Genomic DNA, 115,759 nt, shown 5'->3' on the forward strand with positions numbered 1-115,759 from the left:
CACACCGGGTCCAGGTATTCGGAAACGCTCGGTTTTCAGGGAAGAGGTTGCGTAAATGGTGCCGTCGTGGGTGGTATTAGTCTATCATCGACTAAATGACCCGGTGCGAAAGCGCCGCGCCGGTTACCCTTATTGTCATCCCACCACGAAATTATACCCCCACGTGCGCGATTCGCCACACTCTCGGCCGTTTTGTCGTTAATTATTATCGATTGCGATACGTCCGGTTATTAAGCGGATCCGGGGCGCAACTGCGAAATAATAGATCGCACGCGGCGCGCCGAACGCGATTCCGTCGATCAAATTCCCGTTGAAAGCCGCCTCCAACTTTCGACGCTTAGATATCGATACACCGTTCGCGTGCTGCTTCATAGCGACGATTCGAAGGCTAATAAAATATTAGGTCTGCCAATAAAATATTAAGAAAGTTCTGCAAAGTGAAAAAATATAATCAATTTTTCGTAGATTTAATAATATTTATTATACCATTTAGTTGCTTCACCTATGACCCCCAATCAGTGATGGAAATTTTAAAATAACATTTCTGAAAGATATATGTCTCAAATCAACATATGTATATTTATTAACACTCGACATGACATTATCGGACAGCTCTTTCCGGTGGACCTAATATCAAAGTAATTGTGGGCTAGAATATTTTCTCGAATTTTGTGCAGTTCAGGTTTTTCTCAGGAATGGAATTATTGTCTTTTTGAATTCTTTGATATTGGAAAGAGAAGTAGCAGATCTTAGATTTCTCGGTGGAGTTTCTAAACTGTGGATATTTATGGAAGATTATCTTCATCAATTGCAAGTTATCTTTTCAAATATGATAATAATGTGCTCAAAGGGAAGCTATAAATTTCGTAAATATCAGGTAGAATTATCTTTATTTTCAAAGAATATTACTATGAATTTTACTATGAGTTATGTGAAAATGTGAAGAATATCAAAATAATTTTTGTAAATATCATTACTTAAAATTGCTACCATGAATATTACTATGAGTTGCAATTTTAAGTAATGATATTCACAAAATTAATTTAATATTCTTCACATTTTCACATTGTTGTCACAGATGTGTAACACATCTAACGCACGCATATCTTTAAATTAAATATTTTAATTACAACATTTTCATTGCTTTAAATTCGCCCCGTGCATTTTTATCACAAATATATCAAATTCTCAATCTATTCGTAATTCTCCGTATATTAATTACGAGTCGAAGAACGAAAGCAGCCGATCAGCAGATCCCGTCGGGCGCAGCGGTTCTCGGTTTTCGCGGCCGCGAAAAATAAAACCGGCAGAAACCGATGGATCTTTCGACGGTTTCCTATGGTTCCCGTTCGGCTACGTAATCGGTCGAGGGGCGCCGCGTGGCAAAAAACGGCGTACAACCGCGAGATCGTGTACTTCCGTGGATAGAAATCATCGGCGAACGGATGATTCGCTGATCCCACGATGCCCGATTGCCCGCGCCAAGAACAATGGCCGCGCAGGATAATGCGGAATAGAGTACGTTACGAGCGCTCGTACACGCCGATAGCCGATTGTAATAACGTTATGCGTTCCGGGTTTAGCACCGAAAAATATCCACGGTGCGCGCACGCGAATCCTGGGATTGCTCTATCGGTCATCGCCGGGATCAGGCTACAGCTCGCGGAGAACACGTTCGTTGCCCCGCTAATAAGCTTCTTAGCGGAGATCTTTATGCGGATTTCCCATCGTGTGCATCCCAAGCTAAATCACGGATTCGAGCGATACTTTATGCCGCGGCGGTCCAGAACAATTTGCTCGGTCTGTTGCTTGGGACGATACGATGACTAGTGAAAGGATTCGTCTGCATGCGGTCAATATTTAGAGCAGAGTCTATTAAATATGTGTATGGTAGCACGTATTGATATTTAGATACCTTTTAAGACTAAGTTATTTTTCCTTAATTATTTGAAATTATTGAATTTATTGTTGCTTTTCCTTAATTTTACTATTATTTGAAATTACAGAGAACTTAAAAAGTAAAAGATTAAATCGATTTGGTTCAGATTTTCAGTATGCATGTAAAGGGTTAGATCGATAACGACAGTAGGAGACGACGGGAAAGGATCAATTGAAAGATTTGCCGAAGGACCTCGCGACGTTTGTTTCCCCAGAATCCGGGAGGCGAAAAAAAGTACCGAAGGAGAAGAAACAAGGGGCGAGGGTCGAGGAATGGGGGGGATCGGTGTCTATTCCCCGTGTAATTGGCGCATTAACGAGCAAGCTCCCGGTGTAATGTTTCGCTTGGTTTCGTTCCACTTAATCAGGGAGGCATTCGAGAGGGGAAAACCGAGGCGCCGTCGATTCGAGTATCTTGATCGTCCGCGTTAAGTATCCCATCATCGATTCACGCGTGGCGTATCACCGGCGACCGGGAGTATCATTGAATAACCTTTTCGAACGATTTCGATCGATCCCGCGCCCAGAACTGAAAACCAGCAGGATCGACTGGTTCGACTGGATACATTAAATTCCACCAGGCGCGCGGTCATTTATAAATTCCATACAAGAACAATCTCGTGTTAATATTACTTTAGTTGCGTCATTCGTATACAAATGTTGCAGAAGTACATCGGCTGCTCTATTAGCCCGTACGAGGCTCGCTACGTTCGAGCAACGCGCGTAAACTAGCATTAACGGAAGACCACACGAAATCTGCATGAAGATTGCGAGACTGCTCGGTAGTAGACCGTGAATATTTGTACAGAAAGAAAAGATGCCTTGACTCCTTTAATAATTTTATCATTTCTTTTTAATCATTCATTGCGTTTTATTAAACAGAATTAAAATATTCTTAATATAATTTTACAACGTTGTTATAGTCTGCAGAAACTTATTACATTAATTTAAGGAGATTTTATTGTTTATTTAATTTTTCATTAATCCATTCTAATTCTCTGTATTATCATTTATTTTACAATTAATGGGTAATTTCCTGTAAAGATTTAATAGAAGGATGAATAATATGAAAATATTCTCTAGGTCCTCTTATGTGTTTGCGATGTTGTTTATGACGCAGTCATTTCTGTGAAAAATGCGTAAAATACACGGCCCGCTAAGCGAGGAAAGCGGACAGAAGCCGCTGGTTCTCGAAGAACACCAGAAGCGATCCGTACGGGGTTAAAACCGTGCCGATCACACTTCACCCCGACAATGCGTCCAATAACCAATCAGCCCGGCATTCCAGAGGCCGGCCTCTCCTCCGTAGTCTGCATAGTAGGCTCCGCCGAGAGAATACTGTTGTTGTCCGACGTTGCCGCGCCGTGGAGTCGCGCTTCACCGAAAAACCAGGTGTCTTCCGTGGCCTGTAACTCGTTCTCCACCCACCCGGGGTCCTCCTCTCCGGGGCGAGGTGGGCAACGGGTCCCGGCGCAGGCACCGCAGGAACCTGTTCCGGACCGTTTGAGAGTCTCTGCCCTGCCTTGTCCCGTCGTCCATCCACCTTCTCGTCCCCCGCTCGTCCTCTCGACGACTCCCTTTCCCTCTGCCACCGCCCCCGCCCCCTTTTCAGCTCGGTCTCCCCTCGCGATCCCTCTTCTTCGGCTTCCTCCCTCGCCGCTATCCCCTTCTCTCCCTCTCACTCTCTCTATCTCTCTCTCTCTCCCTCTCTCTCTCCGTTCGGCTTGTGCTCTTTCGTGGATCCAGGTTCTCCAGCGTAATATCCACGCACATCATCGTCACGCGAGGACCGAGAGAGAAAGAGGTACGCTGCACGCGTGCAGGAGGACGACACCGTCTTCGAGAGGATGAGATCCACGGGTCTGGACGTGTCGCTGCTGACGGGGGTGGCTGGAGTACCGTGCGTTCGACTCTCGGCTTTCCCTAACCCTTAGGTGAACAACCAAATATAAAGACGATATTTATCTCTCTCAACTCCGACGTTCGATAAATAACAGTTCGTTTTTTTTAAATTTATGTTCCTTTTGGAATGTTTTAATTGTCAAGTTTTTTGCAAAATTTCTTCCGGCACACAGGACCATTTCGATCGCCAGTGGGAGGGTTAAGACGTTTAAGGAAACGTGACGTTGCTGTCTGCGCAACCGTTAAGAGACGAAGCCAATCTTCCGAAGCGGTTTGACACTGAACTGGCACGATGGTAAACCGCGGCTGACACAATTCCTCGTCTCCGTTCGCGTTCCGTTAAAAATCCGAAGACGGAAATGGTCGCATTCTGACGTCTCGCAGATCTGACACCAAAGTGGTCGAATTTGCAGTCGAACACCCAGTATGAAAGAAGAAGGGGATAGAGGGAAGGAGAATCGTTGTTCGGGATGACAGAGATGAGAGAGAGAGAGAGAAAGAAAGAGCGAGAGATAGAGAAAGAGAGAGATTGCGGAGGAGAGGAAGCGGAGAGGAGGAGGGGGGGCAGGCGCTCTGGCAATCAGGGCGAATGGGGTACGGCACACGCCACACGCCATCATAATGGAATAATGAGGCAAAGACGATAGCAATCGCGGGGCAGAGGCTCCTTTTCCGCGCGACACGTCCGTGTCTTGGCGCGACGATGCGCCTGCTCTCGGCTGCTCGGCCCGAGCGAGCGAGCGAGCGAGCGAGCGAACGAACGGAGCGAGGGCACGAGCTCGCTTGGAACGTCGTGGACGAATTGAGCGAATCAGAGCCACATCCGATGAGGTCACTTCGGCTCGGCTGCAGGACCGCGTTCTGAAGAACTCTCGTGCGGTGCCTTGTCCTGTTTCTCTTACTCTTCTCTCTTTTCTCTTTCCTCTTCCCTCTTCTCTCTTTCCTCCTCTCTCTCTCTCTTCCATCTTTCCTCCTTCCTCCTTCCCCTTCCGTTTCGCTCCGTCCTGCTCTTCCTCGCTCCGTCGTCGCTCCGTTAGACCAGTCTTCCGAGGGCTTCCTTCTGCTTTTTATTTTTTTTTTCTTCCTCTGTCCACGGACGCCCCAGCAAGATGGCCCGCCGAGTATAGTTCGGGCTGTTAGGGGAAAGTTGCCAATGTCGTGCCACTTAAGGGGTACTTCTGCAGTACCATTTCTCGAGTCTTCCAGATTCTTTTTTTTTTTAAGGCGATCGGCGGACTGCTTTGCGGCCATTCTTGGCAAATTTGCTTGCCATTGTTTAGAGGACGTGGTGTATTTTTTTCAACACGAAACACTCGAAATTGCGTGAGCTGTGATGTCTTTTCAACAATTTGTCCTATTTATGTAAGACGTCCAACAATGAGCTCTAAAGCAGGCGTCGGCAACCTATAACCCAAGGGTCACCGAGTGACCCATATAATAATTTAATGACGACATTTGTTTTTACGATAATTAGAATTAGAATTGAATGTTTCTGTTTAAAGGTTAAAAGCATATTGAGAACCTTTTTCTAATAGATTTCGTTGTTATAATATTATCACTGATTTTGTTCAAAAAGCGTTGTCAATACCTGGTCCAAAACTTAACAAACGAAAATTAACGAAATGACCCCTTATCTTTTTCCATTGTTTGAGCCAGCTTTTCAAGCTAGAACACTGAATATGCGAGGTTTTCTTGACAATTATCCTGGCGCCTCGAACCCAAGTTATTTACGTAACACAAGAAAGATAGAAAGAAATCAGTCGTAGAGCACCATTTAGGAGACCATTACAAAGTGGTAAAATGTTCGCCGATTTTTCTCCGCGGGAAGATGAAGAGGTCGAAAAACTGTGACCGGACGTGGAAGGTACCCGGCGAAAAAAAGGGGAGCGGGCGGGGAAGACCGGCGCAGGATCGGTCGCCGCGATGAAGAGATTCCTAATGACGGTGATAACGACCGGCCGAACGATAACAAGCGCCGCGAGGCCTGGCGGAAGGCTCTGCCGCGGCGGTGCCGAATGGAGGTGGAAGAGGCCGCGTCGAAGGAAGAGGACGCGAGGAGAGGTAACGACAGAAGAAGTAAAGAAGCCGTGGCACGTGATCCCCGAGACCGGCAGAGTCAACTCGCTCAAGTAGCCGGGCCCTGCCCTTTGACCCAACCGACAATTTCGAATTATGTCTCTCCGAGAGAACGGATATACTCCCGTCAGGGACGACTCCGGGCCATGATTCTTCTCGCGCGCGAGAACAGACGGTGACTCCGCGAGACATAAATTCTCGAAACGTGAATGAAACTCCACCAGGGGGGAGAACGGCTATCGCCGGATGACTGGCAGCCAAATTCTCTTCTGCCCGCACCGTGATTCGCCTCGACTCGAGCAATTTATTAACTCGACCGAACGCTGGAGCCACGCTATAGTCCGGCTTTCGGAAGCTACCGACGATCTGGTTGTTCACCCCGTTGCGAACTTTAAAATCGGAAACTAGGATTAAATAGGAAACCTAGGATAACTTTGTTAACTAGGGTTCGTTAACCCCTTGCAATACGATCTCTTTCAAAATTGCTCCGATTAGCATTTTCTCGTCCTTAACAATTTCCTTGATGGAACGAGATGACTTTTGTTTCTTGATTGTCTTCATTTAGATAGAAGATTTAAATTTTCTTTAAATTTAATAGAAACGACTGGCTGTTATATTTATTCAATTATGTATGAAATGTTCGTCACGAGTCCGACTCGTTGTTATAGTGCAAGGGGTTAATGCGGACCATTTTCACGGCTATACAATCGACGGTGTTTACGAACATTGCCAACTTTATTGATCGATTGTCCAACACTGATTTTTAACACTAGATTTATGGGGCAGTAAAAGCAGCCGTCTATAAAACTAACAATAAGACATCCATCCCGATGTTATTGTAATATTTGCCGCGAGCGGCGCATATATTTGGATAAATAACTCATAAATGTATCTATACAATCTGAATAATCGTAAATTAAAATATTAGTGATCCGTCATTTTCACGAGCGTTAAACATACATCATTTAGACGCATTGGTCTCTTCATTGTTCCTGATGCAACGGATATTTAATTCTTGGAAACTGAGTAATTAGGTGGCTGTTTAGTAATAGTAGGTCAAAACGACCCGGTCACCACGGTCGTAGGGTTAGGTATCTGTCACCGTGGATCGCTATAGATTCTCATAGCACCCAGAGTCTATAGAGCCTCCGTCATCCAGGAATCTAGAACTTGATTAGAACAGATTCCTCCAGGTCCGATATAGAATCTCCGTGACGTCTTTCAGCTACGGCTGAACAGAAATTAATCCTTGAGAAATCAAAAGTGTCTTATTGGCGTCATTCAGGATTAATATCATTTTACAAAACACTCTAAAGGACCTAGTATATAGTCATACTTGGTCGAAAAATAAATGTTGCCAGACCCCAGCGCGGTCGCCTACTTTTCGTCAGGATCCTCGGCGAGGACCAGGCCGAGGACTCGGACCCGGGGTCCAGACCACAGGAGTATACAGACGTTAAACCAGTTTCATCGGCGTAGAAAAAATATCAAATGATTTTCTGCCGGCTCCCTAAGCCATCGCGGATCGTCCGAACGGCTGACGCCCGAGCCAGCAGGAGTAGACGATGATCCTTAGTGGAGGTTGGCTCGTGCCGTCCGAACGGAGAATCCCTGGAGTCCGCGATATGCGCAGTTGTTCTTCCCTGAGGAAGACAAATGATCCACTCGGACGCGAGACAGTTAGCGTATCCGCGGGGAGGCTCGAGCCGCGTCGTCCGCACGGCTCGAAGAGGAAGACGAAGAGGAAGACGAGGAGGAGGACGAGGTGAAAGAGGACGAAAAGGATGCTGGCCTCCGTGTCTGGCTAGTCGATGGGGCTCGCCGTAGCGAGCGAGCGAACGAACGCCTTCGGGCTGGCGGAGTCGCTCGCTTGATCCCCGTGCCATTACGATATTAATGTAATGCCGCTAAAAAGGTGTGTTTGCTCGGTTAGGAGGAGGGAGAGGCGAGCCGAGCCGAGCCGAAGATAGAGCCCACGTAGGATAGTCTCGCCAGATATGGCGTGTGCCTGCGCCACGCCGCGTCGGCCACCATCGCCGTCGCCGTCATCGTCCTGTTTCGTCGTCCCTTGGCTTCCTCCTGCTGCCGATTTAAGGAGACCCGATCCGGACCGGTCCGATCCGACTGAAAAAACCGTTTTCGATCGCCACTATCCCCGTCCCCGCGCCGTTAAACCCGTTTTTCTCTTAGACGCTGTCGCCAAAATCGCTGGACTCCTTTGCACGAGATACACTCCGTATCGGCGCTGAAAAACTGTCGGAATAATATTCTGTTGGTCAATATCAATCTAAATGAAAAGAGCGATAACTGCTTCTAGAGCAAGTCTTCTGAATTATCTGTTTAAATCCTGTTTAAGTTGTAATTATTTACTACTTTTAAAATAGCGTTGACGAGACGAGATAAAATAGATGAGATCTAATAAAAATGATCTAGCAATAGCAAAACGAGATGGACTCATTCATGACCTTAAATGCAAATAAGAGGCCAAGTGAAGCATTATGTGTTGCAAGAGGACAATGTATAGATTTAAGCATAGGATGGTAATAATAAAAATCGTCAAATACCACTGGGTAATCTGTACGGAAACATATAATCGTAAAAATCGGTATCGTATACTTTCGATCTGCTTACGTAGATATTCTTGATCCAGTGACTGAATAACCAAACAAGGGAAATACAAGATATCTTATAGTTGAAACACTTCTAAAATAATTGATAAAGCCAAATGAAAAAAAAAATAAAGAAATGACCACCTGATGAATGAGTCTGTCAAAGAAGAAATTAGTTGAAAATGTAACTCCTTCCAAGACACATATATCGTTGATATAAAGTGCAACACGATTTAACACGTAGGAGAACAATTCTACGCTCGCATGATAGTCAAATGAAACGTCGACCACGATCGCGTAGACTTTGTACCACACGTGTTAAAAATGGCAGTCTACCAGACGAGAAATCCACGGTTTCTCAGGACATTTTGGCCACCGTGCGCCGTCGCCATTGGCCGCGCAAAAGTCTATTGTTCCGCGCCGGTCCCGAACAACGCCGCCAGTCTTTTGTTCCGCTGAAAATTGTGCAAACGCCCGGGGGTACACCGGTTAATGGGGAACACGTACCGGCCCGGAAAGGGGAAAGGTTCTCTCCTCCGCGAGTAATCGAAGACCGAGAAATTATAGTGTCGGGTATCGCGCGTTGCTCGCCACTCGTGGAAATCATTATCGTTAAATTTATGATTCTTTAAACGGTCGATCAGGTGAGAATGCCCGTCGCGCCCCGTCCACACGACGACGACGACGACGACGACGAGCTGGTGTCGGTTTCCCCGATCTCGACGGCGCGGCGCTCGGCGTCCGTTCCCGCGGTTTCTGCCACGTCGGTCCCACCTTGCACCCACAACGGCACCCGGGGGCCCCTCGCTCCGGACCACGGTATTGACGAATCCCTTCCTTCTTTTCTTTCGGTCACGGACGACCTCGTATCTTTATTCGGTCATGTTGCGAATAAAATCGCGAGAGGTTGGCCGGTTGCAACATCTGGAAGCTTGCAGCCACCAAATGTCATCAGCGTGGAGGAACTGCAGTTGAAGGACCTGGTGTCTGGATTAAACGTTTCTCTTGACGCCTTAGAAGATTTCTAATACGCCAAAATTCCTTAAATGGTACTTCGTAGATGCTCAATTCCTCCAGAATTGTCTAGAGGTCAAATAATAGACTGAACTACACTTGCGACGAATCTGAGTAAACGTTCTAAAAAAAGCGACCGTCTCGTCGCGACGCCGGGCGTCCGGGGTGAGTTCGCAACCCTTTCTAGCTACAGGGCATCCGCGTCGGCATGCTCGTTTTGACGTAATTGCGCGAAACTGGACTGACCTGTTCCGCGATACCTCTATGCCCGCTGGAGAACGTCTCCGCGGGCCGGCTCGCTTATCTTTCGAGCATCGTACGCGATTCCACGCCGTGTAATGATAAAATTGTCGCGCCGCGGAACCTAGCCGAGCGGACGGGCTAAGATCAGGGTAACAGGCGACATTGTGGATCGGTGAAAAGCGAACGCGTCGTTGACGGTCCGCTCCTCCAGACAGCCGTAATTGCCTCGTAACCATCGCGTCGTCGGGATACCGGGTGTCGCGGTTTTAGTGGAGACAATTAAAGATTCCGTTGGCGGGTTTATAAGCCTCGTCGAGGAACCGTGCTCTCCTAAGATCGTCTCTCTTTAGCGTAGTTAGGGATGGCAGCTTTGCTACCGATGGTACTTGGAGTATTCGTTGTTCCTCTATCGAGCTCCAAGTTCCTCTCCCTCGGAGTGCGATGTTCCTCAAGGCGTCAAACCTGTTCTTCTTCGCGGTTTAACATCCTCGTCTTTCTTCAAATTTGAAATCCGTTTCCCTTCTTCTTTTTAATCCAACATTCCTGTTCTTTGCAACAATTTCAATTATAGCATTTTCTCCGAGATCCGAACTCATTCTTCAAGTTCTCAGCTTCTTTCATCGAATCAAAGATGATTCCACGAATCAAAGTGTCGTCTTCATCGGAGCTTGAATTTACACTCTTCCGGGTGTCTCCTCTTCTTGTTGTTCGAGGCCGAACGTCTCTTGTTCAGGATCCGAACAGATGAAAAGGGGGGGAAGTCGGAAGCCCCCGAGTGGTTTATTGAGGCCGCCTATAAGAACTTGACTACCAACTGCGGAGAGAGAGACTGTCGCGCGTTTCGTGCGAGTGCCGCCGCGCGTTCCCGTCCAGAGCGGCTCTCGTTTTTGCGGTTTCTCCTCCCTTCGTCGGGGCTATCGGCTCGCCTCTTCGAACCGTAACACGCGTGACGCGCTTCTGGCACGCGTCGAAACCCTCCACTTAACGAACCACTCGTGCCCCTGATATTATATCCCCGGGAACTCGATCTTTATCCCCGCTCGTAAATATTGGGTCACGAGCGAGCGAAACGGTAGCCTTCCCATTTCTATTCTACCGGCTCGCTTCTACAGACCCGCGAGAGACACGATCCTTTCAGCTATAATTAGACGGTGTTCGTCAAATCTTGGACACGCAATTGTGACATGCCGTTTCGTGGAATAAAAATTTAATATTGCTGTTGGTTCACGTTGAGACGTGGCAGTATAATATACATAAAATCATAGTTTGCAACTTAGATATATTTTATGTAGAAGGGTTAACAGCGCCGAAAAGGTATACTCTGCTGCAGTAACGATTCCCGTTCATAATGATCCTATTCAAGCAATTGTGTTGACTGCGAAAGCATTCGATGGAATTCCCGCACAAGACCATACTTTCTTCTGCTTGTCGATTTGTTCTCATGGCTGCAATAAAGCAAAGGTAGACAAAGGATGGAGCCGCGGAAGCAATTGAACTTTGACCCCTTCCTCGCAGCCGGATTCCTTCGCGTGGCTGCTTCTGACTTTCTCGACTGCTGGAAATAATCTGGCGGGAAACGAAAATTCTGAAAACGCGAGGAGCAGAGCGGAGAGAGAGGAGGAACGGAAGCCGGTGAAGATCGGTTGGACGCGGGGGCAGCGTGTTTACGGTAAAAGTCATCCAACCCAGGAGAGTATCGACCTCAACCTTCCTGGGCCGGTCCTGGTGGGCGCTCGAAATTCAAGGTCGTGCCGCAGGAACCTCGCGAGCCCGTCTTCTAAAATTTCCCCAAGTCGCCGGGACTTCCGGTGGCGGATCCTCCGCGACTCGCGCGATCGTGGATGCGTCGCGCCGCGAAAAGGGGCACGCGAAGCGGAGTTACTCTCCGTGGCAGACGCAGCCGTTGAAGAAGAAGGCGAAGAAGAAGAAGGAGAAGAAGGAGAAGGAGAAGAAGAAGCGGGCACCGAAAAGAGGGGATCCGAGAACGAAAGAGAGACGCGCTCTCTCTGGCGTGGGGTTGCGCCCACGCCGATGACGTCACCCGGCGAACGTTGGCAGTGTTACCGGCGATGAACGCGTTGGTGTTCGGAGCCTGTTGGAGCGACGAGGAGAGGAGGTCCCGAGCAGCCGAGGAGAATGAAGAGGGCCGGGGGTTGTACCCGGCGCGTGGAGGAAGGGAATCATCGGCGAGGGATCGAGGGGGGGACAGGCACAGCATCCGAGCGACGAAGACCGAGGAGAGGCGCGCGCGAGGGTTCGAAAGACGTGGACGAGGGACGGAGGCGAGGCGAGGCGAGCAACGCACGCGAGGAGACGCGCGAGCGGAGAGGATCGCGAGAGTGCCGGAGAAGGAGCCCGAAGAGGGACCGCGGCGGTGGCGCGGCGGCTCGGCGTGGTGTCGTCGTTGGAGGAGGGACGGATCGCGGCGGGGGAAAGGAATGAATGGAAATCGCGAGAGACACGCGGGAGAAACGGATGAATCCCGGGGGACGGGGAACGGTGGGACGACGGGCACGACGGGCACGGCGGGCACGGGGGGCACGGCGGGGCCCGGGGAGGTCCGGAGAGGCTCGGCGGGGCCCCGACAACTTGTATGGGGCGATGTCGACGACACGTGACGCCGAGCGGATCCTCGCGAGGACTCTCTCGCCACCCGCAACAACAGGAGCGGCTGGTTCGCGCGGGAAAACGGTCGCGCCACTTCAGCCGAGGACAGTGCGCGCCTGGAACGGTCCTGGACGCCCTCCGGAGCCGGCTCGCGGCCTCGGTTTTGCGCGCAAAGCCGATGCGAGCCGCGCCAACAACGGCCGGAAGATTCTCCGCGTGTGGAAAAGGGGGAGAGGAACCGGAGCGGAGGCCGTTTCGCCTCGATCCAGACCGGAAAACGCTCGAGGAGGGAACGAGACGGCGAGAAGACGGGGCCCGACGTCGGACAGGGAGGGAGAAACCGACTCGCTCTAAGCGGTCGCGGCGGAGGAGGAGAGGAAGAGGAGTAGGAGGAGGCGGTAGAGAAGGAGGAGGAGGAGGAGGAGGAGGAGGTGGAGGAGGAGGACGAAGAGCGAGAAAGAGCAGGATCTTCCAGTGATACGATACCGGGCAGCACGCGCGCCGGCACGTCGGCTTTATCGCGCGCCAACTCGAAACCAACTTCTTCGTACGCCTCCGACCGAAGCGCGCGATTTCGAACCCCGCTCTCTGCGGTCTCTCGCCACGCGACATCGAGCCCCGATTCCCGAGGCAACGTCAGTGTCGCGATCTTCGATCTCCTCCGATCCGGCTCGATAACGTTGGATACGGATTCGAGAAACGGGGAAACAGGAACACCACGCATCATCGAGCAGCCGGGCGAGCGAGCGCGCGCACGCGGACAGAGAAGGCTCAGCGAGATCGGATCGTGCCGGGCTTTCTACGAAAAGAAAGGTGTCCTTTGTCGGAAACGTCGTCCTCGTCGAGTGGAAACGTGTTCCGCGAGTGTCTTCGGGGACGTTGGCCGGCGTGGTCCTCCGGTTCGCCTTGGTCCGACGAGCAGGTCGCGGCCGGGGTTACGCGACGCGGTGTGCCCGCGCGTCCTCGGCGACGACGTGACATGTGCGATTGCCCGTCGCCGTCCTCTCTGCGTTGGTCCTCGTCCTCGTCGTGGTCGTCGTCGACGCGAGGAGGGCAAGGTTGGTCAACGGCGGTGCTGCTGGTAAAGGACCGGCGGCGCGACACCAAGAGCACGTGGACCCGTGGCACCGCGACGAGGGCCGGCGGCGCGACAGGTTGAAAAGATGCTGGCACTGGCGATGCGCCGCGAACACACGACCGGCCGCAGCAATTACGAGCCCGCGAACCCGCTCGCGGGTTTCGATCACCTGCAGCACAACACCGGCAACCCGTTCGCGGTCGTGCCGGCCGCGTCCGCGGAGGGCCGGCTGAGGGACGCCGGCCCGGAGACCGACGGCGAGCTCCAGGAGTTCGTAGACATCGCCCAGGTCCAGCAGCTGCTGCAGCAACAGCAGCAGCAGCAACAGCAGCAACAGCAACAGCAGCAGCACCAACAGCAACACCATCACCATCATCAGCACCAGCAACAGGTGGCGGCCGCGGCCGCGTCCTGCATCTGGGGCGCGGTCTACCCTCCGCCGCCACCCACCCTGGGATACCATCATCATCACCACCATCATCACCACCATCCTCCGCCGCCACCCTCAGGTAACGCCCTTTCCTCCTACCATAACTGTACGTCTCGTTGTTCCCCGCGGACGGTTCCCCGGCCTGTTTCTGTTTTCTGGCCGCTGTCCCGCAGGCTTGCTACCGGGTCGTAGCTCACTTCCCCAGTGATTTGTCACAGTTTCTCCGGATACCGATATCCCCGGGCACCTTTATCGCTCTGATATTTCGTTGGCACACTCGAGAGAGGATGTTGTACTCGCTATCCGACCCGACTCCGTGGCGTTTTTCACCGGCGACCGGGGTACGCGCGCTCGCGCCGCGGCTACCGGTATTGGCGCCGATCTAAACACTCGCCGATAATCGATCTTTACGAGCGTCGGCACGTCGAAACCTGTATTTCAAGACCGGCTATTAAGTTTCTTGTCACCGGTCGAGACCAACGCGCACCGTCGTCGTACCGGCGCGGCGGCGTATCGTGCACCGTGTCAACCGCGGAACCTCGAATCTCGGGGAGAGCCGGGCCAGATTGCGATACCCTTTGGTTATGTCCTCGCGAGAACGCTATCGACTACCTGTCGATCGTTGCCGTTGAGCTTCTCGCAACGCTGCGATTGCGCTCCGTTCGAAATTCAACAATGATCTATGACGATCCTGGGGCTTGACATTTGGGAACCGATCGCGAGGTCCACGAGAACAAAAACAACGAGACCAGCTGCGGTGGATTGTTGGAAAGCTGAGACTGAATTTTCGTGCATTCGTAAGGGAATTTGTTGACGAATGTTGAAAGGCAAAATTCTGTTCGAATCTCGTGCCTATCGATTAATTATTCGACAGGAGAAATTGCATCGAAGATCAGCAACCTCGAAAGAAAAGTGGTTTCAGCTTCCCAATAATTCTATAAGATTAAGTGCCTGAACAACACAGTGCCACGTAATTGGACTATGGACGTTTTCACGGAGCGAATAATTAAGAATCATCCGACGCAGAAACGTCCACGGTTTAATTACAGCGAATCGCGCGGACTAGGCGATCCCGTGGAAATCGCTCGACGTTTCAGACAAATCGATCTACGTCAGAATTCTCACGGGTTCGCCGCGTCTGGTCCGTCGAGGCGCAAGCTCGGTTCATTGTCACTATCATCCCGCTGTCCCAGCTGCCCGGAGTCAAATAATCGCTTGCATGCTCTTCCGTTTGCTTCGCTTATCAAACACGAAACGCTCCGCTTCGCGGGATCCCCGCCGGTTTACGGTGCACTCGATCGGAAGGGCGCGCGATCGATCGCGAAAAGATCCACGGCCGACGCGAGAACACCGAACATCCGGCGAAAGATCAAGCCCGCGATCTTTGCCGTCGGATCGCGGCGGCGGCCGCTGCCAGATCGGCCGCTCCGCGCGGCACATCGTCGGCCGCGGACCCAGAGTCGCCGGCTGTACAGAAAATCAGATAATTATCCTCCGCGATAATTACTACGGACAACTTGCTACATAATTGAAAGCTGGCGCGCTGAACGGACGCCGGTTCACGCTAACGGAAAATCAAAATGCGAGAGCAAAAGCGCGTTCGTTGACATCGTTTCATTTGCGGTGACTCATGCGCGCGCGTGTATGCTTTTCAACAAAACTCGGGTGTCAAAATCATTACGTCACGTGTGCACGTTTCTGGCGTTCGTTCGGTCGCTCTCTTTTGGTTAACGATCCATGCACACCGCGGGTATATTCTATCAATACGATTTTCGATCTTAAAATTATATCACCGTACGATAATACCAAACGAAATTATTGGATCGTGTTACCTGGAACAACTCGCTGGTGCGCGACTGATATTGCCGTTCTTGTCGAACCGTCCGAGCTAAAAAGGTCTTAACCCTTAACTACCGCGCCAATTAAAAGTTACGCAACCGTTATTACCGGTCTCGCAGACCGTTAACGTTTACTGCGTTGTTATTAACAGAAAAGTGTTAAATAAAAAGTCAATATCTATCGTCCTTTCTTCGCACATCGATAACGAACAGGTCCGAGTTCGATTCAGTAGTGCATTAAAACCGTCCCCTTTTTTACAATGTTTCTTAGGTTAACTAGTGATCGTGTTTAAGGATCAACTGTTAACCGTAAATTCTCACGAACAGTGTGGACAAATAAATCCAAGTAAGTTTCTCCGAACGATGTGATCGATTTGTGATCGTTACGAAATTAGTTATTTCGCGAACGAAATTGCCGGTTCGCGAAATTATTATTCAATCGAGCGACCGTCTACAAACAAAGAGGAACGTGTCGTGTAACAAGAGCGACCGTGTTTCTCTTGACCCGTGGCAAACATTTCCACAAGGAGCCGATGCAACTCGCACGTGTTTTGTAAATTACCGCAACGGGCTGCAGTTGCCCGAGTTTGTTGACTCAACAAGCACACCTCACGGTTTCCATCGATTCTCGAACTGGTTTCAGAGTTTTCTTCCCCGGGCAATGAACACACTGTAAATCATTTTATTATTAATACGTTAAATATTATTTAATCGTCCGCTAACAACTCGAATGTTAGTTCGTGATCGCGCGGCGCGAAACACTGTGGCAAATATCGCGGCGAAGCGAACACCTAGATCACCGTTGACAGACCGGCGAACCCGTGGCGATAGTGTTAACGATAACGTTAACCGGTGATTAATCGCGTGATTAACTCTTCCGCCACGAGGCGCCATTGTCCGCCAGGTGTGAATGTACGTGTTCTAATTCGATAGCGGTCGCGGACCGTGGGTTTCGTCGTTGTGGTCTGCAAAAACGATCCGGCTGGCTCGCGCGATTCAGAGATCGATACCTTCGATGATCGATCGTTAGCAACAACCGGTTGCACGGAACCGTTTCCAACGGGGCTGCTTTGTCCGCCATGTCTTCACCCCGGTCCCATTGTCTTATTTCGTCGATTATTGATCCCAAGTTACTTTTTATCAGCATCAGCTCGAATTTTCGCATCTTCTAGAGGTTAACCTAACTTGTTCAATTACGACTAAAATATGTCATTGCTTGATATGTCCTTTTCAGGACATATTTCTGAGGATTCAAACACAATTTTACTATAATCCGATGCTCAGTTTCCAATTTAACATTCAATTTAACATAGTTAATTGACAGCATAGTTAATTTCTAAATCTGTTAAGACACTTTATTGTAAATTAAAAATGCAGATAGGATGTCATATGCGTCGCTGTTAACGAAAGGATTAATCAGTGCACGGTAATTTTGATATTCGATTTGTCATCTCAAAAACAGCGCTATTATTCTGTAAAATTGTCGAATTATAAAAGATTGAAAATTCGGTAACAATCTCTTTAGCGTTGAAGAGTAATTTGGCAGATTAAAATTGGTAGAGTCCAAGGGGTTGTTAATGTCGCAGACTATGGTTTTCGCGGGTCCCGTGGTCCGGTGCGGCGCGAGTACGCGTGCACGCGCCGGGGGTCGATTCGTAAGATAAGAGAAAAGAGGTCAGGCAACGCGGTCTTCGATCTTCCGACGCGCCGTAATGTCATTAAGGATCCCGACCGTGACGATTAATGAAAGAGGCTCGATCGTCAGTGGCGTAAAAAGCCGGCGAAACGAGCCGCGCCGCGCGCCGTCCAGCCAGGAAAAGTATCGAGACAATGCGATAAACCGTGGAGAAACAGCCACGGCTTGAACGATATCTTTATTCGCTTTACAATTGTTGCTATCACGGCGCACCATAACAGTATTTGTTAAATGCGTAAAAATGCGGACGGCAGAGGAGTTCGCGCGAACCGCGACGTTAGAAAATAACATCTAACTGTTCCCCGAAATGGTCCAACGGACAAAAAACTACTCCCGGGGTACAAGACCGGAGTGGAGGATATTAGGGATTCCGACAGTTTTCGGGGACGGTTCTTGACGTTCAGGTGTAAATTATGTATTCTCGAGACCGGACCCCCCCGTAAACACGAACGCCCGACGCCGTTGGCCCGGATTCGTACGGAAAGAAAGATTGGAAGACGGGGCCGGTGGATCCCCCTCCGAGTGGAAACCATTAGAAGAGCGGAGGATCGTTGTTGTCGGACCACGCCTAACCTATCCATCCTATATAAATGGAATTATTCGCCCCTACATCAAGAATACGACGAGCACGGGGCTGGGGGAATCTTTATACGGAATTAATCTTGTCCCCGACCTGGCCCCGGCCGCGCCGCCTTCGCCGCCTGCGCCGCGTCGGCTCGGCTCGGATTCTGTCGTAAACACGACGAACACGCATAATCGGCCTGATTCGAGACCCAACGAAAATCGATCGTTAAACCGTGCGCTCGTTCCTTTCTTAGCCCACCACCTCCCATTGATAACGCGATTTTTATTTGAGATTTCTCTTCTTCGAAATTCGCGCTTCAACCATCGCCGATCATTTTCATTAGATACTTTGAACGATATCGGCCGATTCTTATCGATGCCAAAATTTATTAATACGATTTACAGTGTCTTATTTTATCTAAGAGAAGCTCGATAATTTTCTTTGAAATAATTGTTTCGATAGAACTTCTTACATTTAAAATTTGATGAATTTTAAAAAATTCTCAACTGCTGCTCTTCGATTTTAACCCTTTGCACTTCCGTTGTCCCCTCTAAGGGGACGTCGTAATTCTAGTATATGAGTAAACATTAAAGTTTATTAGCGATTTGCAACTATTTCTCGATGTCTACGAATTCAAATAAATCAAATATTATTATAATAATATTATATATATATCCATGATGGCGCGGAGTGCAAAGGGTTAAAATAAATATTCGAGAACTGCCAATAGTTAAGATCTCTAGTATAATCACCACAAATCGTTCTCGAAGGATTCATTCGAAGGCTTCAATTATTAAAATCGATTTAATAGACTTTCCAATGTTGGTTCGAATTTTTCTGTCACTTTTCAATGAGATTATCGAATGACATTAAAGGAACTAAACTAACATATATTCAAGAAATCCTCAAAGAATTTTATCTTCCAATAAAAAATTGATTTTTTACAGTCGTCTCAGTTATTAGAATCAATTATCTAGACATCTCTATTTTCTGATTGTTTAAAAAGTTTCCGTAGACAAACTATAGATAAACCAAGCCTAGTAGATTCTTATCTGCACCAAAATGAAAGAATCGATGGAAACATTTCGTCAAGTCATTGTTCCGTTCGACGGCTGCCAAATCTCCATATTCAGAAACATAGGACAACTTATGGATACCGCACTGGGCTGAATCGTGTGTTCTCAAATGTAAATGTTGTACACTCATCCCATCGATTGTCTCGATCATTCACTATTTCCAACAGAATTTAGGGCGTATTACTTGGTATAATTTCGTAACATTGTTATAGTTCGTATAAATCTAACGTAACAATTTAATTTTTTATTTAACCTCTATATATTTTGATTTTATAACTAATGGTTACCTTTTCGTACAAATTTAACCCCTTGCACTATGATTCCTTTCACGTTGTGCAAATTAGCATTTATTCGTTCTTAATACTTTCTTTCAATTATTTCTTATATTGTCTTTATTTATTTTTGTCTCTGTGCTTCGACAACAGAACAATTAAATTTGATTTCCATTCGAAATAAATTAATAATATTCATATTTAGTAGGTCATGCATGAAATCACTGTCACGAGTCTGACTCGTTATTACAGTGCGAGGGGTTAATGAACAAATAAAATTCTTTACCCTACTCAAATAAAAATATCGTAATTGTGTCAGCCAAAAGTACATCATACGTATCGAATAAAAGGGTTCGGTCAGCCCTAGCTGGGAAAACGTTCGCGCAAGCTCGCGAGCGGTCCGTTGACGGTCGCGTTTGCCGATCGAAAAATCCGATCGTCGCCGGATCGTTAAACCGTGATCTCACGGGGCACCGTGAATGGCCGTTGGAATTCCGTCGTCGAGTATCTCGGCGAGTTCGCAGGTAGCCGATAGGCTAGAGGAATTTTTTTCACCGGGCTGGTTCGCCGGAGGTAGAAAACGGGTGGTGGAGAGAGAGAGAGAAGGTAGGGAAGGGGGGTGGGGGCAAGGGAGCTTTCATAGATCATTGTTTAAAGTGTCGTGGCTTTGTATGGTAACGCGGAGTAAATCGTATGTACACTCCTGACATTTCGTTATTATTGTACGAGCCGTAAGACAGGAAATCGTACATCATGCACGAACCTACGGTGGGCGGGTAAAAGGGAACGAGTCACCTTCTTCTCTCGGGCGTTCGGCTCATTGGCGTTCCCCGCGATGCTAAGTGTTTATACGCCCTCCGTCTTTCCTCTTTCTGCTGTCTGGAAACGGTGGAATCGAACCTCTTTCCACGTGGACCCACGTTCCTCGTTAAAAACGTACGGCGGGCTTCGTTAACACCTGCGCGCGTCTCATGGTCCCCTGCAATCGTCGCCGCGGGTACATCTCCCCCCGATAGCCCGCGGAAATCGCGATTTATACGATTTATAAGGTAATCGATTCCAACCGAGGTCGTAAGAATCACAGAGTTCGTGCTTTTATAGGCGAATTTCTTGAAATCTGATCATCCGAGACTGTGTATCGAAAAATGGTCGTAAAATTTTAATGGGATTCGTAACTCGTTTGACGACGCTTTAAGGAAACGGGACCAAATTGTGCCAATGAAATCAACGGAGTAAGAACACGATTTACATAAGTTAAAGAAGAAACATCGTTCCGCAGCCGCGCGTACACCTTTAAAAGAGTAGTCAACGTTTTATCTCGAATTTATTTTATTTCGAAGATATAAATTTTCGTTGACAAGAACGCAGCATCGTAGCCGAATAAATCAGCGCACATCCATGCTGTAGTTTCCGTATTCCCCTGACAGTGGTGTTCACCGAATTGATCGCCAGGTTCGCCAAAAGAGAAATTGATACATTTCACGGAGCCAGATTCGTTTCGCGGTCCGGTTCATTGATCGAATTAGCTGTTATCCGCAATAAAATGGAATACTATCCGACAGGCGAATCATCTCGGGGATCGAGCCGGATCGTTCGATGGAAATGATCCAACCAGACGCTGCCGTCGCGCCTCCCACGGTTCATTTCCCTCGTCTAGCGAATCGCGCTAGGCGGACTCTCTTGACCAAATGACAACCGTCTGGCGGTCTGCATTCCGTTTCGCGAACCGTGTCGCCTAACCGCGTGTCTCGCCTCGCTCCTTTCGCCGGCAGGCATTGTCTTCTATCCGGGCCGGTCCCCTTAAGTAATTAGTTTTCTCTTCGTTCCCGCGGATCGGATTCCTTCGCCGCCAATCTCCTAAGATACTTCCACGGCGTGCTCCACCTTTGATTTCGTCGCGAACGGTGCGACAGTATTTCGCGCGGCGCGCTAATCCCGCGAAAAGAGCCTTTCAATTACGTCGGGCGAAACGCGGCAGCGTCGACTGTTCCGCCGGCCGCCATGTTTTCGCACGGAATCGTAAACCGTGATGGCGTCTCCTCGCCCCTTTCCCGATTTCCATAGAGATTGGCCACCCGCGATTGTTCCGCCGAATCGCTGCGAGATTGTCTCTCTCCCTCTCTGCGAACAAATATGAGGGACGCTCGGATATTTGCGAGACGAGACGATTCCACGTTCCTCTGCTGTAGCACGAGGGGCTCTCCGCCTCGGAATGGGTCTGCTCTGACCCGTGGTGTTCGCAGAGCTTCGGCACAGTCCGGCGAAATTTCTTCGTAGTTGCTTTCGGATGCAAGAGAAAATGAACGCTGGCGAAATTCGATTCGACGGACGATGACAAACTGTGACAGCGCGGCGACAGTTTCGTGTTGTATGCATCACTCGTTGCGCCGATGTCTACGTATTGCCTGTACGTACATTAAGTTTGTGGTAATTTAATTGCTACGCGAGAGAGAAAGTTTTTATTTATTGCTTGTCCATATTAATACTCATATTTAATGGAATATACCCGAGATCTTCATAATGGCTAAAATTATGGTTCCTAAAGAAGAATCATTATAGATCTAAAAACGTAATTCGATAAATCTTCCAAAGTTTAAAACGTGCTGTTTTAAGTAGTTTGACAAACAGTTTTACATAAAGACAAAATTTTCGAGCCCGAAGCCGCGGATCCGCCGCGACTCGCGTTTTCTGGCGGGCGATCATTTTCTCGACCACTGCCAAATTTCCCGGGACCGTGGGATCTTAGATAAAACGTTACGTAAGCCGTCTCAGCGATTTCCATTCGCGACACCTACACGTCCTCCTCGACACAGCGAAAAACGAAGCCGTGACTCACGGAGGCCGGCGGATTCGATTCCAGACGATATTCTCTTCCGCGCGAAGGATCCGCGCAACCACGGACCATTAAACTCGCGGATTACATATTTTTAGCCCGTGAACTTCTCCGTTCCGATTGCGAATCGGCTTTCGAGTTACTCGATCGATCCGTTTTCCCCGCGGAAAAAAACGACGTTTTCGAGCGCAGCGTTCATGGCGAAACACCGTCGCCTAAGTCGTGTGTTTACAGGAAAACACCCGGTTACGTCATGCGATCGTCAACGCATCGGATATAATTTTCTCGGCACAGGATTAACGAGGCTGTCATGTTCACGCTATAATTATTCTCCTTAATTCGTGTATCCCCCTCGTTATTCCCATTAAATGTCTCGCTGTTCTATCGTTCTTTCGTCTTCTTGCTTTTCGTAGCGACTACAGCGATGAAAACGATCTATTATAACGCTTTTATGTGATTATGGTAAACACGACTGTATAGTTTCATTAAAACCGATTCGTATAATTGGTACGGTCGACTAACAACTTGGTGCAACATTCGCCGATGATTTTTCTCTGAGTTATCGATAGACCGCGGATTTTATGAATTTATAGTAAAAATGAGTGACGAATATATATAAAATAGCGAATAAGAGAAATTTAATAATATCGTCACATTGTTTTCAACTTGTCAAGATTACTGACAGAAACAATCTATTTAGATTGAATTTTTGTTTTTTGAAAAGTTGCTTTCGAAAAGCTTTATTTTGCATAAACATCCGCGGTCCGGTTGTCGGACACGGCGTCATCGTCGGATTTTATGAACTTATAATAAAAATGCGAATATATAAAATTGCGAATAAGAGAAATTTAATAATATTGTCACATTGTTTTCATTTTTTCAAAATGACAGAAACAATTTATTTTTATTTAATTTTTGCTTCTTGCAGTTATCTTTGAAAAGCTTTATTTTGCATAAAAATCCGCGGTCTGGTTATCGGACACAGCGTCACCGTCGACGACATCGCCGATAAGCCGCAATATCGAACCACCTACAGTTATCTAATCAGGGGAAAGTAGTACAAACGGTTAGGGGTTGCAATAAAGAGTTAATATTCGCCGCGTTATCTCTGTCTGCGTCGAAACAGCGTTGTTCCCGCGGCGTTTATATTCGCGGTATTGAATCAACGGATCGGGGCGCAAGTCCAAAAGCTCTTCCGCGGAAAGCGACGCTTTTCCTCGATTTTCCACGAGGAGATGAATCAGTTTCTGGTATTAACTACAATCGAGGAACGTCAATGCTCGCCGATGGAGTCAGAGAGAAAACGTTCGCACGTTGTAAACACTGTTGTAAAGCTCGTCATACTTGGCGCTCCGCCGTCGGCCGGCCCCGTTTGCCAAAATCACCCTCTCTCTCTCTCTCTCTCTCTCCCCCGTCATCGTCACCGATGATGATGATGATACCGTCGTCATGACGAACGTCACCGGGCCGTTGAATCAGCCATCAGGAATAACGATCGGATTGGATTCCGATGGATGCCGCGGATTTTGGAGCTCTCCTCGCGACTAGAAATAATACCCTGACGAATAACCGTCGGATTCCGTTCCGGTGACGCAACCGAGTCGCATCCTTGGAAATTCCAACGATTTCGAACCGTGATCTTTTACGGCGATGCAACGGTCCGGCTTCGGTGGCCATTTTTGGTCCTACGAACGGCGATAATAATAATAATAACGACGCGGAACTGTTCTTTGCCGAACTACCGTTAACTTCTGCTCTTATCTTGACGCTTTATTTGTTATTCTCCAATTCTGTGCTTGATCGATGTAATTCTTTTTTTTTTTTTATTTGGTCACCGTGAACTCGTATTTTCAATTTCGATCTCCCGTAGGGTGGTGGAGCCGGTTACCGTGCCTTGGGTTTATTTTCGAACGGCTTTATATTTATCGAGCAAAAATATTTCTATCCAAAAATGAATGTAGATATCAAACGAATTTTTACCTAAAAATAAACGTAATAAGAGCGCATAAAAATTTCTATTAACAAATAAACACACCTGCAATTTTATTAATTTCTTTGCGGATTAATTTCTAAAATTTGCCCATTAAGGATATTTAGTCAATTTTCTTCTTTAATTTATTTTAACAGGTTGGAAATAACGTAAAGAATACCTTTAATTTATTTTATGTAATATCCGCAGTATAATAACTATTTTCGTAATTGTCCTGCTCAAAACACATTAAACCGTACAGCAGTACAATTTAATACTACGGTCATGATAGTAATAAATGATAGCAATAAAGAATAGTACTCCATAGACACGAGTGCGAAAGGTCACGGATCACTGAAAACGTTATTGGCGTAAATGATGGATCGCGGGTGGCCCATGATCGTCGAGCAGGAGAAAAAAAAATCATTCAATTACCGCAACGGTACAGCGGGACGTTTTTTCCTTTTGTCGCTTCGTCCAACGGGCCGTCGACGAAACAAAGACCGGAAGGTGGCAGCGATCGTAAACGCGATTCGTTATCCTTTCGCCTGGCCAGGACATCGCGAGGATTCTCCGATCCCTCCTCCACGCTCCGTTAGACTCGAGTTCGACGTACGATCGGGGTTTCCTTTTCGTTAAAACGCTCGTTCGATGATCAACATTGCCATCCGAAGAAATGGTAATTTTCCTGAAAAATCACGGCGAGAAAAATAGAATTTTGTTCGAAGTAATAGTTTTTAGTGACTATATTTTACTTAATCGATTATATGTATAAATTAATTAGAAATTATCCACTGAAACGTTGACAATTCAAACCATCCACAAAATGGTAATTTGCTTAAGAACTACTTTCAATTATTCTATTCATTTATTTATCCATATCTCCACTGTAACTATTATTTTTCTTTTGTATATTATTTTACTATATTCCATATAAATGTCTTTCTCACTCACTTATTACTTTTGTTCTAATTTCTACTATATTCTCTTCTTCTGCTTTTACAATACACGTGTGATTGCTTTTATGTCAACTTGTTACGGAGAATCGTTCGTATATAGATGCATAAATAGTTATTGTAAGTTATGATTATAAAAACTCACTTCGCGGAGGAAACAATCGTATGTAAATAGAGTAGATCGCGCGTCGAAGGGAAGAATGGTGTTCCATCGATATTTTTTGACGTTTTAATGGATTTGTTGGAGAAGCAAGGAAGGAACACGCGGTTCGTTACAGTGTCGAAACGTCGCGACGCGTGTCGTTCCGTCGACGCGACAGCTCGCCGTGAAAACGGAGCCGCTTCACGCGTGCAGAGCTAACGACCCGTGGGCATTCGAGCAGAGTCGCGTTATTCCCAGTTTCATCGCAGGTAAAATCAATTTCCGCGAACGCCAACTCCCGTTTCAACCGTCGTCGCTCCTCTTTATCCGGTCGACCGTTAATTAAGATGAAACGTACGACGGCCCTTCGCTACTCGATCAGATCAAAGTTCTACAACCTGGCCGATCAACAGCCAATCAATGTGGCTCCGACGCTTGTACGCGGGCCATAAATATAATTCGTGCGATCGCATGTACACGTGGCGTATAAAATGGCACTTGTGAATCATCGTACGTCCACCGACACCTCGAACAAATTTTTGTCAGATTTGATCTACCAAGAAGACAAAATGACACTTTTGAAGGTAAAATGATAAAATGATCAAGGAGACAAAATTTTACGGTTGCCAATATTTTCGACAAGTTTTCCTAGAATTTGAAATGGCACTTGTGAATCATCGCACGTCCACCGACACCTCGAACAAATTTTTGCCAGATTTGATCTACCAAGGAGATAAAATGACACTTTCAACATTTTTACGGCCGTAAATATTTTCAACAAGTTTTCCTAGAATTTGAGTCCCACTCGTGCGCGTCAAGGATACTCGGTAGACCTCGAATGACAAGTTTAATCTGCCTAGAGGATAAAATGGCCTTTCCAAAAAATTACATAAACACTAATACCGTCGAAAATTTTTTGCTAGATTTCAAGTTCTCTTCGTAGACATCAAGTGTACCTTGCAGATCCGAGAAACTAAGATCAAACTATCTAGTGGAAAAAATGGCCCTTTCGAAAAAAATCGTACGACCACGTTCGAGGTGTGTCCTAGACTTTAAATCCGATTCCTAGGCTTCAAGAATGGTTGATAGACTCTAAATGCCAAGTTGAACCTATCCAGAGGATGGAATGACCCTTTTGAAAAATCATACGACCGCCGATACCTCTAACAAATTTTACCTGTACGATAAATCCTATCGGTTAGGCTTCAAGTATACTTGGTGGGCCCTAAACGCCAAGTTTAGCTTAGCCGGGGCGTAAAACGGCTGTTTGACCAAAAAAAAAAAAGAGAAAAGAAAAGACGTTGGGACTGTCGAGGACGCGAATGGGACCAAGATTCTCCGCTCGCATGATCGTCCTCTCGCGTTTCTGAAGTCCGCGGCGCGAAAATCCTCGCCGGTCCAGCGGCGTGTCGTCGGTCAATGACACGGACGCGGCCCCGACGCCGTTGGACGCCCGCGAATCCGTGAACCTTTCGCGCCGAATGGATCCCCCGACCCCATGTAAATCGTCGATCGAGGCTGCTCGATCATTTCGAAGCCCCGGGCTGGTAGCACTGACTCTCTCGCGAACCGCTCACGGGATCGGCCGGGGGACATTTTTATGTAAAACAGAGGGGACGGAGGATGATCCTGCGACGGTCCTCCCAATTGAGAATGCATCTCGCCTAACCGAATGTGAAATCATTCTTTGCCTCTCGAATATTTCTGTCTCTATTCATTTTATTGTTCGTGCCGGTGGAAATCTGAATATCGACCGCGAGGACCCGAAGACGTAACTAGGATGCTGATTCCATCTTGATTTTTAGTTAATATTGATCTAGGCGTTAGACTTATTGTGCGAAGTCTGTTCGATATAATTTTTATGCAATTATGTGAGCACAATAGGGGTGAATAAGGTTTACCGTGGATGCTCTTTAACCCTTTGTACTACGACTCCTTTCACGCTGCGTTATTTAACAATAATTTGTCCTTCATATTTTTCTTAATAGAACCAGATAATTTTTGTTTCTTATATTGTCTTTATCTACTTCCGTTTCTAAACTTTGATAACGAAAGAATTTAATTTAATTTCGATTTAGAAGAAATTAATAAGGGGTTAAAAGACGAGCTACTTTTTCCGTAGCCTACAGAACTTGTCTTATGATTGCTATTAATGTTCTAAATATAGAATTAAGTTTCTTATTATTGCTCTATAAATTATTATTATTCTTTAGTGTATTGTTCTTACTCAAGGGTGAGATACCCTTTGAATTATTGCAGGTAAATCTGAAACGTAGAATGACACAGTGTAGTATACCAAACTGATTCTTGATAAATGAAGGGGAACTTATTTTGCTAAAAATCCACCGCAGTCAGCAGACGGTACCCGCGTTCGGTTTGTCAAGGGTCCGTGTTAATTGTCGGGCGTTCCCGATCGTCACAAGCGATCGACGGGGTAACGCAGCGCCTCCCATGGATCACGGGCGCCCAGATTACGCCGAAAGTGATCGATGGGCTGCATCCGAACGCAGTCGGACGCGGTCTATTTCTGCGACGCTATCGATTCGTCCCTTTTTCCCTTTCCCCTTTGGCGTGGGCACGTCTCGCTCGTGCACTTGGACGTCAACGACGATGTGTGCGACGCGTAGCTCTTCTTATCGGTCAATGCTGACGTAGGGGACCGTACCACTCGCCTCTATAAACCATGCATAGACGATAACGTCGTGCCTATGAATATCGGCTCGCGCGATTATTTTCGCTCCGTGTCCACGTACTACGGGCGACCCTCTCCGTCGCCCCGGACTCTTTGCCCACGATCGAATTCTTCGCGAAACTTTCCGACGATTTCCGAGAGCCGCTTTCCCCGACGCGAGAGAACAATTAATGGTCGTCGAGCCAGCGAGCTTCTAAAGAGGATGAAAGTGCCCGGAGAAGACGACAGAGATGTTCGCAGTTTTGGAAAATCGATCCCCGACAATCTCGAGTTTCAATTTCATGATTGGGTATCGGAAGCTTCCCTTCAATGACTTTTTAGTAGATTTTTGTTGAACTTTCTTTGTCGACCCTTTGACAGGTCATTGGACACTGGTAGAACTTTGTTTCGTCCCTTTGTGCAAGAAATACGTGTAAATTGTGTACACGAAGGGGGTTTCTAACGTGTGAAGAAGCAAGAACTGCACACCTGAAATGAACGAATAATTTCCTAAATGAAAATCACCAAATTATAAATAGACCTATTGGTAAACATTACAAATTTCAAAATCGTTTAAATAGAATATATTCTCCAGTACAGATCCACGAAAAATAAATCGATCCTCGAATCGCGAAAAACATCGAGGATAAAAATGTCCGAGCGAAGCCAGAAAATGTCTGACTGAAAGAAAAAAAGAAAAACAGTTTTAAGAAGAAGCAACGTCGAAGACGTCGTCGGGAATCGTGTGGCGGAGAAACGAGGCTCAACTCGACGCGTGTAACGCTCTCGCATGGCGGGGAATCAATAGGAATCGTTTGAAAATAGTTCATTGATTGACGTATGCAGCTGAATGTTACTCGGTGCCGACGAACCGCGAGTGAAACGCAACCCAAGTCGCTCGCATTGTCTTGTGACGCAAAGATGGAGCTTATTAGGGCTCCTCTGCGGCTTGGTTACACTCGTTTCTTTAATTAGAATTTCTTGGGAACTCGTGCAAAAGCCGGAGCAAATTCGCTCGTAATAATAACAATAATTCCAGTGACAAGCTGCTGAAACATTCGCGTCAGATTTTTCGACAAAGCCGGTATCCATGTTCTGGGCGTGGGCGTGAAAATTGAAGTTTGGCGCGAGCATGACGGGAGAACGAAAGGGAATCCAAGATTTCCCTCCTAACAGTTAGACAATTAATCCAATTGACCTGTCGCTCGGGCAGACCTAACCCAGACCTGTTGCTTCGATCTCTGCACCCAGCCACCAGCTGGGAAACAGCTATAGTGGATTGGTCGGAAAGTTTGCGCGGTTTTCAGCGATTCCTGAAGCTTTCGAAATGCAATTTCGGTTTGCCCAAAGATGGTACTAACTTGACAGGTAGCACTTCTACCTAAAATTATATCCAGAGCTTTTCGTAATCTAATCCAGTTGATAAGTTCGGCAGAAATCGAAAAACGATACAGTAACATTTACGGCACATTGTGTTATTTTCTTTGAAAGAAAAGAAAACAGCAGAAACAAGGCAGAGACTTGTAAGAAGAAGAAGAGACTTGTGGAGAGAATGAAGTAAAAAAAACACACGCACCACAAATGGTTTACGGCCAATAAAAAAAAGGCTGCGTATATTCTGGCCAGCCCGATATAATCCAGCACGTGTCGCACAAAATTGCGAATACATTAAAATGCTGGAGGATCACGAGTCTGTATGGAGGTGAAAGGGCGAGCGTCGCGTCGAGTTAAAGACTGAATTAAAAATCGAATTGGCCGGCGAGGCGGAACTCTCTCGGCCGGGGAAACGCGTGTCTAGCCGGCACTCCCGAAGCCCGATTCGATTTTTCTCGGGCGCGGATCTATTCGTGGCGGAAAGAGGCCGCAATGTCGAGGTGAGCTCGTAAACGACACGTTTCCCCGTTTTATTTCATTGCCGTTCGCCGGGGAGGGACGCGGGCCACGCTCCGCGTGTGGAACCTGTCTGCGGGACGAGGAACGAGAGAGGCCAGGAGAAGAGAGAAGAGAGACGAGCTCGCCCGAGGGATAGAGGGAGATCGATAGGACACACCGGTCAGAAATAGTCCCGGGACGATTGTGTGTGCCGTTGGATCGTCAGTCGAATTCCACCGACGGTACAAGCCTCGTCGATTGATGCTGTGCCTTCGGGAACGCGAGCCCCGGCGGCTATTTAAACGCGGATCCGCCGATTTTCGTTTCGCGGTGATACCGTCCGACATCGGCGGCCGTCTCCTATTGGCTGACACATGGGGTGAACCGCGGGGATCGGATCTACGAGCGATCGAGTAGGATTGATCCGCAGGTAACGGTGATTGCTGTGACACGATGCTCGGGGCCTGTCCGAGTGCTAACATCCACTTAAATCTTTATTCTCTGAAAACTACGTTGATTTTCTTATTGGGCCTAATGTAAAATTTGAGACAACGAAATTGGGGTGGAAACTTTCCTCTTTAAACGTCGTTCCCATTTCTTTGAAACGAGACTAACTAAGCCGTCTAGTGTAATCGGAACTAGAAGACAGCGCAGTCTATTTTCAATCGTGTTTTATTGTGTTCGACATTTGCAACGAATGCGCGAAATCTGTCAGCAAACGTGCCTAGTCTATCACAGTTTACCTGATAAAATTAAAGCAATCCGCGAGGGTTACTAAGGTAATTTTGTTACTAAGACAACAGGAATGTCTGTCAGTAAACATTAGTTTGGCAGTGTCTCGTCATGACTCACCGTTTCTGCTTGCAACAGTTGCCTTCTAGTTCGCACGTCTCTATCACGTGCGCTAGTAAAGTTGCTACACTGTTGCTCCCGCGTATCAACAATCTGGGAAATAATCATCGTTCGATAGACAGGTGAGCTAAACAGCGAGGCCGAACACGCGCTGGCCCATAAATAGATCATTCTACTTGGAAACCGTGCAGAAAAAAAGTATCTTCCACCGCGTCTCGTAGCATGAAAATGCTCGGGTTCACTATATTTAGATGCCAGCGAAATGTATCGTTTTCTTTGTTTGCGTTGCAGAACGTATTTCTGCGAGATCGCATCTCTTCCGTGCAATTGTACCCCCGGCATTCGATAAAATAACATCGCGTGACGAACACCAAACGCTATTTTCAGAAACGATTCCTAAAGCGATTATAAAAATTCTCCGCGAACATCGGAAACGCGTATCGCGCGCGTTCTAATATGAAAAATACAATGAGAACGCGTTCGATTCGTTGTAAAAAAACATGATGGAAGAAGCACACCGGCGCTGTCGCGGGGAACAGGTATTTCACCTAACCAGCAAGCCTTAGGTTCGTGCCGGCGCGCCACGGCGGAACGTCACCCTCTCGAGTTCCACGTGACCCGACTATTTCCACCGGCTTTATTTTTACCTCCTATTTTACATAAAGTATTTCCATGCTGCGTGTATGCCGGTCGATCGTATTTTTAGTGGGTTCACACGCCCCTGGCGCCCCTCTCGTTGCCACCGATCCTCTCTTTTCCAGCGGCGACGTTGACGTTATCGTCGACAATTTATAAATACGCGTATCCGCGTCGGCCGCGATCTTTTCGCAGCTCTATCGTTTATTAATAACGGAAGACACCGGGCACGCGGCGAGCGAGAGGGAGAAAAAAAAAATTGCGAGGAGCTCTCTTCCAGCGCGAGAAAAGCTTGCGGGTATCGCGTAGGCACGTCGCAACGTTTTCCTCCGAACCCGGGGGAAAAACTTCTTGACGCGAGTGCACAGCCACTGAGCGCGTCGTCGGGCGATCTCGCCATCATAATTTTAGAAATAGAACGTAAATACCGGCGCGCCGCGCGAAACTCGAACGTCAACGTTCCGGCCTAGCGCGACCCTTAGGAACCCTCTCCGCGAAGCCGAGGATCCGAGGATCGAGGGATCGCGATCGAGGAGGGACGCCGCGTCGCGTTCGCGGGCAATTTGCGCGCGAGCCAGGATCTTCATCGACCGGCGGCTTCGCGCCGTTTTAGACGACCGATCCCGGTTTACAGACGCTTCACGGTCTACGGTGACACGTACCTGTAACCTCCTGGTGTCAAGGGTGCTAAGGGCGTCTTTTTCCCGACCGCTCCGTTAAAGTCAAGGCTTAAGGGCGGAATGCGTGGGCTCTTTTTAATTGCACTTTCTCCACGGACAGGATACGATGTGTTGTTATTTTTGTGGAAAGGTTAACGCTAACTTTGGCGATTCGAGCGTATTTTTATCCGAAGAGGATGCTTTGGGGTGGCAGTTTCTAGAGCAGGATTTTATCCCTTAAAGTTGAGATCATGGGGCTTGCAGAAATACGCGTCCGTCGCATCTTGCTGTTTTACGAGTCTGTAACGTTTTACTATCATTGAAAAGACAACATTATTGTTGTAAATAAGCGTTGAGATAATGTACTTCCGCTGGTTAAATAATCTGGACTCGTCGAGATGGTTTAGCAGGCTTCGTCAGTACCGTTTTAGACTGAGTTACGAGGCGACTGAAAAATTCATGCATTCTTTCGATATAGAGGAAGTGGGGTGAACCACCTACCAGGGATGAATAACTAGAAAATCTTGACATCTCGCGGAAAAATATACTTAAGCGACGTCTTCTACCTTGATGCAGTCCTGGTAGGATGTAATTCCTGCAAAAATACTCGACACGTATTTCCTTCGTCTCCATCATCAATCTTATGAAAGACGCGAAGCCAAATATCTTGAAAATCAATGAAGCTTTAAGTGAACTCTTCAAATAGCAGTCTTGTGTATTTTTTAATAAGCCAGCCGACTGCAAAAACAGTCTACCGTTTCCCTTTATGAACGAAGAACGATGGCCGGTTCCTAATTGTACAATTAGAAAAATTGTAAAGACATTTTCATATAGTCGAATAAATTACGTTATGGAAATAAAAGCTAAAGTACTGTACAAGATCTAAATAATTGTATCACTTTTGTAAGGCAATAAACACAGCTCAACTTTACTGTTCCGTAAGTTTAGTGTTCAATTACATATTTATTGGGTTGACAGTTAAGTGATTTTGTTAATAGATGGTCTTAGCACATTCTTTCGCTTTATCAGCGTATTCAAAGTAATTAAGTTACATCTGGAATAAGATGTACAAGTCCCAATGTCGCCGATAAGCCGTCGAAGGCTTAAGAAAGATAGGGTATAAGCTCATCGCAACAGTTACCGGGAATTCTTGCGTGAAACGGACCACGTGAGCCGGTCGCCGGCATTTTCCATAAGTCTGGCAAAATGGACTGGCCGGCCTAACAGTTTCCTGCACGGTTTCTCGAGCTAAAAAAACCGCGAGGAGGAGAAAAGACGGCAAGGAGCGCGTCTCGCGGTTTGTCTCGTCCAGTGTGTACCCTCGACGGGGCCCGCTCATTGTAACGAGATTACGCATTAAACGGCCGAGAAACGAGGAAGTGCCAGGTAAATTACGGCCCTCTGCCCGATAGTAAATTCACCTATACGCCTCCGCGACGCTGGATTTACAGGCTCCTCGAGTATCGCCGTTTTAAGAACGCGACCCGGCCGTCCGGTAACGCTAATATCGCTCGTAAATACAATGTCGAACGGATCTGCTGAAGTCCTCGACAGGATCCCGCTTTGCACTTTGACAAGTATGTCCTATCCATCCTCTTCTCCTGCCTTTCTTCCACCTTTTCTTCTCTTCCGTGCAGGATGCTCAAAATACCCCTAAAACTGCGCTAAAATCTACGGAGCGGACTTAGTACGGGACGCAATCGTCGGCGCTTAATTTTCAAATAAAATGGCGACCAGACTTCTTTAACCCTCTTAGTGCCGGAGGCCGATATATCGGCCCGCCTTATAATTATACCTTTGTTATTTATGTAATTTCCAATGAGTATAGAAAAATTGTCGTCACTGTTTCATTCTCAATTTCGTCCTTAATACGCTGCTTTTTGAATTATGTAAATATTGCTTTTCGTTTGGTTTTCATGAGCCTTTTTCAAAACCCTAGTAAAACCGTGAAATTTGCCTTTTTCGCTCGGCACTAAGAAGGTTAAAATCCACATGATACTATGATGAACGATGGGTCAAAGAATCAAAGATCGAAAGAGCAAGCTCGAATATTAGCTGCAATCATCGATACACAATCTGCAACCAAAATGGCGTCCAGCCTCGAATCTCTTCCTAAAGATCAACGCGTTAAGAAGATCACGGAATTCTATCTCGAAAAAATTTTTCCAAGCACGCACACGCGACGTCGGCGTCGAATATGGCTTGAATAAAATATAAACCAGGATCTCGACCGCTAAACAAAACGGCACTCATGCCCAAACGGTCCCCAGAGCGTAAAATTCAGGTGGTTCTGGTAGGGAGCGACGGAATTCTCGCTCGAAGAGATGATTCCGTCGGCATTCCGTCCCGCTGACCGTCGACTCTCTCGAGTATTCCAAGTTCCACGGTGGAATCCCGAGATGTTGGGGCTCCGGTCGGCGAGTCGGCCGCGCGTTGACCCATTTCCTGTAAATAGACGCGCTCGTTCGCGCGTCTCGTCGCGGGAACCATCGCGGGGAAAAAGAAAAAAGGAAGAAAGAAAAAGGGTCGGATCTTCGCTCCGCGTCCACGTCGACGCGATCCGGTTGGTTTTCGCAGCGGCCGCGGGATCGTTCGCGAGACCGCCGCCCACGTAATTTCCTTAATGGGCCGGCCCCGATTAAGACGAAAATCTCTGGATGGTGGTCCGCGGCGAACGAGGCGCGGAGCGACGCTGATGGATAACGGAGGCAGAGCCGGTCGCGGGCAACGATTTTACGAGGGCCCTTGAATCGCCTGCGTTTTGTTTGATCGTCTAAAGAGGCTCTCTCTCTCTCTCTCTCTCCCTCTCCCCCGTTCTCCTCGTCCATCCCATCGTCGTCGTCTTCTTCAGCGACGATTACGACCTTGCAACCATCGCGTTGCGTCATCGCGATCATCGAAGAGAAACCCGGTGGACGATCGGGGTTTCGCGCGAGACGCGGTTCCACGTTACAAAAGGATCTCTTCCCGCTATTCATTATTCTTCGTCCGTCGAACGATTAATCTTCGGCCTAGATTCCTTTATTTTTCTCGGGCCGATTCGTTGTTGATTCGCCGATCCCGATCCGGTCTCGCCGCTTTAAATAGCAAGCGAGGCATAATGCGCGACGCGCCCGACGGCCGCCGAGAGGAAACGGGCAATCAATACGCGATAACGTCGCTATAAGGAACGCACGATTGTCGGGAAGCTACCGCCGGGGAATCCTCCGGGGCCGCGCACCGGAAACGATCGTTAATCGAGGAGACCTGTCGCGCAAAAACGTGCGAAAGAATAGACCGTGCAACGCGCGCGTCTTCGTGAGTCACCCGCGAGACCTCTGTCGACAGGATCGGACTTAAATGGCCGGCACTCCGCTGTAACGAGATAAGGGGAATCGGTCTGTGCGAGTTTCTCTGCATAATTAAGTGCGCCTCTGATTACTCCATTTATTTCTTTCTCTCGAGTCGAGGAAAATCACGGACGGTGCTGCGTCCCTTGATCCGGACACGCGGACAGGAACGGATTTCATTGGACAATACCGCCGCGATTAATTGTCGATTCGAACGATCGACGTGTTATACAGGTTTCGTGGATTTCTCCTAATTCGAACTGTGATTATTCGTCGCGGAGTGGTCAGACGTAAGCATTATAAATAGGCGCATAATGCGAGCAATATTATGTAAATTGTCTTCGTGGCTGGATGCACTTTTCCGTGACCATATTTTTCTTTCCTTCTGACACACTGAAAGCTATTCTCGTCCGAAGGTAGACGACGACTCGTTCTAAAGAACTCCAAAATTTTTAATACATCCCGGAGAAATACAAATTTTGCATAAATTCCGAACAATGTATCCAATGTGTTCGATAAGAAACAATCGCATATTCATGAGAATTGGTAGTTCATGGTTACGTATAAGCGTGCCGTCTGAAAAGGGCGGGAAAGTCCTCTGGGACTGGTGGGACGCTTCGTAGAATGCCAAGAATCCTGATAGCTCCAGGAGAAATGAATAATACGTCGTTCTGCGTCCTTATTCCACCGTTCATGATCGAGAAATCGATTAATGCGCCCCTGAAACAGCGAGCGACCGGCGGTTCTGGTGTGTGCGTGAATCACGCACGGCGGGCTACCACGAAAACACGCTCGTCCCTAATTGCGTTCGGATGTGGGTTACAGGCATGCTACTACGACTTCTTGTTCACCGTTCTCGCGATTACGCCCGGCGGAGCATTGAGTAATCAATACGAGCGTCTCGAATCACGATATACCGAAGAAGAAGCGGGAAAGCGAGGGAAAGAAAGAGACATAGAGAAAGAGAGAGAAAGAGAGAGAGAGAGAGAGAGAGGGAAAGGATGACAGAGGAGGGAGTGGGAACCTCGTTAACGCCAGGATCAAACGTCCTTTCTCTAATTCACCGGGCATCCTTCGGCGAACGGTCGTGACCCTCGGCGAACGGTCTCTAAACGCGAAACGACTTCATCGGGGGGATAATCGATTTTCCCGAGGCGTTGCCCTTGACGAGCCGCGCGTTTTCCACGATCACACGCGCGGTTTTCTTGCCTGTTCAACGACGCCGAATGATCGATCTCCTGGGAACTTCTTGTCTACGCGATCGCAATAACTGCTCGACGGTCGTTCGATCGCTCGGAAACGTCGCGACTTTCCACGTTTCCCAGCGTGAACCGGACATCGTTAACGCTCGCGGATCGAGGTGTCCGTTATTTGCTCACCGTCTCGTTGCCTCCTCCGGGCCACGTTTTTATACGCCTATTTTCATCCGCGGTTTGTTGCGTTGACAGAACAGTAAAATGTTTATACAGCGAACGCATCGATTGCCGCGCATATAATGTAATTTTGCAACGAGTGCCATTTACGATGCCTGCTGGACGACTGTTGTTAAGGATGATTATCGACCACGCGTCGCACTTTGTCGGCGCTAATTAATTTTTGTCCGATCAGTCGTACTTGTTCCCTGAAGTTCTGTGTTCAGCGGTCGAGATGCTGTTCGCGCGCGGGAAATCCGAGAACGCTAGAGTTGCGCAAAAAGATAAATAATAGAATCAAAAATGGGCGACTGGAATTTGTTTGTGTAAGGTTTCGTCTCCGCGCACGGTCAAACGTGTCTTCATCGCTCTCACGTTTCCACTTCTCTATGTCCGAGGGCGTTGCGTAACGGCGAAGTTTTCGAAGTCGGTCTTCTTGAGCTCGAGCAGCTTACGCAGGGTCGCGCGTAACCGTCGGCTGTTTTCTGCTTCGTTCGGGGGAAGCGCAACACAGAGTCGAAAGTGTTGAATATATTTGTCGACCTTCGCTTTCGGGAGGATCCAGTTCCGACAGAGTAGATAAGGCCGGCAAGCGGCGGACACGCGAATCCTATCAACGCGTTTAGTGTCCCGTGGCTTCCTTGTTTGCGTCGATAACGAATCACGAGCTTCGCAAGAGCGATGGATGATAAACAATCTCTGGCAACCCTATGATCCTCAAAACGTGTGTCAAAACCCAAGATACTAGTCTCCGCCAGTAATCGTTCTATAAAGTCGAAATCTGAAATCTCTCGGAACATTGCATCTGCCCAAAGTCGCCGAAGCTGGCGACGACTGTCATCCGCTTCACTGGCCGTTGTCTCGTCAGCGGGTCAAGCCAGCAACCGTCCTCGAGAATCACAGGGATCTCTGCTTACAGCTGGTGACACGAAACAAACTGTACGCCTCTAGAATTCAACTAGGTCTCTCTCACTCTCTCTTACTCTCGAAAGACTTTGTCTGGCCAAAGTCGCGCAGTCTGCGGTCGTGTGCCAATCGAATCGGTGGCCATTTTCCCACGTCGGACACGGTTCGGGCCGGGCTGTTCTCTCGAGGCTGGCCCGATCGGCGCGATCGTTTTGTCGAGACCTCTGACCAGGTGCCAAAAAATGTTCTACATCGGTTGACTGACTCATCTCGAAAACGGTGGCCGTTTCACGCGGGAAAGATCGGTCGGTACGCGTAACCGCTAGTCATCCCGGGTATTTGGGGATGCTGGGTGGCTCAGGTGGTTGCGTGGCGGCCCGAAATAGAGGCGGTCGCCCGCGCAAAATCGCTCGGAGTCGCGCCGCGAATAGTCCGCGCCCACCGGCTTCTCGAGAGCCGCCGGTAATTTTAGAAAACGTTTTGTTTTCGTGCCAGAGACGCGATAGAAGCGGAGAGAAGAAGCGTAGTTGCGTGAGTCGCGAGCCGCACGTACACGCGCCGCGTGCCTACACTCGCTTCTTCCTCGCTGGATTACGTCGCGCGTTCCCGAGATCGATGCACGCGCGACACCCACGCCACCCGGCCGCAGAGAGACAGCATCGCTCTTACGAACCGATGGATTCGGATGCCCCGACCCGGGGACTATAGTTTGTTGCTGGTGCCGGCGTGAAGTTCGCGGTCGACGAGACCTGGCCACGCGGATAGCCGGAGATTCGCCCGGTATCGTACCTCTTTGTCTTACAAAGTTAACAGCCTCGCGACCGATCGACCGGGCCACCTGACTAACCTCGTGACCCATCGTGCATCTCCACCGTGTCTCCAAATAGCACCGAGAGACTCGAACACTTCGTTGAAGTTCGCTCCTAGAGGATAGCTGCGCGAGATCGTGTCGTGGGATTATAATCTGTTGCTGTCGTCGGTGAACCGTTCCGTTTAACATCGTTAAATGCAACGCCTTAATTACTATTGCGATAGGCCATCCGATTCACTTCGTAACATATTGTGCTTCTTCGCCGTGCTCGCAAATATAATCGTCAGTGTCGCATACTTTGTCGGTGTTCGCTTTCAGAACATAGTAACTCGGTGAACTGTAGTTTGTTGTTGTCGTCGGTGGTGTTCGTCTTTAGTCGCCGATTTAATTCAACCTCGCGAACCCTTTGACGTCTCCGTCGTGTTTGCAAACGTAAACAATAGAGTCGAATACTTCGTCCGAATCCACCTACAGCTTTATCTAACGTAACGCGTAGATAAGAAGAGAGGGGTGGGCGACTATTGTGACCATTGGTCATGCTTTTTTCGGGAAACTGGTTGCAGTAACTCGCGTAACGCTATTAATTGGTTCCGCGTTATCATAAACCGTCTCATACGAGGCGCTATTTTAGAACTGAGATCCGTGTAACATTGGACGGCTCCTGTTATGGCACTAACGTTTATCGGGATGATTTGTCGAAAGCTAACGAAAAAGACGGTCGAGGTAAAATATGAAACGACATTGAACGAACCAGGGCGGTCGTTTACGCGCGACTGGAAACAATTAGTATATCACCGCAACAAGGCGAAACGCGGTGAAAGGAGCAGATTGACTCGTTACTCGCGCGATACCGTGAAAAAGATCGCGGGTAACACACGGTCGAGTTTCCGAATTTGGACCGGCTCCCAGATCGAGCATGTATCTGTTATTGGTGGTATTAATTAAATAGGAATTACAAAGTGGCTACAACCCGGCCGCCTGTCTCCAATAAGAGACATATCCGCGGATTTATTGATGTTATTAATTAACTGTGAAGCACGGATTGAGTTGAATCGGGATTCTTATCTATAGGCTACTTTCTCCTATTCGCAAACAAAGCAGACATAAACAAACATTATACCACGGACGCGTGACCACAACTGACCATTTAATTGTTCTACAGTGTCGCTTTCCTAAAGCGAAAGGTTCTATCTGCAAAATTTGGTAATTTGATATTTTGATATTTTGTGATATATTCACATGGGAAAATAATATTATGTAATTTATGTGATCGTAAAACCTCGCGTGGGACATTAAAACTTGATACATATGCAGGAAATACATTCCTGTGTGTGGTTAGGTTACCAAATTTTGCAGACAGGTCCTTTTGTTTTAGAACACCAAAGTACTGTAATAACAGTACGACGCTACAAAATGTACATACATGAGATAAAAATTATTCTCGAACCATCATACTTTTCTTATGACAGACACTAAGAGTGACTCACTTATCACATAGTCCACAGATCGATTAAGCATCACGTTTCTGACTCAGTCCATAATGAATAGTAACATCTCCAGATATGACCGATCCCAGATATCTTACTCCACACTGTCAATTCCCATTTGCTTCTCAATTTTCCACGTCGAATTCAATCGAATTATCGTAAAACACTTGAGTCAGCAAATTCTTCGAAATTGGAAAACTGCGTCCGAAGACACAATTTAAGCTAGCTCCAGTACGCACTGCCGTCGAGAACGTATAAAATTGCCACAGGAAAATGTCCGGATACGACATCGTAATCCCCGGTATATCGTAGCCAGAATCGTGCAGGATCTGACCAAGTCTCGTGACTCTCCCCCGATTAGGAAGAAAATCCAGGAAAAGGAAAAACTGTTGGAAAACGAAGCGCGAGCGAGATAATTCACGTTACCAGGAAATAAGTGCAAATTTACCCAAACGAACGGACGAGGACGATGACTGTAATTCATCATCAAACCGCGTCAAATCGGACCGAGCGTTGTCTCGTGACTTTCCAAAACCGAGGAGGATAAACGAGGCAGGAAGGAAGGAAGGAAGGAAGTAGGGAAGGAAGGAGTCGCGACCACGACGATTCCCCGACGGTGCCTGTGACTCTGCGTGTTTCTCGTCTTTTTTCCCGCGCCGTGAATCGTCGCGCCGCTTTATATCAGTTAGTCGCCCGGGGGAGAAACCTCGCGCATCGTGAGTGAACGCACGTCGCCCGATAAACGTTCTTCCGTCTTATCGAATCGCTTCCGTTTACGCGTCCCGCGGACGTGTGCTCGTAAAAGGCTCGGATTAAAGAGAGAAATTACCGCGAGCGGCTGTCCCAAAGGCGAGTCGGGCGGGTAGAAGGGGGGCCGGAGGGGGGACGGGGAGCAGGGGGAGGGAGGGGGGGGGGGGGGGGGGGGGGGGGAGGGGGGGGGTCAGCGCGACGAAACAACAAAAAAGTGAAAAATGAAAGACGGCGAGTAGAGGCCGGGCGGCAAGGGGGGCGAGGAAAAGGAGCCGAGACGTCGATGGAAAGGGGGCAGAGAGACAAGCAGAACCGGAGCAGAGCGAACGAGCAGGGCAGGGAATGAAGTTGAAACGGCGGGGAGTGATAGCCAAATCGAGAAACACGGGCGCAGCTCGTTTTACACCGATCGGCTGCCTCCTACGGTGTGTCTTTAGTGCGGTGAATTGACAGCGGTAAATCCGACGGCCTTTTTTAGTCACCGCGTTTTGTCCGCGGCCCGGAGTCGGCTCTCCGGATCGCCATTCCGAGCGAGAGAGCTGTAAGAATCGCGAGATAAACGAAAGAAGAGAAGAGACCGTCGGTACGAGAGGGAGCGCGCTCGCGACGAAGCGGGAGGAAAGCTCGCGAAGGATACTCGGCCGCCCGAGAGGAAACAGGGAAAACAGGAGGAGAGAGGCGAGCGTGTCGCCGGGCAGGACGTAGGACGACGACGACGACGACGACGGGGAGAGGAAAAGAAAAAGAGACGGAGAATGGTCGCGTGGCCGTGCGTGGCCCCAAATAGGGCATCAGGTGGTTGCGCGACGCCCGCGAGAGAAAAAGATCGTTCGCGCGTGCGCAGAGGCGCGTGTGCCGCTCGTAACCGGGCGAGCACGCACGCATGCACAAGAACGGCATACGCTAGAACGGCACGCGCGCGCTCTTACAGGTGGTGCCGGCGCGGTGCGAAAGCGGACTCGGTGTGCACAGGAAATTGCTCCTTTGTCGAGCGGAACGCGGCGGCCCGGGACGGAATCGAACCGAGCGGTGCTCGTTCGCGAGGATTATACCCTCCCGGGACGATCGAAATGCTCGCGCGCCTGGAATCGGGTCCAGCCGACGCGGAGCGCGGAGCAACCTCACCTGTTGCTTCCGCTCCGCGAGTTTCGGCGACCTTGTTTCAGAAAAGAACGATAATTAACAGGATCGCTGCCGACTCGTTCGCATCCGGCCGATGATATTCTTCGTTTGCCTTCGGATATTAATTTCCTCGCGGTAATGGATGTAATAACGCGATTCGAGGAAATAGAAATGGACGTGCGACGATAACAGATGCAAAAATGTGCAGGGACGCACGAGTGACGTTTTTGTGGTCTCGAGAAAATCGGAGCGGATGTTAGCGCTCGTAGATCTACGATTAGCGGAAGTAGATGCGGTGTGTTATGGTCAGACGTGCCAGCTGATGCTTGGTCAATGGCATGTGTTTTTCCTGAATCATCGGACACGATTTTTCAAGAAACGTTCGCCTTGAGTACGGGTATTTTATGGGAACTCCGTTAGAATTTCTTTGGTACTGATAAGTTCAAGGAGTAATTGTTGTTGTAAGACGAGAGCATCTATAGTTTCAGCCTTGCCACTTAGTTGAAGCTTAAATGAAGTATATTGGCTCGAAGCCTAAGAAGATAGAGAAACAAAGACTGCAAAATACTACACCATTGAGGAGCTTCAAATCCGTAGAATCGACCAATCAAAATAACCTTCGTTCACAGAAAACCTTCTATAAACCTGATTCAAGTACGAACATTTCTCAAACATGCTAAACGGAATACAAACGACTATACATCTCGCGAATAGTTTCAAATCAGTAGTAGAGCCCCGAGAACCCAACTTCGATCAGACAAGCCTCTCACTCCTCACGTGTAGTGTACCAGCGTGCCGAGTCATCCTCGCAGCATCTACAAATCAGTAGTATAGCTCGACACCGGTCGGCCAAAAGATCGTCCTACCCCGTTCCTCGAGCAAATCGTGCACCAAGCAGGCATGGCAACGCAGGCTTCGAACAACTAACAGAGACTAACATAGGCAAAGTCCACCGAACGGAAGCGCCGTTTCTGGAATCCTCGCGAGCGACTAACAGCTTCCATCCCCCGGCGAGCGTGCTTCGATCGATAGCGTTGCGCGCGAAGGTACACGGAGTGCCGGTGGCCGCGGGATCCCGAGCGTTACCCGACGCTTGTCACAGCATCGGGAACGACGCTGGGCGTCCATACGCCGGCGCCGGGAGCGCGTCAGCAGCGTCGAGCCGCGTCAAGCCGCAAGGCTACGCGTCGTATCGCGGGGAGGGCGCGGAGGAACGCCGCATTCAGTGGATTACAGGCCGGAGAACGCGGCGGAAGACTATCGGCGAGGAGGGAAACTTTCCTCCCTCCGGGGGAACAAAGGAATGCCACCTGACGATCCACGAGAATAGAGACCATAAACAATGAGATCTAATTTAAACAAGCGGACAGCGGCGCGGCGGAAAACGCGACACAAGCGTTCCATCGATCGTCCTCTTGCGTCACCTTCTCGTCATTCGCCGAATCGGCCATTCGCGAACACCCATCGGCCGCGAAAAGTCCCAACGAACGTTGCCGTGCGACGGCGAGGCGCGACGGGAGCGTCACGAAAGTTTGAAAGTCAGCCGAACGAGGAAAATGCGGCATCGGAAAATAGGACCGCGATTCAAACTCGCCTCGCCTCGCCGCGAGGGAGAGCTCGCTCGAGCGCCAGCTCCCTACGTCACGCTCGTCTACGTCACTGGAGAACCGAGATCCTCGGAGTGGGGCTTCGCCGAGCGGTGGGGCGAGCCGAGGGGAAGGCAGGAGCTTGCTGAGCACGAGCCGGTGGTGGGAGGGCAGAGAGATGCCAGCTCGCAGCGGCTCGCAGCGGCTCGCTACGTGGAGGGCGGGTGGCGCGGGGTGGGGGCAGACGGCGCGTGTATGCGTCGGCACGGACGCGACCGGCCGTGTACTTGTCCCCAACACAGCTGCGCGTTGATAGGGGACCGCAGAGCGGGGATTGGCTGGCGGACGGCTCGCCGCTTCCAAATATGGGACAGTCTCCGCGGTCCATTCATAAAACTACGGGGCGCGCCGCCGCTCGGCTCAGTTCGTGCGCGACCCCCACGCATCGCGCGTCCTCCGACGAGATTCCGGACTCGCGCGATCCGCTTCCTCTCGGCCACGCACACCCAGCCACCGACAGAGAGGTGTACATACCTCTGCTGCCTACGTCCGCGGGTAAAACCTGAACGGACCGGAGAGACAGAGAGAGAGAAAGACGAGTCCAAAGAGAGAGAGAAAGAGAGGAGACGTAGAGGGGGAAGAGACGAAAGAGGCGACAGAGAGGAGAGAAGAGAAAAGGACGGAAGACAACGGAACGACAAATAGGCGCGCGGTCGCGCGCGCCTTCACCTACGTGACGACACAGGCGCGCGAGATCATCGTCGCGCACAGGACTCGCGAGGCGAAGAACCGATCGCAGGAAGACCTCGGAAAGAGAAATCGGTCGAGCGTTCCTCCGACGTGCCGAGAACCCGGTGGACATCGCGGAGGAGGATTCGGTTACCGTTCATCCCCCTCGCGCCACCGGCTGTAGATCCTCGCGCGCGTGTAACCCCCGCTCGAACGATTCTCAGGATCGGGAGGACGATCGGTCACGACCCTTGGTGAGATTGGATTCTTTCTGTCGACGTGCGCACACTTTACTGTTTGTGGTGGTGGTTGGTGGTGGTGGTAGTGGTTTGTGGTTGGTGGTGGTTGTACCGGTGGTGTATTTACCCGGCGGCGAGAGACCGCCGGAGTGCGCTCGCGCGCGACGCTCGCGTCAGAGGGAGATAGAGGGAGAGAGAGATTCGTGTAGAGAGAGGGAGAGAAGGACGGAGAGCGATCGAGGTACACGGTTTTTGCCGCCCGGCGTCCGCTCCCTCGTGTCTGCCTCGCCGAAGCGGAGGAGAGACTCGCGGCGCGTGCCGCGCGACGGATAAAAAAGGGGGAGAGCGCGTGCTACGTTCGCTTGACTACTAACCCAGTGACTCTAGAAGGGAAGAAGGTACTCGAGGAGAAGAACGAAATAACCGATCGAGAGTTTCCCGTGGATTCTCGAGGGACATAGCGACCACTAACCGATATATCCGCGTAGAGGCTTCGTCGCGTGAGAAAAAGAGTGAGAGAACGATTAACGGGCGATAGTGAGAGAGAGAGAGAGAGAGAGAGAGAGAGAAAGAGAGTGAGAGAAAGATCGTGTTATCCGTACCAAAGGCGACACCGAAGGAGGACAAGATTTTAACCATAATAATAGCGTTGAACGATACAACCGCAGGCGAGGACACGCAGTGCGGTACCGAGGAGGTTTCCGCCGGCGGACAGGCAGGCGATCAGCTACAGAGGATGACGATGGACGGGATGGAAGTGGTGGGCTCGCAGCCCCACGCGGCCACCAGCCCGTTTTTGCTCTCCTCGCCACCCCTCGGGCATCATCACCATCATCATCATCATCCCACGTTCAACCTGCAAACGGTGCAGCTCAGCTTCGACGCGTGTCTGCCTTACAACACGGCGACATCGTCGAACTCGATCGTGTGCGGCGTCGGGGGTGGCACCTCGTCGCCGGCACCGACCACTTGCCCGACCTCCACCGGATGCAACAACAACAATAACAACACCAACAATAACAACAACAACAACAACAAGACCGTGCCGACCTTGTCGCTGGCCGGTTGCGTGCCGTTGCACGCGCAACACCAAAACAACGCTGACGCGACGGATCATCATATGCGGCACCACCATCATCACCATCAGCATCATCAGAGGCTCGACGACCACCAGCAGCACCGGCACGTCGACGCCTCGTCGCCGTCCAGCGACACCGGCGACGCGAAGCGGCGCCTACAAGCTGGAAACGAGGAGGACTGCTCGAGGGACTGCCGAGACGATCTGCAGGAACCTGTCGAGAAGGATAAGCCAGGTGACCTAAACACGCCGGTTACCACCAGCAGCGATTTACCGTCCTTCTTCGGCCCCTCCGCGCTCGTCGAGCCACCTCCTATTTCAGGTACCTAAAATCTGCAGTCCTTTAAGAAACAAACAAACAAACAAACGAAAGACGTCGACGTCTGACTTCTTCTCACGTGCCGCCCCATCCATACACAAGCATTCATGCGCACGCACGCAAACACACGCTCACACACACAGACGCACGCATACACACAGAGAAACAAGCACAGGTTCTCGCGCGGGTCCTCCGTCGGGTGCGCCACGCGTGTTCCGCGAAAGAATCTGTGCATCTCGGAGCCCCGTTTTCGCGCGTAATGCACGCCTCGAACTCCGGCGACCTTGCACTTGCACCCTGCGTTTCACGAACGCGGCCGTTCCGCCTCGCCCCGACTTTCGCTTTCCGCATATCCGCCAACTCTTGCCGCTGCTGCTACCCTCGTGGCTGCGCGTCGCACCCCTCCGAAAACCCGGCTTTCCCGCTGTCGATTTCACCGGGGCCTCGGGGAAATCGGCTGCGAGGCAGCGAGCGGAGACCACGGACCGCGAGGCGTGTGCGTACATGTATAGTCGGCGGCCGTGTTTGCCGACGTGACGTATATCGGTCCGCTCCGCGAAAACGGCTAATATCGAGCCCGCCCGGCTCTCGCGGATCAATACTCGGCGACCCCGACATTCAGAAACCCTCCTCCGGCGTCCCTGCATCGCCGCTCTGCCGCCTCCGCCTCCACCTCCACCTCCCACCGCCCCTTTGCCGGTTTCATTCATGCTCCCGTGTGCCCCCCACCCCGTCCTCGGGAGCAACACAACCACCCTCCGCCACGGTAGCCGGTAGCCGTATCATCCGCGAGTTTCTCTGCGAGTACCAACGGTGTTCTGCCTTATCGTCTTATCAGTTCGACTTCGATTTCCAATTCGACTTCGACTTGGATTTGGATTTCGACTTCGAGCCAGCTTCTTTCACTTCAGGCTGGATCGTTCGCTGGCTACCCTTTTGTCCAGCTAGCCTGGTTAACGGCGACGTATCCCGATGAATGCATCCCCGTAGGTTGCTCGTGGCTGTGCCTACTTTGCTTTCGTTAAGATTGCGTACGGTTAGGAAGGCTGTATAGTATAGGTTCGGACGCGCCGGATGACTTCGATCAGATTTTCTTGCGTCTGGGAGCCGCCGATTTTGTTCTCGGTAGGCAACAAGAGAGACGATGATTGCGCACAATTAGGAAGGAAGTAACGGGACGACAGGATGCCGACGGCAGATAGCGACGGCCAGTATACTCTCGGCTGACAGATAAAGCCACCCCCGTATCGCACGGTTCTTCCTGTCGATTCGCCTAGCTCTCCCCGGCGCGCGCATGCACGTCCCGATTCTCTTCGGATACCGAGCACGTCGCGCGACCGTTCTCTCACCTGTTGTCTCTCACCCCGAGCCCAAGCGAACGGCTGCGTTGACTCTGAGACTGATCGTGGATTCAATGGATCGTTTTCAGGCAGCCTGGCGGGCGAGGACCTGTCGCTGGAGGAGGCGACCGCGGAGGACGATGAGACGGCGACCTCGGCCGGCAGGGACCACCGGCAACACCATCATCACCAAGACTCCCAGGACACCGTAACGCCCGGGGCACCACCTTCGACCAGCCCGCCGCGGCATCACCAGACGCAAGAGGACGCGGACCGGTGCAACGTGCTGCAGGGCGGCGTGATCTTGTACTCGTCGCCGCACTCGACCTCCTCGGTGTCCTCGGCGCCCGCGACCAGCGTCAACATCTGCAACGTGCCCACCCTGACCTACCGCGGCGTGTTCACCGCGACCTGCACGCAGTCGTCCACCCTGAACACGCTGCAGAGCCAGCAGCAACAGCCGCAGCAGCAACAACAACCCCAGCCGACCAGCCAAGAACTCTGGGGACCGTTGCCCTCGCCGACGCTCACCTTGACGGGTCAGCCGTTCCTTCACCCCACGCTCCATTCGTCCCATTACGGCGGCGAGACCGTCGAACTCCTCCAGGTCGAGTCGAAACCACCCCCGCCGCCAGGTTACCACGACACGCCGACCACCACCCCGGCCGGCTGGCTGACGGCGCACGAGGACGCCTACGACCCCAACCTGCTGTCCCACCATCACCCCCATCACCACCACCAGGAGACCCAGCTGAAGCAGGAGCCGATCGGCACCGGCGGCTACGGTCCAGCCGTTCAACAGCAACAGCAGCTGCAGCAACCCCAACCGACTCAGCAGCAGCAACAGCAACAACAACAACAGCAACCACCGCTGTCGGGCGGCGCTACCAGCGTGCAGCTCGCAGCGATCAACCCCAGCACGTCCAAGGGCCACGAGATTCTCACACAGGTGTGCCAGCAGAGCGCTTTGCCGCTCAGGCTAGTCCCGGTGAAGCCGAGAAAGTACCCAAACCGACCTAGCAAGACCCCGGTTCACGAAAGGCCGTACGCGTGCCCGGTGGACCGATGCGACCGCAGGTTCTCCCGCAGCGACGAGCTCACGCGCCACATTCGCATCCACACCGGCCAGAAACCGTTCCAGTGCCGCATCTGCATGCGCTCGTTTTCGAGGAGCGACCACCTGACCACCCACGTCAGGACCCACACCGGCGAGAAGCCGTTCTGCTGTGATCAATGCGGCCGAAAGTTCGCGAGGAGCGACGAGAAGAAGCGGCACGCGAAGGTCCACCTGAAGCAGAGGCTGAAGCGCGAGGCGACGCACGCGTCCGCGAGGAACCATCCTCAGAGCCACGCTTCGCCACCCTGCAACCAGTAAAGGGTAAACGCGAATTTACCCTATCGTTCTGGGCTGTGCAACAGTGCCATGGAGCACCTGGGCGGGCACACACCCCGCCCACGGCTTCGGTAGGAAAAATGTAGAAGGGCGATGGAAGCGTCCGGGCAAGCAGATCGTTTTGCAGAAGATGCTCGACTCTCGTCGACGCGGCAAGATGTCCGGGATTCTCGAGTCTGTCGCTCTGACCTGTCCTGTCCCGCTTGCCATTCTGTCTGTCTGTCTGTCTTGTCTGTCTTGGCTGTCTTGTCTTGTCTGTCCGTCTCGGATCGACGCCCATTCCCCACGACCTTGCCAATTCGTGCTCACCCAAGGCGCAGCTTCTCCCCTCGCCGGGCGACGAGCAAACGACGGAGACCTTTAGGCGGAACACGCAGACTGCCGTCAACGACTGATCCGTCGTCGATCGTCGTCGGCTCGCCAGCGATCGACGGCCGCGGCTCGCGCGAGGATCCGCTTCATCCATCGTGTGTCAACACCCTCCCTGGAAATCGATCACGGCTTCGATTGGTCTGTACCACGACATAGTCGCACGACCGAGATCTTCGGCTGTCTCGTTTACGTAGCACGTAAGAAAATCGTTCTGGTAACATCATCATTCTCTTGTAAATACCGGGAGCTTTATTCCGCGAAGGACGCGCGGGAGCGTCGTCGCGCGATCCGCTCGATCGTCTCTCGCGCATCGTCGCATATCCAGGGAACATGAGAGCGGAGAATGTGCGACGCCCGACGGGTATTCGATCACTCGACGGGTAAACGGTTTGATAACCTTCCCGGTCGACGGGGCTGGCGAAAAAAATTCATTCTCGCGCCGTCGACGATATTCGCGCGTTCGCAGATGGCGATTCGATCTCATTGTGATACATTCGGTAAATAATTGGTTTTCTTAACGCCATGCTACATCGAGTTTTCAAGCTGCTGAAATTCTAGAGGCTCTTTCGTAGGTTCGATAAATTTCGTACATTATAGCGAAAATTGAGAGAGGTCTAAATTGACAAGGTCTTTTAATTGTTATGAAAAAACACGTGTTAGTTAATTGTAAGGCTCTGTAGGTTTAGTGTTCAAATGGTTCTTCTCTTTACGATCGGTACATTGACAGGAACATTTGGACATTGCCCCCAACTTGTGATATTCATGGATGTCGAAACAGTCTGTTTAGAACAGTGAACTGTGTCTCTATACATGCGCAAATATTACAGAGACATAATCGCATTCATATTGGCCATCCTATGTGTGATTCTGAAACAGGAAAGAGCCTTCCATTTATCGCAGATAAGAGTCCAACGAAAGGCATTTAGACAAATCGCCTCGACTATCGCCCGCTCGACGGTTTCTCGGCTGAATTTACTGCTCGCCATGGAATTGGCACAATGATGAAAATGATGATTGAATTTCGTATTTACACGATACGTGTGCTGATTTCGGTTCATTAGAGATTTCGCTGGACAGAATTTGAAAAGTTATTAGCGTTTCAAGATGACTCTGAAAATGTTGTCGCATTAGGCGCAACCTACCAAGATTATTAAAACTGAAAATCAATTTCCGCGAATATTGTATTATAATAATTTCAGCAGATATCCGCGGTGTATCCACCGCTGCTATAGTAATCCAGCTTTAATTTCGTCCGGTCCCATCGCGCTTTAAGCTCGGTCCCGTGAAATCTCGAACGATGTAACACCAGCACACGAATTGTCTACCGAACGAAACCGAAAAAATTGTTGAAACAATAGTTTGTTGAATTCACTGAACTCGAGTGATCGAATACTCTTCCGGGATAGGGTAACGCCGATCCAGGAGGATCTCGTCTCGCATTTTTCGCATCCGGTTCTTCTATCACCGGGGTCGTCGGTGCAGGATTCAGCTTTCGAGACCAGCTTCGGTCGCGGGAATTCCTAGCTCTCTCTCTCTCTCTCTTTCTCTCTCTGTTCTTCTCTCTTGGCGGGGTAAGCACTGTGTCGTAGTCGTTTCCTCGACGACGAGGACGACGACGACGACGACGACGGGATCGGTGTCGATTCTCCGAGCTCTCCGAATGTTTTTCGCGGCGAGAGAACCGCGAAAGAGCAACGAGGACGGGAATCGCGGGACGACACGAGCTTGAGAAAGACGGAGAGACGGGGAGAGAGGTGAAGAGAGAGAAGGAGAGAGAAAGAGAGAGAGAGAATAGTCGGTTACGGGCAAGCCGTTGGGGATCGTTATTTACGGGGCGGTCGCGTTTTATGCCCTTGTTTGCGATCGAGGAACGATCGAGATGCAGATGCGAGAATCGCGCGTAGATACGCGCACGAAATATTCCAGTGTCACGAGATACTGGCGACCAGCCACTCGGCCGAACGACGTCGAATCGATACCGCCCGCAGCTTCCGGGAATCAGGGAAGGAATTCGTCGAATTAGATAGAGAGAGAGACGGGGCTGGGTCTCGATCGCCATGCAAACGACCGCGTAAAAGAAACAGGAAAGAAACCTCCCTCTCTCTCTCTCTCTCTCGCGCGCGCTCGCGATCAACCAAGCGATCGAGCGAACGAGCGAGCGAGCGAGCCAGCGATCCAAGGATCTCGAGATCCCTCAGACGATTCGCGATCGAAACCGGGCCCCGGTCACCGTTCTACACTGGTGCACGGATAACTGTCGCGTCGTGCGCCGGGAGCTGCCACGGTTCTTCAAGTATTTCACCTGCGAATCACCTGGGAACAAAGTCAGAAACAGAGCACGCCAGAGAGCAGAAGTTACACGGCAGCAAGCGGAGTCGATAGACCGGAGAAGGCGCGCGCGCGAAGGACGCTGTTCGGGATCCATGTTTTCGTTGCTCGGAAAAATGTTTTTGGGACGAATTTGTTAATCGTTGTTGAATGTTGATCTAGTTGTGTTATCGCGATGAAAAATTTTACTTTCGTTGACTCTTTTGTTTAGAGTTTATTTGGATATTCTAACGAGATTAACCATTGTCTGCGATTGTCGAGACGTACTCTGTCTCAAATTATCGGACTATTTGCGGACAGTCGCTTGTTTCGGAAACTATGGATCTTTGCAAGAAAAAAAACGGCTGGATAGAAAATTTCTTCCGTTAATGTGATTAATTTATTCGACGATAGCGTGCTAATTATCTCGCTGTCTTCTCTGTTACTTTTGCTGCTTCGTGTATCGTCTGTTCGCGTGAAATGAGGTGAGACTCTGCAGAAGTTTTCGGTGGAGCAAGCACGGTAGAAACGATAGAGATCGGAAAATAAATCGTGAAGAAAGCAACAATGTCCGATGCACCATGGTAGGTCCGAAGTAGGTTCGTCCTCTCGTCGTGCCGCGAACGATTCGACAAGCCCGCGCTTTCTTGCCGATCAGGGAATCGCTGTGTATGTGTATGTATATCTAAAAATATTTTCTATGTATTTTTATAAGCGCCCCGAGAGATTTGATTCGCAGACGGACGATCCTCGAGCGATCGTGCGTGGAGAGAATTTAGTTCGATAACCGACGAGAGAGAGAAAGAGAGAGAGAGAGAGAGAGAAAGAAAGAAAGGGCGAGACGCGCGACCTGATCTCGTCGCGAGAATCGATCCCACATGCATACACAATCGTACACACGACGCGCGCGCGCACACACTCGCAATCACAGACACGCACACATACTTGTACACATTTTTGCGTCCTTGAACCTCGTGTCTTTCAATCATACAATCGAACAATCGCTTCGTATCGTGCTCTACCTCTTCGAACGCCACGTCCACGTGTCTCGTTCCTAGTTCGAACACCCTCTCGTGCTCCGGACACGCTAAAATCTCGGGTCCCCCATCTCCCCCCCCCGCCCCCCACCCCCGCATTGTCTTTCACCCCTTCGGTGATCCTTACTCTTTTCCCTCGGTGCTTTCGCGATCCTTCAACGAAAGAGCCCATCCAACTTTTCTCGGCTGTCGAACACTCGAAGTGAAGACGACGAAGTAGAAGAAGAAAAGAAAGAGAGAGAGAGAGATAGAGAGATGGAGAGAGTGTGCGGGTCCTCTGTTTTTTACCGCCAAGCAGCAAACCCCACGAGTGAATCTTAATTAGTGATCGGCGCGGTGATCATCGTTGTTGAACCACGGGAGTTTTCCTTTGTAAATATGTATATATATATTATCAGGCGTGTTATACATATGTATACATAGGTTACGTGTTCTAATCAGAACGGGGACAAAGACAGAGAGAGAGTGAGAGAGAGAGCGAAGGAGAAGAACCTGTTGAAGAAAAAAAAAATTAAAGATCTCTCGCCTTTCTTCTCCGTTTGATCTTGTTCGCTTATTTTTCCCGACAATGAAGCAAACAAACCGAAACCCCGTTCCGCCATCATTTTACTGTGTAATATAAAGATATGAGTTTAGCGACGATTAATATTATGTATATGTTGCTCTATTTATTAACAAAAAGTCTCTCTATATATATATATTATATATATATTGAAGAAAGATCTATATATATATATTGTTAAAATTAAAGGATTATTTTTATTATAATTATTCTATTATAATTCTATTAATAACGATTATGGTTATCGGCCGCGTCGGACGCCTCGGATATCCGGACGCTCTGGTCGCGCGTTCACTCGCGTCATATTGTCCGCTATTGTTCTAGATAGGTCGGAAAATACTTGTAGAACGAAGGAGCGTGTAACGCGCTCGCGCGCGCACACACACAGTATACACGCATACATACACACACACACACGTCTCTCCGAAGGAGCGGAAATCCAAGAGAGATAAATATATACGTGTATATATATATGTGAGAGGTGGAGAGAAAGAGAGAGAAAGAGAGGGAGAGAGAAAGATTACGCGTGCGTGTACATAAACCGTATCAACGTGTGAATGTGTTGAGGAGAGAGAGAGACGGAAAGAAAGAAATCATAGTGAGAACGGTTACAGAGACGACACTTTTTTTTACGAACGATATTACGCTATAGTTGGATAAATTATGTGTAACTATAAATGCCATACACGGTGCTCCGAGTGCTACGGCACACCGGGAAAAAACAATCTCTCGACTACCTGTATATTTTGTGTTGTAATCATCGTTGCCGTTTAATCTGGCCCGGTTCCCCACGACGATTATTAACAAAATACAAAGTTAACATTGAACGAGGACGTCTTATTAATTCTTGTCACCGAACGATCCACCATGCAGCATCCTTATCTCCACCAGAAACTGTTTCCTTAGATCACGACTCTCGGTAGATTCGTTTCGTTGCCCTACTTTCGGAAATTATCTTGCATCAGATCAAAAGTATCCTAATACTTTTCGTTGCAGGTTAAAGTACATGGTTTCGTGTCTAGTGAAAATAAATTGAAGGATTATTTTTATTATAAACATTCTATTATAATTTCCCGATTTTGCATACGTTTCATCGACTTTCATCGTGCCTGTCCACCGATTTTTCATCGAACATTATCCTCGTCTAGTAATAATTATCTAATACAGTTTGTATCCATCGTCGACGGTAGAAAAAAAATAATCGCGGCGAACTAATCGCAGGTTGCGCCGCAAAAAGTCGTACAGAAGCCGAGCCCGAGTTTCCAGCGATTATCGGTATTATCGCGGCAATAATCCGCCATATTCGAGACCCGAGAGTAACAAGGAAATTCCATATTATTAAATGACCGTTCGTCCAGTTATCAATTAACTGTCGCGGCCCCCCGGTCCCGGGCACGATTCGAACGCCAGCTTGTAATTACATTCTCGCGGGAGATCGTTCGAGGATCGAGGGAGGCTCGCGATCCGGCGAGATCGAGCGTAGCACGAACGAAACCGTCGGTTTTTACGACCGCCATCGATCGCGGCGTCCTGGGCCGGCGATTTTTTTCTCCCCGTCGCGATCTACCGTCAGGCGCATTCATCGGCCGCGGACATCTTTATCGATCATCGACAATTACCGAACAGGGGGCCCGCCGATCGGGGACGTCGATAGATCGAGCCGCGTCCTACGCGACCGAACTATTGTTCGTCCCGTGGTGTTCGTTTAAAAGCCAACCCGGTGAAGATTAATGAGGACCGGTCCCCGTTGCAAGAGAGTCGCCCCGTCTGAATGCGACGGTGCATTTGCACTCCCGTGCGAGCAGCGAACGCGAGCGCACCTTTTCTATATTGCAACCTTTCACCGTAAACACGCGGCTTGGCGCCTAAACGCTGCTCGGTGTTTGCCGGACCGCGTGAGCGCGAGCGCGAGCTCCCTCGGTTATCGCTTATCGATTTTTTTTCTCGTCCGCCGTTCCCCCCGATACGGATCAAGGAACGACCGTCAATTAACGGTTAGTGTCAATTCAGTCCGGCCAGACACGGACTTATTGCTGCTCAATCAAGCGACAGCCTGGCCGAACGAATCGCTGATCCGCGGGAACCTAACTTCCGGGTACTCGTACGATTCGACGCGAAAGAAAGCCCCGTTCGTGACCGCGTGTATCGTTCCTTTCGTATCGGCGTCGACGATCGTGTCATAATTGCGGAGACTTGAATACCGCGCGAAATTAAGGATCTGAACGTATTAGCCGAACACGTCGACGCATGGATAGCCGGTAATTGAGAAACGCGCGCCGGCCGTGCTGATCCTTCGACCGATTCGAAAAGACTCGTTACCACCGGACCGTAGAACTCGTCGTTTTCCCGAGACGGCGTCGTCGAAAGTGAAATTAATCGTGCCACGTAACGAGAAAGTAAAACGGAACTCCTCGGTAACGGTGTTGGGGCTGCCGGGAGGCGAGCGGAATGGAGCGGCGAGCGTTTCACGAAACCACGAGGAGGATATGGGGAGGCGGGAAGAGGATCTCTGGAGATCGTTGGAACCGGGACGGTCGGTCCGACCGATCGATCAAGGGGAGAGAGAAAGAGTGGGAAAGAGAGATGGTAGAGATGATAGAGCGTTCTCCAAAAAAGGTGAGATCCGAGTATGATTCAGAACCGTAAAGAAACGACGTCGACGAGATCGCGCTACCGGCGCGCGGCCAGTCGGCGACCAGGATCGGTTTCCGTAATCGGCCAATTAACGGAAAACGATAAATCGGTTCCCGTCGGTGCGGGGCGGTGAGGAGAGGGACAGGAACGGGCTACCGGTGGCGGCGTCCCGACGCTCTCGGAGCGGCGCGGGTCCACGTCATCGATTTCATCGCGGTCGAACGGGCAGTTTTGGCCGGCTGACTGGGCTGGCCGGCTCTCTCGCGTGCGGAGAACGTGCAATGGCCAGCCGCGCGCATAGGTGTATGCACACCTATATAGGAGAGACAGTGCAAGAAGTGGGCAGGAGTGAGGCTGTGAGAGCACGTCTATAAATAGGACCAAGATCGAGATGAGGCCTCCTCTGCACTTCGTGATACCTTCTCTCTCCTTCTCCCGTCTCTCCGGCCTCTCTCCGTCTCCCTCTTCGACGCTGTACCTCTTCCTCGCGGTCTTTTTCTTGCCCTTCGTTCGTCCTCGTCTCGCCACCCTTCGCCCTCTTCTTCTTCCTCTCTCTCTGTCTCTCTGATATTCTCTCCGCGTCCCTCTCGCTCCCTCGCGCGCGGTCTCTCTACTCGCCTCCTTCGATCCTCTCTTTTTCAAGAACCCCCCCGTCTCTGTCCCACCGAAAGACAGATCTCCCTCTTTCTTTGTCTCGCGCTCTTCCTATCTCTCTTTCGCTCTGTCCCGCTCCGATCTCTTTCTCTCTCTCTCTCTCTCTCGATCTTTTTCCCTCCCGTCCGTATCGAGCGTCTGCGTCGCGCGCCGCGACGTCGGCTCCCTCGGTCTCCGTTCTCTCCTCTCCGTCCGACAGCTTCGGTCCGCGGCACGGCCGACTCGTTCCAGCTTTCGGAACAAAACCTCCCACTCTAACGATCGACGACGACGAGCTCCTCGACACGACACATAAGGATCGCGCGTAGAACGCCGTGGCGCGCGCCTCCGGGCCCGGCAAAAAGAACCCCGTAAAATATCGCTCCTCGCGAAGCGGACTCTGGCCCACGACCCGACCCAACCCTCCGCCTCGATTCGAAACCCCGCTTCTCCCCACACCGTGAAAAATTCACGGCGGGTCGCGAGACCCGCTGCCGCTTCCAACTGGAAACATTCGATAGCCGGTCGCTCCGAATCCCCGCGACGTGGGTGTCGCTGAAATTTGATTCCCGCCACGAATCAAGGAGAACTTCCGGCAGTGCGCGCGCAATGGTCGCGCGACGATCGCTCCTGCAACCGTTGCCTCTCGGCTTCCGATGCCGACGGATGGACGCCACGGGACTAGAATCTCAGCGACATTATTTGGCTGATTGCTCGTCGATAAATCTACGTGTCGATTTTCCGAGACCGCGGTGTCTTCGACGTCGCAAGGTTCCCTTGATTTGATTGAATCGACCGAGAGAACCTAGCCCCTTGCACTACGACTCCTTTCACCCTGCGTTAATTAGCACTTATTTGTCCTTAATATTTTCTTTAATAAGACTAGATAATTTTTATTTATTGTCTTTATTCACTCCCGTTTCGAGGCTTTAATAACAAGAGAATTTAATTTGGTTTTAATTTTGAAGAAATGAATAATATTCATATTTAGCAGATGTTGTATGAAATCTTTATCACGAGTCTGAGTCGTTATTATAGTGCGAGGAGCTAGGATAGAGATGTAACTGTCTACTTAGTTGAACTAGTTCTCCGGTTCAACCTGGCTAAATAACAAAATGAGAAACTGAACAATGAGTGGTCACCGGTTGTGGATCGACATGTTACGTTACATCGGTCAGTAATGTGTTAAAATAACCCACAATTGACAACCCTTTGCCTCGGACTGCAATATGAAACTGGAGTCTCCCCTGCACTTGTAATCCATAAGGAAATTAATAAAGTTTATTAAATCGCGCTATTTCTTACACTTTCTTTTTACCTTTAAGTTATATCATTATATATATACTTTTCTCACTATTTTTATTGAACCCATTTCATAGCTAAACAGAATCACTTTTTTACCTCTCTTTTTTTAACAGAGGTTTTCTACCCGTATACATGAATCAACTATAATAATAATAATAATAGTAATAATAATTGGGGCACATAGGTCAGAGAAACAAAGTCCAAAATAAATCGCAGAACCAAAAGGCTGAATTCCGTAGGCACGGAACGATTTTAAGAAATCCCCGTTAACTTCATCGGGAAAGGAGGGTGAAATTGCGGCGGACGGTCCCTCGCGCGGATGATCTACCGTTTCCCATTCCGCTTGAAAAATGGTAGCCGGGGGTTAAAGCGCGCGGAAATAAAACCGCGAGGCTGGAACGCCGGGACACGGGGAACTGCTCCGCTTGGAAGCATCACGGGAAACCATGGTTTCCCGCGTCGGCAATAAAACGCGATCAACGCGAGAGAGCTACCGCTCACGTCCGCGTTGTCCTCCTTTTTCTCGCCGTGTGTCCGGCGGTTCTTTTTCCTCCGCCGGTTCGATTTTTTTCTCGTCTAATTTCCAGCCGGGTGTTCAGGTTCTCGTGTGTCCCCCCCTCTGGCCTCCGCCGGACGAGGCGGCGGCGGCGCATCGCGTTGCATCGACGACGCGCTGCAAAACGAGCAATCCGCATTTTCGTTCGCGCGCGCGGTGCCGCGCCGCGGCAACGATACCCGGTGTCGCATCGATCTTATAAACCAGCATCGCGAGCGGAGAGCAGCCGAATGAGCGAGCCGTGCCCGAGCGGAGTTGGCTAGCGAGCCAAGCAAGCCAGCCAGCCAGCCAGCCACACCCCGACGCGATTAAACCTGTTGCTGCTTCGCCTCGTGGCTCGACTCCATAGACACGTACACACGTAGGTGTCCGACGGCTGCGTGTGTACGCCGGGGATCATTCTGAAAGTTTTCAGAGGCGAGAGACGCTGAGAGAACCGTCGCCGAGAGTCTCCTGTGCCCGCTTCGGGCGAGCCGGCTGGGAGGAGTCGGTCCGGGGTTGCGCGCCGATCGATGCCGATACCGGCCGCGGGACGCTGATAAACAATTAGAAATCGCCATTGGAATCGGGCCCCGTGACAGTCCTCGAAGGGGTTGCGAAACTTTCCTCGTGGTCGGCTAACTTTCCTGCGACTTCGCTCCGTGATGGTAGGTTTGCCAAGACTATCGGCAGAGGTTTTGGGACTGTAGTAAACCGTGCCGGGATAGTAGGGAAGCAGAACCCGCCTAACCATCCCCTTCTTAACTAGTTTCTCTTCAAAGAGAACGGACCATTCGGATGACAGCCTTTAAAGGAGATAGACCGAAGGTCTAAGGGTTGATTTTCCTAGAGAGACGCGCCGAGATTTTTATGGTCGGATCAACAGGTTCGTCGATACACCGACCTTTCTCGGATACCGCAGCATCGTTGTATCGGAAAACAGATACTGCCTTCAATCTGCTTGCGATTTAATGGTTTCAAAGTTCGCACAGAAATTTGAAAGACGAAGAATGATAAAAAGTCAGTTAACCCCTTGCACTACAATATTTTTCAGAACTACTCTGATTATTACTTTTTCGTTCTTAATAATTTCCTTGATTTAATTTTCCTTGATTTAATAGAAGCGACTGACAGCCTTATTTATTGAATCATGCACGAAATGTTCATTTTTAGTTTGACTCGTTATTATAGTGCAAGGGGTTAATACTGTGGTTCGTCACTGTACATAAACCGTCTCCAAGAGAAGAGTGATAACACTAGACTGTCATTCAACCAGCATCGATCTAGCAATATTTGAGTTTCCTTCTAGATTAATTGGCCATTGACGGATGCGCTTTATTTGTTCGACAGCGTTTACTGAATAGCTTCGTCGACACTTCGATGCCAGGACTATGATCGGTTTCGCCACAACGAACGGGGTGCAACTCCCTGGAAACGCTTCTGAATAACGAAGTTCTTACACCATGGTGAGTGTTTCCAAAAAATCTATCTAACCTCTTAACGTTCAAATAAATTGATCTACACGGGTCACACTGGAACAGTAAATTAATTTGAAAAATGTTGTGGCTTGATTGTGATTGATCAACCCTTTGCACTCGAAGCGACCCTAACTAGAAATCTGAAATAATTTTTCTAGCTTCTAGTATTTTTATTTGATATAACAAAATTCATTCTACGCATATGAAATTGAGTTTTGTGACTCATATAATAATTACACCTTCAACAAATTTTTCAATCTAAGCTTTGGTGATATTTATTAAAATAATTTTGGAACGTGTTATAGCAATTTTAATGGCGCCGCAGAGTCGTCACTCGAGTGCAAAAGGTTAATAGAAAAACATCATAGCTTCAAGTTTAATAAAGTTGACAAAGTTTAATAAAGTCGAATAATTTAAATAATAATAATAATAATAGTACTAGTAGTCATTTGAATGTCGGTAATTAGACTGCGAATTTCATAAACTTACGAGAGAAATTGGAAGATGCAATTTAAAACGTTGAAAGAATTGAAATAGTTGAAAAGTATCGATACACCAGTTTTCAGCAACCAGAAGTATGAAAGAACGGATGAAGAGTCTATCCGGCCCCAATCGATTGCAATTGATACATGAAATTTTTATTTCGCATAAATATCGAGAGTTTAGCGATTAGACAACCAACGGTTTCATCGTTCGTTTCCTCGGTCTCCGATCCTAATGCTTGCATCGATGACGTCTAAAAGAACCCGAAAGGTTAGGGGATAATACGGTACGAAAAAGTTTTCCGCCGCGGAAAGGCTATCTTCGGATCACGCAGGCCAGAAACGGCAGAACAGCGCGAGCCGGTCAGAAGGCAAAGATATAAAAAGCACAAGTGGCAACCCCCTATTTGCGCTGCAACGATCGCCCCGGCGCGTCACGTCCACCCCGCGGCACACCGCGCGCGCCGGCGAATAGCTCCTCTCTACCTTTGACTTACGGTTTTTGCTAGTCTTACGTTATCCACGGAGATCGATGCGAGAGCGGCATATAACGAGCCGGCGAGGTCTCGGATTTCGCTTCTCCGGTAGCGCGATGACGCAATTCGGTAAGCCGGCGCGGGGGGGTTGAAGTGTCCCCGCGCCTAGGCAGCGCTTGAATGACAGGAATTGGGAGGGACGGGTTGCCCGTTTATGAGACCGTGTGTGCCATCGGTGGGAGAACTATCGAGAGGTCCGCAGACCTTGATACCGGCCTCCGGTCCTCGGAAACCACCCCTACGAGTCACCTGCTTGCCCTGTCCAATTACTTCGGCGGAAGAATACGTCAGGTTCGCCTATTCTTTCCGCGGCTTTCAATGCTTGCACCCCGATACACCCTCTAAATCGAACGGAGGCAGCGTGAACGCGGTACAGTTGAACAACCCGCGGATATTGATCGGAGCTTGGCTAGAGTTCCTCTCCGGAAACGGTCGCGGAAGCGACTTGTATCGCTCGGGCAAGACCCTGGACAATTTATCCGAGGTCCGTATGTCAGGCGAACGAAGAACGTCCGAACTTCAATTTTCGAAACTTCTGAACGCGAAAGCGCGGGAACTTTGATCTCGAGCGCGTCACAACCCCCTGGGAAATCTGTGCGAACCGTGCAGCTGCGATGGCCGCCGTCACGACAGAGCCCGCACACCACCTTTCAGCTTCCGTTGAAAAGGTACAACGTCTCCATATCCGCCCACGACCCGCCACAAAAATGCATGTGGACGTCTGCGGTTATGACGCAGAGCGGTCCAGTATGCTTCAAGGGTTCGAACGAACGAACGATACGTTTGCAGGAATCATGAAGGTATCAACTCAAAGAAACGCGACACTTGATAGATACAAATCGATAGACATAGATCATTCATTTGCGACGCGAAAATGCAAGCGAAAATTGGAGTCGCAACGATTGATTCCGTGTCCAAAATCTAGTAAAATCGGTACAAATTTTGTAAGGAAGCCTTTTTCTAAATGAAAACCGAGTCTATTTGCGATAAGTAGATCCGGTGTGTTATGATCAGACAGCCAACTGCTGCGGTATACATACGTGGCGCCGCGCGTTCTCGAATTCGATTCGAAAACGTATTTCTTTCGTCTCTTCCATTTTTGCGAGCAAGAACTACCCTCCTTGTACAATCCTATACAAACTCGAACCCTCGACGACCAACATAACTACGCTGACGCACTCACGAGATACATCGAACCGCCCCGAAGGGTAGTCAACGAGAGAGAATGTTTTTCAAAGCAGGCCCAGCATCCTGATTCCTGAAATCTGACCGGTTGTTTTGCTTCTCCGGCAGGAGGATCGACGTCGACGGGGTCCACGAACCGGGCCGACTTCCGTCAACGGAACTCGCCAGCCCACGGGTGGAAAGCCACCGAATACCGTGTTCGAGGAAGATCCTTGGATCGGGTCGGGTGCACGGCCATCAGTATATCCAGTCGTCGGAGTCCTCGCTAGGGGTTAGGGTCACGTCGAGAGCCCACGTAAAAGCAAGGTAGATCGTGGTAGCTGGCGTATATGCGGCGACCGATGGAGGGGGTGGATGGACGGAATGGCGAGGAGGGAGAAGAGGGGTTCATTGAGGAATGGCACGTGCGGCTAGAGCAAGGGGGGGAGCGCGGCCGCGGCAGAGGGTACGGTCACCGCAGGGGGTAGAGAGAAAGAGAGAGCGAGAGAGCGAGAGAGAGAGAGAGAGAGAGGGGAAGCATGACGGTGGCGCGGGGGACAGCACAACAGGGTTGCCAGGCGACCGTCAGCCGACGGGTTGCCCCTGGCGACTGTTGCGTCACTGCAGCGCCGTATGACGTCACGCGACGCCACTGCCCTTGACCGCTCGAGTCCGGGGAGAGCGTCCCGACGACCCTCCTCGGCATCGACCAACCCCCTGCGCCCCGCCCCCGGTCCGGCTCTGACGCCGGCGTAATCTCCGACCGGTGGGGGAGACGAGGGAAGGATGGGAGGGGCGGGAGGGGATGAAGATATCCGTGGAACCATGCAAACACCTGCACAACCCGTACACGATACGTACTACGCGCGTTTTGCGGGCCGAACGACGTTCCCAGCACCACCACCACCACCACCACCACGGTCGACTATGTTAGCCACTCCAACCCCCGCGTGGCCGTCGCCAAGGGGATGCTAAACGCGGGTACGAGAATAGAGCCGGCTCGTTGCGGGATTATTTCTGGAATTAAACGTTGATCGGTTCCGCGGTATTTTTAACGCGGCGTGGACGCTCGGGCCGCGCGGCTGACGCGGGTTACCAGCGGCGCGGCGGATCCTGATAACGAGATTAACCGTCGGTGCGGAGCGATAAGGGACTAATAAAGGTACCGGCGACTTTTCCGACGGACGGATCAAAAATGTGTTCCGCGGATGCTTTCAGAATGATAACACAAAAAAAACTGGGCGATACGGTATCTGGAAATTTGTTCGTCGACGTCAACGTTATCGTCAGAAGCAACTGCGTTTCCCATTTGACCAAAATACAAGTCAGTCCTCGTATGACACGGTTCACTGGTTTAACCTATAAAAATAATGGGAATATACGGGAATTCGTTGCTTGTTGTACGAGGGTTGTCCAAGGTTGGCTAACCGTGCCATTTGGAAATTATGAAGACGGACTATCCGTGTTGGATCGTAATGTAACAGGGAGCTGGAGGGCGACGATCATAGTTTTTTTTTCACACCGTGTTACATCGTAACCGTGTTTTCAAAATGTCGCGTTGCAAGAGGGTCGACTGTATCTAAAGCTCTCGAAGAGAGACGAAACACGACCAGACGCACCCGGAAACTACGATCGAATCGTTTCACATGAAATATCAATCGAGCTCGAAGTCACTGTCCACCGTTAACTGTCTCGGCAAGGCCGATAAAACGACCGGCGGAAATCTGTTCGGATTTAGTGCCCGGGCCGTTTTTATAGTTTCGATCGCCTGTGCATTAGTATTGTTTATCGAGTCTCGGTGCTAGCCCCGATGAAGCAACACCTGCCACGCGAGCCGATACCAGCCGAGAATACAGGTTGTCGTGAAAAATCGGCAATTTATCGTGGCCGGCTCCCGGGGCCCGGTTATTTATGCGCGGCGCACGCAGAAGTATTTAAACCGCGACCTGGGAACAATCAAAGTCGCCGGGCACCGATGCCGTTATAGCCCGTTTCACCGGCCTCCGGGACGATAAATAGTTTCGAAAAAATGGCCGCGGGTTAATATCGAGCGCTTTACATTTCATTAAAATATTTTATGCCGCTGTAACGCTCCCGTTCGAACGGCGAACGCCGAGCCGGGCCCCGGGACCGGGCCGTTCGTGGGCGACGATCGCGTGCACACGCGCGTTTTACCGGTCTTGTCGCGTACCCGCTGCTTAATCCGAGGCGATGAAAAAGAAATAATTGGTCCTCCGACTTTCTACCGTTTGCGTCACCGGCACGGTGCATCTCGCGCACGCGAAAACGAAACGTTTCTGCATCGAATCGTGCCCCAAACAGAACATTTCCTCGCGACAGCCGATTCTCGTCAACGGAATGCAAAAGTGTCCTATATATCTGGAATGTCCCAAACGTCTGTCAACTCTTGAAAATAGGAGTAACGTCTGTTTCACGCTTCAACCCCTTCCATAGATGATAGTAGGATAAGTAATCCGTACGAGAAGTAAAGAAAAAGATCAACCTCTTTTTTAACAACCTTTTTTGATATGAAAAATACGTACGCGTGTCAAAGATCTAAGAAGGAAGTGAATATTTGCCAATTTTCCATTTCGGACGCTACAGAAGCGACGGTTCCGCAACAATTTCGCTTTACGTCGACGCGTTCGGTTATAGTATGGGTCAAGTGAGACAGTAAAACTGAAGGATCTTTCGCGCGATCATTTTTGGAAGAGGGTTAAAGGCCGCGATCTAAAGTCCACGATCCTGGAGGCGCGAGTACACACCCTTTCTATTTTGCGGATATTCGCTACGTGTCGGCTTACTTCTCTCCGCGTCGACGTGCACGCCGGTGCGTGTGTGCACGTGTGTGTGGGCGTATCGGTGTGTGCACCGACCAACCCAGCTGACGTCCGTTCATTCACTTCGCTCATCCATTCATAAAATGCAGTAGCGCGGCGCGCATGCGCTCGCGACCCAGCTACTTTCTGTGTTCATTCGCGATTTTCTATTTCACAGATAGCCGAAACTGTCGCCACGGTTGCACAGGCGAACCCCGATCGTACAGACTTTCACCATTTCTCCTGCGTAGCTACGCGAGATTAGCTGGAAAAAGGGAAACACTTCTGTGAAGCCGAGCAAATCGCGAATACCATTTTCTCTGATAGCAATGCCATAATGTTTATCGTACTCATTTCAATGATGCATTGTAATTCACGTGGTCGCAGCTTTTTCATTGATATCGAATGTTCCATGCGTTCCGGAAAAATAATGAAACAGCCATACGATGCTATCTGCGGTCGTACACTCTAGCTGATAACTAATCTGGCTTCAACTCGGACATAGAAAAGTTTAAGACTGACAGATTTGATCACTTCCGTTCTTGATCCTTCTCGTATACATTATTTTCTTTCACACACAGAAATCACATTTATGGGCGTAGTTTTAGACTGAAAATTAGAACTTACTACTCCTTATTATATAGGCACAGTGGCGTGCCTGTTTCTTTTCCTTTCTCTTCTAGCTTCTGTGCTCTGTTTTATTTTTCTAAATTCAGGAGAGTGCTACCCATATGCAGCTGTGTAGTTCAAATAAACCGCCATAAAAACGGTAGTGGTGCTACTTGTGTCAATATTTGGAATTAAAAGAAAGGGCTCCATACAGCGCTAAAACACGTAGTGGCAAAACGAGCACACTGTTGGGTAACGTGACCGACGCAGTAGGATAACTTAAGTGACGGTGCTACCACTTACGGCAATATTTTATACTATAATTATGGTAGACAAATTTACCACAAGATCCGGTATGGCCGATGTAGATGATTAAAGTTATCTACTTTATCAACATTTGTTTCATTCCATTTACATTCAATTGTTATCGTTTGCATACCAACGAGTTATTCAATTTATAATGAACCTTCTTAAACAGAACACGCGTTTAAATATTTATTAGTTTGATAATTTCATATAAATAGTCCGATTAAATGATAAGTGTTGAGCATAAATATTTTAATCAAACAGTTTATTTATATAAAGACCTTCACATCGGAAATGCAGTGACATCATGTCTGTTGCCTATGTAAACCATTAGCGGTTCATAATTTTCCAACAATTTGAGCGTTCCGCCACCATGTGGATTGGCGCATGTATAGACCCCCTATTCGAAGTTCCAAAGATTGCCACAATTGGCAGCACTATGAAATAATTTTATATTACGCGTGCACCGCCATATTGTCGATGAAGATTATCCTTTATTTGAACAAAGGATCTTCCCGCTAAAACATTGTCTTTTCGCCGAAACGAATGGGAATAAGGTGTTAATAATTGAAACAAATTAGAACAATTAGTGGCAAATAGTAAATATTTCGGTATGACTAACAAAAACGGATTTTCAGACTCACAAGAGTCAGCATTACTAGACGACGATGCGTTTTCGGAATTGCAGAGAGAAATGTAAGTAACCGTTTTGTCACGAAACTTTTGCTTTTGTAATTATGTTAATCATTCTTAGCTTTCGATGTAAGTTACGTACAGCCTAATGTAAATAAAATCCTTAATAGATTTTTAAACAACACTATACTCAATATTTATGCTTTTTTTTGTCACAACAAACAGCGGAAGCCATACTTTGCCATTATTAACAGAGAATATGATTGACGACAATATCGATGATAAATTTGAGAGCAACCAAGAATACGATATGACAAATTTAACACAACAGTACATGGAAGGAAAAGTAATGAAAAATGAAGACTCTCCCGAATATTATCCAGCATCGGAAACCACAACTCCAGTAAGGGAAGAATTTCCTGGATGTTACAATTTTCAGTTTTCATTGGCTAATCAAGAGTCTACTAAACATCGAATTGTAAGAATTCTTTATTACTTATGGATTACTCATCAAATGAAAGTACTGATCTGATATATTTTTTCATATTTTGTTAATAGTATTCTCAGTCATTGGGAAAAGTATTCATTAACATGGATGAAACATTACCATTGCGTTTTAAATGGGATCCACCTGTTGATGGTTTATATTTGCGCACTACCATGGTTTTTAGTTTGGATCAATATGCAAGTGATCCAGTCAGAAGATGCCATAACCATATGGCATTAAATAATACAAACAATCGAGATTATGACCCAAGAGTTATAAAACATGTTGTTCGCTGTTTAGATCATTCAAGCATGTATGAAGAAAGAAATGAGCATTTGTCTGTACTGACACCTCTTCGTACACCACAACCAGGATCACAGTATGTGCTAATGAATTTCAAATTTTTATGTAAGAATAGTTGCCCATCTGGCATGAATCGTAGACCAACAGATTTAATCTTTACTTTGGAAGACCATAAAAGAACGGTACTGGGTAGACGTATACTTCCGGTTAGGGTTTGTAGCTGTCCAAAGAGAGACAAAATGAAAGAAGAATCAGAGATAACACAACCTGAAGTTAAGAAAAGGAAGCATTGTTTATCAGGTTCTTTAAAAGTTATGCCATCCTGTGATACACATGTCTTTAATGTTCAATTGAACATAATTGGGAAAGAAAACTATTTAGCGGTATTAAAATATGCTTACGATATAATGGCTGGCCAGGCTTCGCGAACTGGCCAATATGAATTTTTTAAACCGTATATGGACGATATATTACGCAAAACTCCATAATTATACAAATCTAATGTCTTTCACTATATCTGTGCCTTATAGTTTAAAAATGCGCATAATTCATTGTTATATATTTGTATACTTTACAACTGTAGTAGATGCATTTTACACTTTAGTAAGTACTGTTAGATTGTAGGTACATCGCTAATTTTTACATGACATACTTAAATCTATGTTTAAATAATATTACGAATTTAACTGAAGTTTGACTGAAGTAATCTCACAACAGAAATAGTTTTATTATTATATATATATATGTATAATACATATATGTATATAAATATATATATATATATATATTAGTATTGTGATAATCATGTATCTAGTTTTTACGTAGAAGTATGACGTAGTTGTTAAGTTTTTATTGTAACAATAATAAATAGTTTCGTTACTTTTTTAATATCACGTATATACACATAATTTTATACCTCTAACTGTTCACGAGAAGTACATTCTCTCAATTGAATGCTCAATATTTGCAATGACAATGAGTTTGGCAATGGTGCTAGATGTTGAGACAGTAGTGTCATAGGAATTTCGAGGCTGATTACACTTCTTCGCATCTTTATTTCAGTATTGTTTTCTCCTTGACCATGCAAAATCCATTCCCATACACTTCTACCTCTCGTCGCACACGAAATCCAGACAGCTTCCTGTTCGTACTGTACATTTACATTTCATAATACCATTTTTCACGAAATGATAAGTTAAATAACAATAGAAAAAATATACCTGCAAGAAGAAAAGTTCCCCAGCACAATGTAATATATAAACAGCGTTAATACCAAATGGAAGTGGTAACGGAATCTGTACAGGATTAGAATAGAAATGAATGTGTGGAACTTCATGAACTCCAATTAGGTGTTCCAATACTAAGTCAGGAGTAATAATATCTTTACAACCACTCTGTTTCTGAAAAGGACATACAATTTGCATACAAGCTATAGAATCTATAGAACCTTTCTGAGATATGCTGGACATTAAACTGGTAGAACTCGAAATTCTGCTAGTAACCCTTGATATTCTATCATTACCATCAGCTTGCAAAGATTCATTGATAACATTTTTCATTGTTTCCTTCGACAATTCTCCTGTACTAGCAGACTTCGTACGATCACTTAATCTTAAACAATCTTCAAACTTTAAGTTGTTATTCGATGTTTCGTTCGTGCCAGATACTTCACTGGAAACTGTTACTAGATTATCTGCCGAAGCTGCTTTCTCCACTCCGCCAAAAAATAGTTTAGACAATAGTAAATGACGCGCCTTCAGAATTGCACCATCATTTTTTGATGACGTAACCTTCTTGATACTTTTGCCAAATAGACGATCTTGAAGAGTCCAACCTTGGTATGTTATATTATCGCATGAATTGCCCTTTATTTCGAAAACATCTCGAAATACCTTGTGAAGTTTGTCTGCGAGTAAGCATCTACCTTGACCTAATCTAACTCGGCAAACTGGACAACGAGACGTTCTTGGTCTGCATCCTACACAAATTATGTGTCCGTGAACACATTGAGATACTGGGGGCACGGAACTTTCCAAACAAATTGGACATTCTAGAGCCTTCACCTAAGAAAATATGATTTTATTGAGAAAGCTGTATGACTTTATGATGCTTCAACCAAGAAGTTATTTAAAGAAATTTATATACAACTCCAGACACCGCATTTGCAAGTTTATTTGCTACATCAGGCAATGGTCCCTTTACAGCTACTCCTGTTTCTGCCATTTTTTCTTCTTCATTAATACATCTCCAAATAAATAGATTTATATTTTGTTTCTCATGCTCGTGAATGAATGTTGCAACTTCTTTTATTTTTAATCCTATCAAATCTTTCCCTTCGATGCTCACTAAACAATCACCAGCTCTGAAAAACAACAAGTAAAACCATTTAGGTCAGTGGTATTTCTTAACTTTAATTGTTTAATTTTCTTTAAACCTACCTAAGACCACCAGCATCCGCAAGACTTCCCGTTTCGACGCAGCTTACCCAAGGATATGGATCCCATTTTGATTTTGTCAGATGAAATCCACAAGATTTCGCTTCCTTAACGTCTTTCAACGTCACACATATTTTTCCCGTAATCGAGGCTACATTTGACAGAGATTCTTCCTCTAGTAATGGTGTCATAAAGATTTTAACACCTGCTGCTTCAGTCAACAGTTCTGGAGTAGATGTAATAGACATATTCCTTTCAAAATCTTCTTTATTTGAGGAGTATTTTTTACTTAACTTTAAATGACATTTCAAATAATCGTCAAAATCACATTTAATGTAAACTTAAAACACAAAATATCATTTTTTAAAAATCAGATAAAAATATTTTTGTGCCATTTCGCATGTTTCTATTTGTTATCATAATTATGGTAACAAGAACATTAGGTATAGTTAAATATCAGTAGAATGATTAACTGTGATCTTTTCATGGACCATGCCATGATCAAACTGATTGAGTTTGGTCTTTAAGCAGAGTAAAAGTCTGTTGCTACTTGTTCACCTTCACCTAATTCCATGACCTTGACACTTATTATAAGGCAAGAAACTATTCTCTGTCGTTTCTCATAGATTTTAAAGACATCAACAGTGTAAAAAAAATCAATTTATTCGTGACTATTTTTTGTGATTCGTGTTTTATATTTTCATATCTATACTTCAATAACAAATTTTTTGTAGCCCCAATAATCACTGGTTGTCATTCTTTATTCTTTATCAATATACCTATACAGAATAATTGCAAGCACTTATACATTCCTAATTAAATTCCTAAGAATGGAATTATATTAGTTTATTTGTTTATTGCAAATTCACTCTTTGCACTAATGTGAAGGCTGTAAATTTTCACATGTTTAAAATATAAAGATTCTTAGAGATGTTCAATACAGTAAATGTATTTATGTTTAATTCTTATAAATAACATGGTAATTATTATTTTTTTTCTATCTACTATTTGATAAGAAGGCAAACTCTCCCATAACTCTGACTTGGAAGAACATACAATTGGATTGTCGATATGAGGTTTAAAAGATATTATGCTGGAATTAATTGAAATGCATTTGATACGTATAGATAAAAAGTTCTTGTAAGTCTTTGATTGGTAATAATAACATTTTCAGTAGAAATTACTGATATAGTATATTTAAACATTGACTTAATGTATGTAATGTGGTATAAGCTGTTGCTTTAAGTACTAGTAGGTCAGGATCCAGGTTTAAGCTCGAAGTTTCAATAGTTTGTGCTAACGCATGATTATGTTTCTCTACTTTGCTTAATTGTTCTTGACAATTAGCAAAAGCATCTAAAACTTCCAACTTAGCTACTGGGTTCCTATTGGTATTTGTTGAGTGGTCTCTAGGAGGCAAGGGAGGATGACTGCTGGCTATCGCTCTGGTGTACATTTCTGTGACAGCACGTAATTTATCTACCCACTCTTGACGAGCACGGGCATCAGTAGCTCTCAATTTAATCATGTCACCTAAATTTGTTTAAAAACATTATTAGAAAAAAATACTTTTGAAAACATATGTATTGTTTATACCAATATCCAAGCAATTATTGATAGAAAGAATACAGTATTTTTATTCACACAATTCGTTTCTACGAATACCTTTATATGTAAACAATAATAGATAATATAGTTTAATATATGAACATACCTGTAGCAGAATTGACAGTGAATGTATTGGAATCTTCATCACTTGGCGCAATCACTGCTCCCGCTAAATATATTGAACATCTTGGTCGTTGATTCTTTTCAGATTCACTAAGAAAATAATGTAGTTCTCCAGTTTCAGGGCTAAGGATAAACCAACGATATTGCCAGCCTTTCATGGCATTAGTATACTTATGTAATAAACCCTCATAAGGGTGTCTTATTTGAACGTTCATCATTTATTGTTTCTATTCTTTGGAAGCCTCGTGTGTATTTAAAAATGAGACAGTTGTGTACAGCAATCTGTCACATCCGAACTGTCATATCAAGAGAGGTTAGTCAGGTACTTTAAGTTAGGTTAGAATGATACGTAAATAAAGCACAACAATGTGTAACGGCGAATCCTCATTCCCACAAAATACATGGTACATACACAGTTTAGAAGAATCGAAATACTATAAACAATAATTTCATTTTTTAATCATTTTTATTGTAATTATATAAGTTTACACCAAAATTTTCTTCTTTTTATTATAATTATTGTATCTTAATACTAATTGAAATCTTTGAAATAGTATAAAAAATATAGAAGAGTAGTAAAACTGCTTAAAAAAAAATAAATGAATCATATATTATTCACAGTTTTACATTTTTCTCTCTTGTTCTCTTCATAGTCTTAAAAACTTAAAATAATAAATCTTCGCCTTTAAGACTGATTGAACTGTGAAGTGTTAGAAAACACTTCTCACGACGTCCCTGTTTTCTGCATTTCTTTAATTTGTAAAAGAAATGATTTCTTAAACTTATTGAAATTAAATATCTAGTATGTTCACCAAATATGTATTGTCTTTATCGCAATCAACGATCTCTATATTATAGCTAGTATTAGGCGTAATCAATTTCTTAATTTTCCTACGTACTAATATTGCATCAGCTGAATTCTTAAAGTTGGTAGGATCTAAATCTGAGTAAAAGGATAAGAATATTTTTAATTGTAATACTTGAAATAAAGACAAACGTATACCATATACTTACTTTTAATGGTGCAAACATTTGCAAGTGCTTCAGGAGTTAGAAAATCTTTCGGCATATGTCGTAAATTCTCATGAGCAACTGTTTTAATAAATCCTCCGTCAATGAAGAAAATGAGACTTGCTGTCGGTGTTTCAGAACGATTAGCACAAGCTGCACGATACCATGTATCATTATAGAAAGCTATACAGAGTTCATTGTCACGAGGTATATAATGCTCGGATTTATTGCAGTATTCAGTCATCTGTAATGTATACGTAAATTAATTTAATAAGTGTAAAGAATATTACATATACGTACATACATATAAGTTAACTTTAAAGATCTGGAAGTTACCTGGTTTGACATAGTTTTAAAAATATGAGTTATTAAATTGTTATCTGATGGACACATCGAATACGTGGCATCATCTTCATCATGAGAACATAATACGAATGCTTTTGTAATATCACCTACTTTTCCTAGGTTAGTAAACTCAATGTCGTCTAACGTGTAACACGTTGTATCTGTAATATAATTCAGTTTTATATTAAAGGTATGAAGGTAATTTTAAAGCTAATACTCATCATTCATTATAATAATAATCATTCTTTAAGAATCACCTTTCTCGTCATTTTTCTCGTCACTTTTTTTCCATTTTGGTACTAGCATTTCACTTATTATTTTATTAAAATTTTCTCCTTTAAGTTGAAGATGAACACCATCTTTTGATGGTATACCATCAAAGCTGCAGATCATAGTTTCTTCTATACCTACTAATTGACTAAGATAGTCACTTATTTCTTTGGTCATAGGAGTATCTTGCGGTACGTCTTTCAATATAATCTTAGTTGTACAAGATGGCAGCTTTTCAAAAATTTTCGATCAGTATATTTTAACAAATACTATGCTATTATATTGATATTAAACCGTAACAAACCTGTTTTAATTCATCACTTAGAATCTTGAGTTTTTTTATATCAGTGATTTCTGCATTACCGAAATCAATATACACAACGCTAATTTCGCTTCCTTGCAATTTAGTAACAATCGCACGATAATAATTATCATCTTCATAATGTGCTAGTACCATTTGTCCAACGATTGGTGGTTCATTTAACGATGAAGCTAGAACATCAATATATTATGTTAGTTTGTAAAAATGGAAAAATTACTATGAAATATTTTGAATACCTGTTTGTGCACATTTTGCAACGCTTTGCATAACATGATTGAAGTGATTTTTGCTCGCAGTATCGAGAGGTCGAACATACATATGAAAATGATTTCGATAAGAAGATAGGCATACCTATTATAACCACCAGAGATTTTAATAATATAGGTAATGCATTACAAAAATAGTTCAAAATTTTATAATTACTATTTATATTACTTGAGTTGAAATTAATGTTCAAACCTCAGATTTATTTTTTAATGAAGCGTATTGCACCCCTATTTGTTCAAGCACCGGTGCCCATGACTTCACAATAGCAATAATTTTCTCCTTATCACTGGTTTCAATTTCTATTTTGACTTCGTTTTCATTTATACGCGCCAACACTTTAAAGCTGTAATGCTCACCTGTCTATAAAAGGAAGTTTAATAATTGATAAGAAAATAACATATATATATCATATTTCCTAAAATTATACAGTATATATAGAAACCTACTTCTAACTTATGGTTTGTGCTCATTATATTGCATGTAACACCAAAAGAACAAATATTCACAAAGTCATTGGGACATGGAATAGTTTTGGTAACTTCCATCACCCTACCTTCATCTATTATAACCATTTTTAAAGGTTTATCTAGTGATGAAACATATCCTCTGAACCATTCTCCATCAAGTCTCTGACCACATATCAATTCCTTCACCTGAGGTCTATCAGTTAAACAAATTTAAACTCTCTATCATATGCTGAAGTCTGTAAATATTATTAATGCCTACCTGTGATTTAAATTCTTCACTATTTCTTGTTCACAGACTGCAGGCAAGTCACTTAAAAGTTTTCCAAAATCAGACGATAAATCATTTAATAATAATGTAACGCTATAAACAGAATTTCTCAATTCTGCGTGTATATCAAGAAAACCTAATTCTCCAACAGATGCAATATTTACGATGTTTTGTGGTTTTTTGAAGGTAGTTATTCCCATTTTACTAATATCAGTTTTTGAAACAGCCAGACTTTTGTCAATCAAGCTCTGTGTTTCCAATATTGGAGTTTGAACTTCTGATTCTGAATTTCGAATTGGTGTTTTATCTTTCTCACCTTTAACTTCCACGTTGATCACTTGATTGTCATCAATAGATATATATTTTACACACAGTTCACTTTCATAACCAAGATCTTTATACTTTTCATATGCTTTCTCAGAAATACGAATTTTTGTAGCGAACCTCTTAATATCTTCCAATTGAGGAATTAGACGCAGGTCGGTCGATTCTGCGACTTCCTCGTTACCAAAATCTATATAATGCACAGTTAAAGGATCTAATGACTTTACTAGTGCTCTATGCCATATATCTTCATATTTGACTGCATACAGCTTTCCAACAACTATTTCCGCTTTCTGCTGTGCTTTTTGTGCCACATCTTGTAATTTGGTCATTAAGTCAACAATCTTGTCATGATCATCTAATTTCTGAATCCAATATTCACGTCCTTCATTTAAAATTATTTTTACCTCTGTAAAATTTGATTTTGATAGAAACATAGGCTTCAAGAAAGCAATTTCTGCTTCTATTTTAGTTACATCGTTAACAGTTAAATTTTGTCTCCTTCTATCGCTATTAACGGGATTTTCAAGTCTTTCGTGTCCTACATTTTTATCGGAACATGGAAAAGAATCTTGCAACCTTTGAAACGAATTGTTCTCATGCTTTTTCACGTCACTAATCTCAATGCTATTTTTATCACTTTTAACCACATTCAATCTTTGTACTGTGGGAATATTTTCTTCTTTAGTGTTCTGCGATCTTTCGCATTGATTAGCACTCTTAACATTTAAGCCCCTCAACTCTTCTCTATCATTGTTATTAACGCTTGTAGGTATTTTTATTATGTCTTCAACGTTAATATGTTGTTTCGTCTGTCCTATTATACTTGGTGACTGCTTTGGTCGACGTAGGGGCAGTTGCAAAGAAAACAAATTTTTATTACCAGTTAGTCCTTCATTTCGAATTTTTGGTGTATTTGTTGTCATTGTCACCAAAGTTCTAAAAATGAAACATAAAACATAAATAATAAAATATAACAAAATAACCAATACTTTAAGTGCTAGCAACAATCAATATATTAGATCGTGCTTACGGAACAGATTGACATTCTATTCTATGTTGTGGCCAATCAATTTCTTGACAGTTTTTACTACAGTAAAAGACACCAGGACATCCTTCACAAGCGAATTTCGTTATTTTTGAACATCTTTTACATTTTCCAATCGTGCATTCTAGACTGTCATTACCAAATTCATACAATCCCTATTAAAATGAATAGCTACGATCAGTATTCATGACTTTATTACTTAATATTAAAGTTACATTAAGCATTTCTATCCTCTATCAATATTATCACTTACTGAGGTTCGTTTTTCATACACCTTGCTGATATGATTGAGAATTTCAGGATCTGGATCTGGGATTTCATACATTGTATAACCACGTCCAAGGGATACATGTCTTTTACCATTTTGTCCAATGTTCATATGACCTCTACAATATTTAAAAAAAAATTATATATTTATATGTATAATAAACAATACTTTAATAATACCTTGTCCATAACATATTCGTATGTGCATAATGTTCTGCAGTTTCATATGGATTATATGTGAAGGGATTAGTAGGATAATTAGACAATAAATTATTATCTGCTGTATGATTTGGTAAACCCACGTTTGGTTCTATTTTGTTTAATATATCCATGGGTTTTTCTGAGCCTGTTCTTTGTATCCTATACATAATTCATATCAATGTATCATATGAAATCGGTTCAATGAATTTATAAGCATTATACATCTACTAATAAGAATATATAAGCAAATACTTACAAAAATTTGTTCTCACATCTATTTTCATGATTGGGAACAGGAGCTTTCGCAGTATAAGTTTTATTAGGTTGTTTTTCCCTACGCAATGAAACTTCCAAATATAAAGGTGCTACATTATTTAAATCCATGATGGCACTTTGTGCTTCGGAAGAAGAGCCATATGAAACATAACCCCAGATTGTATTTGGCCGAAAAAAGTGTCCAATGACATTTCCATAGTGATTAAAGATTTCCAAGAATCCTTGCTTTAAAGTTAAAAAATATATAAATTTCCTTCTTAAATTCTACTCGAGAAATAGTGTTTCTAATAAGTTTGAGTACATTGTATAAAATGAAAAATATAATTTTAATAAGTAATATAAATATGGTAATAAAAAATTGTTAAGAAATAATAATAAATTATATTTGAATAATTTCATCCACATACCTCATTCAATTCCACCGGTAAATTGTTCACATACAGTGTGAATTCTGCATTGGTACTATTTTTAAAAAGATATATTTACGTACATTAATCACTGTTACGTTTATTAAGGGAAAACTTAAAACATGCAAGCTATTAAGACAAAAATGAAAATTGTTTACAAGATCAACTGTTGTCGGTGAATAGAAACGTGCTTTCTCACACGTTCAAAGTACGAAAATAAAAAATAATTTATGTTGTAAGTCGTGGAAACAAATATCAATGTTATATCTAAATTAGTTAATTATTTCCAAATATTATTTCTAAATTAATTTTTACCTGTTACTTATACGAGTATTTTCTGTTAATATACCAGAATATGCCATCACGTTTTCTGATATTTTGTAACAATTGATTAAAATGAAAATCGTATCCAGACGTATCACACTGACTGAAATAAGGTTCGAAACAAATGAATTTTCAATGGAACACTAAACCACCTATTATTACTAATGTTCAACCAAAATCAGACCCAGTTTATTTCAACGCTAAATCACATATGTATGGTGTTAGCGTATACGTAAACTAGACATAAATTTGCTATAGGTAAGGTGCATATGTAAGCAATGTATGAATTACGAAGAAAGGAAAGAATGCGATAAAAAAACGGTGACATTCAGAACAGGAACAAGTGTCTAGAATTACGTATCATATTTTGTAGGAAGAAACCTACAAATAAAAAGACATTCCCATTACGGAAATAAATATTTACATTGTTACATATTTGTACATATACGTGAATATATTTGGTTTTTATAAAAAATTGAAAATATTTTTAGCTATTGTAGAAATACATTTCATATATTTGATTCATACCGGTTAATCAAATTAGTTTAAAAGCTACGTGAAAAATATGTACATACATGCATACGTATATGTATGTATTCGTTCATTTTTCCCGGTTTTTCACGAAGAAGAATATGCGCAGCGTTGTAATACAATCTATAAGATGAGATATAGTTCATGGTGCATTTAACTCATCCGTGTTTCCATTGGTTTCCATCACTGTGACAATATCGAGGCACTAGCATCGTGTTTCCCTGCGTATAGATGTATTAGATGTCAAGATAAAGTCTATCGTATTTTACTCGCACGACGAACGTGTCCATCGAAATGTAATTAGTGTACATATATTGTTATAGCTGATTTTCAATGAGAATGACAATGGCATGGGTGAAGGTTAAAGGACATCTAGGAGTGGGTAAGTAATAATTCGTAGAATATTATTAATTTGGCCTTTGTAAGCTCTAACATCCTGGGAGGTGCCCCAGCCTGATAAAATTTTAGTTCTTGTGTAACGCGCCACTCAACGACTCGCAAGAATTTCCTTATTAAAGTTTCATTGTTCTTTTGTTTAAACTGAGATACAGTCAGTTTATTTCCATCGTTGAGAAATATTTAATTGTTTCGCGGGTATCGTTGAAATGATTTATAACGTCATTAACATTATCGCATACACAATAATTACATGACATGTCGCTGTTTTTGTTAGTCTTCTATTCTTTTAGTAACCTTCTTATTTTTATCAATTGAAAGTTGTATTTCTTCTTGTTTATATACATTAAAATTGGCAGTAGCCTATATTGTTTTACTTAGCAATAATTGATAACGAAATTTTATTTTGTATTGGTTATTTGTATTACTGGTATTATTTATGTCGTTCAAGTAGTTTAAAATATTAAAAGATGATATATTAAACATGACACTTAACTGTACCTAATTATTTATGATTGCATAGCCATTGACAACTTTGCACACGAGTCCCCCCATACTATACAATTAACAGTTGGGGAAGTGGTACATATATCAGCAGAGTGTGGAGACTGGTACTGTGGACGAAGCAAAATTAATGGAACATCTGGGATCTTCCCAAAATCTTACATACATATTATAGAAGAATCAAAGAGTAAGGATTGTCTGATACATGAAATTACTAATGTTTTGAGAGAATGGGGACATCATTGGAAACACTTATATGTGGTATGTGTAATAAAAGATATTTAGTATAGTTGAAAACATTTAAATTAACTAATAAATAACATTTTATATGGTGTTTCCTATGTATCTTTATAGATTCATTCAGAACACTTCTTAAACATAAAACAGCAACTTTTAGAATTAATAGAGTACAGAAGCAAAATTTTAAGTGGCACATTGACAGTGGATGAGTTGAAAGACATGAAGAGACTAGCAACAGCTAGGATCGACACTGGCAATCAGTTATTGGGTCTGGATATGGTTGTTCGAGACGATCAAGGAAATGTCCTTAATCCCGAAGAAACAAGTACAATTCAGTTGTATTATCATCATGAAACAGCTGCTGAAAGAATAAGAAAGGCAGCTAATGATATGAAAAAGAAGCCTTCAAAGCCACAAACACCTGTTTACTCACATATCTTCTTTGTTAGTGTAAGGAATTTTGTATGTAAAATGACTGAAGATGTAGAATTATTATTGACACTGTATGATGGTCGTGAAATGAAAGCAATTACTGAAAACTATGTAGTTTCATGGAGCAAAGAAGGATTAGCCAGGGATATAGATCAACTTCATAATCTTCGAGTTCTATTTACTGACCTTGGTTCTCGTGACCTGGCCAGGGATAAGGTTTATTTAGCTTGTTATGTAATTAGGGTAGGAGGTATGGAAGCTAAAGATGTTGATCACAGACGCTCAAGTGTTGCACAGACTCATCAAAAATCTAGAAGCGCTGAAAATATGAGGAGACCTTTTGGTGTAGCAGCCATGGACATCACTCTGTATGTTACTGGCAAACTTGAAGGTGATTCAGATCACCATCATTTCATTCCATTTGTACAGTAAGCATAAAATTCTATTTTAACACGATCTAACAGTGATGACTTAATAGTTATCTAAAAGAACATAACAATTTTATTCATAAAACTACATTTTTTATGAAGTGTTGATATATATTTTGAATGTATTCATAAGAATATACTTATGAACACAACTTGGATAGATCTATTTTGTTGGTGTTGCTTATTTCTTTCAGATGTTGTGAGAAAGAAAGCTTAGATGGCACATTACGAAGAATTCTTTCACAAAAGGAAGTAAGCATTCAAAAAAGTGGTAACTGTAATAGTAGCAGCTTTACTGGTGGTCAGGGGCTGTGGGCTAGTATGAAGTTACTCAGAGGTGATCCAAAACAGGTAAGTAGGATTTTAAGTTTTAAAATCTATAAATCTATCATATGCTTTTCAAAAATACTTCTAAAATTTTAATATGATTTAGGTACGAGATGAAAATCCTCACTTAGTACTCGGTAATGTTGCTATTGCGAGGAAGATGGGCTTTCCAGAAGTTATTTTACCGGGTGATGTGAGAAATGACTTGTATCTCACCTTAATTAGTGGTGAATTCAATAAAGGATCAAAATCTACCGACAAGAATGTGGAAGTAACGGTTGGTATTATTTTGTAAAATTTATGATTTTGTCCATCTACTATCATTTTGTATTTCGGTAGGTTAAAGTATGCAATGAATTTGGTACTGCGATACCAGGTGTTATGACCTTGGGTGGTGGAGCATCACCAATTGACGAATATCGTAGCGTCATTTACTATCACGAAGACAAGCCAAGATGGTGTGAAACTTTCAAAATTGCTATACCCATTGAGGAATTCAAGCAAGCCCACTTAAAATTCACGTTCAAACATCGTAGTTCGAATGAAGCAAAAGATAAATCGGAGAAACCTTTCGCCTTAAGTTACGTGAAATTGATGCAACGTAATGGAACTACATTGCGAGATATACAACACGAATTGCTAGTTTATAAACTAGACCAAAAGAAATATGAAGAAATTGATATCTCGTATTTGAAACTTCCATCGACCAGGGGTGAATTGGTAAGAAATTTTTTTTAATCAACATTTAAACCACAATAAGAAAACATTTAAACATCACATATAATCTGAGGTGTTTTTTAGGTGGAACTAAACGTTGAAAAGAAACCAACTTTAGGAGCACTTACTTTGAGTAGTAAAGATAGTTTTCTCATAGCAACTAATATTTGTTCAACAAAACTGACACAAAATATAGATTTGTTGGGCTTATTGAATTGGGCATCGCATAACACAGATCTAAAAGAATCTTTAGATGCTTTAATGAAAGTCGATGGTGAAGAAGTAGTCAAGTTTTTACAGGTAAATAAATTGCATTAGATAGAAAAAATGTGTTAATGTGTGTAAGCTACAGGAGTCGTTTTACAGGATGTTTTGGATGCTTTATTTAATATACTAATGAGTAATTCGGACAGTGATGTATACGACGATATGGTGTTTGAATGTTTGTTATTCATTATTGGTTTAGTGTCTGATAGAAAGTATCAACACTTCCAACCAGTATTAGATTTATATATTTCTGAGAGCTTCTCAGCAACACTCGCTTACAAAAAATTAATTGCAGTATTACGTAAACGTATAGATAATGCCTGTAATAATGACGGACAAGAGCGTGATATACTTCTTAAAACAATGAAAAGCCTTCAATATTGTATGCGATTTGTCGTCGAATCTCGTCTTCTATTTACTGAGTATGTTCCTTTCTATGTCAATGCCGCAAAAACTTTTAATAGTTGTTTTCATCAAAATTTTACTATTGTAATAGGTTGAACCAAGATGAAGAAGAATTTTCTCAGACCTTAACGGAACTATTGAAATCGATAGTTGAACTTATGAGACATGAAACGGACAGTACCTTATTGGTACAAGGGGCGTGTCTTAAATATTTACCAACTACTATACCTCATTTATTACGAGTATATAGTGGAAAACAGTTGAGCACAATATTAACTGATCTGCTAGTTACTCTGCCAACAGGCAGATTAACTAAACAAAAAATGATGACAGTAAACGACATTGTTCACAGTCCCCTCTTTTTAAATGCAGAATGTAGAGCAATTTTATTGCCCAGGATTACTATTTTGGTTCGAGACTTACTGGAAGCTAAAGAAGAGGTAAGATATGCCGCGAAACTATTAAATTGTACATTACGAAATTTCATTGTGAAAGAAACGAAATATTCATGTTACTCATTAAAGAGCTTTCATATAGTATATCCATATTAATATACATAGAGATACACATTCATATTAATATACATCGGATAGAGAATACTTTCATGAGTAACTTGATATATTCTTGTTGAAGCTTCGTTCATGTTAATATCAGTGTGATGTATCAACGCTTAGACCCAGGTATACGTGTCTTGTGTTTGAGACAATTGCGATTTCTTCGTGTCACCTGTCCATTATTGTAATAAAAATATGAGCGGAGCTTTTCATTTGCATTTAAAACTTTCCTATACAACTTGTGAAACTTAATAGTACCACTATTCGTGCTTTCCGTGCAGCCTGACATCCTCTCGCCACGCATCTTTCTGTGAATCTTATATCATTCTTCGAAAGCATTTTCTATGCAAATTTGTCTAAGAGCATGAGGAATGAATTATTCATTTCTGTTCTTGGTACAGCATGAGCACGTAAAACAATCACATGAAATTGTTGCTTACTTGGAAACCTTCACAAAATATCTGGATTTTATACATCTTGCCTTTTCATCCTGTTCTGATTAAATTTGAAAAAATAAACATATATCATTGAAGTAATGACCAGAAGAAGCTCATCAAGGGACATTGCATAGTACCTTCTGTATTGTTTCTTACGTTTAACATAGTTCAACTATCCTACAGCTGTTCTATCGTTTTTGGAGACACTGCGTTTCATTTGCATGCTGTACAACTTCTCTTAGGTGGTGGTCAGATATTGAAGTTATAATTGTAATATTTGTTTTCTTGTATAAGCTGGCATTATATTCTGACTAACATAGGGTTGTTTCATTTTTTTGTGTTTGGTTTGGTTTTGGTTATTGGCCTAAAAAGGGGCTGTCAAGTACGACTGGAAAAAGCGTGGCGAAGGTAGCCAGGCTGCTTGGTGAGAATCGACATCGACTCAAACAGCACCGCGGCTATTCCGAAGAGGTAATTGCTGAGACATATACGTGGCGAGTTAAAGTGCAACATTTATTTTGGATTAATAGCACAGTGGTTGCTAATGACTTGAGAACTATACTGATAACTACGTAGGATGAGTATTTTATGTTAGATTTTCAGGATTGCTGATTATTGTTATGTTAAATTTTAATTTAAAAATTTCTTTAATTAAGTTTTCACAAGAGTATTTAGAAGTGACTAGCAAGTATACTAAAGGCACATTTCTGTCTTATGTTTATACAGGTTGAACTATGTGTCAGAATTTTATCTGACATATTGGAATTAACATTTAGGAAAGACATAGGAAGCACAATGCAGGATGTGAAAGAGATTATGCTTACAGCCTTACGAACCATTATACAAACAGTTATATCTATGGATAGAGAAAATTCTTTAGTCGGAAATCTAGTTTCAGTAATGTTAGCAATATTCAGGTAAGGCAATAAAGTAATATAGTAGACTATAAAGTATATAATAAATAAATGTAAATATTTCAGACAAATGACTCAACAACATTATGAGATTTATATAAACCACTTTGGAACTAAGTTCGATTTGCTCGACTTCCTTATGGAAATATTATTAGTGTTTAAAGATTTAGTTTCAAGAAGCGTGTTCCCGAATGATTGGTGTGACATGATTATGCTTCAAAACAGCATAATTTTGAAGTCATTGCGCTTTTTTTCTGGCACGATCAGAGATTATTTCTTTACTATTTTCGAACAGCAGGCTTGGTCGAATTTTTTCCATTGTGCAATTGCGTTCTTGATTCAGCCGGCTTTGCAGTTGGAAACGTTCACATCATCAAAACTCAATCGCATTGTTTTGCGTTACAACGATATGCGCAGGTACACCTATATACTATAATTATTATAATGCAGTCGATAAAGAATATAATATTTTTATTGCAGAGAGACAGCTTTTGAAATTCGTTCGATGTGGTTCAATTTGGGACAACATAAAATATTGTTTGTTCCTGCGTTGGTAGGAGCGATATTAGAAATGGCGTTAATTCCAGAAAGTGAATTAAGAAAGGCAACCATACCCATATTCTTTGATATGATGCAGTGCGAGTATTATAGTTCACGCATTGTCGAAGGGTACGGCGACACGAAAAGGGATGCTACTCATATAAAAGCTAATTTCACAGAATACGAGAACGAAATGATTGCGAAGTTGGATATATTGGTGGGCTCTGATAAATATCATTTCTTTCCCTCAGTTGACTGTATATTATATATTTATAATATTCTAATAGGTTGAGGGGGGAAGAGGGGATGAACAATTTCGAACTCTGTGGACTCAAGTGATGGGCGATCATTGCGAGAATCATTCAACTATGCGAGAACAAGGTTTACGTTTTGTTGATACAATATCCAAACTAATGGAGCGACTGCTGCAGTACCGCGATATCATACACTCAGAGTCTCAGGAACATAGAATGTTATGTATTGTGAACTTACTAGAATTCTACTCTGATATAAATAGGAAAGAAATGTATATCAGGTAAGAAAGCTGTTAATACTTCGTTGATAATAGATAGTGTTAGTATTATACCAGAAAGTTTATATTTTATCTCTTAGGTATGTAAATAAGCTTTGTGAATTGCACTTGGAGTGTGATAACTACACCGAAGCAGCATACTCATTGAAGTTGCATAGTCAACTGTTAGCATGGAGTGATCAGCCGTTACCACCCCTATTAAGATCACACAGGTATAAACATTGAATAAAAAATTTTATGTCATCATTTGAGTTTCATAGCTATTGATGATATGAACTTTCAAAATAGGTACCTGTTATGTCAAACGCATCGTGAATTAAAAGAAGCCTTGTATAACGACATGATCGATTACTTTGATAAGGGTAAGATGTGGGAATGCGCACTCGGCGTGTGCAAAGAGCTTGTCGCGCAATACGAGGAAGAAACATTTGACTACCTACAGCTCTCTATGTTATTGCGACGTATGGCTAAGTTTTATGATGCCATAGTAAAACAACTGCGACCGGAACCAGAATATTTTAGAGTCGCTTATTATGGTCGCGGGCATCCTGCATTTTTACAGAACAAAGTACGTTAATGGATCACTTGCAATTATACATTAATTTCAGGGAGTTACAGATATTTGTTTCAGGTATTTATTTACCGTGGAAGAGAGTACGAGAGACTAAGCGATTTCTGTTCGCGAACATTAAATCAGCTACCAAACGCGGAACCAATGAACAAACTGGGTCCTCCTACTTCAGAAATACTAGAATCTAATCATCAGTATGTACAAATTAATAGAGTGGATCCCCTAATGGACGAAAAAAGGCATCGACTCAGCGGGAAGCCCATAACAGCGGAAGCAGTTCTCAGGTAAAAATATGCTTTTTATTTAGGGATTTGAATATATTTTCAAGTTTCTGTAGAATAATGCAAAATAATATTATTTGCGGTTTAGATATCACAGAGTAAACGACGTTCAACGTTTTCGATTTTCGAGGCCAGCGCCGAAGAAGGATATACTATTAATTATGGCAAATTCTGGTGATAAAGAAAGGGAGACTGTTGCTAACAATGAATTCGCTTCACTATGGTTGGAAAGGACAGTATTAGTTACAAGTTATCCCTTGCCAGGCATTCTCAGATGCTTCCCCGTTACATCCAGCGAAACTTACTTAGTTAGCCCTCTTCGTAACGCGATAGAAACGATGGAAGCTACAAACAGTATGTTGCGAGATTTAATTATAGCGCACAAAGCGGAGCACAGTCTTCCACTTAACCCTCTCAGTATGAAATTGAATGGCATACTAGACCCAGCAGTAATGGGTGGCATAGATAACTATGAGAAAGCTTTTCTTAATCCTGAATATCGTAGTTCGCATCCAGAAGAAAATTCTGATCTTCTCAAGTTAGAAGGGTTGATTGCTGATCAGATACCGTTGTTGAGCGTTGGTTTACAATTGCATAAAATGCGCGCTCCTCCCGAATTGACACCGTTTCATCAACGACTGGAACACTGTTTCACATCCATGCGAAGTCAAGTTGAAGCAAAATACGGAAAAAGGGTACGTCGGGAGAATTCACACTTTCCTTATACGGTTATTCTATCAACATGTTATTATTGCAGACTTGCGATTTACAATTTGAAACATTGTCTCATACTGTTACTATGCGAAGACCACAGACCTCAAAGGGAGATAATCACCGTTTGTCAGAGTCAAACATAACAAATTCAGAGTGAGTAATACTTATTTGATTTTCATAACTGTTATTTGCTGTTAAATATCGCAACTATTTGTACTAACACTAGTTTTACTTAATGTGCTATCGTGATCACTAAATTTCATTGGCTTTGGTACGGGATCATCAATATATGTGTTTTTAAAATCATTTTTATATTATATTGTGAATACTCTTATGCATGTAAATATAGAAGAAGTTCAAATATGTACGTCGAGTAAGACAAAGAAGAGATGCGTCCTATAGAATAAATCATGAGACACAACAGTTTAACCATTTGCGCTGGCAACAAATTCACCGACGCGTGTACTAGAACGGTCTAGTGTAACTCGTTGGGAGGCGTCATACAGTGTTCGACGCCTCGGAGATATCGAAAAATGTCTTATATTTTCTTAACTAATTTAATTTTACAGTACGCTCGACGAGCCATCCGTGTCGTTTTTGTTTCTGTGATAATCGCATAACGACGTACGTATCACGTCGTTGGCGATTCTGTGACAAAAGCATTATGACGTGCATGGCACGTCTTTCCAGCGCAAGTAGTTAAATATCTATGACAAATTTCGAAATAACAGCAAATGAGTGTATAGGCAAAATTATGTAGTAATAAATTGATCCATATAGTTCTTCAAGTTCGCTTTCTGAATTATAAACGTTACGCTTTCGTTTTATTAACTTCTTCCTATGTTTAAACGTTAATATGTTCGTGAGGATATCGTCTTTCTTCTTTATTAGTGTTTCCTTATTTCTCGTTATAAAGTAATGTGGTTACTTTCTAATTATCTCGTTCAGCTGTGGGACTCACTCCAGGGTATCCTCTCTTACAAGATCCCAAGTTGCAACATTCAAGTCGTTTGCATCATTCAATTTTAACAACAATACACCGTCTTCCGGTGCTCAGAACGTCAATTTATCAAGGTAAACAAGTCGCAATTATGTGACAGAGTTGCTTTAATCAATAATATATATCTTCTTCTACTTTTACTATCTCTCATACATATACCTGGTCTATCATTTTTCTTATTAACATTTTCCAAGAATGAATATTAGAACGATGTATATGATTTCAGGAATTTTGCTGTTGGACCTGATAAACACAATATCCTATTATCCTTCCTCCGCACTTAGCATTTTTTGTATATGCACGTACATAAGTATGCATGTTTAAATTTCCTTTCGCACTTTTTTACACACCGATTTTTTAACATACTGTAGCTAATATATTCATTGTATGTATGCGTTTAATGATTTCCTTTTTACCATTTTATAATTCTGTACTTATTTTTCTGATTAATGCATATAATTAATTTTGTACTATGAAAAGGAAACAAGTTATGAAAACCACATATATACATATATATATATATACCTTCACTTTTATTTTCTATCACTACTATATTCTTCATTTGCATTGCACTTTTTGGTATAATTTGTTTTTGTCATCATTTTTTCCCTGGATTAAGCATCTTCGATGCCAACTGGTTAACACGCTAATAGGTAAATAGTGAATCATTAGTAAAGATACTAACATTAACGCTGACTCTAAAGTTTGATCTTTCTATAAGTAAACAGTTAAGATGTGAATTATTTTGCACGTTACATATATCATTGTTATACAGAAACGCATCAATACGTTCACACATCTTGTCAACGGCCTCTCTGCAGAAAGCACTAGGAAGCCCAAGTCCAGGAACAAATAAGAAAAAGGATTCGAAGCGTAGAAGTTCACGGAAAAGTGACTCTTCTACTTCAAACAAAATTGATCAACCAACGTGTCAGTGGTACACAACACCAGAAATCTCGCAATGTACATCAAGTCCTATAACACCATTAATACCCAGTTTCCCTACAACACCTAAATACGAGCTTCGTCAAGAGGTACAAACGTTCCATTATTTACAGTAATAAACAAGTTCGATCATGTTTAGTTCTACATGATAAAGTAAAGTGTTATAGTGACTGAAATAGAAATTCTTTCTTTCTGCAGTTAACACCAAAACGTCCTTTGAGATCAGAAATAGAAAAAGAGAGGAGAATAAGTAATCGGTTATCTGGCCAATCTCAGCATTACTTAAGGAATATAAACAACGGTACGGATTCCAGCAGTTTAGGGAAAGGTAATAGGGACAGCATTGGCACAACAGATAGCACGGCGTCCGAGGATGATCCACCGCCACCTTTACCCGTAAAAACACGCGAAGCTGATTATTGTAATCTTCCGGATGAGTTACCTACTTCCCATTGCGGAACAGGTAGCTTGAATAACTTGAACAAACCTTTAGGACATTGGTCAAAAAACAAACTTCCAACACCAACGGACGATCTTGACGTTCAGACGAAACCACCTACACCACCACCGAAACCAAAAAGACCGCCTTACAGTTTAAATAAGCTCATGTTTTCTACCGGTGATGCAGATAACTTTAGTCGTGATCCGTCCGTAACTTGACAAAAATTCTTTTCATGATCATTTTTCTTGCCAGTATACTGAGCACTGTGTTTAATAATAATATTTATAGGAATGTTTTATCCCAAACAATATTTAGAACGAGCTTGAAACTTAACGTATTTTGTGTTCAACAGTGTCGATGCGGTTACATATCATTATTCTCGACATATAATGAAAGAGGATTTACAATGCTTTTAATTGATAAAAATACTTCAAATTAAACGCGATAAAAATTAGTTAATTTCATCAGGAGCAATTTGATATCTATTTTACAATATTTTTGTGACATCAGTATATCGAAATATGCGAGAGAAACTTCCATATAATATATCTATTCTATAACTGTTCTGTGGTTTCACAGTGGATGAGTAGAAAGTTACCATTTATACTTCTTGTCTGTACCGGAAGCGTTTACTAATGCCGCCAGTAACTAACAAATTATATAAGATTATTAATGTCCTTTATATATAAATATTAGTTGAGCTTTGCTTTTATTCCATCCAATTTAAGGAACTTTCGAACAAATTATATACATCACTAATAGACTCGTGACAAAAATATGCGATTGCTTATGGAAGTATATCTTTCCATTTATATAATTTAACAATTGTACAAACATATCTACAAAAAGGAAAATAAGACGTCCTCCTTATATTTGAATATTAAATTACATAGTGCACGTATTTAAAGAATTAATGTCATCAATATGAAAAATTTTTCATTTGAAAAGACTTCGTCCTTCGTATGATATAGGTATAAAATATGCATAACACAATGATTAGAGGCTGATATTACCATTTTTACTGCGTATTTTTATAAATTTTTATATTAGGCATTTACACTATCTTCCGCACAGTAACAACATTTTAGAACAAATTTTACTGTTACTGTTGTTAGTATTTTCTACTGTTTTACTATATCAATATGAGAAATTCAAAAAAAGCTATTTTTAAAGTGCAAAATATTTTTGGCGTCTACCGATTTTTGATGTTCAATTTTATATCAGAAATCTGTTTTGTCCACATTTATAAAACTAAATGTTGTCAATATATAACTACGACCTAAGCATTACCGATTAATTGTGATTTAGTAATGTAAGATAAGAATTTATGCTTTTTATATCGATTGACGAAAAGATAATCATAGTTTTGTAAATGTTGAATTATTTAATATATTGGAATATAATTTTATAGCTTCTAAGTATACAAATCAGTAAAGCATCGATTCCATACGTGGGAGACAATTATTCATTGATCATGATTGAATTACAAGGTTTATTTATTGTACTGCTGTACGATACAAATTAAGAATGAAGTGACGAATTTTAATAGAACTATATGAACCAGTTATGAAGCACTATGTTATGTATAAGAGAACTGTAATACAAGAATTTTCATTGCAATTCTCGTCTTAGTCTCATGCCAAAGAGATTAGTGCTTTATTTATTTAATTTGTTAATAAATGGTTTGTACCGTTTGATCAATATTATATGACAATATCTGCTTAAAACGTGAACAAACAGTAAATGTATTCAATCTTTAATAATGAGCGGAAACATTGTAGGTATATGCATATAATTTTAATTTTCCAAATTTATCATAAACTAAACAAAAGACGATAATATACACTTAATGTGCCATTTATTTCATTTAATATTCCCAGCGATCGATCTTAATTTAATTTAGGGACCAATGTAACTGCGTTGTATGTCAAAGTTAAAATTTATTTACTGTTGCTCATAATACATAATTCTAATATATAAATTTGTTTTCTTACTGCTAATAAACATGTACTTCAGTTTTCTAAATTATTTAAAATATAACCAACATAAATCACATTTTATTCTAAAAATATTTAAAATTATTTATTTATTTTTATGATATTCAACACGAGTCATTCAGTGGTGTGGCGTATTTAGCATCATGTACTTTAGGATTTTGAGTCTGCATGTATAAATACTAATGAATTTTATTAATTTATATAAAGAAATTCAAAAAGTATTATAATGCAATAGTTTAAGAATATTACCTGTGGCGCTGCACATTTTTTAGACGTTTTATTATATTTAACATCCTCCTGAGTTATCTGTAAAGTTGTAGTAAAATATTTAAAAATTCTAGAAAAGAGATAGAGAAATAGAGCTAGAGATAGAGATATAGAGCTAGAGATGGAGAGATAGGGATACAGAGATAGAGATATAGATAACGATTGGCGCTATTTTAATTGTTGAATTTAAGCCAATACAATGTAATTGCATTGTAGCTCCTAACTATATAATTAAATCAAATATTTGAAACTTCAATTTCAAAATTATAATTTTATGATCTGATGAAAGTAGTATTCCGAAGGCTATCGAAGTTTTAAAGGGTTATCCATTCATAGGAAGAAACATTTTTTCCATAAATTAAAGCTAGGAAATTGATTTTTTGTCAAAACTAACCTCGTATCAAACCACTATGTAACGTGCAAATCTCGTTTTGGAGTGTTATTAGCTTGTTGCTGGTTCCGCGACTTTACTCGTTTTTGTAATTTCGCGCATTATGTTTTCCACAAATGTGCTATGGCTACGGGAAGACTTTATATCGTTATCTGTGGCTATGTGAATCAATGTCTATGTCACACAGGCTCTATGGCCGCGTGTCACGTTATTTTATGGCGGGAATAGCATGTGGCGCACTATGGTAATGTACGTCAAATGTATGAAGCAAACGACTCCAATATGGCGAATGTGAGGGACAGTGATACATCGTTGTGGCTTCATAACAAGCTTGGAACGTCAAATGATAGCTGGACAGGAAGTTCAATTTGTTCACAACTCAATGCAGAAGTATTACGGAATATCAAAGATTGTTTTCCAGACCTCCAAACGCAAGTTAAACTCAAGTTACTCCTTTCATTCTTTCACATACCGAGACGAAATGTCGAAGAGGTAAGGATAGTTTGCTTGCTGCAAACACTGAACGCATGTGTACAACGGAACAATAGTTTTCCTGTATAAAAATCATATAATTCACATTATCGTGTTTAATGCATCAAATATTTGGTTACTTTCGCATACGCACCGTAAGCCCGCTACTTATTTAACTTTATTCAAGCGCCAGATGTTTTTGAAATGCATAGTAAACAACTGTGTTATATATACGATCAAATTTTCTTGTAAAATTAACCATGATTTCAATTCATGATACCAGTAACATTTTTGATAGATATTCTAACTTGTTTCACTTTGCTAATATTGTAAATTTATTTAATCATACAGTGGCGTGTTGAACTTGAAGAAATCATCGAAGTGGCATCCCTCGACAGTGAGTTGTGGGTATCAATGTTATCCGAAGCGATGAAGACTTTCCCATCTACGGGTTCTTTGAACACAGACATCACAGACTTAGATGAGCATAGACCTATTTTTGGAGAGCTAGTCAATGACCTCAGAAAACTTTTAAAGAAACAAAATGATCCAGCAATGCTTCCATTAGAATGTCATTATCTCAATAAGACTGCACTTACCTCTGTGGTTGGTCAACAGCCAGCACCAGTTAAGCACTTCACATTGAAGAGGAAACCAAAAAGTGCTGCCCTAAGAGCAGAACTGCTTCAAAAGAGTACGGATGCTGCGAGCAATCTAAAAAAGAGTACCGCACCCACAGTTCCTGTAAGAAGTAGAGGCATGCCTAGGAAGATGACTGATACAAGTACGTTTATATATTTGTTTATATTTACTAATTCAGAAAAAACAACAAACTAACAAATTCTCTCATTTCCAGCACCATTAAAGGGAATTCCCAGCAGAGTTCCAACAAGTGGTTTTCGATCACCTTCTCTTACAAGTTCTTCAATGTCTAATAGAACACCTCTTGGCAATAGAAATCGTAAAGATGGTGGCATTAAATTACTGGACATTAATGAGCAACCAATTGGATATGCTCAGGCAAAAAAACGGAAGAGAATGTTAGAGATGGAGGAACAGCAGAAGAAAGTGGCAGAAGCTCAAGCAGCTGCAGCAGCCGCAGCTTCAACAGCGACAACGACAACAGAGACGTCAACCACTCCAGAGTATGCTCAGGGTTTAGCTTCTATCAATCCACCAGCCACACCAATTACCCCTGTAGCATCTGTACAGACTTACGCAACACCTACTACTCTAAGCGGAACGTCTACAGTTACTACTCCGCAAACTCGTATGTTTTTATGTCATAACATCGTGATTTTATACTGACTGTACAAGAAATTAATGAAATTATCGTTACATAGCTACAACTCCAACTACGCCTACAACTCCAACTACAACAGTAGCAGTTACGACACCGACAGTTATTACCCCTGTGGAAAGTACGCCAGTTGGAGTACAAACCGTTAGACCAGCTCAAACTGTCACCCAGATTCGTATACAAACCACCGCACAACCGGCCAATGCGGCTGCAAATACAAGAAAGGGTCTATCTCTTACGGTTCGTACGAATAATACACATGTATTCAAGGTGGATCGACGAAGGTATTTGTGTTTTCTCTGCGATAACAATTGGTTTTGTGTTACTAGCGAGAGCAAATGTTGGAAGCACAAGAAATGTTCAGAACCGCCAACAAAGTTACTAGACCAGAGAAAGCTCTTATTTTAGGTTTCATGGCTGGCTCTAGAGGTATGTACTTGGTACATATACCAGTTTATTAATATTTTGCGGCACCTTGAATTGAAATGATTTTCTATTTGTTGCTTTTATTCAGATAATCCGTGTCCGAAACTGGGAAATATAGTCACGGTAATGCTGTCGGAAAATATCGAGGAAGTAACGCAACCGGATGGAACAACTGTGCCAATGCTGGTAGAAACGCATTTCCAAATGAATTACACTAATGGCGAATGGAAGAGGATAAAAAAGAATCGACGAATTGTTACGGAAGAATCCACATCGACCGCAACACCAGCTCCTAATGCAACTGCTACGGCTTCCAATTAAAAATGAAAAGGAGAAAGAAAGAATAACGAGAAACCAAAAAAAATATTGTGGTCAGATGGAGGTTGCATAGATCAATATTTTTGTTGTTTTCAATGTAAAAAGTCTGTCTTTATGTATAGTAAAGAAAGAATTAAGTGCGGAAAGTACACGGCCTATGTGTAAGGGGACGTGTGTATTACGTTTCTGTAGTAAAATTTCGAGACATATACATGTGAAGTAAACATGAGAGACATATTTGTGTTAATCGGAAATTCATCTAAGATATCAAGACACTACATTTTCATTCGACTAACTGAAGACGCGAAACTAGGTAAGAAAATCGATTTTTTTTTACTGAAAATTACTTAGTTCATAAACAAAAATACGTTTATACTGTCGGCAGCATAACAAACTTATATATAACTGTGTCTGGTTTTATTAACAACGAGCTAATTCTCCAAATAATTATCATTTGGTTAAGAAGTCGATGTTGAAACCAGGTGCATCTGATTGAAAATGCAATGATTACTGTTCGCAATTTAAATTTATATATATATTATATATATATATATATATGAATATATAAATATATGTTTCGCCATTTAATAAGAACGAACTAAAAAGTTATAATATTGTTATTTGAATAAAATATGATTATATTGATTAATTAATATTTATTTAATTACTACTTAATACATCAAAGTTATTAAAAGTACAATTCTTCCTCTGTAGCATTACGATTTGACATGTTACTTACCGTAACATTCACATCCCCACCACCTCATAATACACCTAATTATAAGGTTACAGCGAGTATGCAACTAACAGAGGTTAAGATAAGATACTCTTACGTCACGCGATACAACGGAGGAACAACTGTATGGGGATCTCTATTTTGCCCGACTGATGCTGCCCTCTGCGTTGCTTTTGATACAAGACGAATTTAATCCTTTTGCAAAAAGATGGTACGAAGTACTTAAATAAAATTATTTTTAACAGACGTTGGATTAGATTAAAGTTCACTGGTTCGAAAGAGTTTTACGAGCTCCTTCGATATTCTTAATTGACATGCACCGTTCGTATGAAAAGTGAGTTATATAACCTTTACAAAACTCACAAACTTTTCTGCGTTCGGCTTACTGTTCAATAAAGTATTTTCGTGATTAACGGAGTTAACATTTTCTCATACAAATATTGTAGCATTGATAATCAGTAATCAGTTATTCGTGCATTCATAATGTTACGATTATTAACGTCTTTGCGTCCTCAAGTTCACAAAGCGGTAAGTTGTTTAACCTCACTGGGATAAGAATTTCTCGTTTTTTAATTGCACACAAATGAAAGACTAGTTTGAATGTTACTTTAAAATTTATAGAATATTTTCAATCTGTTGAATATAACTAATAGTAAAATAGTAGATCATATAAATGCGTTTCTAATACTTACAGGTGACCACTGTGTTAACCGTGACAAAATCTAAGAATTCAATACTAGCTGAGAATGAACGCAGTATCTGCATCAGTTCCAATCTTTTCTGCTATCGACCTCAGGTGCAAAGACCTGCTCCTGACTTTGCTGGAACAGCTGTGGTCGATGGAGCATTTAAGGATATAAAGCTGAGCGACTATAAAGGCAAATACGTTGTCTTTTTCTTTTATCCTTTAGATTTGTAAGTCTCCTCTCTATAAAAATCTAAGACAAATGATTTCTCAAAGATCACATCAATGTATTTATTTTTAGCACATTTGTATGTCCCACCGAGTTAATAGCATTCAGTGAAAGGATCTCAGAATTCAAAGCTTTAAACACTCAGGTAATAGGGGTTTCTACAGATTCTCATTTCAGTCACCTGGCCTGGATTAATACTCCACGGAAACAGGGTGGACTGGGTGGTGATTTAGGCTATCCTCTTCTTAGTGATTTTAAGAAGGAAATATCATCTAAATACAATGTTCTGCTCGAAGATGGAATAGCCTTGCGAGGATTATTTATTATAGATACAGAAGGTATATTGAAACAATTTAGCGTGAATGATTTACCAGTTGGTAGGAGTGTTGATGAAACATTGAGGCTTATCAAGGCCTTCCAGTTTGTTGAAAAACATGGAGAAGTTTGCCCTGCCAACTGGCAGCCAGAGTCTAAGACAATCAAACCAAATCCAAAAGATAGCAAAGAGTATTTTGAAACAGTGAATTAGACATTATATATTTGAATATAATGTACTGAAATATGAAGAAATATATACGAACTGTAGCACCAAATCAACACTTCTCATTGGTGTCTAATCTAGGATATTTATGCATTTTTGAATCTAGAGTTTATTGAAGCCTTTTTTATATTGTACTCAACTGAATAAATTCTTCGAAAGCAACTTTTTCGTTTCATTTTTGATCGAGTTCAACGCTTCACAACACATTTTTCGTCTTCCGCGCTAATGAAATATTTAAAGAAAGAGCGAAAGAGAGAGAGAGAGAGAGAGAGAGAGAGAGAGAGAGAGAGATTTAAATAAACGATAGTATGCACGCTTTACATAATCATCCTGATGATAGAATTTTACCCGACAAGGGTGTACTCGGTTGTTTCAATCAGAAGCAAAGGGCGCGGGGGTTCACGATACTCGAATAGAGAATAAGAGGGGAAAAGAAAGGTGCGTGAATCGCTCGTACATATCCGTGTGATGGAAGGAATGGAATTCGAAGAGCTACCGCGAGTAGGGAGAACAGCAATCTTGGCTGGTTAATTTGATTCTTTACGGCGACGGAAGTAATAGCGTTGGGTCAAATCGTCTAAAATCTGTGTAGAAATACTCCCTCCGTTCCGCGTCTTTTCTATAAAAGTGCCGACCGGTTTCTTAATAATTTATTGAACCCTCCGCATTAGAGTAACAAAGATTTTCTGTGGTAATTAACATTAAGTACCTCAAATCATGTTAGCAAGTAATTAGAGCAAAAAGGGAAAGTAAAGCAGGTTCTTGTAGACGTAAAAACAACGTCATCGCATTGAGAACGAATGCAACATAGCTTAATGTGAACTGGAAGAACTATTCGTTGATTTAAGAATAAAATCAAAGTCACTCTCCGTTTAGAGTTCAGCTGTTCTGGTAGTACCAATTAGAATCTAATTATGGCGGATCGATTACCAAGGACTATGTACCCGATAAATTTATAAGAGAGAGCTTATTATTCCACGAAAGATGCCGGCGACGCCCCGAGGAAGGGATGAAGTAACTGGAGAAGAGGGTTGACGGAGGAAGGTGACGCAAGATGGGCGGAAAGCGGGGAAAAACTGAAAAGCGACGCCCGAGATAAACGGCTCATCCGCTCGCACCCTATAAAGTCCAATCCAGTCCTCTGCGAGCCGAAATCTCGAGATTAAACATATTCAAGCGAGCAGATACGTTCCCCGATGTTCCCCGCGTGACGGAATCTTCAAAGATGTTTTCGGAGGCGTGGACGTCCGAGATTCACTGGAGTAGCTCCTTATTAACCGATCGCACATTTAACTAAGAATTCGGTGCTCGACCAATTTGTAATTAGACACGTATTCGAAGACATGATCTTTGACCAACACAAGGATCGAGTTATATTTTTATTATTAAGTCAATTACGTGTGCAGTTTCTAAACGGCAATATCCGACGGAAGAAAGTTAGATGCGAATGTAAAGGTCGTTTAAGCGTTAGTTACGAAACAACAGGAGGAGCAATTAGAACGAGAAGCCGTACACCGACACCCCCAACAATCACGGGGTAGAACAAACTGACGGCGATAGACGACTAGGAAGTCGATTAGACCGGGAAAATCCCCCCGGACGGCGACGACATAATCCACGTTCACTCTTAATCGGACGAACATTACGACGAATTGGCCGGGCGTCAAAAGGAAAATCGATAACCGACCGGCATCGTCGAGGAACCGAGGCAAAACGCCAGGGATAGAAATTATGGGGAAAAAGGAGGGAAGAAAAGGAAAAAGTGAAGAGTCGCGTGTAATTCAGTTCGCAAACTTTCCAAAAGGGATGAACGTGAATCAATGGAAAAATGTAGCCGGCCTATTGTCGGCTGCGGTTTAATCCACAAGCTTCCTCCCACTGCTTTCCAGCGTGTCGCGATTTCGGTCGGTTGTTCAGCGTTTGGTGGATCTCGTTCTCCGTATTCCTGGAAAATATCGCGATACTAGACCGAGAGAACACTTTCAATGGACTGGTCACGACTGAACGCTGACGAAACCCTCTGCGAAACCTCGAAGATGTTACTTGTAACAACATCAGTGGATTGTTAGACTTTGTGGAAGCTAGCTGTAATGTTAGCGCAGCGTGGCGATCTAATTTCTTTAGGAGAAATTGCACCTGGTAGCCTCAATCCGGACCAATTTCATCAGACCCTGACAGTCGAATCACCATTCAACATTTCTTTCCTGCCCTTTCCCTCACGAACACGTAGCAACAATTTATGAAGTTTCATCGAACTGTGAGTATCTTAACTTCTTTATTTATAATAACGATCTATTAAATATAAATGTTATTTATTTTTTTGAAATTGAAAGATACTTCCCCGTTATCATTATTGAAGCATCGAAGTGAATGTCGACATATGTTAAATATGCATTTTCTTTGATTACTAAGAAAGTTATCGAGAATAAATGAATTATTCTAGCTGTAAAGAAAATAATATGGGAAAATATCTTGCAATTGTACTCCGCGGACATATCTTTGCAAATTCATAGCATTTTTGAATTTGGAGCTTCGTAGTTACACAGCGTGCCTTGCGGAGCTCCCGATTTAAATGTATCCTAGCATAGATCCGCAGGAAAAATCCTTGCCTTAGACGACAACAAGGACGGAATCGCTTAAAGTCATTAGCCGGTGTCGCAAAGAGCATCTCTCGCCCCCGGAGGCGGGCGCGGGGGACGTCAGCCCGGTTCAAACTCGTCGGTTTATTGTCAGGCGAGCGATCGAAGCGAAAGCGCGCGCGTCAAAGAGGATCCTCTATCGTTTCTGGTGAAATAGAACTCGCGTCGTTTGAGCCTCTTTGGTCCCCTCGAGCCTCGTCCTGTCCCTCTTCCGCTTGCTCTCTCTCTCTCTTTCTCTTGCCCTCCCTCTTTCTCGTTTTTTCCCTCGCGGAGCCGTCTAATAACCTCTGCCAGGCTCGCGACTGCTCGCGAAAAGGAACATTTTCTTAAAGGAGCATTCAGAGCGCGGCTTGATAGGTGGATATTATAGTAGCTGGGGGGTTACCCTTGGTGGTTCGACGCCGGCGGGGGTTGAAGGGGTGGAAATGTGGCGCGGCCACGAAAACGAGGAGACAGAGTGCACGGCGCGGGTGCGGAGCGGTGCGGAGCGGCGCGGGATCGGAGCAGAGGGGTTGCCCGGGCGGGATGCTCGACAGGGCCGGAAGAGAGAGTGAGTGAGAGAGAGATAGAGAGAGAGAGAGAGGAAGAGAGAGGGGAATGCATCCATCCATATCCATCCCGGGGTGGCTACTGGGGCTTTGATTACTTGTTTTAATCTTCCGACTGCCGACTGGGCGAGCATCTGTCACTCAAAATCCGTAATTGCGCGCGGTACCGCTCCGCCGACCCTCCTCGCGGCTCCACCCGCCCCCGGGCCGCCCATGTTGGCACCAAGGGGGCTGGGAGATCTTGCTTTGAGCATCGCCATTACTTTCTTATTGCTCGTTTAGCACTTTCACACTGGTTTACCGGTTACCGGCTACGCGAGCGCATTCGTACGCGATCGGATAATCGGATTACCCGGCGCTCCTGAAATTCCCGCTTCCCCATTGAACCGATCTACCTTCCGCCGCCCCTCCCGCTTCCTAGTCCTTCGGTTTCGATCATGCTTTCGACCGGGCTTCGAGAGAGCTACCCGCTGCGTGTAACCTCTGGCATCGTTACGTTGAATTAGGAAAAGACGGCGGTGCGGATCTCGGCGTACAGCGTTTCGAATTCTGGTTTGGTACACGGAATTCAAATTTGCAGGAAAGTTCTAATGGTCCCTGCTTCGGTAGATCGTGAATCTTCGGGCATCATCAAAATTCTGCTGCGGCGATTGCTGGAAAATTCACTATTCTTCTGTCGTTCTAGTAGATTTATTGTTGGATTTTTTTATACAATAGTCATTACTGGTTTCTTATTAGATCTTGCATCAGAGCATCTGAAAAGATGTGACAAAAAATATATAGAAATATTGGTCTTCAAACGGTTAACGATCAAGGAGGGATTCTCAATCAGTAATTATAAGATTAAGTTGCTTTCATGAATTCTTTTGTTGAGTTGTATAGATGCATTGTCGAACTACAAAGAAATATTTATTTCTGGGACAAAGTACAATCATTTCAGTGATGAAAACTTGAATGACTTCTGTCGTCCATGAGAATGCTGTAAGTATAAGATACAGTTATTTCCATAACTACATTCAAGTAGTCTACATTCAAGTAGTCTCCTCTGAGCGATAATGCATCTAAATAATACAATGAGTACATAATGGAACGTTTGGATACCAGAATATTGTAAAAATAAATGTTTGGATAAGGGAGTCTGTGCCGCAGTACTAATATTCATATCTAGATGAACTTATAACGAATCGAACGAGCTTTATTTCAAATTTTTCCAATTGTCCTACCTTGATGTTTCAAACTCTGTATAAATCGCGCTAAACTAAATGGTCGATAATTTTGTTATTTCCGCGAGTTTCATAGCGAACTTTTTCGAGCATTTTCGAAACAATCCTTCTACCTTAAGCAAAAAAAATAAAAAAAAGAAGAAAAATCGATTTTCCGAATCAGTTACACGAGAATCCATAGCGAAGCCATGGGGCACAATTCGGCAAAAGTTGTAGTCTATTTGCCGGTAGTTTTAACGAGCCACGCCGTGACGCGCTGCGGAAACTTTTGCACGTAAAAAAATCGTGGAGAACGCGCCGAGGATAATTCCGCGCCGGGGAATTTCGATCGCTGTGCCGCTTTTTTTCATGGCTCGTAGGTGGGTCCACGGTTCGCGGTGTTTAGCGGTCGGCGGAGAGTAAAAAAAAAAAAAAACGTCCGGGGCCGGTATTAAATGAACGAACCTACCCCCGGTGTAGCTGGCTCTTCGACAAGGCACCCTGGCCACCCCCGTCCGCCCTATCCACTTACCGCACGAATGGACGAGGTGGTCATCAGATCGATGAAAAGAGATTCGCGACACGCCACCGCCGCCGCGCGCTGCACCGATGCTAAAACCCCCGTGAACGCATCCCACCGAAACCAACCCCCGGAACGGTGTTTGTGCGCCTACAACGAAGCCAATCGGCCTCCGGTTCTCCGAGCTGACTGAACCAGCAGTCCAGTTGTCGCCGGGGGGTACGAGGGCCGAGAAGAGCCACGGCGAACCTCGCAGCGTGATCTAATTGTGCCCACTCAAACCGGATCAAAACAATACGGGGGCAGAGGGGGGAGGGGGGGGGGGGGGCGCACTGTCGCTCGCCGCGTTGCATTTAGCTAAATGTATCTTTTGTGACGGCCATTGCCTGTTCACGTTCGCCGGCATTGTCGACGCTGGTTAACGGCCGTCATCAAAGCCCACTTAATGGCACCTTTAATTACAAGTGTCTCTGGTACAATGACGCCCGGCTCCTGTGGAATCCGATCAACCGAATTCTATGGTAATATATCCGGCAGGGCGCCCCGCTAATTTCTTGCTGACCGGTTAATGCTTACCTTGGCGTTCGATGAAATAATATGAACGTGGCCCAAGTGAAATTTGTTCAGTGCTGGATACCTTCGACGTTTCACACTAGATTGTCGATCACTAAGGCTGACTTCATTTAAAAATAACTATATTTATCAAAATATATGATTTTTATTGCAAGACGTGTATGAATAATAGCACGAAAACAGCTTCATAGTATCAATTATCGTAACAGAGTCTGAAATGGATCATTTTAATTTCGCAGTATGCGCGCGAGCTTCTGCAACAAAGGTACCTGTGCAGAGCGCTCATGCACCCCAAGTAAGAAGTGATACTTCTTGATAATAATACACAAATTCTCATTATGAATATTAGTGTAATTTAATAGTATAATGTAATTAATGTAACATAAATACGAGAAGGAGATAAGGATACTTAAATTATAATGAATTTTTCGCGTAACAATTGACGATGTTCAAGATTATATTTGTTTCATTCAGTATTTTCTTGCACAATTTGGTTCACTTATTGACTGGGTAGATTTTAAAGAAATTACGATGTTTTTAGATACGTGTGAAAGTAAATTTATATCTCCTGTTATCTTTGAAAGGCCATTCCGAACAGCGAGTGCTCGGCCGTGTTATTATAGTATTAATATCTGAAATTTGACGGGGTTTCTTGGATCTCCGATACGCAGATTCGAAGCGGCAGCTCTTGCGAACCGCTTATCCAGGATCTGAGATTAGCCCTACCGAGAGAGAGAGAGAGAGAGAGAGACCGAAGACGCGTAGGGTACAAAGAGTCCGAATGGTTTCGAAAACCGGAATTCCAATCGCGCGGCGAATCAATACAGGACCCGGACGAAAAAGTCGAGCATTCAACGAGTCAACGAGAAACCGCCCCTCGCGTTAAATCCACTATCTTTGTCAAAACGCGGCGTAATCGTTCCTTCGGTCGGGATTTAATCTTCCCGATTCGGTCCCCCTTCCGAGGGCTCTATGGAGGCGGGGGCTGCAATCTCCGTGAGCAAGAAAAGAAGAAGCACCGCGTGCACGCGACCGATTCGCCGGGATTTCCGCCGGTGCTCCTCTTTCTAATTGTCGGAGTCATTCGTTCCTTTCAAAACGGAACAGATGCACCGACCTGTATTCGCCGGGGCCGCCAACAGGGGACCAAGGGGGGGGGGGGGGGGTGGCAGCTTGTCCCGCTGGCTGTCTCTTGGGGTTATTTTCAGTCGATTATCCGGCGAGAGTAGGGGTCAACGCCGCTAGTTCACCATGGCGGAGCAACAGAGTGGAGAGGACCGGTCTATTAGCGGCCGAGGGGGGTAACGATCGGGGATGACTTAATTTTCGTGCCCGGGACGCGATGCGCCGCGCCGATTTAGCCGCCGATTGCTTCCGGGGGGTGGTTTCTCGCGGTCCTTGCAAATTGACGGGGCGTTCCTTTCCGAGAGAACGCGTAGATTGCTTTCCTCTGACGAGCGTCTAACGGCAAAATCAATCCCGAGAGCCCGCCGTCGTGTTAGTGGTCAAAGAATCAAGGATTTCGAACATATTGCGGATGTACAACGAAAGGATAACTTTTTGTTCAATCATTTTAATTAGCCGAAGAATACATTGTTGAAAGTTTCGTAAATTTTTCTCGTATTCTGGATTTAATTTCTTCATCCCTGCCACAGATGCATAAAATCCGTAATGTTGGGACAATCTACACGTTCTTTGTTGGAGCTGATTTAATTTTTTAACTACGGGCAACGTGAAATTCGCATTCTTAATATTTTTAAAAGATTTTAAATTCTAAATAAAAAGTAAAAGATAATATATTTGACTTATACTTTGTTAAGTACTCATCCCCGGTTAGAGGGTTAGTAGACAGACCTCCAAATTAATGTGGCTATATTTACAAAGTTTAACTACCTATCTGTTTATCCGAATATAATATTTTTGATTTAGCTCTCCTAATTAGCTCGCCATTTGTTAAGTTTGGATTCATGGTAAACTATCGGGGACGTTTGTGCCTCTGGAACACCCTGTAGAGACAGCTTGTAGCCCGATAAGAGAATACCAGGCCGATTAACAGAATATTGTCCGAGCATGCGGTGCCTAGACGTCGCGTCGCATGAACCGTGCAAAGGTGGAGCAGTTGTATCTTATCTCACGTTTAATCAACATCGCTGACCCCAACTGCGACGCTCCTAAGCTCCAGTAATTACTTAGATGGACGTGTCCAAACCTTTGACACGGGGCGCCCTTAGCCACCGGGGGAATAAAACGCGTCCATGCTGCCCCGTGCTCGCGATAAAAAGAAGCTTAACAGTCATTTAATTCGCTGAAAAATTAAAGCGACTTCCCTCCACCAGACCACCTTTACGATTGACAATCACGAGCGTGTCCCTCTGGATAATCTCGATGTTAAATACCGTTCCCAAGGTTTCCTTCCATCAATTATCCATCCTCATTCGTTGCAAGAAGAGAATAGTTAAACACTCTCCATCTTTCAATAATTCGCGTAATCCCTGTTACGATGTTTCGGAAGAGTACTTGGAAACGTAAATCTAAAGACTGAGATACAGCGTTCGAAATTCCGTAAAACCGACTGTTATTTTTGTAGAATTTTATAATTAGCCCGTTGCAATGGAAAGGTAAAAAATACTTTAATATTAACAAAAGGAATCATCTACACGATATATTCTTAGATATAATATTTATTTCTAGAAAAACGTAAATTTATGTATTTTATCAAAATCGTCGTTTACAAACGTTATTTCTAAATCGTTATTTATACAAATCGCGTCAGTGCATACTGATTTAAGGGAAGAAAGCAACGATGCAACGTGTCGCAACTTCGGTTGTAATGGACACGTGTATACGGTTTCATTTATTAATATTAAACTGCTGTTCGTCCGGTACCTTGTTATTCCTGGAATAATTATAAGGTTCCACGAAAATATCAGGTGGTTTCATCAAAATTTCGTGGCATCGTTTGCGTCTAGAAAAATATTCGAACCCGGATCCGTTCCAAGCCAGATCCGCAAGCGTTCCATTCATCGAATTCGAAAATATCTCAAAAGGAACATACAATTAGGAGACAATGGTCTTTCGGCATTTCTGGCTTTTCGAAAACCGCGAGAGGAGCCGACGATGTGTCGTGCGATTTATCCATGGGGCATCATTTTCTTTTCAAGTATCCGCTTTGTCTACGGTAATCCGGAGTCGCGGTTGAAAAAATTTTTTCCCAATTCCGCGATCCGCCCTCTCTCTCTCCCCTCCCCCTCCCCCCTCCTCCCCCTCAGTTTTGTCGCGGGGCGAAGGCATTGTTCGAAATAACAAGCGGCACGCTTTCTACTCCGTCCTTCGAAAAGTACATCGGTTCAGCCGTTTCTCGCATGGCGTGCATACGTGGCCGCGCCGCATCGCGCGACGCATCAGCCGGCTCTTTCTCGGTCGCATATGTTGGCCGAGCACAATGCACGGCGCGATCGTATTACAATTCACAATGCGCTGCGCCGCCGGGATCTAATGCGGGGGAAACGGCACTAATCAACCCTTTCGACGAAACTTCAATCGGCACTCTTGCGGCTTCGCTCGATTTCGTTAAATATCCGCCGATTCGATTCTCTCCGCTTCTCCGGCATGCGACATCGGCTGTCGATTCTGCTACGGAACGTTAATTAAATCGTTGGAACACAGGTTCTCCCTCCGTTTCCACGAATTCCGATTGAATTTCTCCGATCTTCGCGATCCAAATATTCGTCGCCCCGTTAGAGCGACGTTCGCGATCGGACTGCAGATTTTATGCACCGAATAATACCGAATCGACTCAGTTGCTAACGCAACGAAGAATTAAACGTGATCACCTTGCCGTAATTTAACCCTTAACTACAATTACCTGTCGGTCGCCGAGACCGCTGTTAATTACTTATTCGTTTGTAGCGATCGTATAATTGCCGGCAGAATTGCAACGAAAGGAACGTTTTTAACACACTCGCTTCTATTCAGTTAAACTTCAAAGTAACTTGATTTTGTAGCTTTATCGTAAAAATAATTTGATAAAAACATGAAAAGTGTTTTAGAGTTCCGTTGCATTGTCTTCAACTTGTTAAAATTGTTAACAAGAGGCACAAGCTTGCAGTGGTCGAGCAAAGTTATTTTTTACGAAGATAATCGGCAACGAATCAACGCAAGAAATTCAATCAATTGAATTGTGAAACGGAGATCGTTCGTCAGGCGAAGCGGTCGATGCCGGGACACGTCAGAAACATTACGGAAAATCGCGGGAATGAATCTGTACGGCAGTCCCGGCCGATGAACATTCCCCGGGTACCGTGCTCGAGTGTCCGTTTCCCTTTTTCCACGGGCAACTATAATTATCTGGTCCGGCGTTGTCTCCCGCGTTCATCCTGATACGAGGCGGCAAGAGATCGCACGCAGCAAGTAAATGGATGGATGAACCGGGGCGAAAAAGGGTGCCTTTGAGCCGGCGAGTCTCGTTGCTGCCAGATTAATTAACGAAGCACTCGCCCGGGGTCCAGAAAAGGATCAACAACTCCGATACCGGGATACCGAGGGCCAATAGACAGGTGCTTCTATCTACTTGGCCATCAGTCTGTTTCTTGATCATCCGTCGATCCTTAGCAATCGTGAATTAATCGCGTCGCCGTTCAATAGCCGTTCCCCGCTACGGATTCGATCGAATACTATTTTACGGAACGATGATAATGACGATATTCGTCCGAAATGCGACGGGAACCGCGCGGATTTATTGAAAACTCGAGCCCGTGTATACAAACGAATCTAGAGGAGTAAATAGACCGTGCCACTGATGCATTTGTGACGGAGATGAGTAGATCGGATACATCACGGCGCCAACATGCACAGAATTTGCAAATACTATTGTGTTATTTTGGTTCCGTATATCGTGAAACTATCGCTGAGAAGTTTATTTTTGACAAAATAGAAATTTTACGCAACCGTTCGTAGCGTAAAATTTCTTTGATTGGACCCAGAGTTAAAAATTGTTATTTATATATTAAGTTCCCGATAAATATAGTTTAGTTTTCCGTATGCTTCGTTATAGATTAAAAATATTAACGTATCTAGAAGGAATATGTTAAAAAGGAATCCAAGCATACTCGATTATATTCTTGTCATAATATTTTCATAACTGCACTGCCTCGGAAATATGCAGTTTAAGAATACAATATTTTATATTTTTCTTTCGTATTTACAGATGTCGAGCTAAACGTCCCATCGTTCAAAAAGAATTTTTCAACTACCCCTGTTCATCCTTAATAGTTCTATATAACATTGTACGATTATTGTCGGGACACTAAAATTATTACCTTATTTACTTTTGGTATAAAAAGATCTTAGAAATGATCTTCGTTTTAGCCTTCTAAACGGAACCTGCTCGTTAACACATTGATACATCTACCGATGTGGGAGAGATGTGTAATGCTCTTCGGCTAAGAGTCAATTCGCGGTAGTTAGATGGACTCGCGATAATTGCGAGCGAGGGACCGGGAATTGTGGCTGGCGCACTAACTTATCACAGTGACAGACGTTTTCATCTGCGGCCGGGCAAATATTTATGAGCGGCAGCGTACGTTCGAACGTGGAGCGTTCGAGGCACATGATGCGTGTGGGGCGCGGCGTGCAGGCATAAAAGAGCAAGCGAAAAAGGGAGCCTCTTTTTAATCTAGCGACGATTCGCAACCCCCGGCTCCTTTTATAGTTACGCGCTTAGTGCTTATACCCATTGACTCTCTCTCCTCTCTTGCTCCGGCTCTATCCCGATCTCCGTCTCTCTTCAGCCCGTGGTTCTTTGTCGTCGTGTCAGAGTCGGTCTCCTCTGTGACCGAGGGCCCTGGACCAGAGGCCTCCTCCACCCGCTCTGGCCGCCCCCGCATCCTCCGCCTCATCCTCCTCTTCGTCCCTCGGACCTTTCCACGAGTTTTGATCCGCCGGGATGAACAACGATCGTACTACTTCGCGTTTAGACAACTCTCGGCCCTCTTCTCCTCCACTTTGCTACCCTGTGCTCGCTTTTTGTGCGCTGGCCGAGGGGTCGCGACGTTTTCGAAAGCGTTGTGCCCTGTGCACGCACGATTTCGCTGATGCCGCGGGGGTTAAATGAGACACTCGGCCGCTGGCTGTGTACCCGAGGCTTCGCTCTAGAAATTGTTGACGCAAGCCATTTCTTTATTAGCCCCGACAAACGGCGACTCGATGCGTTTCACTTGCCCTCCGTTTCTTGCGACCTGCAGCTTTCATTATTATTCTAGAACTGTACGAAAATTGTGTGAACTCTTTAGGTGCTGGAACTTGGGGCTGCGTTTCCTCCATTGTTGTTTTACTGCTGTAGATATTGTATCTCATCACGGATTCCGTGGCACCCTTCGACTGCTAGTAGTATAGCTATTTTTGGAATTCAATATTCTTGATGTTATTAATGCATCTGGAAAGTGTAGACATCATAACTTTTATAAAGAACTGTGAGACTTAGGCGGTGGTCTTTAAAGTTATTCAGAAGACTGGCTACTGAATAAATTGTGCGACATTGAATACAAGATTTTCACAGTGAACATAACCCCTAAAATATATCCTGGCTTTGAAGATAACTGTCATCGTCTCCAACCGAATTTTACTTAAAAATCGTTCCGATAATCTGATCTTTACCGACCCCGAATTCCAACGTGCCAAAGGATGCTAAGTCTTCGAGCCAATCCGGGCGCGCGTCGACATAGATTTACCTTGCGCGACAATCAGCCTGGGGGCGCGACGAACCCCTCGAAGAATCTTTCTATCGCGCCACGAATTTTTCCAATTCCACTCGGCATCCCCTAAGAACTTCATCCCCGTGATCGTAAGCAGCATAGGGCAACCATAACGAGCTTCTGATCGCGAGTATCGCGGCCGAGGGTGTGGCCGCGGCAATTTACCCGGCGCAATAGATTTTTCCAAAAAATTCTTCCATTAGAGTAATTGTGTCCAGCTTTCTGGCGTAATGACGGTCACGAAAGGATCGCGTCCGCGATAATGGCGGCCATAAATTGGCCGGGGATCGTCGCGCGGAGGCGTCATCTGCGTTGCTCATCACGTTTTCATTCTCTCTATTTCTCCTTCCCTCTTTCTCCCTCCCTCCCTCTCTGTCTCTCTCTCTCTCTCTCTCGCTCTTTCCAGCTCTCTATAGTTCTTCGTCATCGTGCGGCCAGCTGTCGCGAACTCGTCGAGCTTTATCAGGCTGGTAATTAACTCGATTAGCCGGACGATGAAGCTTCAAACAAATGAGTCGCCTTCCGCGGTACCGGCAATTAAGCGGCGCGACGGTATCGATTCGATTTCATCGCGAATCACGTGAATTACGCGGCACTTGCGTGAACACGGCGCGATACCGGCGTGTGTTTAAGCACCAGAGGCTGGGTCACGCGATCCTCCATCGGATCCAGGATCTCGTTTAATTTACTAACGACCCGGAGGTTCCCTTTTGTGTCGCCAGCCTCGAGCCATTAGGAATTAACTGATTTCTTTCTTTTTTCGGTCTTCTTTGCCGAAGGACGAGGAAAGGGGGGGAGGGGGGGTATGATAGTCGACACGCGGGGGGTCGAGGACCCCCCGTGGCTCCGGAAATTCGCGTATTATTCGCGGGAAACAGGCCTCGACCGTGTTTTGATGGCGAATCGATCATGAGATTTGTTGGGAGACAACGAGCTAGATAGAATGGCTCGTTCAAGGGGAAAATAAACCGGGGGGATTCTCGTGTCGAGCGGGGCTTGTTTATGGGCTGTTCTATGCCCTCTCGGCGCGTATTCCGTGATGGTTAGCCTTATGGTGAATCTTCAATATTGCTGTTCATACGAGAAATCGGTGATTGTTTAACCTCACGGCTGTTTTAAGGTGACGTTTCTTTTTAATCAACATTTACTTTTTCGTGTCGTAAGGTAATCATGCAAAATACGTAATCGAAGCGCAAAATCTTTTATTTATTAGTTCCTGTAAAATTTCACAACGGTATATAATGATTTTTATTTTCTTTTAACTCCGTACAGCGAGATCACAATTTTTGCAAAATTTCTTCCGAGCTGCTGATAGGTGTATCGGAAAATTCTGCCGAGTACAAAGGGTTAAGGTTTGATAGATTTTTACGAGTAACTTCTTCGAGCAAGTGTGGGACTAATTTGTATTCAGTCAACGGTTTACTCCGATGATGCTGTAAATTTCTCGTTAGTGGGAGTTAGAGCTACGGGCGAGATTGTTATTTAAGTGCCTTCGGGGCTTACACGACCGCTTGCAGAGAGTTTCGCCATTAATTGGAGTTTGCGTAGTTGTGGATATCGATTCCATCTAAACCTCTGTTGATTTTTCATCATTAATGACCTGTTACCGCCGTTTAAATTTCTGGTTGTAACCAAGTAATTGTGCTTTCAGAAAAATGGACTACCCGAATTTTGTACATTCAGTTTAATCTTTACATCAATAACCAATATTGCCGATCACGTTACAGTTTTGTTCAACTTTTATATAATTATATAAACATTCATTTTTATTTATTTCATACGTATCATCACGATAAAGTATTGTTTTTATTAATTACCCGAAGAATTTTTATTCTTTTCTATACCCATTATCCACTTCTATATGTTATAAAGAGAGTTATTAAATAAACATATATCAAACTTTATTGTCCAATTATAATTGATTTTTGATAACGAATTTGTATCAGTGAATGTACAAACGGGTACCCGGTTATCGACACAAGGTTTTCTAAAAATCGCTAAGTAAAAGTTTGCCGAGAACTCTTGAGCTTGTTTAAAACCGAACAGATTTCCTCTCAACTACAATATCAGCAGAAAATTATGCTCGCAAGCCCTGCGATCCAGTTACAACATTAATTCCCCACTTAATAAAGGAAATTATAAGAGTGCTCACCCTCCACGCCACTACAAACAGGGGCGGGTTCTGCAAATCTCATTCATAGCTCCCGGGCGCACCCCTCAAAAAAAAAAATCTATCTCACCTCGATAATTCACAACCGGCTTTTCTAAACGCCTGCCCCCCGGCCGTCCCTTCTTCCACACCTTGCTGCCCCCCCCCCCCCTCCTCCTCCTCTATATTCGCGCCCCTCTATCCCCCGGTCCGTAGAGAGAAAATTCGAAAGGAGCTTAACGCGGGTCAGGAGTAATGAGACCAATCACCGAAGGGTGTAGCCCGAAGAATAGATTCCTCGGAAGATTTCTCTGAATTCACCGGTGTAACACGATCGCCGCTTACGAGACCTCGAAGGACACCGGCTTCCAGACCGTTGTCATCCCCTTACGTGTTAAATTACCCCCGGCTTGCGACCGGTGGGAGGGTAGAGGAGAGGGAGGGGGGAGGTGGGGCGCGCTCGGGAAAACGGGGGAGGAGTGCAACTCGACTCTAGATTGCAGCGGACAATGAGCCGGTGAACTTTCGATTCCCGGCAAACAGGATCCCAACACGGTTTTTTTCGAGTAACAGAAGAGATCTCTTGGCTCTCTCGGCTGGGGGACGCCGGCAACGGGGGCTAATTGATGGGTGCTCCTGGGATTTCGGAAAGGTGCGAGGATCGACGTTGACGCGGGCGCGCGCTCGATCAATCGTCAAGCGACGCGGAAAACGCGCACGGATCTTTCCGCGTGTGTCTACTGGGTGGCGCCGTTTTAACGGTAATTAAAGAAACGAGGCGTCGTATAACAGCGAAATATGGTCGAATATAGATGGCACCGCATCGTTAAAAAAAAAACATATAACAAACTTATAACAGTGAAAACAATCAATAAATTTCAAACAGTTTGTATATTATTTAAAATTTTTCAAAATTGTTGAGAGAAGAAACAAATTTCTGTTTGGCCTCTTGTTCTTGTAAATTATGTTACAGCAAATGTCGCAGTTTAATTACAATTTAACAGAATTATTAGGAGAAACGATTTAGTTTTTATTTCATTTCTATTCAATAAATAGAGATTGAATTGGCGAATCGAATAGACTCGTAATTCGTTAACAATGATTTCCAGGGTTCGGCAAGGACTGATCAAGACCCCCGATAACGATCCATCTCGTTTATCGTAGCACGCTCAGCAACGTGTTCCTTCCGATCAGTCCTCCGGGTTTCCGTCTGGCCGCGAATCGATCATTTATTCGATACAGTAACACGGCATCGAAGTTACACGTTCAATCTGAATGAATTCCTCTAGCCGCGTTCGTCATCGGATAGCAGGTATTCGTGGTTCGTTAGCATGCTCGCGATGCACGCCCTCCTTTTCGCGTTGAATGGCATGGAAAGAAATAGTTTCTTCCTTCTGTCCTCTCTCCGGTTCGTTTTTTTTCCTCTCCTCCTCCTCCTGCTCTTTTTTTTTTATAGGAACGATATCGACGAACGGCTGAATTTTCCGATCGGCTTGTTAGCGATAGGAAAACGTTGTTCCGCAACGAAGGTAATGACGGAAGAAAAGGGACGATATTGAAATCGATCGATCGAAGCTCGCATCTGCCTCGCCACCGGCAAGTAACATCCTTTTCATCGCAATTACCGAGTTAATGAGTCGCTTTAAATATCCAATGTCATCGTTTATTAACGTTGATATAAATCATGTTTAATCAGTCGAGCCGCGTTTAATCTACCCCGTCCGACCCGACCGCGCGTCGCTAATATCTTCGACATCGTTGCGCCTCGATGCGATTCTGTTCCATTGCTCCTCTTTGGCCGACCTTTCCCCCAGACGGCAATCTCCCGACCCGTTAATGCTTATTAATCGTCGATCGACCACTTACGATTACCCGCCGCTGCTCGTTCCCACTATCCGAAATACACTGCGAACGTTCTACTCGAAAACGTGGACGTGCCACTTTTTTCCAATTGTTCTCCGCTTTGCAAGACTCGCAGTACTTCATGCTATTCGGTAATTATTAATATTTTTCAGTGGAACGTTGCGCACGTTAGGTCTGGATTTCGATTATTTCCAATTTATGCGATTCGTCAGCTACCCGTTCCGAGCAAAAGAATTATAACGCAACGGTTTAATGCGGATACTCTTTCTTGAAATGTTAACAACAGAATATACGTTTCAATGTCTGAATGTTTTACATGTTCTCTTAATCCACAATTTTAATTTATAATGTCATCTACATAAAAACAGGTAAATGTAAAATTTTGTTACGCAGATGTCAATCAGTCCTTAGTTTAGAAAGATATTCAATAATGAATATCGTAAAAACATGATTGATTTAATAAAAGATGAGGGTCGCTTTAATTTCTGTAATACAATTGTATATTTTTTGCACTAATTGTTGCATCCACGTATTTTTTGTTTAAAGTGTTGGAGTACTTATGCTGAAGATTCGTTAGTTCAAAAGTTATAGGTTCTGATTCCTATGCCTAGGCTGCACGTATCTTCCGTATCTTGCATTGAATGTAGGCAATCGCATTTAGCAATAAAAATCCGCAGGGTCGTTAAACAGACTAGACTCCTTGAACTGAACGGAATGTTCGCCGGGCGAGGTGTGAAAGCACACGCGACAGGACTTGCGCAACAACAGGCACCCGCAGCCGTGTCTTCTGAAAGAACGTTGCGCCAGTAGAACAAGCAGAACTACCCCGGTCTTGGTAACCGATTTCCATCGCGTCGTCGATAAAGGGCCGTGGCAAGGAATCTGTTCAAACGAGACCGCTGCATCAGACAGTGGCGGAGAGGCAGAGGTTCAGAGAGAGCCGTAGACAGTAGCCCCGATATGATCGAGTCCCTAAGGGCGGCGAAAGGGCACCGCGCGCGTGTTGCGCTCGCAAGGGGGGTTGGTCGGCAGAAAGGAAGACGGTAAACGGTGCGAAGAGGGCGGCGAAGAAAGGACAGCGGAGCCCGGAATAAAACTAAAACGTAGGGGGAGGGGGGTGGTGAGAGTGTAGAGGAGAGCGTGGAGGGGAGAGTGAGTGAGAGAGAGAGAGAGAGAGAGGGGAGAGAGAGAGAGGTGGAGAGTGTTAAGGGGGTGGTTGTAGAGAGGGCGGAGGGTCGGAGGTGGATGGAATCGCTCGACGGATGAAAGGCTCGTGGAGAGATCAGAGGCGAAAAAGAGGCGAAGGCGCGATGGCGCGCGTCGCCCTGTGAGAACGATGATTGAAGTGCACGTACTTACGTGCGCGTACTTACTCGGATATGCGGCCCGTGTGTATGCGGATGCAGCAGAAAACGTAGCGGTGCAGCGAGCATTGTCAGCCTGTGCTCCCTCGTGGTCGCCCGACACCAATGGCGCCTCCTCGCCGCGATCGAGCCGACTCGAATCGAAAGCGACGATGAATCGGTCGGATCCGCTCCGAATGACACACGTGACACACACTTCACGGCGACTTGCAGCTCGCCCGATGCTCCCTGACCGATATCGAACGAATCCTCAACCCCCGCCACCCTCGGATCGTTTTCTTCTATATTCTACGTACCGGGAAGATCCCGAAATCATCCCGTCTCGCTGCGTCTCATAACTAGAAAACCACCCAAAAGCGTTCAGTTTTTATACATAGAAGTTAATATAATAATAAACGAAGTAGGCCATGTATGAAACCGAATTAAGAAGCAATGTATCTTTTCAGAAGAACAGATTATGTTTACTCTGAAACAAAAGAACAGTAAAACCAATAGCTATGCGTTGATCATTTTTCATGGATAGATAGAAGAAACAATATAATTTTACGGTGAATTGTTGTGTAACGGAGCGTTCTATTCTATCGGTTTTATAATTATTGAATAATAAAAGCAAGGATAAATTAGTTTTCTTCTGTTTCTCATTTTTTTACTGAATAAAATTGATCCTTTTCTGTACTCTCAAATACGGCACACTTCATTAATGATTATATTAACTACAATCTATAAAAATTGATTTTTCTGTTCGGGGAGAGCATGTCTTGCTAACAAATCATTGTCTACGGTGGCTTCGCGAATTTGTACTTGATCCGAGGGTCTTGACAGGGCTGAACAACGATGGACGGCGAGGGTGAAGGGTCGAACATCGATCTTAACTTTCTATACCGCTGTAAACCGTCAGCCGTGACTTTAAAACGAATTCAATTTGCGAACGCTATCAAGATCTGTTTTCTTCGACACGGAATGAACCATTTGACCCCGCGCGAAATGATTTGACCCAGCACCGATACAAATATCGAAACTTCGAATTCGTTTACTATTTACGTTCGATTAAACCGCAAAGATCACACCCAGTGCCAATAATTAATTTCGAACGCCGGTGTTCGACTATTGCAGAAATCGCGGAGACAAACGGACAGAAAATCGTGCCAAGAGGAAAAAGGCGTGGCTCGGGGAGTTAATTGGAGGAAACGGAAATATTCCGGGGAATCAGACAGAGCGGAGTCCTTAATTTCTTAAAATCGTCGCACCCTTCAGTCTCTCCCCCACAAACACTCGCGTCCCGCGGCGACACGTAAACCGTTTGTAAACGGGGGAAAATATAGAACACAAGAACGCGGAGAGCGTGGAGCACCCAATCGATGATCACTTTCCACTCCGCGACGACTCAATTACATCGGCGATCTACCGGGAAATCAACGGTTAACTTTGTCGAGAAGCGACGGTGCCCCGGCGTGCTCGTCGCGTCGAGTGTCCTCGCAGACTGTTGATATTTGGAATTTTATGCTACCGATTCGATCGGCGATGTCCTCTGGATTAGAAAGGATTCCGATATTTCCGATAAATGTTGATCGATTCAGTCTGTATGGAATCTAGACGCTGACTGTGGGATCTGATCACGTCGCTGCAAATTCTTGCAATTTATGGTAATTTCGTGGTCGTTAACTTCTTTGATCAGAAAACATCTTTCGTAATTGTGCTACGCGCCGTTCCGTAAGCTTCTGTTTCGATCAATTAGATTATGAAAAATAGAACGAGTAAAGTATTTATTCTCTTAGCAGTAGAGATTTTAATGACCGTGTCGTACCAGTTTGACTCTGAATAGCTGCGAGATAGTTTGCTTGCGACGTAGTCAGGTGACAAGGGTGGAATAAGATCGACAGGAAGAATTCTGAAAGACGTCCAAAGATATGGTTCAACGATCATTATTAGCGATTACGAAACGATCGGCTGTACAATAGTTCGAGATCTCGGATCACAAATAAGTCCGTACAAAACACGGGCGCGACAGGCGGTGTGTCCTTAATTGACGTCTATAGAATCAAGGTGTGGTGTTTCTGTGGTACACAATGCAAGGAGCCGGTTTGGTTTCATTTGTGGTTTCCTTTTTTAATTAGTCTCTTTTTTCCTGTTCGGTTTTTCTCTTATTTCGATCGTCTTATTTTCTTTTCTGCGTATCTTTTCTCACAACTCTACCGTTCGTTTTTAATAAAATTAATCGTTTAAGATACTTATCACAACAGGTAGAACATGTCGTAGGAACCCTGCCTTGTGTCTTACGGTGTTATCCTAACAGTTAGTTTACAATTCTCGTGTGTGCGTGCGTGTGTTATGTGATGTATGTACGTACGTACGTATGTGTGTGTGTGTTTCTCTTGGTATCCTCAGACGCGCTATTACATTTTACAAGAGGTGAGACAGACCAGTGTTCGTTTCTCTTTCGTTCTACTCGTTTGTTTTTCTCGCTTTTGCAACGTCCCCGATTAGAAAGTGACGATCCGGTTTCGATCGTGGGAATAATCTTCACGCGCGGATCTAAAAGAAATAGAAACGTGTAAACGAAAAATAAATATTGCCGAAGAGAGATATAGAAAGAGAGAGAGAGAGAGAGAAAGAAAGAGAGAAAGAGAGAGAGAGAGAGACAGAGAGATTGTCAGAGAATAAGAGAGAAAGTAGTGAGAGAGAATGAGAAAGAGGAAATGCGGAACCGTGGCTTGTCCCGTGCTATTCCATCAAAATATCTCGATAAATCGTTCCACGAGCAGTTTTTCTTATCGATCAGTGACAGACTAGATACATACTTATATTACAATTCTCGACTTGCCGGAAGTCGCCAGTCGCGTCGGGCCGCGGCAAACACAACCATCCGAAGGAGAACGCTTCCTCCCGCGATTCGTTAAAGCTACCTTCGTCGGAAGAAAACACGTCGGACAAGGGACAGACGTATTGCAACCGTTTCGGGGGAAAAATAGATTGGTTCACGCGACGCTTCGCTGCCGGAAGTCGGCCTGGAT

The 115,759-nt window shown here is 44.6% G+C and overlaps 8 protein-coding genes and 1 long non-coding RNA gene across 14 annotated transcripts; 5 read left to right on the forward strand and 4 right to left on the reverse strand.

Annotated features, from left to right (window-relative positions):
• Window positions 1-13,056: 13,056 nt before the first annotated feature.
• On the forward strand, window positions 13,057-53,528 carry LOC144467558 (uncharacterized). Its single transcript, XM_078176415.1, has 3 exons — window positions 13,057-13,976; window positions 44,974-45,705; window positions 47,132-53,528. Exons 1-3 carry the CDS (start codon window positions 13,553-13,555, stop codon window positions 48,415-48,417), a joined length of 2,442 nt encoding a protein of 813 aa, XP_078032541.1. The 5' UTR covers window positions 13,057-13,552; the 3' UTR covers window positions 48,418-53,528.
• Window positions 53,529-65,648: 12,120 nt separating this feature from the next.
• Window positions 65,649-67,350, forward strand: P53 (transcription factor p53). 2 transcript variants are annotated; one of them, XM_078197171.1, is made up of 4 exons: window positions 65,662-65,771; window positions 65,853-65,910; window positions 66,073-66,325; window positions 66,406-67,350. In XM_078197171.1, the coding sequence occupies exons 3-4, from the start codon at window positions 66,107-66,109 to the stop codon at window positions 67,123-67,125; spliced, it is 939 nt and encodes a 312-aa protein (XP_078053297.1). In that variant the 5' UTR covers window positions 65,662-65,771; window positions 65,853-65,910; window positions 66,073-66,106; the 3' UTR covers window positions 67,126-67,350. The 2 variants fall into 2 exon arrangements, with proteins under 2 accessions (XP_078053296.1, XP_078053297.1); XM_078197170.1 differs by having other exon boundaries at window positions 65,649-65,910.
• Window positions 67,351-67,444: 94 nt separating this feature from the next.
• On the reverse strand, window positions 67,445-69,331 carry LOC144467904 (uncharacterized). Its single transcript, XM_078176894.1, has 4 exons — window positions 69,076-69,331; window positions 68,783-68,999; window positions 67,858-68,700; window positions 67,445-67,787 (listed from the first exon to the last, which is right to left on the reverse strand). The coding sequence occupies exons 1-4, from the start codon at window positions 69,318-69,320 to the stop codon at window positions 67,548-67,550; spliced, it is 1,545 nt and encodes a 514-aa protein (XP_078033020.1). The 5' UTR covers window positions 69,321-69,331; the 3' UTR covers window positions 67,445-67,547.
• A 116-nt stretch (window positions 69,332-69,447) lies between these two features.
• On the reverse strand, window positions 69,448-71,144 carry LOC144467905 (oxysterol-binding protein-related protein 11). Its single transcript, XM_078176895.1, has 2 exons — window positions 70,787-71,144; window positions 69,448-70,605 (listed from the first exon to the last, which is right to left on the reverse strand). The coding sequence occupies exons 1-2, from the start codon at window positions 71,019-71,021 to the stop codon at window positions 70,253-70,255; spliced, it is 588 nt and encodes a 195-aa protein (XP_078033021.1). The 5' UTR covers window positions 71,022-71,144; the 3' UTR covers window positions 69,448-70,252.
• A 116-nt stretch (window positions 71,145-71,260) lies between these two features.
• On the reverse strand, window positions 71,261-76,852 carry Vret (vreteno). The gene is made up of 15 exons (XM_078176694.1): window positions 76,592-76,852; window positions 76,277-76,331; window positions 75,850-76,094; window positions 75,573-75,752; window positions 75,379-75,511; window positions 75,111-75,280; window positions 73,745-75,016; window positions 73,465-73,678; window positions 73,211-73,378; window positions 72,988-73,102; window positions 72,734-72,921; window positions 72,417-72,660; window positions 72,151-72,320; window positions 71,818-72,058; window positions 71,261-71,746 (listed from the first exon to the last, which is right to left on the reverse strand). Exons 1-15 carry the CDS (start codon window positions 76,636-76,638, stop codon window positions 71,595-71,597), a joined length of 3,594 nt encoding a protein of 1,197 aa, XP_078032820.1. The 5' UTR covers window positions 76,639-76,852; the 3' UTR covers window positions 71,261-71,594.
• Window positions 76,853-77,272: 420 nt separating this feature from the next.
• Window positions 77,273-89,758, forward strand: Mbc (dedicator of cytokinesis protein myoblast city). Of its 5 annotated transcripts, none has more exons than XR_013495413.1 (22): window positions 77,273-77,513; window positions 78,051-78,292; window positions 78,386-79,131; window positions 79,326-79,482; window positions 79,565-79,735; window positions 79,798-80,178; window positions 80,260-80,475; window positions 80,542-80,864; window positions 80,939-81,287; window positions 82,211-82,309; window positions 82,565-82,755; window positions 82,819-83,169; window positions 83,233-83,509; window positions 83,580-83,827; window positions 83,905-84,036; window positions 84,113-84,392; window positions 84,456-84,679; window positions 84,765-85,371; window positions 85,434-85,543; window positions 86,339-86,464; window positions 86,617-87,043; window positions 87,166-87,298. XR_013495413.1 is itself a non-coding variant. In XM_078197212.1 (22 exons), the coding sequence occupies exons 1-22, from the start codon at window positions 77,465-77,467 to the stop codon at window positions 87,993-87,995; spliced, it is 6,000 nt and encodes a 1,999-aa protein (XP_078053338.1). In that variant the 5' UTR covers window positions 77,273-77,464; the 3' UTR covers window positions 87,996-89,758. The 5 variants fall into 5 exon arrangements, 4 of the variants coding, with proteins under 4 accessions (XP_078053338.1, XP_078053339.1, XP_078053341.1 ...); XM_078197212.1 differs by lacking the exon at window positions 86,617-87,043 and adding an exon at window positions 87,534-89,758 and having other exon boundaries at window positions 87,166-87,424; XM_078197213.1 differs by lacking the exon at window positions 86,617-87,043 and adding an exon at window positions 87,534-89,758 and having other exon boundaries at window positions 79,329-79,482; window positions 87,166-87,424.
• A 1-nt stretch (window position 89,759) lies between these two features.
• LOC144478871 (uncharacterized) lies at window positions 89,760-90,576 on the reverse strand. The gene is made up of 3 exons (XR_013495414.1): window positions 90,436-90,576; window positions 90,024-90,080; window positions 89,760-89,938 (listed from the first exon to the last, which is right to left on the reverse strand). It is a non-coding gene; the product is annotated as an uncharacterized LOC144478871 (long non-coding RNA).
• Window positions 90,577-90,690: 114 nt separating this feature from the next.
• Nelf-a (Negative elongation factor A) lies at window positions 90,691-93,596 on the forward strand. Its single transcript, XM_078197071.1, has 6 exons — window positions 90,691-90,924; window positions 91,255-91,687; window positions 91,760-92,173; window positions 92,247-92,443; window positions 92,533-92,632; window positions 92,718-93,596. The coding sequence occupies exons 1-6, from the start codon at window positions 90,691-90,693 to the stop codon at window positions 92,948-92,950; spliced, it is 1,611 nt and encodes a 536-aa protein (XP_078053197.1). The 3' UTR covers window positions 92,951-93,596.
• A 227-nt stretch (window positions 93,597-93,823) lies between these two features.
• On the forward strand, window positions 93,824-95,300 carry Tpx-3 (thioredoxin peroxidase 3). Its single transcript, XM_078176780.1, has 3 exons — window positions 93,824-94,211; window positions 94,378-94,598; window positions 94,670-95,300. The coding sequence occupies exons 1-3, from the start codon at window positions 94,167-94,169 to the stop codon at window positions 95,124-95,126; spliced, it is 723 nt and encodes a 240-aa protein (XP_078032906.1). The 5' UTR covers window positions 93,824-94,166; the 3' UTR covers window positions 95,127-95,300.
• The last annotated feature ends 20,459 nt before the right edge of the window (window positions 95,301-115,759 follow it).

Source organism: Augochlora pura, chromosome 3, assembly GCF_028453695.1.
Source record: "Augochlora pura isolate Apur16 chromosome 3, APUR_v2.2.1, whole genome shotgun sequence".
Lineage (NCBI taxonomy): Eukaryota > Metazoa > Arthropoda > Insecta > Hymenoptera > Halictidae > Augochlora > Augochlora pura.

Bases quoted from the DNA above. Each gene is read 5' to 3' on its own strand.
- LOC144467558 (XM_078176415.1), top strand. From the start codon at position 13,553: ATGCTGGCACTGGCGATGCGCCGCGAACACACGACCGGCCGCAGCAAT. The intron at 13,977-44,973 runs GTAACGCCCTTT...ATACAACCGCAG, and splicing joins TCCTCCGCCGCCACCCTCAG to GCGAGGACACGCAGTGCGGT. The intron at 45,706-47,131 runs GTACCTAAAATC...GATCGTTTTCAG, and splicing joins CGAGCCACCTCCTATTTCAG to GCAGCCTGGCGGGCGAGGAC.
- P53 (XM_078197170.1), top strand. From the start codon at position 65,828: ATGACTAACAAAAACGGATTTTCAGACTCACAAGAGTCAGCATTACTA. The intron at 65,911-66,072 runs GTAAGTAACCGT...CACAACAAACAG, and splicing joins TCGGAATTGCAGAGAGAAAT to CGGAAGCCATACTTTGCCAT. The intron at 66,326-66,405 runs GTAAGAATTCTT...TTTTGTTAATAG, and splicing joins AGTCTACTAAACATCGAATT to TATTCTCAGTCATTGGGAAA.
- LOC144467904 (XM_078176894.1), bottom strand. From the start codon at position 69,320: ATGTCTATTACATCTACTCCAGAACTGTTGACTGAAGCAGCAGGTGTT. The intron at 69,000-69,075 runs GTAGGTTTAAAG...GTTGTTTTTCAG, and splicing joins GCGGATGCTGGTGGTCTTAG to AGCTGGTGATTGTTTAGTGA. The intron at 68,701-68,782 runs GTATATAAATTT...ATATTTTCTTAG, and splicing joins CAAATGCGGTGTCTGGAGTT to GTGAAGGCTCTAGAATGTCC.
- LOC144467905 (XM_078176895.1), bottom strand. From the start codon at position 71,021: ATGATGAACGTTCAAATAAGACACCCTTATGAGGGTTTATTACATAAG. The intron at 70,606-70,786 runs GTATGTTCATAT...AAACAAATTTAG, and splicing joins CACTGTCAATTCTGCTACAG to GTGACATGATTAAATTGAGA.
- Vret (XM_078176694.1), bottom strand. From the start codon at position 76,638: ATGGCATATTCTGGTATATTAACAGAAAATACTCGTATAAGTAACAG. The intron at 75,017-75,110 runs GTAAGCACGATC...TTTCATTTTTAG, and splicing joins ATAGAATGTCAATCTGTTCC to AACTTTGGTGACAATGACAA. The intron at 72,922-72,987 runs GTATTCAAAATA...TTGATGTTCTAG, and splicing joins TGCAAAATGTGCACAAACAG to CTTCATCGTTAAATGAACCA.
- Mbc (XM_078197212.1), top strand. From the start codon at position 77,465: ATGAGAATGACAATGGCATGGGTGAAGGTTAAAGGACATCTAGGAGTG. The intron at 82,756-82,818 runs GTAAGGCAATAA...TAAATATTTCAG, and splicing joins GTAATGTTAGCAATATTCAG to ACAAATGACTCAACAACATT. The intron at 83,828-83,904 runs GTAAGAAAGCTG...TTTATCTCTTAG, and splicing joins AGGAAAGAAATGTATATCAG to GTATGTAAATAAGCTTTGTG.
- Nelf-a (XM_078197071.1), top strand. From the start codon at position 90,691: ATGTATGAAGCAAACGACTCCAATATGGCGAATGTGAGGGACAGTGAT. The intron at 91,688-91,759 runs GTACGTTTATAT...TCTCATTTCCAG, and splicing joins TAGGAAGATGACTGATACAA to CACCATTAAAGGGAATTCCC. The intron at 92,444-92,532 runs GTTCGTACGAAT...TTGTGTTACTAG, and splicing joins GAAAGGGTCTATCTCTTACG to CGAGAGCAAATGTTGGAAGC.
- Tpx-3 (XM_078176780.1), top strand. From the start codon at position 94,167: ATGTTACGATTATTAACGTCTTTGCGTCCTCAAGTTCACAAAGCG. The intron at 94,212-94,377 runs GTAAGTTGTTTA...TAATACTTACAG, and splicing joins GTCCTCAAGTTCACAAAGCG to GTGACCACTGTGTTAACCGT. The intron at 94,599-94,669 runs GTAAGTCTCCTC...ATTTATTTTTAG, and splicing joins TTCTTTTATCCTTTAGATTT to CACATTTGTATGTCCCACCG.